Source organism: Mytilus trossulus, chromosome 7 (genome assembly GCF_036588685.1).
Source record: "Mytilus trossulus isolate FHL-02 chromosome 7, PNRI_Mtr1.1.1.hap1, whole genome shotgun sequence".
Lineage (NCBI taxonomy): Eukaryota > Metazoa > Mollusca > Bivalvia > Mytilida > Mytilidae > Mytilus > Mytilus trossulus.
Window position 1 is genome coordinate 45,076,123 of NC_086379.1, and position 144,179 is coordinate 45,220,301.

Below are 144,179 nucleotides of genomic sequence, written 5' to 3' on the forward strand. Positions count from 1 at the left end.
AAGAGGAAATCATGGATAATTAATGGTCTGTTCTAGGTTCCTTTAGAATTTTTAACAAAAATGAAGAACTGGATCTTCCATCACTGTATTGGATACCTTTACTACATAAGTGTCCTTACAAACAACGGTATATTGTTGGGTCTTCTAAGTGCTCCAGGAAACCTCTTTTTACATTATTATTAAACATCCATTTTATCAGCAATAAAAGACGGGCTTCAAACTGCCTATACTAGAGGTGGCGTGAATCCGATGTGGATACTTAAAAATTCGAAAGATCTTTTAGAGTTCATACAATCTAACTCTCTTTCATCTTGTAACAGTACTAAAACATTTGACTCTTCTACTCTTTACACAAGTACTCCACATTCCAAACTAAAAGACAAATTGAAAGAGTTGGTATTACTTTGCTTCTTAAAAAAGAATTGCCAACGTACATACAAGTATCTTGTTTTTGGAAGGGATAAATTCTACTTTGTAAAGGACCACTCTGCTTCAAACAAAAAATTATCAAGTTGCTTGATTTCTTGATTGACAAAGGGCACAGGGTAATGGTGAGAGCCCCCTGATCTCTCAATCTTTCTAATATTTGACAGACATTTAGTCAATAGGTAGATACAAACGTGACTAAAAGGACTTTAGGTACACTTCCGGTCTTCTATGTTTACGGAGCGCCCAAAGTGCCAGTTGGATATTCAAAATATATAGCGAAACCCTACCCGAGACCGCTAAAATGAGGTTGAGACCCCCCTGGTCTTTCAATTTCCATAAAACTCAACCAAATCATTGACCCTGTATATATAAAGATTGTATTAGATGGATCTTTCAGAAAAACGTCATCTTGAATATCTACGGAGGGCTAAGATTGTCACTTTTCAGTCAAAAAAGGTCAAAATTTTAGGACAAAGGGCTCAGGGTGATGGTGAGAGCCTACTTATCTCTCAATCTTTCTAATATTTAACAGACATTTAGTCAATAGGTAGATACAAACGTGACTAAAAGGACTTTAGGTACACTTCCGGTCTTCTATGTTTACGGAGCGCTCAAAGTGCCAGTTGGATATTCAAAATATATAACGAAAACCTATCCGAGACCGCTAAAATGAGGTTGAGACCCTCCTGGTCTTTCAATGTCCATAAAACTCAACCAAATCATTGACCCTGTCTGTATATATAAAGATTGTATTAGATGGATCTTTCAGAAAAACGTCATCTTGAATATCTACGGAGGGCTAAGATTATCACTTTTCAGTCAAAAAATGTCAAAATTTTAGGACAAAGGGCACAGGGTGATGGTGAGAGCCCCCTGATCTCTCAATCTTTCTAATATTTAACAGACATTTAGTCCATAGGTTGATACAAACGTGACTAAAAGGACTTTAGGTACACTTTCGGTCTTCTATGTTTACGGAGCGCCCAAAGTGCCAGTTGGATATTCAAAATATACAGTGAAAACCTACCTGAGACCGCTTAAATGAGTGTGAGACCCCCCTGGTCTTTCAATGTCCATAAAATTTAATTAAATCATAGACTCTGTATATCTGAAGGTTGTATTAGAAGGATTTTCCAGAATATTGTCATATTCGATATCTATGGAGGGCTTATATTGTCACTTTTCAGTTAAAAATTATCAAAATTTTAGGACAAAGGGCACAGGGCAATGGTGATAGTCCCCTGATCTTTCAATCTGTCTAATATTAAGCAGACATTTAGTCAATAGGTAGATACAAACGTGACTAAAAGGAATTTGGGTTCACTTCCTGTCTTTCATGTTTACGGAGCGCCCAAAGTGCCAGTTGGATATTCAAAATATACAGTGAAAACCTACCTGAGACCGCTTAAATGAGTGTGAGACCCCCCTGGTCTTTCAATGTCCATAAAATTTAATTAAATCATAGACTCTGTATATATAAAGGTTGTATTAGAAGGATTTCCCAGAATATTGTCACTTTTCAGTTAAAAATTATCAAAATTTTAGGACAAAGGGCACAGGGCTATGGCGATAGCCCCCTGATCTCCCAATCTGCCTAATATTCAGCAGACATTTAGTCAACAGGCAGATACAAACGTGACTAAAAGGAATTTGGGTACACTTCCTGTCTTTTATGTTTACGGAGCGCCCAAAGTGCTAGTTGGATATACAAAATATAGAGTGAAAACCTAACTGAGACCGCATATATGAGGGTGAGACTCCCCAAGTCTTTCAATGTCCATAAAAATGAATAAAATCATAGACTCTGTATATATAAAGGTTGTATTAGAAGGATTTTCCAGAATATTGTCATATTCGATATCTATTGAGGGCTTATGTTGTCACTTTTCAGCTAAAAATTCTCAAAATTTTAGAACAAAGGGCAAAGGGCTATGACGATAGCTGTAACACTAACACTAGATAATTTGACAAACTTTATTACATTATTTTACAATGTATGTGAGAGACACCGTGCGTATAGTGGCATCGAAGAAGTCGCTCCAAGTCGCCCTAAGTTCTCCATGGTTAGAAAACAACACAGTTTATATATCTAAACATTCGGCTGACATCAGCAGCATGTGTTGCGTTCTATTGTTTCATAACACAATGTATTGGTCATTTGTAAGATCACGAGGTAAGTAGATAAATCATTGTTCCATTGTTCGACTGACATATCCTCGATGTAAGTATAAGTCTATATAAATATATATTAATCACTGGACAGATTACGAATTTGCTACGAATATATTGATGATCCAAGTTACTTTGTTACATAGCCCCCTGATCTCTCAACCTGCCTAATATTAAGCAGACATATAGTTAATAGGTAGGCAAAAATTATTACCTTATGTTGGAAGGGGTAACTGTCCCCACTTGGGGTTATGAGAGATTAAACAAGCAGCTGACCACCGTCTTGGCAAAGAGAGAGACCAATTGAGCTCTGCAAATTGTGAGCTTTGGGATGAAAAAACCAGGCGCACCGAGTATGATTACCACGAATTTTATACCTTTTGAAACCCCATTGAATTGGGGATATTAGTAGTTGTTTTGGGTGACCTAAAATGATTTTATTTGGGATTGTTAGGATAAAGACATGGATCCAATAGCTTAAAATAGCTGGAATTAGTTGTTTAAAACGTTAATGCCCTGAGAGGTATTGCCAAAATGAACCACCTCCGATGGTACTCCCGGATGAGGAAGGATCAGTTGGTTCAGTTGATCGAAACGAAGATCAACATTATTTGAGCTTTGTCCCAACCCTATACGAGGAAGGATATTATCACCCAGGCCAAAAAGGATGAGTTGATAGGGGTTAGCAGGATGTCGAAAGATCAACTACTGGAGAAGTTACAGGAAAATTCAGAGAAGATAGGAAAGCCATTGGGGATAAATTGAGGTACATCCACTAAAGAAGGTATTAACTACTTGAAAAATGACCCCATTATTGACATGGATGTGAAGACCTACCTTGAGGTCTCTCGGATGGCAAGGGTGGAACTTATAGACGATTGTGCATTGAAAGGATAAAAAGGATCAAAAAGTCAATGTAATGCTGCAGAGTGAAAATTAACAAAACAGGTAAGATGGATGATGAGAACGAGGGATACTTTCACTCGGGAAACCAAATTTTCACCTTAACCACGGACTTGCTTGAAACCTAGGCCTTGAGGAGATGGATGAAAAGATCGGAGAAAAGATTGCACAGTGGACCTCTGAAAAAAGCACTGGACATCGAAGGCAATTATAAAACTTCAAGTCAATATTAACAAACACCGACCGGTGGGTGAGTCCTAGTACATTGATTAGCCGGTGTGGATCAAAGCCAAGAAGACTGTAATCAATGTGAAAAATAGGCAGAAAAAAAGGTAGACCCAAAACAAACGGACAAGGTTACACAGAGCTCAATCTTGTTAGCTTTAAGGATATTAATGAATTTGGCGGTACTGTATCTAGAATAGATGATAGTGAAGTATACCCGCTGCACATTTCAAACGTTGGTAAACAGCGGGAGAGAGAACTCAACTTATTGCTGATCGAAGGCTACAGGTGCTCGAAACACTTTTATAACAAGAAAGTCCTGGAGACCAACAAAGACTGTTGCGACAACCGTAAGGCAGTCAAGGTCGGGCTGCCTAAAAAGGGGAATACCAGCTAACCTTTGTCAACACCACCCATTCGATGAGAGTCTCTTTCGTGGTGTACGCGGACTTTGAGTGCTTTAATTTACCGATAAGGTTGAAACCAAAAACGATAAGGTAGCAATACACAGTTAGAAGTTTAGTACGCATTATGGACATGGTGATTTTTTTAAATTTGAAAGTTTTTGTACAATAAAATAGATTTTTAGATACTTGAAAAAAAATATAGCCTTCATAGTGGGGTTATATGAACATTTTGATTGTTTTTAGCATGTTCCATATGGCATTTACCTGTTTAACAGTCCGTTTTTTCTTATTCCTACCACCCATAGGTCCATAAATTATTGTAGTGTTTATCAACAAAGATTTATCGCTCGATCTTTTCAATTCAATTTTATGGAAAAACGAGCAGAAATGCATGTATTTTTTTCTTTTTTTTTACCTTTCAATAGATTTTTGCCTATGGTTTCAGGAAAGGTATCACTGTTCAAACCAACGCTTAGGGACGTTAAAACAAACGCTTAGAGGTGTTCAAACCATCGCCTGTAGGGGAGTTCACGTCAACGCTGTAAATAAATAACGTTTATAAAGATAACAGATCCGAAACAGTGTGAGGCGCTCGCCAGGGAGTTGCAAGAGATCAAGCGAAAGATTTAAGCCAGTAACATGCAGCATCGCCTCGAGAAGATTAAACTCAACCGGGACCTTTCCAAGGTGTTAAGCCTGTGGCTGAGGCTCTGCGAGAGGCAGCTTCGTCGATCACCAAAACGATCGTATACCTTCCTGAAGCAGTGACAGCCATCCCTCCTAAACCGCCCAAGTTTGACTACACACTACCCATAGCACCACCTACAGACACAATCCTCGGAACTCGAGCACAGCAGTGTTTGCAGATCAGTAACAATCCTTCCGCCGACCACACCTAAAACCGATGGTATCTTTATCGGAAGCTAACCAGCATGCAGTTACTTCTGACGGCGATGGTGTAAGGTACAAAGGAACCCTTGACCTCTAGGAACTCATGTTGAAAAAGAAACCAGAATCGTTCGAGCCCGAAGTTTTTAAGACCTTGTCGACTATGCAGAGATCCTGAACAGTTCCGGTGCCATGTATCAAGGCAGTTAAACCGCTCGAGAACCCAAAGGCAATAAAGAAGATTGTGTCGCACATCTAAAGCAAGATGAGCATTGTAGCGGACTTCAAACCTTATTTCTACCCTCCGACTTTGACCAGCTCCTCTATCGCTTGGATCTGTGCAACGCTGCCTACAGTGCTGGAAACAATGGTGTGCGCAACGCAATTGTAGCGATCATCGATGCCATTCAGAAAGGTGAACTTATCAGTATCAAGGAATATAAGCAACTCCATCGTAATATCATGAAGTAAGAAAGGTTTTGCTTGAAAGTATGCATACGGTGGTAGAAGTTTGCTTGACACTATCGGCGGTATCGATCGCTGGTCGCATGTTCACCTCCTTTGCTGCCAAGACCTTGGAAAGTAAGGCTATGAGCGTTGCCACCAATGCAGCAATGATATGAGTTAAAAAGGTGGAAGCCAAAGTCGTCGACCATGTCGTTGACAAAGTGACCCGCCCTCGAAAACCCAGTGTCCAACGCAGCAAACCCAATCAACAGCTAAGTGTTAAACGCAGTAATCTTCACAACCAAACCCAGTAAAGCAATCTCATCTCTGGTCGTGGCATCGCTACCATCCACAACTTCCTCCAACGCTATAAATAAATACATAATGTCTGACATCCTTACAATCACAGAAGGGTTGACCTTCGATGAAAGTCTTCAAAAATATAAATATCAAGTTCACGTATTCGAACCTTGAGTCGGCACACAACTTACCAACTCTGGAGCGGAGATCCGAATCAGCGTCGAAACGCAGGACCCGTTCCTCCACCAAACCGAGCGATATCTCTTGGTAGGAGGGCGATTTCAAAAGCACGACGGCACCCCATATGCAGACGTTGATTTCATTCACTATGGTATCATGTACCTCTTTAAAACTATCTGTTATCGACTGTCCGGCCAGCAAATTGAACACATTAACGACCCCGGCATCGCCACCACTATGCTGGGAATGTTAACCTACCCCGACGACTTCTCAAAAACTCAGGGTCCCATCTGTGGCAAAAGGATTCTTCCACGGATGCCGAGGCTGAGAACACTGGATTTGCAGCCCGCCATGGATTCATTATCACCAAGACCACCAATAAAGGATCATACTCGTTTGCCATCCCCCTGAAACATATTTTGGGATAACAACAAAATATTGTACAGGCACAAACTCCCATTCGTTCGCAATTCAGATGCAAATGTCATTCATAGGGCAGCCGCCGTCAATAACGTGGCAAAAATAATCCTGATTAAGATCTCTTGGTTCCTCCCTCACGTCACTCCTGCAGACGAAAACAAGATGCAACTGTACAAAACCATCCAGAATAAATCCAAGATCCACTGTGGATTTTGCATGAGACATTGCAATTTCATAGCCGTTCCCCAAGCCTCACAGTTTAAGTGCTGCCTAGCTGCCAATAGTGGTCGCGAAAAGCCTAGATATATCACCATTGCCTTCCAAACCGACAGAGATAATGACAAAATCCAAAATGCTTCCGTGTTCAATCACTGCTCAGTCGTCCACTTTAATGCCGGTTTCTCACAAAACAAGGTTGCCATAGTGTTCAAGAAGGCTGTAGACTTCAGAAAGAAATTCTACAACATTGACACCCTCCTCAGTAACGGTGGCTCAACTCCTCTGGTTTCATTAACTTATAGCCGCTGGACATCCAGATTCGAGCGGAATTCGAGCGTTATGTTCCCGCCAACACCGAAGAATTTGCACTTGCAATGTCAGTAGGAGTCCTTCAGTTCGAATCGAACGGTCAGAAGTTGAACGTCGTGTTTTAATAAATAAATGGACAACATACTGTTGCAACAAATCGTCAACAACACAGACCCAAAACAAGGGTTTTCCATTCTTGTCTCTGGAAACGATAGTCGCATTCTTACCTGGTTTGACCCCCTTACCTAACGACAATTTAAGGAATTGAACACCATATTGGGATTTAAGCGACAACTCTACCCATTTGATCGGGCAACAAACGGTTACAAAGAGGGTAAATATATTGTTAGCAGCAGAAGCATCAACAGCATCCTGGTGAACAGTAGCATCATAGCATATGGAAGCTACGTATACGTCACCCAACAGTCCACTATCTACAGCTTTTCCCCCGCAATTGATCCAGGAATAAAGATCATTCAAAAGCCAAAAAAACAAGGTGTACCTACCCGTGACCTTCAGAACAATCAATCGCATGCATACATACCTCACCGATCAAAACGGCGATCATATCAATCTTCGTAGTGAACATCTCACCATCCGCTTCCATTTTCGCGAGGTATGCATAAATAGTCTATCAAAATACGGTTTGAACTTGATAAAAGGTCTGAAAAGTGACAATCTTAGCCCTCCGTAGATATAGAAGATGATGTTATTCTGATAAATCCATCTAATATAACCTTTATATATACAGAGTCAATGATTTGGTTGAATTTTATGGACATTGAAAGACCAGGGGGTCTCACACTCATTTAAGTGGTCTCAGGTAGGTTTTCACTGTATATTTTGAATATCCAACTGGCACTTTGGGCGCTCCGTAAACAGGAAAGACAGGAAGTGTACCCAAATTCCTTTTAGTCACGTTTGTATCTACCTATTGACTAAATGTCTGCTTAATATTAGACAGATTAAAAGATCAGGGGGCTATCACCATTGCCCTGTGCCCTTTGTCCTAAAATTTTGATAATTTTTAACTGAAAAGTGACAATATAAGCCCTCCGTAGATATCGAATATGACAATATTCTGGGAAATCCTTCTAATACAACCTTTATATATACAGAGTCTATGATTTAATTAAATTTTATGGACATTGAAAGACCAGGGGGGTCTCACACTTATTTAAGCGGTCTCAGGTAGGTTTTCACTGTATATTTTGAATATCCAACTGGCACTTTGGGCGCTCCGTAAACATGAAAGACAGGAAGTGTACCCAAATTCCTTTTAGTCACGTTTGTATCTACCTATTGACTAAATGTCTGCTTAATATTAGACAGATTGAAAGATCAGGGGGCTATCACCATTGCCCTGTGCCCTTTGTCCTAAAATTTTGATAATTTCTAACTGAAAAGTGACAATATAAGCCCTCCATAGATATCGAATATGACAATATTTTGGGAAATCCTTCTAATACAACCTTTATATATATATACAGAGTCTATGATTTAATTAAATTTTATGGACATTGAAAGACCAGGGGGGTCTCACACTCATTTAAGCGGTCTCAGGTAGGTTTTCACTGTATATTTTGAATATCCAACTGGCACTTTGGGCGCTCCGTAAACATGAAAGACAGGAAGTGTACCCAAATTCCTTTTAGTCACGTTTGTATCTACCTTTTGACTAAATGTCTGCTTAATATTAGACAGATTGAAAGATCAGGGGGCTATCACCATTGCCCTGTGCCCTTTGTCCTAAAATTTTGATGATTTTTAACTGAAAAGTGACAATATAAGCCCTCCATAGATATCGAATATGACAATATTCTGGGAAATCCTTCTAATACAACCTTTATATATACAGAGTTTATGATTTAATTAAATTTTATGGACATTGAAAGACCAGGGGGGTCTCACACTCATTTAAGCGGTCTCAGGTAGGTTTTCACTGTATATTTTGAATATCCAACTGGCACTTTGGGCGCTCCGTAAACATGAAAGACAGGAAGTGTACCCAAATTCCTTTTAGTCACGTTTGTATCTACCTATTGACTAAATGTCTGCTTAATATTAGACAGATTGAAAGATCAGGGGACTATCACCATTGCCCTGTGCCCTTTGTCCTAAAATTTTGATAATTTTTAACTGAAAAGTGACAATATAAGCCCTCCATAGATATCGAATATGACAATATTCTGGGAAATCCTTCTAATACAACCTTTATATATACAGAGTCTATGATTTAATTAAATTTTATGGACATTGAAAGACCAGGGGGGTCTCACACTTATTTAAGCGGTCTCAGGTAGGTTTTCACTGTATATTTTGAATATCCAACTGGCACTTTGGGCGCTCCGTAAACATGAAAGATAGGAAGTGTACCCAAATTCCTTTTAGTCACGTTTGTATCTACTTATTGACTAAATGTCTGCTTAATATTAGACAGATTGAAAGATCAGGGGGCTATCACCATTGCCCTGTGCCCTTTGTCCTAAAATTTTGATAATTTTTAACTGAAAAGTGACAATATAAGCCCTCCATAGATATCGAATATGACAATATTCTGGGAAATCTTTCTAATACAACCTTTATATATACAGAGTCTATGATTTAATTAAATTTTATGGACATTGAAAGACCAGGGGGGTCTCACACTCATTTAAGCGGTCTCAGGTAGGTTTTCACTGTATATTTTGAATATCCAACTGGCACTTTGGGCGCTCCGTAAACATGAAAGACAGGAAGTGTACCCAAATTCCTTTTAGTCACGTTTGTATCTACCTTTTGACTAAATGTCTGCTTAATATTAGACAGATTGAAAGATCAGGGGGCTATCACCATTGCCCTGTGCCCTTTGTCCTAAAATTTTGATGATTTTTAACTGAAAAGTGACAATATAAGCCCTCCATAGATATCGAATATGACAATATTCTGGGAAATCCTTCTAATACAACCTTTATATATACAGAGTTTATGATTTAATTAAATTTTATGGACATTGAAAGACCAGGGGGGTCTCACACTCATTTAAGCGGTCTCAGGTAGGTTTTCACTGTATATTTTGAATATCCAACTGGCACTTTGGGCGCTCCGTAAACATGAAAGACAGGAAGTGTACCCAAATTCCTTTTAGTCACGTTTGTATCTACCTATTGACTAAATGTCTGCTTAATATTAGACAGATTGAAAGATCAGGGGACTATCACCATTGCCCTGTGCCCTTTGTCCTAAAATTTTGATAATTTTTAACTGAAAAGTGACAATATAAGCCCTCCATAGATATCGAATATGACAATATTCTGGGAAATCCTTCTAATACAACCTTTATATATACAGAGTCTATGATTTAATTAAATTTTATGGACATTGAAAGACCAGGGGGGTCTCACACTTATTTAAGCGGTCTCAGGTAGGTTTTCACTGTATATTTTGAATATCCAACTGGCACTTTGGGCGCTCCGTAAACATGAAAGATAGGAAGTGTACCCAAATTCCTTTTAGTCACGTTTGTATCTACTTATTGACTAAATGTCTGCTTAATATTAGACAGATTGAAAGATCAGGGGGCTATCACCATTGCCCTGTGCCCTTTGTCCTAAAATTTTGATAATTTTTAACTGAAAAGTGACAATATAAGCCCTCCATAGATATCGAATATGACAATATTCTGGGAAATCTTTCTAATACAACCTTTATATATACAGAGTCTATGATTTAATTAAATTTTATGGACATTGAAAGACCAGGGGGGTCTCACACTCATTTAAGCGGTCTCAGGTAGATTTTCACTATATATTTCTTTTTTGGGCATACCATAAATATTTCTATTTATATTTCATAATGTTTTCTAGAGTTTGTGGTTTTTCTTTTTGTTTAAAGAAATATCATGTATAAAAGTAAATCTTTGAAGTTGTTTTATTGACAACAATCTATATTATATGAAGACAAATATGCAACCTAGAAAAGGGTTTATATTCGAGGACAACGAGAACTAACAACAGCTTGAAGAGGTCATTTTACGATTTCTTACGTATCTTATCAGTCATCTTAACTATGAAAATCATGTTTTTAATGTTATCAAGTATTTCTTTCTTTTAAGATTTTAAACAAAATTTTGAATATCCAACCGACTGCTAGCAGCCGGTTGGATATTGAATATCGAATAACGAATAACGAACCGGCTGCTAACTTCACATACATCGTTTCTTTGCATTCTAATTCTATTCTTAAACTTTTTTCTGAAACATCAACACCCACCATTTTTGCCGAAGAAATTTTTGTTGACAAAACAGAATTATTATTGACACTGCTATTGAGAACTGATTGAAACGGCCTTTTTCTTGGAGATCGTCTGCTTGTCACTTCCTTGGTTTGGCTATACAAAGTTGAATCACTGGACATGTCATTTAACACCGTTGAATTTCTGACAGCATGCACATTTTTTGAAGCTTTACCTTCATGTTTTGGTAAATTTCTTGGAATTTCACAAATAGCTTCGGTATAAACCTGTTTCGTTTTTTTTCTTGTTGATCTTCTAACACTTTAAGTAGAACTTTCTTTGGTTGAGTCGAGAGTAGAGGTGATTGTTCCTTGATCTGACCCTGTAGTCTTGACCTCTGAACTTGATGATACATTATCATCTGAATCAATGTGTACTTTCTGTTTGGTTCTTGATCGTAGGGATGCATGTGTCAATATATCACTTCCTCTTGTCTGAGAATAGGGACTTAGGTCAGAGTTCAAATCACTTCCATTTTCACTACCTATAAATAGAAACAAATAATTATTATAATTTTTGTCATTAGTGTTCATTCATATCTTAAAACTTTATTATTTAAAATATTAGAAATTTGAGAACAAAATCAACTAACAAATAAAAAAAATAAAAATAAAAATATTTTTTGAAAGGGGGGGGGGGCATCAGATGTGAAGAGATACATGTAATAGATTTCCATATGATGAAGTAATTTGAGTACTAGTTTAAATCTTAAGACATAAAAGCTTCCGTTTGGAGGTTTAAGTTGCTGATGTTCTTATCTTTTAAACTGTTAAAATTGAAATACATGTACGTGGTACTTAACATGTCTGATTGTGCTATTTTGTGTTATGAATAAAGCTATGCTAAAAAAAAATATATTGTTCAGAAAACAACTTTTACTAACGGTGAAATTAACATAACAAGTTTCAAACAAGAAAAAGAAAAGGGTAGTAGCTCATGCTTGAAATGCGTCAATCAAAAAATCTTCAGAGATACAGTACAAATAAGGCATTAAAGGTGAATAAGTTAAAACAATTCTTGCTGTTGTTGAATACTTTTGTTCCATCTCTTATGTTATAAGTTACTAAGACAAAAGATTGCAATGTACTTTTGGAAATTTGGTTAAAACAATGATTATATTACATATTACAGCAACGTTAAATGTACAGAAAGTCTAGAGAGTGTCATTTCCCTAAAAATTTCAATATCTTACATCTAGCAAAAGAACACCAAGACCCTTTATTTTATTTTTTGCTTTTTTGCTCTTTTTTTATAATACACAATCAGTTTACATCATTAAAAAGCTTGTTAAAATTTGAAACAGGGTAGCAAACATCCTTAACAACTTAACATCATACCTTCTGGTGTGCCAAACATCCTTAACAACTTAACATCATACCTTCTGGTGTGCCAAACATCCTTAACAACTTAACATCATACCTTCTGGTGTGCCAAACATCCTTAACAACTTAACATCATACCTTCTGGTGTGCCAAACATCCTTAACAACTTAACATCATACCTTCTGGTGTGCCTGATGGTAGACTCACTCCTTCTAAGATGGCTGGTATGGAACTTTTTCTTTTAAGATTACTAAGTGATGCACTGCTCAATCTGGTTGATGCATTCGATCTAAGATTGTCTCTTCTTACATTGGTCTGAAAAAAGATACATAATTGAGTTTTCGTTTTTGTGTTTTGTATACTGTTTACTGTTGTTATACTTTTGGTCTTTTTCCATGGCTTTCCCAGTTTATTTTTCAACTTATATGAGTTCAGCTGATGTTCAGAAGTTGTCGTTTGTTGATGTGGTTCATAAGTGATTCTTGTTTCTTGTTTTTTATATAGTTTAAACGGTTAGTTTTTCCGTTCAGTAGTTTTACACTGGTCATTTTTGGGACCCTTTATAGCTGCTCGCTGTTTGGTGAGAGGACAAAGCTTTGTGTTGATGAATGTTCTTTGACCTATATCAAATGTTTTTTCTTTTAAAATTGTACCGGTAACTTGGATGGAGAGTTATCTCATTGGCACTCATACCACATCTTTATATATCTATTTAATGTCTTTTTGGAATCTTTCCGGTCTCTTTTAAAATTAAAGTAAATTAAGTTGAGAAATATGCTGTAAAAAGCATTTTTTTCATGAAAAGTCCAGAAAATTATGAAAGATAAACATGATACTTCATTGAAAGACATAAGCCAATAAGACAACTCTCCATCAGAGTAACAATTTGCAATAGTAAACAATCATAGGTCCAAATATGGCCTTCAGCACTAAGCCTTAGCTCACACTGAATAGCAAGCTTCGAAAGGTCCCACAATGAGTCTTAGTTAAGTGTTATCTTCAATAACTATCTGATGTATTACTTAATACCTAGGTTTTCATTAACATAATCAAGATTATTTAATTTTAATGCTCAAAAGGCCTGAAATATTTAACTTTCATTTGTCAGATGGTAACTTGGATTTCAAATACAATAATGAAACTGATATCTTTTGTAGACGAAACGCATCTGGTGTAAATATAAAATTTTAATCCTTGTATCTATCAATGGTAAGTTTATTTGATGTTAAAAAAATTAAATGAAATTTAAAAACAGGTTGCTACATGACAATATTCCTAGAAACAATCATATCTTGTAGATGTTGTAAAATGAATGATATTGAAGATGAATACAACTTTGTGTTAACTTGTCCTGCATATTGAATACTAAGATGTAAATAACCGTTGATCATGTCAAATACACAAAGGCTTAATTTTTTATTTATACGAGCTGCATCAATCAAGTGCTGGATAGTAACTGTGGAAGGATAGGAAGAGTAGTTTAAATAATTTTATATTAAGGTATGGTGGGGACAAAAGAACTTTAATAAAACAGTATTGCTGAAAAGTGTAGGCAGGTCTCTTGCAGGAATAAAAGTGCTTTTCCAGTATGAAGATAAAATGAGCTCAAATTAAATAATATGGGTCTCTTAATTTGCAGTTTATATCTTATCCAAACATTGTTGCCTGTTTTGAACATGTTTAAAAAATAAATAAAAAAAATGCAATCAAAATTTCCTCTAGTTATTAGATATCAAAGGTACCAGGATTATAATTTTGTGTGCCAGACACGCGTTTCGTCTACATAAGACTCATCAGTGACGCTCATCAAATATTTGTAAAACCAAACGAGTACAAATTTGAAGAGCATTGAGGATTCAAAATTCCAAAAAGTTGTGCCAAATACGGCTAAGGTAATTTAGCTAGCTATGCCTAGAATAAGGAACCCCTTAGTTTATCGAAAAATTCAAGGTTTTGTAAACAGGAAATTCCTTGTAAGACATAAGTTCTAGACCAACTTTTTTTTTTATTACAGATGATTATTGGAAATTAATCAAGTAAGATATAGGCCTAACTTGAAAACCTTTTATATATTCATATTTGTATTTATATTTCACTGTTTTAAAGATCGTGTTAATCCTTATTTAATCATTTATCTTTCAGTCATAATTTACAGAATCACTTTATGTAATGTAGATCAAAATAATAGAAAATTCTTAAGGGTTCCACGGAACCCAGTGTCTCGCCTACTTTGGCTGTTAATTGCCATGATTGCAGGCTGAACGAAAAAGAGGAAAAAAATCAATGAAAATATTCCTCTTGATACTATCTTTTGATTATAAGAAACTTCCATCCAAGTTTGGTAAAGTCCAGGATAGTTTATGAATCTAATAAATTTAAATGTTTTGAAAACTTTAACTGCAGATTGTATGTAATGTTAACTGGGAAAAACTAAGTCTATTTAAGTAAAATACAGATACACAGGTACAAAGTTTTAACAAAATTTCCTTCTAGGTACTAGCTTTTGATCATAAACAAGCTTCTGTCTAAGTCTGGTACAAATCCAAAAAAGAATAAGAAAGTTCATAATATTTTAAAAACTTTAACCACAGTGTGAATGTGTAGTTTCCTGTCAGAAAATCTAAGTCCATTTAAAAGTAAAATACAGAAAAAATGGATTTTTTTTTTTTCAAGATTTACTTCTGGATACTATCTTCTGATCATAAACAAGCTTCTGTCCAAGTTTGGTACAAACCCAGGATAGTTTAAGAAAGTTATTTAAAATTGAAAAACTTTAACCATAAAGTGAATGTAATCTTTCCCGGCAGAAAAACTAAGTCCATTTATAAGTAAAATATGGAAAAAATGGAATTTTATTTTTACAAAATTTAATTCTAGATACTATCTAATGATCATAAACAAGCTTCTGTCCAAGTTTGGTAGAAATCCAGTATAGTTTAAGAAAGTTATTTAAATTTGAAAAACTTTAACCCTAGAGTGAATGTATTTTTTTCCGGCCGAAAAACTAAGTCCATTTATAAGTAAAATATGGAAAAAATGGAATTTTATTTTTAAAAAATTTAATTCTAGATACTATCTAATGATCATAAACAAGCTTCTGTCCAAGTTTGGTAGAAATCCAGTATAGTAAGAAAGTTATTTAAATTTGAAAAACTTTAACCCTAGAGTGAATGTAATTTTTTCCGGCAGAAAAACTAAGTCCATTTATAAGTAAAATATGGAAAAAATGGAATTTTATTTTTACAAAATTTAATTCTAGATACTATCTAATGATCATAAACAAGCTTCTGTCCAAGTTTGTTAGAAATCCAGTATAGTTTGAGAAAGTTATTAAAATTTCAAAAACTTTAACCACAGAGTGAATATTTGTGGACGCCGCCGACAACGACGCAGACGCCGACGGAAAGTAGGATCGCTATGTCTCGCTTTTTCGACAAAAGTCGAAGGCTGGACAACAATAAATAAATCTATCATCCTTATATATCAGACATCTAATATATCTAATATATATACATTTGCTTATTCAATTATGAGGTCAAATATTTGTGTATTCAGATGTATATTGGGTTTGCATAATTATGTAACACTGAGGTTGATACGTAATGTGGTCAATTTGATTGACAGTTTAGGAGGTGGGGCATTGTAATTTAAGGTCCACGTTGTTCCTGATTGTTTGGTGATAATGACAGTTGTCAATCATACTACTATTGTATCAATACTCAATTACCTAATCAAAATGTTTTAAAAAAAGCCTGCACATCAACACACCTTAATTACATACATTCTTGAATGAACTGCTCCAAAAATATACCCATTTTTCACAGTTTATATGTGTATTATGTGCACATACATGAGAACTATAGGGAACTATATTTCATTGTGAATACATGCAGTAATAGTAGCTAACCTGTCGACTGTCGTGTTGTTAGGGAGGCCAGTGCCTAAGGAAAGATTTAGAACAAGTTCCAAACTTTCCAAAAACTTTACTCAGAAACTTTGTAATTATCTTAAGGCTGCATGGAAATAAAGATTGAAAATTATCAGTTTATCTGTTGTACACCTGTTATTTTATACGTTATCTCTGTAATATTTAATTTTCCTCTGTATTCTGTCAAAGTCATACCTTGTTGTTTTGCTATATCATTGTTCAATCCTTGTTGCTAATGCAATAAAAAGATTCATTTATTTATTTATATAACTTTATTGATATTGCAATTAAAACAATACATTTTTCTATTGTGGTGATATTTTGTTTCTCCCATTTTAAATTACATTCCTTTATACATGTTATAGACATAGGGGAAATCAAGTACCAGTATAGATTATAAATATAATTGTTTGAAATATCTATGAAGAATAGCACATTTTAAATCATTTATGGAAATGAAAATTACCGGTATACAATTTGTAAAAAAAAGTAAAATTTCCATAAATTAAGCAGTCTCCTTTATGTATCATCAAGAACATAATTCAAACTGAATTCCCTTAAGGTTCTATGCTAATGAATTTTCCTGTAGAACTTTATAACAAGATATTATGTAACAAAAATTGGAGTTTATTTCAGAAGTATTCAACAAGGCATAATAAAAAGCTTTTAAAATATATTCTTTTATCACAAAGCCTCTATCTCACAATGAAATATTTGGCAATCAAGTTAAATTCCATGAAACTCTTTACAAAATAAATCACTCATTTTCATTCTACATGTACCTGCCCAAGAGAAGAGGATTGTTTGAATTAAATTCATTTTTGCCATTCCAAAATTCAACATTTTTTGAAAATTACCAATGTCATAACATATTTAAGCCACTAAGTAAAACAAAATCAGTGACTGCCTAAGAGGGGCCCACTCTAGTCATGCCTCAGTGATTCCCTATATAATCATCCAAATTTTTCCTACAAATGAAAAGGGGGAGGCCCCTGCCTACCTCCTCCGTATCTGCCTGTAAGAAGTTAAACTAGAGGCTCTAAAGAGCCTGTGTCACTCACCTTGGTATATGTGAATAAAACAAAGGAAGCAGACAGTTCATGACAAAATTGTGTTTAGGTGATTGTGATGTGTTTGTACATCTTACTTTACTGAACATTCTTGCTGCTTACAATTATCTCTATCTATAATGAACTTGTCCGTGTAGTTTCAGTGGAAAATGTTAGTAAATATTTACAAATTTTATGAAAATTGTTAAAAATTGATTATAAAGGACAATAACTTAATTCTTAGGGGGTCAATTGACCATTTTGGTCATTTTGACTTATTTTTGAGTCTTAAATTGCATAACATTATTGCTGTTTACAGTTTATCTCTATCTATAATAATATTCACGATAATAACCCAAAACAGCAAAATTTCCTTAAAATTACCAATTTAGGGGCAGCAACCTAACAACGAGTTGTCCGATTCATCTAAAAATTTCAGGGCAGATAGATCTTGACCAGATGAACAATTTTACTTATGTCAGATTTGCTCTAAATGCTTTGGTTTTTGAGTTATAAGCCAAAAACTGCATTTTACCCCTATGTTCTATTTTTAGCCATGGCGGCCATCTTTGTTGATTGGCCGGGTAACAAAACACAAATTTTTAACTAGATACATCAATGATGATTGTGACCAAACTTGGTTTAATTTGGCCCAGTAGTTTCAGAGAAGAAGATTTTTGTAAAAGTTAACGACGGACGACGGACGCCAAGTGATGAGAAAAGCTCACTTGGCCCTTCGGGCCCGGTGAGCTAAAAATAATATTATTGTGAGACAAATTTCCAGCATTATTTAGCATTATTTAGTTGTGTCACTGAGCCATGAAATGAGGTTAAGGTCAAGTGAAAAACTGTCTGACAGGCATGAGGACCTTCCAAGGTGGCACATACCAAAAATAGCTATCACATTACTCATAATAAGAGAGAAATTAAAAATACTAAAAATCTTAACTTTTTTTTCAAGTAGTCACTGAACCATGAAAATGAGGTCAAGGAAAATGGACATATGACAGACAGAACTTCATAACAAAAGGTATTTATATACAAAGTATGACGGATCAAGGTTTCTAACTTCTAAAGTACATGTATAATGTTTTTTTAAGAAGTTTGTTAACGCCACTATTGCTGCTGCTGGATCAGATCACTAACCGAAGGTCAAGCTTTCTGCAATAGAAGTCCTAGCAAGACTTGACAAAAATTACATCCTACACATATATATAAACTTGTCTGATAAATAAATATATATATATATAGATTCTACCACTAGCATGACTAGTGCATCAAGTATGATGCAATATTTCGCCAATCAGACAGTTTCAAAAATGTGTGAGATAGATAGATAATAACAAAATAAAAAACTACACACAAATTCCTATAGTTGTTTACATACTTGTTCTTGTGGAAAGTTGTTCTCATTGGTAAACCTTCCACATGAACACCTCCTTATTTTGTTTTGTTTAAACCAGCATGCCCCAAGGCATTTTATGCACTTTAATTTGATATTACCTCAGAGACTGATTCTGAATCCCGTACAAATGTCCACTTTCTGACAGTAGTTTCTCGTTTCCTTAAAAATAAGTACATGAAGAATATAAATGTTGTAAAACAAGAGTGCAGCCTGAGATGTCTTACTTGATTAACTGATCATGATTGAATTCATGTTGAAAGCCTTAAAAACTAGATGTGTCAAAACGACAAGAATGGCCCCGGCCCGTCTCTAGTCTTAAAGTTGAAAAAACTGCAATTTCAACAACACAAATGGACACAATGAAAGATGATGGTTGTCTCACATATCAAAAAGCAACTCAAAATTTGAAGGTATGGAAAACTAGAGTCTCTAAAGAGCCTGTGTCGCTCACCTTGGTCTATGTAAATATTAAACAGAGGACACAGATAGATTCATGGCAAAATTGTGTTTTAGTGATGATGATGTGTTTGTACATCTTAATTTACTGAACATTCTAGCTGCTTACAATTATCTCTATCTATAATTAACTTGGCACAGTAGTTTCAAGAGGAGAAGATTTTTGTAAAAGATTCCTAAGATTTACGAAAAAATGGTTAAAACTTGACTATAAAGGGCAATAACTCCTAAAGGGGTCAACTGGCAATTTCAGTCATGTTGACCTATTTATAGATCTTACTTTGCCAACATTTATTGTATATTGAAGTTTATCTCTATCTATAATAATATTCAAGATAATAACCAAAAACAGAAAATTTTCTTAAAATCACCAGTTCAGGGGCAGCAACCCAACAACAGGTTGTCCGATTCATCTGAAAATTTCAGGGCAGATAGATTTTGACCTGATTAACAATTTTACTTCATGTCAGATTTGCTTTAAACGCTTTGGTTTTTGAGTTATAAGCCAAAAACTGAATTTTACCCCTATGTTCTATTTTTAGCCATGGCGGCCATCTTGGTTGGTTGGGCGGGTCACCGGACACATTTTTAAACTAGATACCCTAATAATGATTTTGGCAATGTTTGGTTAAATTTGGTCCAGCAGTTTCAGAGAAGAAGATTTTTGTTAAAGTTAACGACGCCAGATGATGGACGCCAAGTGATGAGAAAAGCTCACTTGGCCCGTCGGGCCAGGTGAGCTAAAAAGACAGTATAATTGTGATTTTCAACAATTTTCAAAGTCATAAACCCTCAATTTTGACTTAAATCAGCGATGCTGAACCTAACTTAAACTTGATCTATAACCTGAGCAAATCCAGACGCCGGACACCAAGTGCTGGGAAAAGCTCACTTGGCCCTTTGGGCCAGGTGAGATAAAAAATAATCCAGGAAATTTATCATCATGAATATAGCAAGAGAAGGATTTAAATTTTGTACTTTAACCAGTTTGGTATACTGACACAGGAATCTGCTTCACAAAAATGATAGATTCATCATGGCATAAAAGAGCATTTTAGAGCAGATAGATCTTGACCTGATAAACAATATCAACCCCTATCAGATTTGCTCTAAATGCTTTGGTTTTTGAGTTATAAGCCAAAAACTGCATATTACCCCTATGTTCTATTTTTAGCCATGGCGGCCATCTTGGTTGATTGGTCGGGTCACCGGACACAATTTTTAAACTAGATACCCCAATGATGATTGCGGCCAAGTTTCATTTTATTTGGCCCAGTAGTTTCAGAGAAGATTTTTGTAAAAGATTACATAGATTTACGAAAAATGGTTAAAAATTGACTATAAAGGGCAATAACACCTAAAGGGGTCAACTGACCATTTTGGTCCAGTTGACTTATTTATAAATCTGCTGAACATTTTTGCAGTTTACAGTTTATCTCTATCTATAATAATATTCAAGATTATAACCTAAAACAGCAAAATTTCCTTAAAATTAGCAATTCAGGGGCAGCAACGGCCCAACAACCAGTTGTCCAATTCATCAGAAAATTTCAGGGTAGGTTGATCTTGACCTGATAAACAATTTAATCCCGTGTCAGATTTGCTCTAAATGCTTTGGTTTTGGAGTTATAAGCTAAAACTGTATTTTACCCCTATGTTCTATTTTTAGCCATGGCGGCCATCTTGGTTGATTGGTCTGGTCACCGGACACAATTTTTAAACTTGATAACCCAATGATGATTGTGGCCAAGTTTGGTTAAATTTGGCACAGTAGTTTCAGAGGAGAAGATTTTTGTACAAGATTACATAGATTTACGAAAAATGGTTAATATTGACAATAAAGGGCAATAACTCCTAAAGGGGTCAACTAACCATTTTGGTCCTGTTGACTTATTTGTAAATCTTACTTTGCTGAACATTATTGCTGTTTACATTTTATTTCTATCTATAATAATATTCAAGATAATAACCAAAAACAGCAAAATTTCCTTTAAATTACCAATTCAGGGGCAGCAATCTAACAAAGGGTTGTCTGATTCATCTGAAAATTGTGAAGCAGATAGATCTTGACCTGATAAACAAATTTACCCCTTGTAAGATTTGCTCTTTATGGTTTGGTTTTTGAGTTATTAGCCAAAAACTGCATTTTACCTCTATATGTTCTTTATTTATCTGTGGCGGCCATCTTGGTTGGGGACCGGGTCACCGGACACATTTTTCAAACTACATACCCCAAAGATGATTGTGGCAAAGTTTGAATAAATTTAGCCCATTTGTTTCAGAGGAGAAGATTTTTGTAAAAGATTACTAAGATTTACAAAAAATGGTTAAAAAATCACTATAAAGATATAACTCCTTAAGGGGTCAACTGACCATTTTGGTCATGTTGACTTATTTGTAAATCTTACTTTGTTGAACATTATTGCTGTTTACATTTTATCTCTATCTATAATAATATTATATTCAAGATAATAACCAAAAACAGCAAAATTTCCTTAAAATTACCAAATCAGGGGCAGCAATCCAACAAAGGGTTGTCTGATTCATCTGAAAATTGTGAAGCAAATAGATCTTGACCTGATAAACAAATTTACCCCATGTCAGATTTGCTCTTTATGGTTTGGTTTTTGAGTTATTAGCCAAAAACTGCATTTTACCCCTATGTTCTTTATTTATCCCTGGCGGTCATCTTGGTTGGGGGCCACATTTTTCAAACTATATACCCCAAAGATGATTGTGGCCAAGTTTAAATTAATTTAGCCCAGTAGTTTCAGAGGAGAAGATTTTTGTAAAAGATTACAAAGATTTACGAAAAATGGTTAAAAAATGACTATTAAGGGCAATAACTCCTTAAGGGGTCAACTGAACATTTTGGTCATGTTGACTTATTTGTAAATCTTACTCTGTTGAACATTTTTGCTGTTTACATTTTATCTCTATCTATATCAATATTCAAGATAATAACCAAAAACAGCAAACTTTCCTTAAAATTACCAATTCAGGGGCAGCAATCCAACAACAGGTTGGCAGATTCATCTGAAAATTGTGAAGCAGATAGATCTTGACCTGTTAAACAAATTTACCCATGTCAGATTTGCTCTTTATGGTTTGGTTTTTGAGTTATTAGCCAAAAAATGCATTTTACCCCTATGTTCTTTATTTAGCCGTGGCGGCCATCTTAGTTGGGGGCCGGGTCACCAGACACATTTTTCAAACTACATACCCCAAAGATGATTGTGGCCAAGTTTAAATTAATTCAGCCCAGTAGTTTCAGAGGAGAAGATTTTTGTAAAAGATTACAAAGATTTACGAAAAATGGTTAAAAAATGACTATAAAGGGCAATAACTCCTTAAGGGGTCAACTGACCATTTTTGTCCTGTTGACTTATTTGTAAATCTTACTCTGTTACATTTTTGCTGTTTACATTTTATCTCTATCTATAATAATATTCAAGATAATAACCAAAAACAGCAAAATTTCCTTAAAATTACCAATTCAGGGGCAGCAATCCAACAACAGGTTGGCCGATTCATCTGAAAATTTCAGAGCAGATAGAACTTGACCTGATAAACAATTTTATCCCCATGTCAGATATGCTCTAAATGCTTTGGTTTTTGAGTTATAAACCAAAAACTGCATTTTACCCCTATGTTCTATTTTTAGCCATGGAGGCCATCTTGGTTGGTTGACTGGGTCACCGGACACATTTTTTTAACTACATGTAGATACCCCAATGATGATTGTGGCCAAGTTTGGATTAATTTGGCCCAGTAGTTTCAGAGGAGAAGATTTTTGTAAAAGTTAACGACGCTGGACGACGACAGACGCCAGATGACGGATGCCGGACGCAAAGTGATGGGAAAAACTCACTAGAAAGGTTTTATTTTTTTTTACAAAAAAGGGCAACACGCCAGATACCAGCTAGATTCAATAAATTAAGCTATCTGGAAAGATTGAAAAAACTTAAGTTACCAACATTATCATATAGAAGGGTCCGAGGGGACATGATTGAGACATACAAGATACTTAACGGTAAATACTATCCAGAAACAAGTTCATTTCTTAAATTAATTTCAAACACGGAAAATAGGCATAGCACAAGAGTAAATAGTGATAAAATCATTCACCAACAATTCAAAAGAAGACTGAATAAAAACAGCTTTTCAGTAAGATTGAGGAGAATTGTCAAATTATCATATGTATGGAACAAGTTACCGGATAAAGTAACAAAAGCGCCATCTATAAATGCATTTTAAAAATAGATTAGATTAATACTTGGAATACGAAGAAATCTATGGGTCCTACTAAAATGCGCCCAGGAGCGCCAGGGTGAAATAAAAAGTGCCCGGGGAAAAGAAAAAGCGCCCTGAGAAGAAAATATAGCGCCCGGGGAAATTATATAGATAATTTATTGGCATGAGACAACTTTGTTAAGTTATGAACATTGATTTTTTTTTAATTTTAGACAAGTAATTTGCAAATCCAGATAAGAGACATTTGTAATAAAGCACAAAAACAAGTATGAATATTTCAATTTTAACAATAATTTATGAATACTAATTCGAAAGACTAATAATAATGGATCACAGTTTATGTGGAAGATTTATAAAATGTAAGTCATCAAACATGTCAAAAGACATGTTTTTCAAAAACGATATCATAATGAAAAATGTATAAGACAACTCAAATTTCACAGATAAATATTAATTTAATCAAAATTAAAAGAGGTACACATAATAATCAGCAAAAAAATCAGTACTATACATGTACCGTAGTTAAAACAAGGGGGTAAAAGGCAGGTTTTTTGTTTAAATTTAAGTCTAAGCATTAAAACCCTGATAAGCATAGCAATTGAAACAGTTTTATTTTATAAAAAGATATAATAAATCTCTCAGCATCTGTATAAAAAAGCCTGTTCACATGCATGCAGTTGCGAAAATATTAGACCTCAGGCACCGATTATTTTTATTTTCTTCTCCTGGGCGCTCTTTCTTTTCCCTGGGCACTTTTTCTTTTCCCTGTTGCTACTGGGTGCTTTTTTAGTAGGACCAAAATCTATTATTCTGATTATCCTGCTGAAATAACCGGAAGCAGCAACAGAAATAATAGAGAAAAGAAAGAGCGCCCGTAGAAAGAAAATTAGCGCCAGCAGAAGAAAATAATAATATTTTATATTTTGCTATTTAAAAATAATCGGTGCCTGATGATGCTGCAACTCTACAAAGAGACCTCACTGCTCTGAAAGAGTGGGAACACAAGTGGCAGATGTGTTTCCATCCAGAAAAGTGCAGTCATGAGGATATCTAATAACCGCAACACCCTGCAAACAACATACACCTTGCACGGACACCAACTAGAAGTTGTTGATAGCGGAAAGTACTTTGGAGTTACCATTAATCAAGACCTACAGTAGAATAAGCACATTAATAACACCAAAGGAAAAGCAACCAGGACCCTCGGTTTTCTCCGCAGAAACCTGGGCCGATGCAAACCATCTGTAAAAAACACAGCCTTTTGTGCACTCATCAGACCATTGATTGAGTACGCAGCCACAGTGTGGGACCCCCCATCAAACCACCTTGATCAAAGACATTGAACGGGTACAGCGTAAAGAAGCACAATTTGTCTACAACCAGTACACAGACACTTCCCCAGGATGCCTCACTGCACTATTAGACCAACTCCAGTGGGATTCCCTACAGTATAGATGAATTAAACAGCAACTCGTACTATGCTACAAGATACAGAACCAAGTAGTGGAGATACAACCAGCTATCTACTACACATCTGGGGACAACAGAACAAGGGGTGGCCACAGACTTAGACAGATAAGAGCTACTAAGGAAGTATACAACAACTCCTTCTTCCCATGCTCTATAAGAGACTAGAACCTTCTGCCAGACACAGTAGCAGCTGCACCAACACTTGAGGAGTTCAGGGCCAGATTAGCCAGTGTGCCCTGGACCCAGATGCAGCCTAACTAGACATCAGCTTGCCAAATTGTACAGTGTATATAGTTTTAATTATTTTGTTAATATTCACTTTTAATCAATGGAGAAGCCTCCTGTTTTACCGAGCGGAGTTAGTTAATCACTCAAATATGAGGTCAACTCCTTAACAGAAGGAGAAGAAGAAAAAGATAACAATCAATCATATGAGAAGAGGAACCATGAGGATCCTGTACCGGAAAACATCATTCATGGATGGAAACAAGTGCCTGTGGTCCTGTTTCTTGTCATGGCAACTCCTCTGAAACCACACAACAGAATTTCATACTAACTTAATGATATGGGGACGAAGTCCCCAATTACGGGAGAAAAATCAATAAAAAAAAAAAAAAAAAAATCGGGAAAATTTCCCGAATTTTTCATTGTACTAATGAACTCAAAATCGTTAACTTTTTTTTTCAGATCTACTTCCTGTTCCGGTTTTCCCCGCATTTGCGCAGATAACTGTCTTGTTTGCATGAGACTTTGAAATTTTTTTTATTTATCAGTCTAGTAAAATGTCACCAAGGTTCGCTCCAGAGCAATGTTAGATAAGGGGGAGCTAACTCGTATGTGCTGGAACCAAGGGACAGGGGGTCAGTCTATTGCTAGACTTATGTTCTGATAGGCATAGCTAAAACACAAGGAAGGTTTTCATAATTTAATTACTGTAACAATTTAAACGAATGATGATAACAAATCAATTAGTAAACAATTCCAAATAATAATAATCTAATTAAAGTACAAAGTATCAAGTCCAAAGTAAAACTATTTCTCCTTAAAATGTAAAATATAAAATAAATGCCAAAACTACTAAATCATAAAATGTACTTAATCTCTAATTCAAAAGGTAAAAGTCTCAAAAATAAAACAATCTTTAAAAGTATTTCCAAAGTTAAATTATGAGTCAGAGATAAATTTTGTCTCACACTACACAGTCAACTGGTAGACTGGTAGACAGTCTTATAGGGCCAGTATAATGACATGAGTAGTGTGAGGTTACGCTTCCGAAACACTGACTGTTATCTTAAAAATTCTCAAAATTAAAGGTGAGTCAAAAAATACATTTTTGTCTAAACACTACAAAGTCAACTGGGAGACTGATCGACAGTCCTACAGACCCAGTATAAGAGACTTTAGCAGTGCAAGGTTAGGTTTCCGAAAGGTGACTGATTTTTCTAAATTTCACGACGCTATTTATACTAAAACATAAAATAGCTCAACATGACACGAAATGTTAATATTACTCTCAATAGTAAAAAGAGACTTTAATTAACAAAGCCTAATCCTAGTGACATGTATGCTAATTACAATTAATATTTCATAATAAAGTGCTTTGAGCAAACTGTGACATTTCGAGTACTAATGCCACAGCATAGGTAAAATTAATTAAACAGATTAATTAAAACAAAATACAAACATTAAATTTTCTTTCATAAAATAAAACATATTTTTATCCAAAATACCACTAACACAAATTTAAGCCAAATAACACACCATGACAAAAATATAACATTGGATCTCAATAAGATTCAATTTTAATAATTGTTTGATATGAAAAAAACGTTACCTGATGAAAGCGTCTCTTTTGTTTACATCGAATATGACGTCATAACTTAAAGAACGTCACAGCTAATTCCCTAACAACAGAACCAAAATCGGGAACGTTACGCACAGTATTTCGTTTTCTTTTATCAACATTTTGAATGAAAAAAATAATACATACAGACTTCGTCCCCATTCACAGGTTACGCCTGCCTCATATTACTATAGTATAAATGATGTTTTACAGAGGAGTTGCTGTGACAAGAAACAGGACCACACTACAGGCACTTGTTTCTATCCATTCATATGGATAGTCGACCTTCCGATGGACAGAAACAAATGTTTATATGGATAGTCGAAAATAGAATAGATAGGATAGAAACAAATGCCTGTGAACAGGACTGACAGACAGACAGACAGGTCAAAAACAAATCCAGGTCCGTTCGCGCCCATTCCCGTTCGCACCCACTCATGTTCGCCCCCTACTTGTTCGCACCCAAAATCGTGTTCGCACCCAATTTTAATTGGTTTTGTGTTTAATAACTTTGTAATCAAGTTTTTTCAATTATCTTTTGTGTTTTTCATTTAAAATCTTCAATGTTTTACTCATACCAAGCTATAAATACATTCAGTATTTACACCACAGCAATTTAAAACAACAATCATGATTTTCCAATTATTCAACTGGAATTTTAATTAAAATTGGGTGCGAACGTGTAGAATGCGAACGGACCTTGGGTGCGAAAGTGCGAGGTGCGAACGTGTAGGCACTAGGGTGCAATAGCGTATTCATGGTATTGGGCGCGAACGGACCTGATACCATCAAAAACATTATATCCTTTTGATACTTCGTTGCATGGGGAATATTCTTACGAAAAACGTTTCTCGAACGGCTGTAATTTATCTTTCGTAGGTCTGAACGTGAAAAGTGGATTTGACATGTTTTTATTTCACATTCCCCGCTTTTTGAACTGTTTTTTTTCCCTTCACTTGGCTCAGTTCGCAAATAAATTTGGAACCAGGGACCAGTCGCACGGTATTCAAGTCTTTAGATAAGAGAGCGCCATATTCTCGTGTAACTAATCACCACAAAATGTAAGGGAAAAAAATCAACAACCATCAAATCAAATTATATCAAAAGCTTTATTGTAAGTAGATGCATGGTGCATGGCTAGCATAATATAATTTAAAGTATTTATTGTTCATGTAAAAGCACAATAATATTGAAGATGTTATAAAGAATAGATACTCGTTCGCCCTGTTTTTTTTAATAATTGTTGACTAGTTGCATTAGGTTTGTTATTTGAACAGAAAATGTTAAAGTTAGTTGAAAAATTGACCAAATATTTGTGAACTATTTATCATTTCCCCCTTGATTTGGATCGTACAATGTTGTAGAATACTGGAATACAATGTATTAATCTTTATTGATAGTTTGTTAACAAAATTATAATTGTGATCAATTGTACTAATTCAGTCAAGGAGCCTCATGATAACTGTATAATAATAAATGAACATGTTAATCCTATTCTTGTTGATTTACAATTCGTACATAATACATTTTTTTTTTGGGAAGGTCTATTAACAGGACAGATAAAACCAGGACAGTTATTTTCGATACGTTTTTATCTGTAACTTTTGTTTTACTCAACATATTGTTGAAATTTAAATTGTATAATAAAGAACAGGGTATTTACCTACATTATTGGTAAAATATATAAAAATAAATAATAAGTAAATTAAAAAAAATCTGCCAGGACAGTTTAATTTTATGAAAAAAATGGCTGAAATTGCAGAGAAAAATTTACTTATAATTGAAATATTTTCTACAAACCAACTGTCTGGCAGAATATTTTTGTACGATTATAAAGTTTATATAACATTCATTCTAAAAATCTATAGTTTAGTATTTTTTCCCTCTTTTAAAGGTAAAACAATCTGCCAGGACAGTAGCCTTTCACGTTGGAAATTTTGTTGAAAGTATTTCAAAATCAAAATACAAAGTTAAATATCTCCTTCAAAATAAATGTCTGGTAAACAAATGTTAGTTCATTGGAAAGTTTAAAACATAAGCTTTATGAAAATATAAAATTATATGAACTTTTATGATATTAACACCAAAAAAGTCTGCCAGGACAGTAGCCTACTCCGTTAAATTTTAAGAATAAAATGGCTGAAATTGTCGAGAAAAGTTTACATATAATTGTTATATTTTCTTTAGAACAACTGTCTGGCATAATATTTATGTACGATTATACAGATTATGGAATAATCTTTCTAAATATCTACGATTTAATATTTTTTGCCACTTTTAAAGGTAAAAAAATCTGCCAGGACAGTAGCGTTTTACGTAAGAAATTTTGTTGAAATTAGTTCAAAATCAAAGTATACAGTTAAATATCCTCTTCAAAATAAAAGTCTGGTAAACAAATTTGAGTTCATTGAAAAGTTTGAGATATGAGCTTTATGAAAACATAAAAGGATATAGACATTTATTTCCTAAACGCCAAAAAAGTATGCCAGGACAGTAGCCTCCTCCGTTAAATTTCTGTATAAATTGCGGAAATTAACAACGCAATTTTTAAATGTAATATTGGAATAGTTTCTTTATTGTGATTGTCTGAATTACAATTTTGATACTACAATAAAATAAAAGCTAGACCAAATTATAAACTAAAAAAAATAACAAAAAAAAGTGAATAAAGAAATTGCCAGGACAGTAAATTATTCGCACAAATTTGTTTCAAATCAAAAATTGAAAGTTGAATAGATTATTATTTTGTGTTGTTGTTATAATCGTTGTAAAGTTAAATTTTGGGAAAAGATAAAAAAAAATGTGCATTTGATAATAGAAGAATTCCTTAAAAAGTGGCCCATGAGTCGACCTATTGCTAAATATTTAGTTGGCACGTGCTAAGCTTAACGATCTGTCATCGAAACTGTGTATTAGTATATTCTGTCATGTCAACCGTAAAGCGAGCGTGTGGTAAAGAAGATATTTAGCTTTAATTTTAGGAAAAACGAATAGATTTTATATTTTAAGATAAATTAAATGCAATAGATTGTGGGATGTTCGCAATCCAAATGCTGTTTGGAATGTACTGTGCATGGCAAATTTGATTCATTAGAAAACATGTAAGAGTGTAAATGGCAGAAAGGAGTTAAAAAATGCAATATTGGAAACTCTTTTATGTATTAAAGTGGATAAAAATAAGTGACACTTTCCTGTGCTCTAAATATATTACTTATTAGTGAATAAACACCTTTTGAGTATTTGACACCAATCAGTGACTTTGAAGTTTTTATTACTGTCAAAACATAATTCTGATATATGTCTTCTGCCTGTGATACAATGAATAGAGGTCGAATTAAATCAACAGATAATGTTTTTAATAACCACACCAATGTAATTATGTTTTCTAAAAATAATCACTTTAATGTTTGAAATTTCTATCACGGATTTTTAAACTGAAAACTTTGAATAAAATAGAAAAAAATCTTTGATAATTCTTCACTTGTTCCTATCAGAGACATATAAGTTCCTATCAAGGATTTGTATAGTAAGTCTTACTATACAAATCCATGTCCCTTTGTATTAGTAATTTCCTAGCAAATTTGTTTTTAATTTATAGGTTTTTTTTAATAGTTAAGTCCTAATTATCATTTCAAAAAAGAATGCCAGATATTGGCAGATAAGTTGATAAATATACAATTATTTTTTTTATGATTAAAAATAATGTTTATTTTTGCCATTTATAAAACATGTAGCATAGTAGGCTTAAGTCCAGCTTATGATTCAAACGGAGTGGGCTACTGTCCTGGCAGATTTTTTTGTCGTTGATGAAATAAATGTTCATACAATTTTATATTTTCTTAAAGCTTATGTTTTAAATTTTTAAATGAACTCAAATTTGTTTACCAGACATCTATTTTGAAGAAGATATTGAACTTTATATTTTGATTTTGAACTAATTTCAACAAAATTTCTAACGTAAAAGGCTACTGTCCTGGCAGATTTTTTACCTTTAAAAGAGGCAAAAAATATTAAATCGTAGATATTTAGAAAGATTATTTCATAATCTGTATAATCGTACACAAATATTATGCCAGACAGTTGTTCTGAAGAAAATATAACAATTATATGTAAACTTTTCTCGACAATTTCAGCCATTTTTTTCTTAAAATTTAACGGAGTAGGCTACTGTCCTGGCAGATTTTTTTGGTGTTAATGTCATAAAAGTTCATATAATTTTATATTTTCATAAAGCTTATATTCTAAACTTTGTAATGAACTAATATTTGTTTACCAGACATTTTTTTTGAAGAAGATATTCAACTTTGTATTTTGATTTTGATATAATTTCAACAAAATTTCCAACGTGAAAGGTTACTGTCCTGGCAGATTTTTTTACCTTTAAAAGAGGAAAAAAATACTAAATTATAGATTTTTAGAATGAATATTACATAAACTTTATAATCGTACAAATATTCTGCCAGACAGTTGTTTTGTAGAAAATATTTCAATTATAAGTAAACTTTTCTCTGCAATTTCAGCCTTTTTTTTCATAAAATTAAACTGTCCTGGCAGATTTTTTTTAATTTACTTATTATTTATTTTTATATATTTTACCAATAATGTAGGTAAATACCCTGTTCTTTATTATACAATTTAAATTTCAACAATATGTTGAGTAAAACAAAAGTTACAGATAAAAACGTATCGAAAATAACTGTTCTGGTTTTATCTGTCCTGTTAATAGACCTTCCCTTTTTTTTTTTTTATTAATTCCAAGCTGACTTCCATATAAAACTTTTTTTTTTTTTTTTATTTATGATTAATCCAACAAAAGACAAGTTTTACAACAATCAGTTAGAATTATGTCATTGAACATATTAATATATAATAATAATCTTTATTTGTCATATATATGTAACATTATACTTGTGACATACACAAAAGTAACAACAACAATAAAATAACTGAGTTGAACACACACATATCTATATATATACAAGTAAAACTAACTAAGAGTCCCCTGTCCTCAGCTCTAAAGACTGTTTTATAAAGGAACCTGTTTTTTTCACTTGGTTTATATAAGAAGGATTTAGTAGGATTACTAGTTTTTGTGTATCATATAGATTTGGAAACATAGGATTATCTATTGCCATGTCATTAAAAAGTTTTATACGTAAAACGTTATTAATTTGACAGTGGAGGAGAAAGTGATTTTCATCTTCTAAGGTTTTACAAGTTAGACATGTTCTATTGTCTCGAGGTATTTTTAGATATATGCCCTTCTCAATGAGCAAATTATGGTCACTAATTCTATTTTTTGTAAATAAACGTCTAGTTTCAAAATTTTGATATTTAAGATAAAATTCTTGGTCTTGTTTGACATATATATTTTTGTAAAGAAAAAGTTTGTTATTTTCGTTCAAACTATTTATTTTATTTTCCAGTAGTTCTGAATAAAATTTACTTTTAATATTCTTAATCCAAGTCTTTAATTTGTTAACTTGTTCCATGTTTTGACAGGACATTACTTTTTGTATATCAATATTCATTTCTTGTGTTGAATCTTTTATAAAAGTGGACCAAGTATAAACTCCTTGTGAATCAAGGTGTTTACTTAATGTATAACTTTCTTTTAATAACGTGTTTATGTTTTCAGTATTTAATCTAGCCCAATGAAGAATTGCTTGTGTTTTTATATATTTTTCTATTGGTTGTCTACCAAGTTCAGCTTTAACACCTAAATTAGCAGATGTTTTTTTAGTACCTAGAATATATTTACAGAAATTAACATGAACCTTTTCGAAGGGAGTCTTATCCAAATATTGGAAATTATCTATATCTTTGTTTTGAGATTTTAATCTGCCTTTTGCTCTATAATCAGATTAATATGTATCCATGTATGATATTTCAGCATTATATGTTGAAATTGGTTTTATAAGAGAATCAAAAAGATTACAGGATACATTAACAGGGAAATTTCCCCAAAAGGCTGCATGTGTTTTTAATGAAAACAGAGCTTTCCTAGCTTTTTTGGCTAAATCTGTTAAACTTGCATTTAAATTTCCATTATTTTTTATCAGAGTGCCCAGAAATTTATATTCAGTAACGTTATCCATTTTTTCATTATTGAACCTTACAATGTATGGTTCCAAATTTGTAGTTCTTTGTTCAATGACCATTGTTTTTGTTTGTTTAGTATTTAGACATAATTGCCATTTTTCACAGTAATTTGATAAGTTATTTAAGCTATTTTGAAGACCTTCTTTACTTTCCGATAAAATTATAAGGTCATCGGCAAACAAAAGACTTCCTATATCAGAATTTAATATTCTCAAGGGTGTTGAACCTTTATGGTCAAAATTCTCAACTATATCATTAATAAATAAATTGAAGAGTGTGGGACTAATACTGTCCCCTTGTTTTACTCCTCGGTCAATGGGAAAGAATCTAGAATGTTTATCATTATATTTTAAAGATGCTTTAGTATGAATAAACTGTTGTTTTATTATTTCAAACATATGTTTCCCTACACCCATTTTAGCTAATTTATAAAGCATTCCAATTCTCCAAAGGGAATCAAAAGCCTTTTTAAGATCTACAAAACAGACAAAAAGTTTCTTTTTATTTTTATGAATATATTTATTAATCAGAGTTTTAAGGATAAATACACTGTCTGCAGTTCTATGATTAACTCTAAATCCAAATTGGACATTAATTAAAAAAATTTCCATATTTTTAATCATTCTTTGATTTAAGATACTACTAAATAATTTGGATATACAGTTGATTAAAGAAATTCCTCTGTAGTTGCTTGGGTTACATTTGTCACCAGATTTATGTACTAAAGTTATGTATGCAGTATTCCATGAAGTTGGATAGTGTCCTGTTTTTAACATAAGATTAAATAATTTAGCATATGCTTTGGTAGTTACTGGACTACTTAATTTAATTACCTCGTTTAACACTCTATCTGGACCACTTGCTTTTCCATTTTTAAAGTTTTTTAAAATACAATTAATTTCAGAGCAAGTAATAGGCCTGTCTGTTTCAGGGTTATAAGAAATAGTATCTTCAATATTTTTCAGCTTTTGCTCAATTTTGGTTTGAAAATCATTATTTATTTTTGAAAACTTTCCCTGATTTTGGAAATGTTTAATTGTGCTTTCACTGTCCTTTAACATTTCTTTTAAATCATCATCTCCATCTAAATTTTTGTTTTCTAGTGATTTTAGTATTTTCCAGTATTCCTGAGGATTTTTATTCATCGAATCTGAAAGTTTATCAAAGATTTTCTTTTTATATTCTATTTTTTTTCTGTTTTATTAACTTTCTAAATGATTTGAGTAAACAAAAATATTTATGTTTCAGTGAACAGTTAAAGGGATTTTGTCTTAATTCTTTTCCGACTGCATTTATTGACTTTTTACATTCATATACTTCATTATCTGACCTTTTTTGTTTCTTTTTTTTTGTTTCTTTTATAGTTTGGTATACCTCTTAAATGTCTTAATGTACAAGATTTTTCTGTTAAGTTGCATAAAATTAAACCAAGCTCACTAGCTGCCAGATATATCCCATTTTGATTTTCACTATATTTCTTTGTTTCAAAGTTTATAATTTCATTTATAAAATTTTCAGAAGATATAGTTTGAATTAATATATTTTTGGAGTTATCGTTCCACTTATAAGATTTCATTGTTTTCCATTTGTCTTCTGGAAACAAATACTGTTTTTCACTTATATTACATTTAAGAAATATTTTAATTTTTGCATGATCTAAAAGGTAGTTGATTTCATTAGTTTTAAAGTATATTACTGAGTTCAGGAGACTCTTACTTACAATAGCATAATCTACTGTACTCAAGCCAAAATCTATGATAAGTTTATTTACAACCACTGGGTCAATGCCACTGCTGGTGGAACATTTCCATTCTCCGAGGGTATCACCAGTCCAATAGTCAGAACTTCTGTGTTGACACGAATAATCATTGATATGGTCATAATTATAAATTAACTGTATAAAAACAAAAATGTTTTTTTTTTATTTGATTAGTTACCTTAGCTATAACACCTCAAACGAATGGATAACAACTGTCATATTCCTGACTTGGTACAGGCATTTTTTTTATGTAGGAAATGGTTGATTAAGCTTAGTTTATAGCTTACATAACCCCTCGCTTGTATGACAGTCGCTCAAAATTTACAGTGTGGGAACAAAACAACCAGACATAATAGGTAAAAAATGCCAATAGATATGGGTACAGCAGTTAATATTGTGTTATAATTTTTAAATACAATAAAAACAAAAAATTACAAAAATGTAAAGTAGACAAAGCACATTAGAAAAACAACAACAACAATTTACCATATCCCATTCATCATCATCATCTTCCAATAATGGTCAGGCGTCGTAGACCACTGTATTATATTGACCAGTCTTACGTTTGAAGGAGCCACACAGGTTTAAATGTACAAATAAAAAGCTGGTATTTACAGTAAAAACTATCTACATCAAAAAGTCAGGTCATATGTAAAGTCAGCAATTGTAAATTCGGTATTTGCTGTCATCTTAACACTAACAAAAAGCAAATGAGAGCAATTGGACCTTTCTTTCTTTGAAACCGAGAAGTCAAAAAGTATAAACAGTAACACAATACTTAAATCTTTTTGTGTTTTCATTTTTATTGTACATGTACTAATTTCATATCATGGATGCAACATTGATACCCATATCCTTTGTTTATAAATTACTATTTATACAAAAGTGTAAACAATAAATTCAATTTTCTTATTTCAAAATAATCAGTAGAACTTTGAAATCATTTTGTCATTTAAATTCACTTGATTCTCCCTATACGTCTTCTACTTTATTATCTGCCCACTTTAATAATTGAATTAACAGCTCACATATAATACAAAAACTCAGGTCATCTAAATATCTTTCTTTGTTTGGAATAATCATTCATGTTTATATTCATAATTATTTTTTTTATGAAGGAAGTACATATACTTTAATGCCAATAGGGTATTGATTTATTCAATTTATACTTCACGTTGAGTCAGACTTTTCATCGTATACAATAAATACAGAACAAAACAAGACAACAGAAGCTCAACACCTTGACTAGAATTAAATTAGCTCCTTTGTTTTTTTTTTTGTTTTTTTTTTTTTATCAAATTTTGACAAAATATTTACTTTGACAATTTGTCTGAAAAACTATAAACACACACTTTTTAGGATAACAATTATTTGAGAAACCTAATTTTGATCACTGAGAAACTTATTATTCCCGTAACAATATAACGTTATTAAAACGTTCAAGTGGATAATAATGGAATCAATTCTCAATCAACTACAAATTATACTCATACTAAGGTCAAAAGCAAGTAACATATACACATTACAATTAGTAACAACATCATCATGACACTTACATAAAAATGAAATCAAAACAAATTGAGCACACAATACAACCCAAAAATATTAAAAAAAATATATATAAAAAATAAAATTGAGAATGGAAATGGAGAATGTGTCAAAGAGACAACAACCCTACCGAAGAGCAGACAAAAAAATTAACAACCGAAGGTCACCAATGACATCAAATCATGTACATTGTATTTATATTTTTTTTAAAGAAATTTAAATTTTGAATATTGTTGCAATTTGACATTCGTATTGATGATTCTAATTTATTTAGTTATCAATTAATAAAGAGGAGCGAAATATGTCATCGGAACATTCAAACTCATAGATCGACAATAAACTGAGAATGCCTTAACTAAAAAAGAAAAAGATAAACATAAAATTAATAGTACACAAGAAACAACACAGAGAACTGAAGACTAAGCTACACAAACCCGATCTGAGGTGCTCCGGAAGAGAAAGCAAATCTTTTCCCACATATGGCACCCTTCGTCAAGTTCGTGTTGCTCACTTAACGTTATTACAAACCCGGTAAATAGTCTAATTCGGTAGGTCACATGCGTGAAATGGGACCGGGATAGTTACGACATAAATTAAGGAATAAATTAAATTGGTGTAACTTTATAGTAAAGAAGGATACATATACAAATTAAAGGGCGTATTGCATTTGCGCCAATTTTTAAAAAATCAAATCTTTCATTTGCGCCACAAGGTTATACTTCATTTGCGCCATTTTACAGGTAATGCTCTGTCGCTAATAAGATTTGTTTCTTCAGTATTCCCCCTATATAATCGTAAGAGTTCATACTCATTTCAAAAACAAAATTAAGGGGCACTAAGGTAAGGAATTAATATATAGTTTGAGATGAAAAGATAGACATTGTCAAGACAGAGACAGATAAAGGAAATAAATCTGTAATTAAGGATGACCACACATATGGGTTATCATGTCTCCTGAAAAATTGAAATAAGTCGTTTAGGTGTACTAAAAAGTAAATTAGTTTTCTCATTCGAATTGTTTTACATTTGTCATTTCGGGGTCTTTCATATCTGTGATACAGCATGAACTTTGCTTATTATTGAAGGCCATACGATGACCTATAGTTGTTAAAGTATAAGTCATTTTGTCTCTTGTGGAGAGGTTGTTTCATTTTTGGCAATAATATCACATATCTTTTTTTATTGATTTCAATAGATTTAGTTGATTTTTTTGCTTACCTATAATTTCTTGTATTTACCTGTAAAATGGCGCAAATAAAATATGGTTTGTGGCGCAAAAGAAAGATTTTTTTGGCGCAAATGAAATGCCAATTGGCGCAAAAGCAAAGCACCGAAATTAAACACAGAATGGAAACTTTTGTCTGGACCATAAAACAACTTTGGTGAAAAAATTTCAAAATAGGTGCAATTGAGGTACCCTCACGTTAATCATGCTAATTACCTGGCCAGTATTTGAATAAGCAATTTACACAGAATCATTCATACAGAACATAACAGGGTAAAAGCTATTAAAAAAATTATTAGAAAACACGTCTGTTTTTCACCCCTTTTCTTAAAACAATAATAAGAATAAGTAATCTTTAATGGTGATATATCATGCAAGTATTTTAAAATGTACTATGCTTGAAAACAAAACTAATGTTTCTGTCTTCCTATTGAGAAACGTGGTAAAGTTAGAAGCAACATCCAAAGCATGCTTCATTCTCATCGTAACATTTGGCGTAGTATTGCCATCCGACTGCAACGGACTTTGGAACCTCAGTCAAAGGGTCTGTTCCAACAGACAGGAGTTCACATCTGTTAATATAATGGAAAAAAAATAGTTGTATTGATTCAATTATGCATAAAACATTCCTTTAAAGCTCTTTTCCTTGTTGTTTTAAAATGTTGATTTAATTTTTTTTATAAGCACATCATAGTTAAAATGTCCTAATTTATCTTAATTACATTAATAATGCTGTTTTTTTTGGTTAAATTTGGATGACATATCAACATAATCAACAGAATATAATAAGCCTTAACAATAAAATCAAAGCTCCATGATTTCAGGCATCCGATGCGCTTCTCCTGATTTACATGTTTCAGGAATGCTCAAAGCCGAAATTTTCAAAGCCAAAGATGTAAAAGAACTAAAACAATTAAATATTCATTTGTCTGCTTGACTTTATCATTTTTAGCCATGCCGTTGTCAGTTTATTTTCGATTTATGAGTTGTTCCTCTGTTTATCTTTCGCCCCTCTTATTTTGACAGCATTTTATCGTTTTCGCACTCTTACTTTAGTAAAAGTGAATAGAAATCTATGAAATTTTGACACAAGGTTTATGACCACAAAAGGAAGGTTGGGATTGATTTTGGGAGTTTTGGTTCTAACGGTTTAGGAATTAGGGGCCAAAAAAGGGCCCAATAAGCATTATTCTTGGTTTTTGCACAATAACTTTAGTTTAAGTAAATATTAATCTATGAAATTTAAACACAAGGTTTATGACCATAATAGGAAGGTTGGTATTGATTTGGGGAGTTGAGATCCCAACAGTTTAGAAACTTGGGGCCAAAAAGGGGTCCAAATAAGCATTTTTCTTGGTTTTCACATTATAACTTTAGTATAAGTGAATAGAAATCTATGAAATTTAAACACAAGGTTTATGACCATAAAAGGAAGGTTGGTATTGATTTTGGGAGTTTTGGTCTCAACAGTTTAGGATTTTGGGGCCCAAAGGGTCCAAAATTAAACTTTGTTTGATTTCATCAAAAATTGAATAATTGGGGTTCTTTGATATGCCGAATCTAACTGTGTATGTAGATTCTTAATTTTTGGTCCCGTTTTCAAATTGGTTTACATTAAGGTCCAAACGGTCCAAACTTAAACTTTGTTTGATTTTGACAAAAATTGAATCCTTGGGGTTCTTTGATATGCTGAATCTAAAAATGTACTTAGATTTTTAATTATTGGCCCAGTTTTCAAGTTGGTCAAAATCGGGGTCCAAAATTAAACTTTGTTTGATTTCATCAAAAATTGAATAAATGGGGTTCTTTGATATGCCAAATCTAACTGTGTATCTAGATTCTTAATTTTTGGTCCAGTTTTCAAATTGGTCTACATTAAGGTCCAAAGGGTCCAAAATTAAACTTTTTAACAAAAATTAAATTTTTGGGCTTCTTTGATATGCTTTATCTAAACTTGTATTTTGATTTTTGATTATGGGCCCAGTTTTCAAGTTGGTCCAAATCAGGATTCAAAATTATCATCTTCAGTATTGTGCAATAGCAAGAATTTTTCAATTGCACAGTATTGCACAATAGCAAGAAATATCTAATTGCACAATATTGTGCAATAGCAATTAATTTTCAATTGGAGTTATCTTTCTTTGTATAGAATAGTAGTTGAATCAACTTTAATCATTGTTTTATACAATATACAATGTATTTTCCTTTTTTACTACCAACTGATAAATTAAAAAAATCTTTAACATTCAGTGATAACAAGCACTTTTTATTACATTTTAATATTGTATGATGTATTTAAATGAACAGTTATTGTGGCAAACTTCATTAGAAATTTGAATTGAGATCAGTACATTATAACTTTAGTATAAGTGAATAGAAATTTATGAAATTTAAACACAAGGTTTATGACCATAAAAGGAAATTTGGTATTGATTTTGGGAGTTTTGGTCCCAACAGTTTAGGAATTTGGGGCCCAAAGGGTCCAAAATTAAACTTTCAATTGTTTGATTTCATAAAAAAATGAATAATTGGGGTTCTTTGATATGCCAAATCTAACTGTGTATGTATATTCTTAATTTTTGGTCCCGTTTTCAAATTGGTTTACATTAAGGTCCAAAGGGTCCAAACTTAAACTTTGTTTGATTTTGACAAAAATTGAATCCTTGGGGTTCTTTGATATGCTGAATCTGAAAATGTACTTAGATTTTTAATTATTGGCCCAGTTTTGTTCAAATCGGGGTCCAAAATTAAACTTTGTTTGATTTCATAAAAAATTTAATAAATGGGGTTCTTTGGTAAAATTAATTTTTAGAATTCTATAATATCCTGAATATAATCATGTATCTACATTTTGGATATTGAACCATAATAGTTTAATATCCAATTTAAAAATTTTAAATTCTAATTTTCATTCCTTAAACCAAATTCATAATGTGACATAAACCTATGTTGTGTCAACTATTTAATCACAATCCACATTTAAAGCTGTATCAAACTTAAAAGTTGTGTCCATACTTGTCCCATCTGTTCAGGGTTCTACATCTGCGGTCGTATAATGCTGTGCCCTGCGAAGCAACTGGTTTTTTTCGAGTGTCACTGATAAATTTTATGCAGAAGAAACGCAAGTACCAAATTGCAATTCTTCTATCTATGATGAGTTTATTTGCAATCAATGTGTCGATGCCACTTCTGGTGTTTGGGGGGGGGGGGGTATTTTCCCCGAGGGTACCACCATCCCAGTAGTCAGCACTTCTGTCTTGACATAAATAATCATTAATATGGTCATAATAGTAAATCAACTGTTTACAAAACTTTAAATTTATGATACACTATGGATTTTTTTACCTCCAGAATAGATTAACCTAGCGGTATTTGGCAAATTATTAAGGAATTTATGGTCCTCAATGCTCTTCAACTTCGTACTGTTTTAAATTTGTCCCTTTAAACGTTTTTTTTATTCGCGCGTCACTGATGAGTCTTTTGCTGACGAAACGCGAGTCTGTCGCAAATACCAAATGTTATGCTAGCTAGAAATATGTTATGATTCTCGTGAATTGGTTCAGATCTGACAAAGGAAATTTCACTGAAAATATGCATGGGACTCTGAGGTCAAACCGGAATTATCTACCTAATTTATAATCCCTTCATATCAAGTATAAACAATGTGTAAATGTTTTAAAATCCGTTCCTAAATTATCACAAATTTCATGCACCAGTTTGTATGGAGACCATGTGAAGATTAATAATCTTTGAAAGAATATACTTTAAAAGTCAGTATTTTACCTTTTATCTTGGTTCTGGTAATTGAAAACTGCACAACTGTTGATTTGTGAACACATCGTAGCACATTTCAGTACACTTGAAGAGACAACACCAAGACTAAGAAGTACAGCTCGTTTACCAGGTGCTTCACAACTGGTATAATATCCGGTGAAGTTGTCTTTGACTACAAAATGTTTAATCTATGAATTATAATTTAAGCTTAATTCTAAATTCTGATGAACATATAAAGTGAACAATCAGTATTTGATATAATTGGAGTTAAAAAGTCAAAAATGTTAAATTTTAATGAGTATCAGAATTAAAATTTATTGAAATCCTAGTGAGCAACTATTACTAAGACAGGTTCGCAACAAGAAAAATGCAATTGATGTGGTACTATATGTACCTACTTTTTTAATTCACAATATTGGAAAAAAGAAAGAAGATTTTCGATAGAACCTATATGTTTATAACTCATCACTGTCATTCTTATCACCAAATATAAAGTCATTTTGAATGCCTTTCATTTTTGAATAAATGTTTTGTTGGTGTCGATAAGAGTATTGTTTGTCATTTGCCATTAAAAAACTTATCAATTTAAAAATCACACATTCGATCAAGTATTAGGGTAAATAAAAACAACTGTTAGTATATCGCTGTTCGAAAGTCATGAATCGATTTAGAGAAAACCAATAAGGGTTACAAAGTAAAACAGAGGGAAACACATCAACTATCAAATGAAAACAATAGAAATACTAAAGTGCAACACAAAAACAAACGACAATGCAACACACAGAAACGAACTATAAGATAACAACTGCTATTTTCTTGACTTGGTAAAAGATATAAAAAGATAAAATAATGTGTTGGACCTATTTTTTTGGCTAGCTAAGCCTCGCGCTTTTATGTCAATGTAATATATATCAAAATAAGGACAACATTATAGACATGACTACAGTACAAATACATGTTAGGACATCAAGGACAGAGAACTACATAAACCATTGCGATATACAATACTAACTGTTCAGAGTCCAGTTACATTGAAAGGTTGAGCACAGATTTTTCTTGGTGAGATTTAACAGCACTTAAATGTATTTAACGTCTTTAAAAGACTGATTCAGTATTTGATAAACTTGGTGTATATAAAAGAAGATGTGGTATGATTGCCAAAGAGACAGCTATCCACAAAAGACCAAAACGACACAAACATTAACAACTATAGGCCACCGTAAGGCCTTCAACAATGAGCAAAACTCATACTGCATAGTCAGCTATAAAAGGCCCCGACAAGACAATGTAAAACCATTCAAACGAGAAAACTTACAGCCTAGTCTGAAATGGTTTCGACAAACGCTCGACCAATCTTAATCAGTCTCGACTCAGTGTAAACCAGTCTTGACCTTCAAATTTGATCTTGACTTGTCTGGATAAACCCATCTAACTTAACTACATATTGATTTTACAAAATTTAAGTTAAGTTGGATGTTTGGTTATTGTTGTGAAATTAAAGAATTTAATCAATATCTTAAAAAATTTGATTACAGTCAGATAGTCATCTTTATCTGTTTCTATAACTTTTTCGAATACACTTGGATTTTCAAAATTTCTATCTTAATTATCCTTTGATCTTACAGAATTCTATGTTGTTTGGCAGTTTGATTTATTGCTGTCAAATTTGAGGATTTAATTATAATAGGAAAAAGGCTAGCATTTTCAGTCGTACAGAATTGAGATTGTCAACTTTAAATTTGTTTATTACTTTTTCAAATTAATTTGGATTTCCAAAAAATTATACAGCTATCCAAGTTATATATTGACCTTATTGAATCCAAGGTCCCTACATGTATGTTATTCTTGTATAACATTTTCGAATCGACTTGGATTTCCATCAAGTTTAATAGCTATCTCAGTTAGATAGTGATCTTACCGAATCCAAGGTTGTTATGTACTGATAATTCAGTACTATTCGTTGGATACCAATATTCGTGGATTTCGTGGGTAAAGATGAACAACGAAACTAAATGTTCAACGGATAAAAAAAAAATTATAGGCTTGTATGCAGATTTTTGCAAAACCACGAAATTAAATATCCATGAACATGTTAAATTTCTGTAATGCGCGAAAATTGGTACCCACGAAAATAAATGAATCAACAGCAGTTTGGTGTATTGCTGTCAAATTTAAAGATTTGGTTAATCTAGGTAAAAAAAGGCAGAATTTGCAGTGCAGTTCGGACTAAATTCAGATAAAACACGTTTAATTTTCCTTTTTTTTTTTAAAACTGTTTCAAATCAACTTAATAGCTATCTTAGTTATATATGATCTTATTGAATTCCAGGTCGTCATGTAGTTTTAAGGAGTAAATAATTCTAGGCTAAACAAGCCAAAAATTGCAGTTCGGACTAAACTCAGATAGTACACTTTGATTTCTCGTATAACGTTTTCAAATCATCTTGGATTTTCATCTTGGAACTATACAGATATTTCAATTATATTTTGATTTCAAAAAATGTTAGGCTGTTTGTGCATTTGATGTCATGCTGTCAAATTTAGGGATTCCAATTTCAGGAAATTTAATAAGCTAGAATATTCAGTTCAATCTGAATTTAGATAGTCACCTTTGAAATTTGTATATTAATATTTTCAAATTAACTTGGATCTCAGTTGTATATTGATCACTCTGAATCCAAAGGTATTGTGTTGTTTGGTATATTGTTGTCAAATTTAAGGGTTCAGTAAATCAAGGTACAAAAAGTTAGAATTTTCAGTTTTCCCTTAATTCAGCTAGTCATCTTTTATTTTTTTTTAGAACTTTTTCAAAGCAATTTGGATTTTCATAAACAACTTGCAACTATCGCCATAACGTACTGTCAAAATCAATGATGTTTTCTATAGGTGAATGTCGTGTCAAAGTCATTGATGCTTTCTATCGGTGAATGTTGTCAGAGTGAATGATGTTTTCTATCGGTAAATGTCGTGTCAAAAAGTCAATGATTTTTTCTATCGGTGAATGTTGTCAAAGTCAATGATGTTTTTTATCGGTGAATGCCGTGTCAAAGTCAATGATGTTTTCTATCGGTGAATGTCGTGTTGAAGTCAATGATGTTTTCTATCGGTGAATGTCGTGGCAAGGTTAGTGATGTTTTCTATCGGTGAATGTCGTTTTCAAAGTCAATGATGTTTCCTATCGGTGAATGTCGTGGCAAGGTCAATGTTTTTTTTTATCGGTGAATGTTTTCAAAGTCAATGATGTTTTCTATCGGTGAATGTTGTCAAAGTCAATGATGTTTTCTATCGGTGAAATTTCGTTTTCAAAGTCAACGATGTTTTCTATTGGTGAAGGTCGTTTTCAAAGTCAATGATGTTTTCTATTTGTGAATGTTGTCAAAGTCAACGAAGTTTTCTTCGGTGAAGATTTTTATCGGTAAATATCGTGTCAAAGCTAATGATGTTTTCTACCGGTGAATGTTGTATCGAGGGCAATGAAGTTTTTTATCGGTGACTGTCGTTTTCAAAGTCAATGATGTTTTCTATCGGAAAATGTCGTTTTCAAAGTCAATGATGTTTTCTATCGGTGAATGTTGTCAAAGTCAATGAAGTTTTTTATCGGTGAATGGAGTGGCAAGGTCAATGATGTTTTCTATCGATGAATGTCGTGTGAAAGTCAATGATGTTTTCTATCGGTAGATGTGGTGTCAAAGTCAATGATGTTTTCTATCGGTTAATGTTGTCAAAGTCAATGAAGGTTTCCATCGGTGAATGTTGTCAAAGTCAAAGATGTTTTCTATCGGTGAATGTTGTCAAAGTCAATGATGTTCTCTATCGGTTATTGTCGTTTTCAAAGTCAATGATGTTTTCTATCGGTGAATGTCGTGTCAAAGTCAATGATGTTTTCTATCGGTGAATGTCGTGTCAGAGTCATTTAAGTTTTCTATCGGTGAATGTTGTCGTGTCAGAGTCATTTAAGTTTTCTATCGGTGAATGTTGTCAAAGTCAATGATTTTCAAAGTCAATGATGTTTTCTATCGGTAAATGTCGTGACAATTCAATGATGTTTTCTATCGGTGAATGTCGTGTCAAAGTTAATGATATTTTATATCGGTGAATGTTGTCAAAGTCAATGAAGTTTTCTATTGGTGAATGTCGTCAAAGTCAATGATTTTCAAAGTCAATGATGTTTTCTATCGGTGAATGTCGTGTGAAAGTCAGTGATGTTTTTTTATCAGAAAATGTCGTGTCAAAGTCAATGATTTTCAAAGCCAATGATGTTTTCTATCGGTGAATGGCGTGTAAAAGTCAATGATGTTTTCTATCGGTGAATGTCGAGTCAAAGTCAATGATGTTTTCTATCGGTGAATGTCGTGTAAAAGTCAATGATGTTTTCTATCGGTGAATGTCGAGTCAAAGTCAATGATGTTTTCTATCGATGAATGGCGTGTAAAAGTCAATGATGTTTTCTATCGGTGAATGTCGTGTGAAAGTCAGTGATGTTTTTTTATCAGAAAATGTCGTGTCAAAGTCAATGATTTTCAAAGCCAATGATGTTTTCTATCGGTGAATGTCGTGTAAAAGTCAATGATGTTTTCTATCGGTAAATGTCGTGACAATTCAATGATGTTTTCTATCGGTGAATGTCGTGTCAAAGTTAATGATATTTTATATCGGTGAATGTTGTCAAAGTCAATGAAGTTTTCTATTGGTGAATGTCGTCAAAGTCAATGATTTTCAAAGTCAATGATGTTTTCTATCGGTGAATGTCGTGTGAAAGTCAGTGATGTTTTTTTATCAGAAAATGTCGTGTCAAAGTCAATGATTTTCAAAGCCAATGATGTTTTCTATCGGTGAATGGCGTGTAAAAGTCAATGATGTTTTCTATCGGTGAATGTCGTGTAAAAGTCAATGATGTTTTCTATCGGTGAATGTCGTGTAAAAGTCAATGATGTTTTCTATCGGTGAATGTCGTGTAAAAGTCAATGATGTTTTCTATCGGTGAATGTCAAGTCAAAGTCAATGATGTTTTCTATCGGTGAATGGCGTGTAAAAGTCAATGATGTTTTCTATCGGTGAATGTCGAGTCAAAGTCAATGATGTTTTCTATCGGTGAATGGCGTGTAAAAGTCAATGATGTTTTCTATCGGTGAATGTCGTGTCAAAATCATTGATGCTTTCTATCGGTGAATGTCGTGGTAAAGTCAATGATGTTTTCTATCGGTGAATGGCGTGTAAAAGTCAATGATGTTTTCTATCGGTGAATGTCGAGTCAAAGTCAATGATGTTTTCTATCGGTGAATGGTGTGTAAAAGTCAATGATGTTTTCTATCGATGAATGTCGTGTCAAAATCATTGATGCTTTCTATCGGTGAATGTCGTGGTAAAGTCAATAATGTTTCTATCGGTGAATGTGGTGTCAAAGTCAATGATGTTTTCTATCGGCGAATGTCGTGATAAAGGCAATGATGTTTTCCATCGGTGAATGTCGTGTCAAAGTCAATGATGTTTTCTATCGGTGAATGTTGTCAAGGTCAATGATTTTCAAAGTCAATGATGTTCTCTATCGGTGAATGTCGTGTCAAAATCAATGATGTTTTCTATAGGTGAATGTTTTCAAAGTCAATGATGCTTTCTATCGGTGAATGTTGTCAAAGTCAATGATGTTTTCTATTGGTGAATGTCGTTTAAAAAGTCAATGATGTTTATTATCGGTGAATGTCGTGTCGAAGTCAATGATGTTTTCTATCGGTGAATATCGTTTTCAAAGTCAATGATGTTTTCTATCGGTGAATGTTGTCAAAGTCAATGATGTTTTCTATCGGTGAATGTTGTCCAAGTCAATGATGTGTTCTATCGGTGAATGTCGTCAAAGTCATTGATGATTTCTATCGGTGAATTTTGTCAAAGTCAATGATGTTTTCTACAGGTGAATGTCGTTTTGAAAGTCAATGATGTTTTCTATCGGTGAATGTCGTGGCAGGGTCAATGTTTACTATCGGTGAATGTTGTCAAAGTCAATAATGTTTCTATCGGTGAATGTTTTCAAAGTCAATGATGATTTCTATCGGTGAATGTCGTTTTCAAAGTCAATGATGTTTTCTATCGGTGAATGTCGTTTCCAAAGTCAATGATGTTTTCTATCTGTGAATGTTGCCAAAGGCAATGATGCTTTCTATCGGTGAATGTCGTGGTAAAGTCAATAATGTTTCTATCGGTGAATGTTGTGTCAAAGTCAATGATGTTTTCTATCGGCGAATGTCGTGATAAAGGCAATGATGTTTTCCATCGGTGAATGTCGTGTCAAAGTCAATGATGTTTTCTATCGGTGAATGTTGTCAAGGTCAATGATTTTCAAAGTCAATGATGTTCTCTATCGGTGAATGTCGTGTCAAAATCAATGATGTTTTCTATAGGTGAATGTCGTGTCAAAGTCATTGATGCTTTCTATCGGTGAATGTTGTCAGAGTGAAGGATGTTTTCTATCGGTGAATGTCGTGTCAAAAAGTCAATGATTTTTTTTATCGGTGAATGTTGTCAAAGTCAATGATGTTTTCTATCGGTGAATGCCGTGTCAAAGTCAATGATGTTTTCTATCGGTGAATGTCGTGTTGAAGTCAATGATGTTTTCTATCGGTGAATGTCGTGGCAAGATTAGTGATGTTTTCTATCGGTGAATGTCGTTTTCAAAGTCAATGATGTTTCCTATCGGTGAATGTCGTGGCAAGGTCAATGTTTTTTATCGGTGAATGCTGTCAAAGTCAATGATGTTTTCTATCGGTGAATGTTGTCAAAGTCAATGATGTTTTCTATCGGTGAAATTTCGTTTTCAAAGTCAACGATGTTTTCTATTGATGAAGGTCGTTTTCAAAGTCAATGATGTTTTCTATTTGTGAATGTTGTCAAAGACAATGATGTTTTCTATCGGTGAATGTTGTTTTCAAAGTCAATGATGTTTTCTATCGGTGAATGTCGTGTTAAAGTCAATGATGTTTTCCATCGGTGAATGTTGTCAAAGTCAATGATGTTTTTTATCGGTGAATGCCGTGTCAAAGTCAAAAATGTTTTCTATCGGTGAATGTCGTGTTGAAGTCAATGATGATTTCTATTGGTGAATGTCGTTTTTAAAGTCAATGATGTTTTCTATCGGTGAATGTCGTTTTCAAAGTCAATGATGTTTTCTATCGGTGAATGTTTTCAAAGTCAATGATGCTTTCTATCGGTGAATGTTGTCAAAGTCAATGATGTTTTCTATTGGTGAATGTCGTTTAAAAAGTCAATGATGTTTATTATCGGTGAATGTCGTGTCGAAGTCAATGATGTTTTCTATCGGTGAATATCGTTTTCAAAGTCAATGATGTTTTTCATCGGTGAATGCCGTGTCAAAGTCAATGATGTTTTCTATCGGTGAATGTCGTGTAAAAGTCAATGATGTTTTCTATCGGTGAATGTCAAGTCAAAGTCAATGATGTTTTCTATCGGTGAATGGCGTGTAAAAGTCAATGATGTTTTCTATCGGTGAATGTCGAGTCAAAGTCAATGATGTTTTCTATCGGTGAATGGCGTGTAAAAGTCAATGATGTTTTCTATCGGTGAATGTCGTGTCAAAATCATTGATGCTTTCTATCGGTGAATGTCGTGGTAAAGTCAATGATGTTTTCTATCGGTGAATGGCGTGTAAAAGTCAATGATGTTTTCTATCGGTGAATGTCGAGTCAAAGTCAATGATGTTTTCTATCGGTGAATGGCGTGTAAAAGTCAATGATGTTTTCTATCGATGAATGTCGTGTCAAAATCATTGATGCTTTCTATCGGTGAATGTCGTGGTAAAGTCAATAATGTTTCTATCGGTGAATGTGGTGTCAAAGTCAATGATGTTTTCTATCGGCGAATGTCGTGATAAAGGCAATGATGTTTTCCATCGGTGAATGTCGTGTCAAAGTCAATGATGTTTTCTATCGGTGAATGTTGTCAAGGTCAATGATTTTCAAAGTCAATGATGTTCTCTATCGGTGAATGTCGTGTCAAAATCAATGATGTTTTCTATAGGTGAATGTTTTCAAAGTCAATGATGCTTTCTATCGGTGAATGTTGTCAAAGTCAATGATGTTTTCTATTGGTGAATGTCGTTTAAAAAGTCAATGATGTTTATTATCGGTGAATGTCGTGTCGAAGTCAATGATGTTTTCTATCGGTGAATATCGTTTTCAAAGTCAATGATGTTTTCTATCGGTGAATGTTGTCAAAGTCAATGATGTTTTCTATCGGTGAATGTTGTCCAAGTCAATGATGTGTTCTATCGGTGAATGTCGTCAAAGTCATTGATGATTTCTATCGGTGAATTTTGTCAAAGTCAATGATGTTTTCTACAGGTGAATGTCGTTTTGAAAGTCAATGATGTTTTCTATCGGTGAATGTCGTGGCAGGGTCAATGTTTACTATCGGTGAATGTTGTCAAAGTCAATAATGTTTCTATCGGTGAATGTTTTCAAAGTCAATGATGATTTCTATCGGTGAATGTCGTTTTCAAAGTCAATGATGTTTTCTATCGGTGAATGTCGTTTCCAAAGTCAATGATGTTTTCTATCTGTGAATGTTGCCAAAGGCAATGATGCTTTCTATCGGTGAATGTCGTGGTAAAGTCAATAATGTTTCTATCGGTGAATGTTGTGTCAAAGTCAATGATGTTTTCTATCGGCGAATGTCGTGATAAAGGCAATGATGTTTTCCATCGGTGAATGTCGTGTCAAAGTCAATGATGTTTTCTATCGGTGAATGTTGTCAAGGTCAATGATTTTCAAAGTCAATGATGTTCTCTATCGGTGAATGTCGTGTCAAAATCAATGATGTTTTCTATAGGTGAATGTCGTGTCAAAGTCATTGATGCTTTCTATCGGTGAATGTTGTCAGAGTGAAGGATGTTTTCTATCGGTGAATGTCGTGTCAAAAAGTCAATGATTTTTTTTATCGGTGAATGTTGTCAAAGTCAATGATGTTTTCTATCGGTGAATGCCGTGTCAAAGTCAATGATGTTTTCTATCGGTGAATGTCGTGTTGAAGTCAATGATGTTTTCTATCGGTGAATGTCGTGGCAAGATTAGTGATGTTTTCTATCGGTGAATGTCGTTTTCAAAGTCAATGATGTTTCCTATCGGTGAATGTCGTGGCAAGGTCAATGTTTTTTATCGGTGAATGCTGTCAAAGTCAATGATGTTTTCTATCGGTGAATGTTGTCAAAGTCAATGATGTTTTCTATCGGTGAAATTTCGTTTTCAAAGTCAACGATGTTTTCTATTGATGAAGGTCGTTTTCAAAGTCAATGATGTTTTCTATTTGTGAATGTTGTCAAAGACAATGATGTTTTCTATCGGTGAATGTTGTTTTCAAAGTCAATGATGTTTTCTATCGGTGAATGTCGTGTTAAAGTCAATGATGTTTTCCATCGGTGAATGTTGTCAAAGTCAATGATGTTTTTTATCGGTGAATGCCGTGTCAAAGTCAAAAATGTTTTCTATCGGTGAATGTCGTGTTGAAGTCAATGATGATTTCTATTGGTGAATGTCGTTTTTAAAGTCAATGATGTTTTCTATCGGTGAATGTCGTTTTCAAAGTCAATGATGTTTTCTATCGGTGAATGTTTTCAAAGTCAATGATGCTTTCTATCGGTGAATGTTGTCAAAGTCAATGATGTTTTCTATTGGTGAATGTCGTTTAAAAAGTCAATGATGTTTATTATCGGTGAATGTCGTGTCGAAGTCAATGATGTTTTCTATCGGTGAATATCGTTTTCAAAGTCAATGATGTTTTCTATCGGTGAATGTTGTCAAAGTCAATGATGTTTTCTATCGGTGAATGTTGTCCAAGTCAATGATGTGTTCTATCGGTGAATGTCGTCAAAGTCATTGATGATTTCTATCGGTGAATTTTGTCAAAGTCAATGATGTTTTCTACAGGTGAATGTCGTTTTGAAAGTCAATGATGTTTTCTATCGGTGAATGTCGTGGCAGGGTCAATGTTTACTATCAGTGAATGTTGTCAAAGTCAATAATGTTTCTATCGGTGAATGTTTTCAAAGTCAATGATGATTTCTATCGGTGAATGTCGTTTTCAAAGTCAATGATGTTTTCTATCGGTGAATGTCGTTTCCAAAGTCAATGATGTTTTCTATCTGTGAATGTTGCCAAAGGCAATGATGTTTTCTATCGGTGAATATTGTTTTCAAAGTCAATGATGTTTTCTATCGGTGAATGTCGTGTCAAAGTCAATGATGTTTTCTACAGGTGAATGTCGTGTCAAAGTCATTGATGCTTTCTATCGGTGAATGTTGTCAAAGTCAATGATGTTTTCTATCGGTGAATGTCGTGTCAAAGTCAATGATTTTTTCTATCGGTGAATGTCGTGTCAAAGTCAATGATGTTTTTCATCGGTGAATGCCGTGTCAAAGTCAATGATGTTTTCTATCGGTGAATGTAGTGTTGAAGTCAATGATGTTTTCTATCGGTAAATGTCGTGGCAAGGTTAGTGATATTTTCAATCGGTGAATGTTGTCAAAGTCAATGATGTTTCCTATCGGTGAATGTCGTGGCAATGTCAATGTTTTCTATCGGTGAATGTTGTCAAAGTCAATGATGTTTTCTATCGGTGAATGGTGTCAAAGTAAATGATTTTCAAAGTCAATGATGTTCTCTATCGGTGAATGTCGTGACAAAGTCAATGATGTTTTCTATCGGTGAATGTCGTGTCAAAGTCAATGATGTTTTCTATCAGTGAATGTCGTGTCAAAGTCAATGATGTTTTCTATCGGGGATTGTTGTGTCAAAGTTAATGATGTTTTCTATCGGTGAATGTCGTGTCAAGGTCAATGATGTTTTCTATCGATGAATGTCATGTCAAGGTCAATGATGTCTTCTTTCGGTGAATGTTGTCAAAGTCAATGATTTTCAAAGTTAATGATGTTTTCTTTTGGTGAATGTCGTGTCAAAGTCAATGATGTTTTCTATCGGTGAATGTCGTGTCAAAGTTAATGATGTTTTCTATCTGTGAATCCGTTTCAAGGTCAATAATGTTTTTTATCGGTGAATGTCGTATCAAGGGCAATGCAGTTTTTTTCGTTGAATGTCTTGTCGAAGTCAATGATATGTTTTATTTGTGAATGTCGTATCAAAGGCAATTAAGTTTTTATATCGGTGACTGTCGTTTTCCAAGTCAATGATAATTTCTATCGGGGAATGTTGTCAAAGTCAATGATGTTTCCTATCGGTGAAATGTCGTTTTCAAAGTCAATGATGTTTTCTATCGGTGAATGTCGTTTTCAAAGTCAATGATGTTTTCTATCGGTGAATGTTGTTTTCAAAGTCAATGATGTTTTCTATCGGTGAATGTTGTCAAAGTCAATGATGTCTGCTATTGGTGAATGTCGATTTCAAAGTTAATGATGTTTTCTATCGATAAATGTCGTGTCAAAGTCAATGATGTTTTCTATCGGTGAATGTTGTTTTCAAAGTCAATTATGTTTTCTATCGGTGAATGTTGTCAAAGTCAATGATGTTTTCTATCGGTGAATGTTGTCAAAGTCATTGATGTTTTCTATCGGTGAATGTCGTTTTCAAAGTCAATGATGTTTTCTATCGGTGAATGTCGTTTTCAAAGTCAATGATGTTTTCTATCGGTGAATGTCGTGTCAAAGTCAATGATATTTTCTATCGGTGAAGGTCGTTTTCAAAGTCAATGATGTTTTCTATCGGTGAATGTCGTGTCAAAGTCAATGATGTTTTCTATCGGTGAATGTCGTGGTAAAGTCAATAATGTTTCTATCGGTGAATGTTGTGTCAAAGTCAATGATGTTTTCTATTCGTGAATGTCGTTTTCAAAGTCAATGGTGATTTCTAGCGGCGAATGTCGTGTCAAAGTTAATGATGTTATCTTTCGGTGAATGTTGTCAAAGTCAAGGTAAATGTCGTATCAAGGGCAATGAAGTTTTCTATCGATGAATGTCGTGTCAAAGTTTATAATATTTTCTATTGGTGAATGTCGTGTCAAAGTTAGTGATTTCTTGTATCGGTGTTTCTGTTCGGTTTTCTCCGCAAATTAATACTGACAGCCACGATAAAGTCAATAGTTCTTAAAGTGACGTTAAACACGAACAAGCAGTCAATCAATTCAAGTTCCAACACAAGTCATCTTTATTTGTATATTTGCACATCAGTCATTTCTATGACAGAGTTGTATAATGTCATTTAGAGCGTCTTTATCGCTTTGATTAACCAAAATCCTTTCTGAACGTGTGTTAAAAATAAACATAAGAACAGTATGCTGAATGCTAGAGTTCAGTTAGATATTTAGATCTGAATTCGAATACATTTTTGATGAAATAACTGATGAATACGTTAGCGTTTAATACACGATATGCATTGTGCATGTGGTTGTAAATAAACTCATCATAGATATAAGGATTAAATTTTTTATTTACGCCAGACGCGCGTGTCGTCTACAAAAGACCCACCAGTGACGCTCGAATAAAAAAAAAAAAAAAGGTCAAATGAAGTACTTTGTCGAAGAGCATTCAGGACCAAAATTCCTAAAAGTTTTGCCAAATGCAGCTAAGGTAATCTTCTCATGAGGTATAAAATCCTTAGTATTTCAAAATTTTAAAACCTATGTAAACAGTTAATTTATAAATATGACCATACCAATGATAATTCATGTCAGCACAGAAGTACTGACTACTGGGCTGGTGATACCTTCGGGGAATTTAAAACACCACCAGCAGTGGTATATATCCAGGGGTTGTAAATAAACTCACCAAAGATACCAGAATTAATTTTTGTGTTTACGTCAGACGCGTCTTTAGTCTAAAAAAAGACCCACCAGTGACGCTCGAATCCAAAAAAGGTCAAAAAGTCCAAATAAAGTACGAAGTTGAAGAGCATTCAGGACAAAAATTCCTAAACGTCTTGCCAAAAAAAGCTAAGGTTATCTATTCCTCAGGTAGAAAAGCTATAGATTTCAAGAATTCAAAAGTTTTGTAAACAGTTAATTTATAAATATGAATATATCAATGATAATTCATGTCAGCACAGACGTGCTGACTACTGGGCTGGTGATACCTTCGGAGAATTAAAACTCTACCAGCAGTGGCGTAGACCCAGTGGACTACTTTTTATCAGAAAAAGAGCATTGTTCAATACTTCAGAGAGCTATATATAAAACAAACATTGTATAAAACCAAAATGACAATTACAAACCGGGCAAAATCGTTTTTAGGAAGTTTTATGTATCAGAGTTTATACTTTTCTGAGAGAAAGTTTTATTTTGCCGGATTTGGCAAATATTCAAAAGTTTATGCTAAATTCACATTCATGTATCCGACAACAGTTTTTTTTTAAATTACTCACCGCAATCTTTTGTTAGGGTATCTCTTCCAAACTGACTACAATCTTCACCACCATTGCATGGTGTGGGGTTATGACATGTTCTGCGTCTATTTGTTCTTTGGTTACATTTATGTGAGCAATCATCCCATTCACTCCATGTTGTGTAACCGCCATCAATTTTATCTAATTCGGAAATAATAATTATTTGTAGAGAGCATTTCCCCATATCCTCTTTCATGTAAGATAACAATATATCTATAATATCTATATATAATTGATATACTTATCCTTATTCATGTAAGATAACAATATGTCTATAATAGCTATATATAAATGATATACTTAATAATATCCTCTTTCATGTAAGATAACAATATGTCTATAATATCTATATATAACTGATATACTTCTAGTTGTATTATAAACACGTTAGAATATACAAATAGGAAGATATGGTATGATTGCCAAAGAGACAACTTTCCGCAAGAGATAAAATTACACAGAAATTAACAACTATAGGTCACCGTACGTCCTTCAACATTGAGGAAAAAACCCATACCACATAGAAATCTTTCACACAAATGTTTATTTCCATACGTATATTTCATCCTTCTATAATACTAAAAACTCTAATGTTGTGTGGTTTGTGTTTCGTTCCCTATTAGAAAAGTGAAAAAAATATAATTATTTAATTTGAATAAGAATTAGTAATTAAGGGGGCTCCTGGGTATAAATGATTTTTTTTTCTAATATAGGATTTCGCTATATTTTTTCATAAATGAACTTTATCATATACTTAAAAGAAAAATGAAATAAAAAAATGGGGTCACCGTTCATTTAAGCTAAAATCTGCCTCTGGAAAAAGTATACATTTTTGTGAATGTCCTTTTTTTCTGTTGAACTACTAGGAGAAAAAAATCAAATATCGAAATAAAAAAATAACCTAATATAAGAAATTGCTTAAATTTTACAATAATTTAGTTTATGTACAGCTTATTTGAAAACAATAATAAAAAATATAGGTCACCGATGAGTTAAAAAAGATATTTCAAATTTAAGGCCAAAAAATGGCATTTTCGCACCAAAGGGAGATAATTTGGAGCTTTTTCAAGTTTTAAAGTCATCTGGGGTCAAACCAAATCATTTTTGTGGGTTGTTTTTTGTACCATATCATAAAGTAACAACTAATTGTTTAATAAATAAAATTTGTAATGAAAAAGTAAAGGTTTAATTTTTTGCTAAAATTTTTGTACCCAGGAGCCTCCTTAAGCTAAAAAATTATAAAAAAAAACCTTTGATATCTCATCCCTTTTTTATACCGTTCTAAAAATAATGTTTTCTAGATTATTCGTTTATCAAGAAAAGACTCAGAAGGGCATAAAAACAAAGATAAACACAGACACCACATATTTTGTAAATATTCTATATCCAAACAGTCTTTGTCCTGCAATCATTCTCTGCAGTGTACCAAGCTATTTGTGCTGTTTCTATCTAATATGTTGAATATCTTCTGTTTATATTATAATTATTGTGCATAAAGTGTGTATAACTTATTATTATGTTCATGTGCAAATAAAAGAAATTCATTATAAAAAAGAGAAAGAAAAGAGAAAGGTGTCTGTGACCTGATATTTTTGTTTACAATTGATGCATGAAACAATGAAACCTTTTTTTAGACTAACTAACTAATCGGAAAAACTTCAAAATGTTTCAATATTAATTGATTTGTAGATGATGTCTTGTAGATATAGACAGTTTCTTTCTATGTATCATACTTTTTAATATTGTAACACTGCCTCTCGGGTGCTAGAGTCGGACACCAGAGAACACAATGAACATAAAGTAAAGGGATCTTTTTATTGTGTGTATGTATATTAGGATAAAATATTAGGGTCGACGTCTAGTTGGTTTACCGTCGACCAAAACACTCTACCGATATTGATTTTATATTTGTTTTGTTATTACTGTATATTTACTAAATATTCGTGAAATAAAATACATGAAATAGAACAGTTTAGATGCTTTATTATTATTTATAAAAATGCTGGACTGGTAGTGGTACAGCTCTGTTCCTGGCCTAGTCCGGTTCCTAGTATGGTTGGTCTTATCTATAACTAACCTAAACAGAGACTTTACTCTGTCACTATCTAAATATTATTAAACTACCAATGTGTAGCGCTAAACTCGATCACATTAAAGTAAATCAACCAGATTCACTATCCCACAGTTTATAATAAGTCTCATTTCCTTAAGACATAATAAATACAATCAACAATCAACAATTCTTTATAGGTAATCACAAAATCGTTCCTACCATAAAGCTTCCGTAATAAATATTAAATACTTGACTTTCTTAAAGTTTGTCACCTAGGAATTTCACCTAACAAAACAAGTTGCACAAAACTATATATTTATTTGCACCAAGCAATATTTACACCAAGGATTTTCACCTAAAACATTATTTGCTCCAAGCAATATATTTACACCCAGGAATTACACCTAAAACATCAATTGCACCAATAAATATTTGCACCAAGGATTTGCTCCCATTTGGCACCTAAAGTTTGCACCAATAAATATTTGCACCAAGGATTTGCTCCCGATTTGGCACCTAAAGTTTGCACCAGCACCGACAACCTTAAATTAAACAAAGGTAACGTTCAATAAGCTACATATTCCAGCATTTATTAAAGTTTGTCACTACCCATTCTTGTCAACCACACACTCCGTATTTTCTGTTGTTGTTTTGGTATTTATACTTTCGACTGACCAATGACAGAGCTTGTTACATATTGTTTACCAATCGGCAACCATGGATCATATTAGGGAAACTCCCGTAATGTTGATACTGTTTGTAAACAACGATTGATCTTCATCAATAAAGATGGGTTTCGACTTTAAATTTATTAGTAGATCATTAGAACAGTTTTATTTGAGTTTATTGTATAATAAGGTAACTACCGCGAAAATACGGAATCAGTACGTGAACTAAAACTTCTTAACAAACTAACATACACAAATCTGTCGTATCATGAAAACAACAGCCAAAATAACAATGACAAGTTTTACACTACTTGTAACATTAGACATCTCACTAACATCTATCGTTTTATCCTCAATAATTTCGAGAAACTATACAGACATAGGTTTACTATAAAAAAGGGGGGAATGTCGGCATTACATTGCCTCCACCTTTAAGGATTTGGTCCCCAAATACATTCGTTTGTAAGATTTAATTAAAGTACAACCAATTCATTATTATTATTTTTCTTAAGCTGACGAAAATACAAAAAGAATTACACGAATAAACTCATCCGTGTTAACAACCTACACTTAAAGAACTTTTGTACTTTGATTTTTTTCCACTCTGGTTTCAGGTTTTTCCTTTACTTCTGATACTAAGGCTTGCAAACATTGTAAAATGTTCCACCAGCAAAACCATTTGATCATTCATTGCTCCATAAACACTGACCAGAAGTTAGGTCACTCATGTGTCCATCTCTATTGAACAAATCTTTCGTTTCTATCTATCCCTGAATAATTATTACTTTCTTTTTCTCTTAGTTTCCCATACAGCCCTATTTTGTATTACATATACCTATTTCACTTTAAATTATACATTCTGGCTTGCAAATATTGTAAAGATATTTAAGCAAACCCGCTTTTACTAAACTTTACTCCATAAACATCGACCAATAATCTGGTCACTTGTGTTTATCTCTATTGAGCAAATTTCTCTTTCTATCAATTTATTATTCTTTACTATTTATTTTTCCAGTTTTTGACAACATTATTTTACATTGCCTATACTATTTCTCTCTTTTATACATGTACTAATATTCGGGCTTGCAAACATTGTAAAGATATTTAAGCAAACCCGCTTTTGTCAAGCTTTGCTCCATAGACACTGACCAGAAATTAGGTCAAACCTGTGTCTATCTCTTTTGAGCAATTAATTACAACTTTACTATCTGATCTGGAAAATATGACATGTACACGCAGCCTTTCTTTCGGAAGGTGCCTCGTTGTGTACGGCTCTCGTTATCTTCAGATCAAATGTCTACTAAATTCTTATTGCTCAATTCTCAAGAATCATACATTCAAGGTATACATTTGACTGGCCAAGCCAAAATATCTACATATCAGTATTTAACTGAGACATTCTTGTCATGCATTGAGCTTTTATCATCTAGCTCAACTCTACATACTCTTACACTATTATTATTTTTCACATTTTACTCATAATACGAGTTTTGAGAACATTCTGTTGATAGGGCTACCGACTAAGATCGTAATAATATTTTGCATCATGCTAGTGTGCTCAACAATTGTATAAACCAGAGTTTCTAACCAAATTATCAGTTGACCTTCTAATTTGTTTTAATTTCTGCATCAGAAATGACCAGTACAGATCAGTATATTCACTTAACGTGTTCATAAGTTCTAAACAAATTATAAAAATATAGTGTTTAGCGCCACTGCAGTTTTTGCCTTTATTAATCATTTATATCTAGAGCGGAACTTCTACAATCTCTGCTACGGATATTCTACAACAAGAGGCATTACCTCTGATTTTGAGACAAAGAACAACATCATCTTTAATTATTAAACAATCCTTAGTGAAAGGAAATCAACATCACATCTATACATAAAACATCTGTTTCGGTATAATAATTGTCCAAAACAAATCGGTCTTCACAATAAAAATTTAAATAAACTAGCTCCAACTAAAACGAGCGTGCGAACTTTTAATGCATATATACATGTACATCTATATAGTAGCCAAAACAAAACAACTGTTTTGATGGCACAACACAATATTAAAATAATAGTATTCACAGTGTCGAGAAATCATTCTCGCTCCTGACTGGACATTTGTCCGTTTTCCTAACGACGAAATGCTCCTCTATTGTTAAAATTTCTATTGAAATTATTTTTATTTCCTCTATAATTATTATCTCCTCGGAATTGCTGATCATTTTGATTTTTGATAATAAGTACTTCATTCGTCAAAGATTCAATACTTTGTTTGATTTTATTTATTTCCCGTTTCAGATCAGGCTCTTGAACCGTTTCAATATCGACAATGCGAACATTTCGGCCTTTCCGTATATCAGCAACTCGTAATGCTTCGAGTCTGACAGCAATATGTTCTGCCTCATTTATTGATTTGGGTCCAACCTCCCTTAATCTGAGACGTACTTCTGTCTCAGGTATTGCATCAATAAAAGAATCTAAAGCTAATGTGTCCCTAACCAATGGAGAGGTACCAGGATAAGCCCTACGTGTCAGTTTCTTAATAGACTGAGCTAATTCAGGCAGACTTTCATTTTTAAATCGTACTCGTGTTTGCAACTCTGCTCTAAACACTTCAGCTCTATTGACTGAACCAAACCTATTCTTAAGAGAGGTGACCAAACTGTCAAAATTGTGTAGTTCTCCATTTGTAATTTCATTAAGTATTGCCCTGGCGTTCCCTTACAAACTGCTTGCCAAAAGCAGTGCTTTTGTTTTTGAGTCCCAAACATTAAGTTCGGCCAACAAATCAAATTGAGTCAAATACTCTTCCAAATCATCAGAGCCGTCATAGATTTGTGGCTTAATCTTACAAGAAATTTCAGATTTTGACCGTCGGACCTCAGAAAAATGACTATTATTCTGATCATCCTTATCATGTCTAACATCGGGTCCCATATTATTATCTATGGAACTTTCATTGCCCCGTCCTAAAATTGGGGTAGACCTAGTGTCAACAGTGTGCTTTTCAAACTTTTCAAACATCTTACTCATATCACTTGAAAAGTCGGAAAAACATCTGTCCATCCGAAGCCTAATTTCTGCCCTAGCTTCGGCCATCATTCTCTCTGTCCTTCTAAAAATTTCAGTACCTTGAGCGTCTATTTCATTTTCATGAATAGTTGCTTCAGCATCACCATGTGTCTCATTCAAGTGTGGGCCAAACGTAACTACGTTTGAATCGTCCATTATTTTCTATCTATGATCTTATATATTCAACTTAATCTGACTCTATAAATTTATCCCACCGCTGCCACCAATTGTAACACTGCCTCTCGGGTGCTAGAGTCGGACACCAGAGAACACAATGAACATAAAGTAAAGGGATCTTTTTATTGTGTGTATGTATATTAGGATAAAATATTAGGGTCGACGTCTAGTTGGTTTACCGTCGACCAAAACACTCTACCGATATTGATTTTATATTTGTTTTGTTATTACTGTATATTTACTAAATATTCGTGAAATAAAATACATGAAATAGAACAGTTTAGATGCTTTATTATTATTTATAAAAATGCTGGACTGGTAGTGGTACAGCTCTGTTCCTGTCCTAGTCCGGTTCCTAGTATGGTTGGTCTTATCTATAACTAACCTAAACAGAGACTTTACTCTGTCACTATCTAAATATTATTAAACTACCAATGTGTAGCGCTAAACTCGATCACATTAAAGTAAATCAACCAGATTCACTATCCCACAGTTTATAATAAGTCTCATTTCCTTAAGACATAATAAATACAATCAACAATCAACAATTCTTTATAGGTAATCACAAAATCGTTCCTACCATAAAGCTTCCGTAATAAATATTAAATACTTGACTTTCTTAAAGTTTGTCACCTAGGAATTTCACCTAACAAAACAAGTTGCACAAAACTATATATTTATTTGCACCAAGCAATATTTACACCAAGGATTTTCACCTAAAACATTATTTGCTCCAAGCAATATATTTACACCCAGGAATTACACCTAAAACATCAATTGCACCAATAAATATTTGCACCAAGGATTTGCTCCCATTTGGCACCTAAAGTTTGCACCAATAAATATTTGCACCAAGGATTTGCTCCCGATTTGGCACCTAAAGTTTGCACCAGCACCGACAACCTTAAATTAAAACATAGGTAACGTTCAATAAGCTACATATTCCAGCATTTATTAAAGTTTGTCACTACCCATTCTTGTCAACCACACACTCCGTCGTTTCTGTTGTTGTTTTGGTATTTATACTTTCGACTGACCAATGACAGAGCTTGTTACATATTGTTTACCAATCGGCAACCATGGATCATATTAGGGAAACTCCCGTAATGTTGATACTGTTTGTAAACAACGATTGATCTTCATCAATAAAGATGGGTTTCGACTTTAAATTTATTAGTAGATCATTAGAACAGTTTTATTTGAGTTTATTGTATAATAAGGTAACTACCGCGAAAATACGGAATCAGTACGTGAACTAAAACTTCTTAACAAACTAACATACACAAATCTGTCGTATCATGAAAACAACAGCCAAAATAACAATGACAAGTTTTACACTACTTGTAACATTAGACATCTCACTAACATCTATCGTTTTATCCTCAATAATTTCGAGAAACTATACAGACATAGGTTTACTATAAAAAAGGGGGGAATGTCGGCATTACAATATATCAGCCTTAATCAGCAGAAATTGGTGGAAATCGTCAAAAAAGGACAATAACTATATAAATTCGTCTGATGATTTCTGCCATGTTTGACTTATTTGGTTATTTTGTTGAACTGACCAGTTTTGTATATTTAAGTTTCTAAATATCTGTAATTGTTTTCAAATTGATATGCAAAAATTAAAAAAATAATAATAAAATTTGTCATTTAAGGGCTCTGACTCCTATAAAAAGTCATATGACTGTTTTGATATAGTTATCAAAGGTACCAGGATAATAATTTAATACGCCAGACGCGCGTTTCGTCTACATCAGTGACGCTCAGATCAGTTAAAAAGCCGAATAAATACAAAGTTAAAGAGCACTTAAATAGACAGAAGGTAGATCTCAACATTCTGTACATTTTTTACTCTGTTAGATTTTCTCTACTCATAGCAGTTTTCAAGATAATAGACACAACTTTCATTTTACCCCTATGTTTTATTTTTAGCTATGGCGGCTATGTTGGTTGGCAGGCAGGGTCATCGGATATTTTTTTTAACAAGATACCTAAATTATGATTGTGGCCAGGTTTAGTTGAATTTGTCTATATTGTTTCAGAGGAAAAGATGTTTGTAAAATATTACAAAAAAATACGATTTTTTTTTAAATTGACTATCAATGACAATTACTCTTTAAGGGTTCAATTGACAATTTTGATCATTAGACTTATTTGTAGATCTTACTTTTCCAAAAATTATTGCTGCTTACAGTTTATTTCTATGTATAATAATATTCAAGATAATAACCAAAAACTGCAAAATGTCCTTACAATTACTAATTCAGGGACAGAAGACCAACTGTCTGATTCATCTGAAAATTTCAGGGCAGATAGATTTAAACTTGATGAAGATTTGTATTTCAGGTCAGATTCACTCTGAATAAATTAGTTATATTAGATATAAGCCAAAAAATGCTTTTTACCCCTATGTTCTAATTTTAGCCATGGCAGCCATGTTGGTTGGCAGGCCGGGAACGTCGGAAACATTTGTAAACTAGATACTCCAATTATGATTGTTGACAGGTTTGGTTAAATTTGGCCCAGTTGTTTCAGAGGAGAACATTTTTGTAAAAGTTAATAGACGACGACGGACGACGATAAACGATGGACGCCAAGTAATGAGAAAAGCTCACTTGTCCTTTCAGGCCAGGTGAGCTAAAAATATATTTTATATACTTGTCTTGACCGTTCATATGTGAATGATGGCTTATCTACCTAATGAATGATATTAATAAATGATCTTGCTATTACCTTTATTACGAAACAGAATTAGAAAAATCAAAATATGTCTGTAATTATATTTTGTTATTACTGTAAATACTTGATCAAAAGATATGAGAAACGTTAAAAAAAATAGTTTTATATGCGATGTTTTCTAGACTTTTTCTTTCGAATATTTTTTTTCATGGGTTTATTTGTTATTCGCTCTCCATCTTATGATTTTTTATTGTTTCTTCGGTATCCTTTGTATATATTTGTAACGACTCACCATATGTAAGATAACAGCCTTGTGACTGTGAAATGTGTGTATAAGTATCAGCTTCACTGTCCTCTTTTATTCCTGTTCTTGTCTGTGTACCTCTGCAGTTTTGATCTAAACTTCCATAAATTTGTATGCATGCTCCCCAATCATACCATGTTGTCGTTATTGTAGCTTCAGAGAAAGCTATTTGATCTATAAATAAAAGATCAACTGTATTAGCTGTTATGTGGGGATTATTGATCTGAAGTCTAAGTCCGTTTTTTCTAACACAATTTTACCCATTTTATTAGTTTTGCCTTATTTATCTTGACATAATAACTTATATTTAATGTAGTGTAGTTATCAAAGTGTCGACAATCATCATTGCATTGTTAAGAGTAGCTTTTACGAAGACTACAATATAGACGATCGCAGTTGAGAAGTTTAAAAACAACATACGACTTACTTTTATTTAAAGTTTACAAAACATCATGAGACGACCACTCGTTGGAAGTTTACAAAGCAACATAAGGCAAACGATCACAAGAATTTTACAAAATATAATGGACAAACGCTCACTACAAAATTACAAAACATCAACAGGCGAACGCACATCAGAATGTTACAAAATAACAGGAGGCAAACCCTCGTGATAATTTTATAAAATAACAGGAGACAAACGCTCATAGATGTTTAAATTAAATACCAGGCGAACTATCATTAGAAGTTTAATTAAGTATTTGAGAAGTGCGACTAAAACGTTTACAAAAGACATAAGGCCAACACCCAATAGAAAGTTGTGAAGCGATATGAAGAACATTAGTTAGAATTTTACGAAACAACATCAGTGGAACGCTTATTTGATGATCATAACAAAACAACATGAGGCGAACGTTAAATTAGAATTACAAAACAGGATGAGACATACGCATGTGAGCGGTTAACAAAGCGACATGAGGCACACACATATGAGATGTTAACAAAGCAATATATGGCGAGCGATCATTGAAGGTTTACAAAACAACATGGGGCCAACGCAAGTCAGACGTTTAAAGAACAACATGAGGGAAACTCCCATTGCAAGTTTACAAAATACCTTTAGTACAACACTCGAAAGTGGTTAACAGACACCGTGAAACCAAAGTTAATTGGAGTTAACAAAATAATATTAGTTCAACACACGTAAAACGTTAAAGGCATACAAAAACATTGAAAACATTTACATATTCAGGTTCTCAAATATGGAACAGTTTAATCAAAATAAGTAATACACTTGTATCTTTTAAAACAAAATGTTACAAATTTTTCATCAATTGTGCAAATTAATATGCCTTTTCATTATCATTTCAATACAATTGTATATTGTGTATAATATAACTTTATAATACTCTGTGTACTTATAACTTTGTTATTATTATTTTGAGGACTCTCAGAAAAATAGTTTTAACTAATAGGACCATCCTCTTAAAATAAAGATTATTTATTTATACGATACAGTTACAGGGGAAGTAATGACGTTGCTTACGTAAAATGATATTTTCGCGACGTCGAATTGTGACATATCGGGAAGAGATGCATTTTTCGACTGATTTTTATCATTCAAACTGATTTAATTTGAAAACGAGTTCATGGACCCCCATTTTTGAAACCAACATTTTGTTTCATTTTGCAGGGAGATTATGTGGACCAAATTTTATAAAACTGTAAATAGTGCAAATTTTTTTTAATTTGGATAAATATACAGCAAAAAAATACATCGTTTTTTTCTCAATTCATGACCATTTGATAATTTTGAGCAAATATACAAAATTTTGACCTCATTTAACACAAAAAGTAGCACATGAATGTATATATGTTATTACATATTTGATTTAATCAGGCAAAATATAGCGTATAAGCAAATTTTCATCAACTTGTAAATACGGAATCAAAACTGTATCGTAGGCCCTAAACAAAACAACACGAGGCGAATGATCATTGGAAGTTTACAAAATGTTTCATTATGTTTTTAAAGTGTTGTTAGTCTTTTGGCGTTTTTTTTTTTTTTTTTTTTTTATATATACCCATACATTGTCAGTTTGTTTCTGACTTGCAAGTTCAAAAATTCCTTTGGTATTTTTAAACTTCAAACAGTTGGATTTATGTGATCGTTATATTCATGATAATGGACATTATATTGTTTAAGAAATTTTGTTTATCGAACCTTGAAATTGAAATTTGAAGTAATTTGCATCGTTCTAGTACATTTATCAGGGAAATATTCGTTTGATCAGATTAAAAGTGAGTGAAATTCGAAGATTTACAAATAAAAGACAAGGGTTAATAATTGAACGTTTTCATTGCATTTCATATATATACATTTAATCAAAAACAAGCTTCAAATAAAACAATAATACAATGTCTGCATGTGTAATTAAAAGTTAATATTGTCTGTAACTAAAGGTTAACATTGTATGTAACTAAAAGTTAACATTGTCTGTAACTAAAAGTTAACATTGTATGTAACTAAAGGTTGACATGGTCTGTAATTAAAAGTTAACATTGTCTGTAACTAAAAGTTAACATTGTCTGTAACTAAAAGTTGACATGGTCTGTAATTAAAAGTTAACACTGTCTGTCACTAACAGTTAACATGGTCTGTAATTAAAAGTTAACATTGTCTGTAATTAAAAGTTAACATTGTCTGTAACTAAAAGTTGACATGGTCTGTAATTAAAAGTTAACACTGTCTGTCACTAACAGTTAACATTGTCTGTAATTAAAAGTTAATATTGTCTGTAAATAAAAGTTAATATTGTCTGTAACTTACTTAAAGTTAACATTGTCTGTAACTAAAAGTTAACATTGTCTGTAACTAAAAGTTCTTTCACTAAACAATTCAAAATTTGGTGACTATGTGGATCGCATCTATCCCATCGAATTGGAGATAGAGGATACTACAGATACAGTTAAGTCGGCTTCATATCTTGACTTACATCTAGAAATTGACAATGAGGGTCGGTTGAAGACAAAACTTTACGACAAAAGAGATGATTTCAGCTTTCCAATTGTGAACTTTCCATTTCTAAGTAGCAACATTCCAGCAGCACCTGCATACGGGGTATATATCTCCCAATTGATACGATATTCCCGTGCTTGCATTTCCTATCATGATTTTTTTGATAGAGGGTTACTGCTCACAAGGAAGCTATTAAACCAAGAGTTCCAAATGGTGAAGTTGAAATCATCCCTTCGTAAATTTTACGGACGGCATCACGAGTTGGTTGACCGTTATGGAATAACCGTTTCAAAAATGATATCGGATATGTTCCTTACGTCGTAACTACAATCCCCTTCCCTTTCATGAATTTGACCTACCGAATTAGACTATTTACCGGATATGTAATCACATAAGCAACACGACGGGTGCCGCATGTGGAGCAGGATCTACTTACCCTTCCGGAGCACCTGAGATCACCCCTAGTTTTTGGTGGGGTTCGTGTTGTTTCTTCTTTAGTTTTCTATGTTGTGTCATGTGTACTATTGTTTTTCTGTTTGTCTTTTTCATTTTTAGCCATGGCGTTGTCAGTTTGTTTTAGATTTACGAGTTTGACTGTCCCTTTGGTGTCTTTTGTCCCTCTTTTAACATTATTTGAACTAAAAGTTGACATGGTCCGTAATTAAAAGTTGACATGGTCTGTAACTAAAAGTTAACATTGTCTGTAACTAAAAGTCAACATTGTCTGTAACTAAAAGTTGACATGGTCTGTAATTAAAAGTTAACACTGTCTGTCACTAAAAGTTGACATGGTCTGTAATTAAAAGTTAACATTGTCTGTAATTAAAAGTTAACATTGTCTGTCACTAACAGTTAACATGGTCTGTAATTAAAAGTTTTTTTTCTGTCACTAACAGTTAACATGGTCTGTAATTAAAAGTTAACATTGTCTGTAATAAAAATTTAACATTGAATGTAACTAAAAGTTAACATTGTCTGTCACTAACAGTTAACATGGTCTGTAATTAAAAGTTAACATTGTCTATAATTAAAAGTTGACATGGTCTGTAACTAAAAGTTAACAACTTTATCACAGTGTGTAATTGACGTTTCGCTGTTTGTTTTAAACTAAGGAAAACATTTAATTCGTCTAACATTTGTAGTTATAACAAACTGCCAAGACCAAATGGTTTATTCAAAGTTTTTACTATATTTACTTTTAACTAACGAACTATCAAACGGTTATTGATTTCCAATAAAAGTGAAACAAGAAAAGAAGCCCGGATATCGTTTCAACTAATTACAAGGGCGAAGACAATACTTGTCAACTTGTCGTCGTTTTGTCTGAACAAACCAAACAATATTGCGATTCATTTTATTACTTATTTAAATTTAAATATTGTTAGAGATACACTTTTTTATGCACTACAGAATTCAATATTCTAAAACGTTTTGTTCAACTTAAAGATAACAAAAAACCATCAAGTTCTATTCATATTCTATTATAAAAGCCTGCGTAGATATATATAAATATTTTATTATATAAAACTATCCATTCCCTTGTGATCGTATTGCAATTTGAGTTAACAATATTGCAAAGTAGAATAAAAGCTAAAACATCAGACTAGCAATTAATTAAAACCAAATACTGTATCAGTAATTTTCAGGATAGGAATCTTTTTACAAGGTTATCGTGTAATGCATACGTCACAAATGCTTGCTTTTAATTTTCCAACCGTTAAAAACCCACAGAAAAACAAAGACAACAAAAAAACAAATTATAAGCATGTCAATAGCCAAATCGATAGGTTGTTTAATACAACCGAGATGATATGAACAAGTTTTAAGTTAATATCTTGTACGATTTGTCTTCGCAAAGGTTGAAATATTTTAACATTATGAGCAACAACAGCATTAAATGTCTATTGTAGCCCCTTTTTATCACTTATGAACTATTGATGCATATTGTATTTTTCCATAAAAAATCTATCTTTATTGGTTGAATTGCAGAAAATAAAAACCGTAGGTAGTAATAGTTGATATTGGTGTCATTCCTAGCCGAAATGTTAATTAAAAAAAACCAGACTGTTTTGAGTTACCTGTTTTGAACGACAGCTCAAATTATTCATGTAAATGTAAGTACAGACATTGTTCTTAATCATGTCTTGGAAAAAAAGACTTGCCCTCAATTGTTTTGGGATCTTACTTTACTCGGGGTTTTGACTTTTTGAGCGCCGCTATTAATTTTTGGTTTAGAAACGGGCTTCTGACATATTAAAATTATAAGTCTGGTATCTTTAAAGAGTTTTGCATTTATGAGTTATGTACTGATGTGTTTTGATTTTAGAATGTGATTACACGTTGCATCTGTTATCAGATCTGTTTTCTTAAGATTACTTGTATGTCTTTTGTTGGAATAGTTTAATAGTTATATAATTTTCTTCATGTTAATTTTCTGACGTTGGAAAAAAAAGAGGGACGAAAGATACCAAAGGGACAGTCAAACTCGTAAATCTAAAACAAACTGACAACGCCATGGCTAAAAATTAAAAAAGACAAACAGAAAAACAATAGTACACATGACACAACATAGAAAACTAAAGAATAAACAACACGAACCCCACCAAAAACTAGTCAGGTGCTCCGGAAGGGTAAGCAGATCCTGCTCCACATGCGGCACCCGTCGTGTTGCTTATGTGGTTACAAATCCGGTAAATAGTCTAATTCGGTAGGTCAAATTCATGAAAGGGAAGGGGATTGTAGTTACGACGTAAGGAACATACCGTATAGCGGGTTATTTTCGCGGGTGTAAAATTTCGCGATTTTCATTGAATAAGGTATTCGAAAAATTTTGGCGGTTATTATTTTGGCGGATTCAACATTTTTAACATTACCTTAGCATGTACACTTTTAAATTGGCGGAATTTATTTTGGCGATTTTGTTCTATCCGCGAAAATAAGCGAAAATTTACACCCCGCGAAAATAACCCGCTATACGGTATCCGATATCATTTCGTGATGGCGTCCGTAAAATTTACGAAGGGATGATTTCAACTTCACCATTTGGAACTCTTGGTTTAATAGCTTCCTTGTGAGCAGTAACCCTCTATCAAGAAAATCATCAAGAAAATCATGGAATTTAGACAGTTGTTTACTGATGTTCATATTTTGTAAATCGATTAATACAAAAAAAAACCAATGAAATCTCCAACATAAACTGAGTGAATTACATGAACTTTAAAAGAGAGACCAGTTGGGTCAAAATGGTACTCATCTTATTATGTGCATGCATCAACCGCAACGTAAATTCAACCTCAGTAAAAAAAAATCTGCACTTCGGTATAGAACACAATCGGTAAAATTAAAATTAAATTATTATTAATGTATCTAAAGATCTAAGACTATGAGTGCACGCCTTCAGTCAACAAGTGGCTTATAACATCTGTACATAATATTCTCAAAATGAAAACAACATGTTATAAGTTTCGTGCGTCCGAAGCGCTTTTTCTGGATTTATTTTTATCAAGAACGTTCAAAAGTAAAATCACAAAAATACCAAGCTCCGAGGAAAATTCAAATTGGAAAGTCCCTAATCGAATGGCAAAATCAAAAGCTCAAACACATCACACGAATGGATAACAACTGTCATATTCCTGACTTGGTATAGCTTTTTTCTTATGTAGAAAATGGCGAATTAAACCTGTTTGTACAGCTAGCCAAACCTCTCACTTGTATAACAGTCGCATACAATTCTATTATATTGATAACGATGTGTGAACAAAACAAACAGACATAAAAGGTAAAGATGTCAAAATAGGGGTATAAAATTCAAAACATTGTGTTAAAGTCCTAATAACTTAAAAAAACCAAAGAAATATGTACAAAGAAACACAAAATGGCATATAGTCAAAGCCCATAAGCAAAACTGAAAGACAAGAACGCAAACATCCACTATAACACAACACAATGACGGGATGTATAAGTACCGAGCCATGTCAAATGGATATCACTCAAATAGACCAAACAGTAAAAGCAGAATACCTCAATGCCAAGGACGGATAAGAACCGAATCAGCTTTATGACGGCTTCATCGTATTCATCTTATATTAGAAAAAATATAGCAGTTATATTAGAAAGTATCGCATTTATTAATTTTTGATATTAAAAAATCATCGCTATGATATAAGACAATCATCGCATTGATATTATAAAATATAGCAATATCTTTGACTTAGGGTGTAACACCACTAATTCGGGGCCAGAAAGCACATACCAGAAAGTAGTACATATTTAACACAAAATAGTTCCTACGCATGGACATAATTTAGAATATTTTATTAATTTTGGTATCAAATGAAAGCTGCATGACTGGTGATCATTGTAGAACAATTTTTGACTGATAAATTTGAATAATAAAAAAAATGGCATGAAATTTAAAAAGGAGGGTACATTTTGCCTTTTTGTCAGATCGGAAGTACCTGTTTTGGTACATCCGAAGTTCCGGGAACCAGTTCTTTCTTATATGCCATGTAAGGTATGTTGATTTTTTCAGTACAGAACACCAGAAAGTGTTGCTTTGACATGCAATGATTGTCACTTTATTTGAACTTAAGATAAAAGAGCTGTGACCACTCGATATTGAGGAATTTAACATAGAAAGCTATGGGGCCATTAATTAGTGGTGTACTTCCTTATAGGTGATTTTGGCTTAGCAAACAATTGAATTCATCTCAATTGCATTCCATTGAATTTGCTAATATTAACAGAATGTGTACATCTGCAAATGATAAATCGTGCATTTATGTTTCATTTATTCAACAATCAATTTTTCGTTTAAATACACCTTGCTTGTTATTACATAAAATAATTCATGGAAATTATACACCAGACGTATGTAGTGTTAAATTTCACCCTGTTTTAAGAAAAGAGTCAGTACTTTATGCCGAGAAATCTGCTTTTTTTCGTACAAATGCTAACGTTCGTCTGAAAGTTCACACAATGCAACTCGTTAATATAAGACAATATCGCTTGCTGATATAAGAAAAGTTTTCATCGAATCGCTTCTTCCATAGAATGGTTCCACAATAGAATTTCTTCGGTACAATTTTAATATATATCGAAATAATTTAATTTTCAGTGGACTAATGTATCAACCAGACGAGGATACAAAAATAAGAATACGAAATTTCATCAACAAAGAGCTTGGCATATACAACGCTTTATCCTTTGGAAATGTCCATAGATTCGGGGAAAAGGATCAAAACGGTATAAGACCTATAGTAGCTCGCTTCACATCCAGACGAGATCTTGAGTATGTCTTGAAATACTCATCGGTACACGCTTTTACTGAAATTGAAAACGAATTTCTTTATTTGTCTGAACCTATTCTAAAAAACGTCTTAATAGGGGATTTAACGCCAAGACATCTACATTACCGGATTACGTTATACCAGATCAACATTTACTTGAAATTCTAAATACTGATGATACACACATGATGCATTACTTTCCCGATTACAATGGGCTCTTAACAAACAATATTTCGTTGCAAAGATATAGCAAATGTGCATGTCGACCAAATACTTATGGTCACCGACTGCTAGAATTGTGTAAAAAAATGAATTTATATATTGCAAATTCATTAATAGGTAATGACAAAACATTAGGAAAAATTACTTGCAATGACGTTAGTATCGTTGATTATCTAATACTTAGTTCTGATCTTTTTCAAATGACAAAGAATTTCGAAGTAAAAGAATGTAATCCCATCCTATCAGATGTCCACTGTGGCCTTACGTTTACTCTGGAATCACAACCATATACTAATATCAACAATGTGAAAACCGTCGAGTAGCAAGTTATAAAACGGAATAATAATAAACAAGATAAATTTGTCAAATTTGTTAAAGAAAAAAAGTCTGAAGGAATACGGGATATAGAAACTATACTTGATAAATTAATTGATCGAAATGATACTGTACAACAAACCGATATTGATATTGCAATGATTAAAATTTGTGAAATATTTAAGAGCTCTTCCATTTCAGTGTTTGGAACAAAATGTAAAAACCAGAAATATGCAAAGCACAATGAAAGACCATGGTATAAAATAGGATGCAAGAGCAAAAGAAATTGATTTCATCAGGCTAGACAAAGATACGGGAACTTAAAGAGTAAAGAAAATAAAAAGCTTTTAAAGAAGCAAGTTAATCTTATAAAAAAAGAACTAAATCGGAGTTATAATGATATCCAAATGAATACCGCAAAAGATCTTAGAAAACTGGCTAAATCTGACCTAAAACGGCTATGGCAAAAATTAAATAGTATAAATACCAACAAATCAAAAAAAGCTGATGCTGTTAAAATTAAAGACTTATATTTACATTCTAATCGTCTTAATCAAGATGAAGTCATCGAAGACAACTCAAACATAGATTTAACAGAGGAACCACCAGAGAACATTAACAGAATTCTAAATTTTCCAATCACAGAAGAAGAAATTTTGAATGTCGTCAAAAAACTTAAAAACAATAATGCTTCCGGATATGAAGATATTGTGAATGAAGATATTAAACATTGCGGTTAATGAAATTTTGACCATCTATCACAAGTTATTCCACATTATTTAAATAATAGGAAGGTACAAGATTCATGGACAATGGGAATTATTCAACCTTTCTTCAGGAACAAAGGCAATATATATGATCCTAGTTCATACAGACCAATGACACCAGTGTCATGTCTTGGAACAACTTTCACATCTATCTTAAATGATTTACTTGGGGAACTGTCAACTGAGGTCAATCTGATTTCCGAGGCCCAAACAGGTTTAAGGAAAGGTTATAGTACGTTGGATAACATATTTGTATTACATTCATCAATATCAACTTATCAAGCACTTGGAAAACAACTTTATTGCACTTTAATTGATTTTTCGACAGCCTTTGAAACACTCTCATACATTATTATGGATAAAATTATAAAAGGCGAATATTTCTTGGATTTTTTTTAAGGTAATATATAGTAAGTATAGCGATGTTAAATCTTGCGTAAGGAATGGGAACAAAGTGTCAGCCATTTTTAACTGTAAAATTGGAGTGAGACAGGGAGAAAATTTATCCCCCATTTTATTTGCCGTTTATCTAAACGATCTGGAGTCTTTCTTTGCTGAGAATGATTTTCAGAACTTGCAAGTTATCGAAAATATTTGCCACAATCATTTACATATATATATTAAACTTTTCGTTCTTTTGTACGCCGACGACACTATAATTATACCTGAAACGGCCGAATCAATGCAGCACGCCTTAAATGTTTTTGAAAGATACTTTGTCCGAAGGAAGTTAATGTTAATTTATCGAAGACAAAGTTTGTTGTGTTCTGCAAATGGAAATCAAGAACATTAGCAAAGTTTAAAATATTTAACCAGTCTTTTGAAATTAAAGATTCTTATCCATATCTAGGACTAACCTTTATTACAATAGTTCATTTGCAACAGCGAAGGAACGTCTTAGCGAACAAGCACAGAAAGCTCTTTTTAGTCTCTATACACAGATACATAACCTCTTGATACCTGTCGACTTACAATTACAAATGTTTGATGCACTTGTACTTCCAAGTCTGACATATGGATATGAAATATGGGGATTCGGAAACAATCACATGTTGGAAAAATCCATCTAGAGTTGCCGGAATGTGTTGAAAATTATTTCGTCGACACCAAATGTTATGACATATGGAGAACTTGGTCGTACACCAATAGATACCGTAATAAAATGTAGAATGGTGTGTTTTTGAATCAAACTTCTCACCAATGAAAATAAACTGAGCAGTATACTTTATCAAATTATCTTCAACTTAAAAGATGATCACACTTTCAAATGGAAGGATTATATTAAATCGATCCTAGACAATGCCGAACTAAGCTATGTTTGGACTCAGAAACTACCATTAGATATAAATCAACTCAAAATCGTACTGACAGAAAAACTAAAGGATTCATTCATTCAACAATGGTATAATCAAATTGACAACTCATCTAGAGGAGAATTTTATGGACTTTTTAAAACAATCTTTGGCTTAGAAAACTATCTTTTAAAATCAACACTATTCGAACGTAAATATATTTCAAATTTAAGATGCTGCAATGTAAAAATTCCAGTAGAGCTGGAAAGATGATATAACATTCCAAAAGAAGAGATGACATGCAATCGGTGTTTAACTGCAATTGGTGATAAATACCATTATTAATTTGAATGCAATTCTTTATTAGTAAAAAAATTCAGAAATCCGCATATTCCAGAGTACTATGTGAAATATCCGAGTGAAGCAAAAATGAAAGGACTACTGTCATTGACAAATATTAACGTACTTAAACATGTGTCTTTATTCATTTCGAAGTTAACTAAAATATTTTAATATTAAAATATTATAATATAAAGTAAAGTAATTTTCTATATATTTCATTTCTAAGTTGTTTTATTTATTTCTTTAATTGTATGTATTTGTATTTTGTAATTTACCCCTTTTTTCACATGTCAATGATACGGAGTGTTTTTGAAATAAAGCATATTGTATTGATACAGTTTTGCCTTACTGAAACAATCTATCAATTTATGCATTTTATTGACAATATTTGTCAAAAGATATAGATATTTCTAATTAAATTAAAGTCTTGATACAAAGCAAGCAACAAATAAACAAATGATAATAATGAAGAATAATTTATCTTGATGTTTCTGTCTATAAGACTGTATTTTGTAAATGGTTTTTTTTCATAAGTCCGGCCGTTGGTATTCACGTTTTAATTGTTTGGCAGGTTTTAAATCGGAAACTTTAATACTTTATTTCTTTTTTTTAATGCTGTACACTATGATAAAACGCTAACATTTATTATGTAGAAGTTATCCTGTATAAACGCCTGTGACAGTTGAGATGCTTTAAAAATCATACCTCTTTCTTTGGGTGTCACAGTTAGATACATACTCTCAATTGTCCTCAATGCTCTTCAACTTCGTACTTTGTGTGACCTTTTTAACATTTCTGTTTTGAGCGTCATAAATGAAACGCACATGTGGCAAACATAATTTTAGTCCATGTACTTTATTACAATTAGAACGGCCTTTTTTAAAAGCAATCTGACAGTCTTTCTTTGATGTTACAATTATTTCGAAGTTGAGACATCTACAATCTCATCTATTTCAGGGAACTGCAGTTGGAATCCATAACATGAATCAACACAGAGAAAAGTGTTTACTATACACAGCTACTTTTGCATAGGTACTATTTCTGTACTAAAAATTTGTAGTACTGAAAATCTACTTTTAAAATTCAGTACTCTTTTGTAACTCTAAAATTATTGTAATACTGAGGTACCTGTATTTTAAAGTACTTTATTTGTACTTGAAATTTAGGAACTACAGATTTTTGGTTACTATCGTTACATTTTCAGCATTTAGAAAGTTTTTCTATATCAAATCTCATTAAGTTATGATTTTCAAACATGGAATATTGTATTATTTCTGTACCAAAATATTTAGTACAAATCAAGTTACTGTAAATTACAAGTACCTAAATATTACAATAGTTTTAAAGTAAAGAAAAAGTACTAAATATTAAAAGTAAATTTCCAGTACTGCATATTTTTAAGTACAGAAATAGTACATATGCAAATTTAGCTGTGTATTCAGTCATTAGTAATGGAATGATTTTTTTCAGGCGTTGTTACAGTTGATTAAGATTTGCCGTATAAAACTTTTGCCGTATAAAAATTAATCATCCATTTAAATCATTTGTTTAGTTTAGTGAATATTCAAGTTTATTCCATATTTGTATTTATTCCATATTTGTATTTTTTTACTATTTTACTCTTCATGAATTTGATTTTGAATTAAAAAAAAAAGGCAAAAATCACTTTTTGTATATAAAACGTTACGGTTTTGGTAAATATTTGACATCATATACATTGTTTCTCTCGGAAAATTAAATAAACAAACAAAAACTGTCTTTTGTTTCAGTTGATATGTGGTTTGATTAATTTTTGAAAAACTAATATTTACTTTGGCCGTTGGCCTCAGTAAATATCATCTTTTTAAAAGTTAATTAAACCGAATATTTACCTCATCAAAAGACAGTAATTGTATTATATTAAGTCGTCAATTTCATCCCCGTAATTAATGTCCAAGTTATTACATGTATGTTACAAACTCACCTGTTAGAAGATACAGTAATAAAATGATTTCCCTCATTTTAAATCTTCAATTAAATTCCATGTGTTACCTTTATCGAAACTCACATATTTCTGCTCTAACTCGACGTATCAGGGATAGTTATTCGTATGCAGTGAATATAAAAGTACACCTCCCATTTAATTTCATTAATGAATATTAAATTTTTAGGCGATGCAATACCTTTCTCGTGTAATTGGTCATTAAGCTATTAAGGTATTGAACGAAAAATTACAAATAAGTGAATCATAATGATTTAAATATAATTCAAATTTTCTTTCTATCAAACGTTTCGTAATAAAAAAAAAATGATATTGGTTAGTGAGCTTAATATCATATTTGCACACTTTAACATTTGCACAATTAAAATTTCCTTACATCAAATAAAATTGAGAATAGAAAAAGTCAGTATATCAAAAAACATTGATAAACGGACTTTCCGTGGCTGGATTTTTTCATGACATTAAACAGTAAATCAGAACTTTTGAGTTTGTATACTCTAGGACAAAGATTGACTTTAGTTTATTTTGATATAACTTTAACTTTTTAATGGTTACAACTTTTCAATTTATTAGACTCAAAGCTAATTTGTGTCACTGGTGGGGTTTGTTTAGACCAATTTAATACATTTTTATTATTTTGTGAATTGTAAAACGTGTATTGTTGATGCCTAGTTCCAATTAATTTGTCGTGACCCCTTCTGGTATCTGAAGTTATTATCAGCTCATTAGTAATCACATGTGGTGACATACTAGACGAACAGTTGTGGTTTACCAAACTTTGGAATGACAATTCGAATGTGAATGGAAACAAATTGAGGCTATATAGACGTTATAAGAAGGACCTTCAAACTGAACACTATGTTACTAACGCAATGCCACGCAACTTACGAAGTAATTTATGTAAACTTAGATGTGGAACTTTACCTCTGTCTGTCGAGACGGGTCGTTATACGAAACCACCAATACCGTTAGAAGAAAGAATTTGTCCATTTTGCAATAATGCTGTAGAAGATGAAATACACTTTTTGATTAATTGTGACATTTACAGTTACTTAAGGTTTAATTTGTTTCACAGAGCTATGGTCATGGATAATTCTTTTTGTACACAGTCAGATTTTAATCAATTTGTATTTTTAATTCAAAATGCTGAATAACAATACTATTTATCTATACACCTGGAAAAAAGTATTGCAACACCAAATTCAAATTCAAATTAAAAAAACACTTTTTATTTGTTTGTGATATAATTTGGTAAAATATAATAAGTTAAACATTAGTTAAGTATCACCTGAGTTTAATAAAAAAAATATCGACTCGATAAGTTTTTATCTGCACATGCAGCTACTGTGCCCGTTAACAGCAAAACAGGTGTTTTAATCCTCATTGTTTTCAACACTTTAAATAAGCAAGTTTTTAAAATTATGTTATTGACACCTTGTAATGGGTCCTCGACAACTCTTAACTGCAGCAAGATGGCATATTATCAGTATGAGCGAAGCAGGAATGTCGCTGAAACAACTGCATGTATTGTTGGTCATCACCATTCCACTATAAGTCGTTTTGAGAATAAAAATCAGGCAATAAACGTTGTTAAAGACCTTCCGAGATAAAGAAGACCCCCTATACCATTTGCTAGGGAAAATTAGGCATAATGAAGGTTGGTCAGAAAGAAACCCATTGCATACAATACAATCCGAAAAAGAGAGTGGTGTGTATACAGGAGCCTTTTAACAAGAACTGTTCGAGATCGACTCATCGCTACTGGTTATCGTGCGATAAGACCATTTCGGATACCTTTGCTTACGAGCAGACACACAGTTTTCCGTATCCAATGTAGTGCAGAGCTCGCCAAAGTTGAAAATTAGCATCGTGGAGGGAGATTCATTGTTCCTATAGAATTCGGTTCATCTTCCTTGGTCCGATCGTAGCCCGGATTTGAACCATATCGAGCATATATGGGACACTATTGGGCGTAAAGTGCGCGAAAGGACACCACAGTTCAAACACATCATGAATTAAACAATCCCTTTCATCAAAATGGTTGCTGCTACCTTAGAAACAAATTAGTCGATTTATGGCACGAATCAGAAGACGTTTTGATCGGTTATCTGTTTGAATGGAGGCTGCGCACAAAGTACTAATTCTTTGGCGTATAACGATCACTTATGATGTGAACAGTCATCGGAAGATTAATTTTAAAATGTCTGACCTTGTAATGTACGACTACAGTAATAGTTGTAAAATGCATTTTTTTTTACGAAAAACACTTCATTTTGTTATCAAAATTGTGGTTATTTAAATTTTTTTTTTTAAACATATTTTGTTCGTTTGAATGCCAATGATATCATAAACTATGTTTCAATAATATTATACAAATATTTTACTATATTTACTCGAGTTTTAAAAAATCAAGGTGCTGCCATACTTTTTTCCATGTGTATATCTTGGTGCATAATATGATAAGAAGACGTCGCGCTCTGAAAAGTAATCTACAGTCTTAATTGTATATTTTCGTAAAAGTCAAAGTTATATTTAATTTATTTATTTTTTAATTCATGATTGTATATTTCTGCAAAAGTCAAAGTTACAGTTATTTTTTAAATTTTTTAATTTTTTTTTTTAATTTTTTTTAATTCATTTCAATCATATTCTTTGTATTGACTATTTTACTGAGAGGGTTTTAATAAAACAAGATTACTTCGTTTTATTCTTCGCAATCTGTTTGTATAACCTCTTTAAAATATATTCTTTTATCACATATCATTTTTTTTTACGTCATACTTAATTTTGTCATATCTATTTTTAAAAGATATGTTTTTTGGTTGGTGTTTTTTTTAACTACTTATGGTAATATTTTTTTTATGATGTGTAATATCCGGATAATTTAAAACATTTTTAACATTTTATTATGTTTTTATTTTTTATTTGTTAAATAGATATATATTTGTATACATAGTGTCTCATAAGCCTTTCTAGGCTGGGTATTTGTCTTATTTTATCATTGTGCAATGTATATTATATAAACTGTATAAACAATCTGTAGACAAGCATGTGACACTTTAATAAAATAAATTATTATCATAAAATATCGCTGATGTGATCATATTGTGTAACTTTATTGTTGATTTTGCTACGTAAATGAAATAGCAATCCAATTACACATCACACTAATCAACGGCCGACACTCGGCTAACCGAGAGATAGGTCGGTTAATCTATATTGAGTATGCGGCTATATCGGCGTTGGGTCTGTTAATCGGATCGGCTAAAGTCTGTTAATCAGGTGTTATCGTGAAATTCAGTGCAAGGTCAGCATGTTTCTAATCATTGTATAACTTTTAAATTATATTTATATCATAAAAACTATTCATGTCTGACCAAATGATTTGGAGTACTGAATCCAGTGGTGTAATTATTTTTTTTCTACCTTCAATAAACGATCTATAAAATGAAAAAGCGAGTTACTCATTAGTTAATTTATACACATTTTACACACACAAAATGTACACAAAAATGACAAGTTGGTTGAGTTTACTTTCATGCAATCTTTTGAACATCGAAAAAAAAAAGACTGGCATTATGTTTGTTTACCATATCAACATCAATATGTGAAAAATCTACACGAAAAACTGTATGTTGGTGACATAAATAAATTTTTGATAAACATATGGTCTGTTAATGGGTCGGATGTATAAAACTCGGTCTGTTAATTGGTCTGTTAAGAGTTATGAATGACATTACAAGTATAATTTAATTGCTATATGGGGTGTTATCTGAATAAAGATATAGGCCCAAGATTAGTGGCTAGAATAAATGGAAACAACACATGAACAATGAAACATAAGTTTAGACAATGGAATCTGAAAATTGATAGAAATGATTTTAAAAAGTGTAAAATCAAAGTAATATTAATTTCATCAAAGAATGGTCGCATATATATCATGTGGATTCTGTTTCATTGATATGAATTGCACCAATTTGTCATTTACATAGTTAACAAGTACATAAATCAGAGATAAAGTTCCTAATGTATGATTTTTTTTATCAAATGAACTGAAATATGTTTATAATGCAAACAAATATAGACAAACCTTTCAACATCAACCTTTCTCCACACCACCTTGAAGGTCACTCAATAGAATTACAAGCACGTATGCGGACTGCGAGTCGGCTAAATGACTTACGATATCATAGGAATACATCATTACTCGAAAAATAAAATTAATATTATGCATTTATTGTGATTTACAGGAATATAAAATTCTCTTGTTGTTACACATTAAATCAGCACCCAACACTTATATATAAAAAAATTACTAATGTCTATTTCTTTTTTAGAACCACGGTTTAGAACTTAGGCGGCAGAAAATGAGAATGATGACTCGGTACAAATGAAAATACATACCGGAAATAAACTCCTCATAGATACCAGGATTGAAATTTGATATTTGCGCCTTATATTTACGCCAGACACGCGTTTCGTCTACGAAAAACTCATCAGTGACGCTTGAAAAAAATGTTTAAAAGGCCAAAAACAAAGTTTAAAAGCATTGAGGAAATACAACTAATACCGGCGTCACACATCAGCGTATAGCTCCGGCGTGTTAAAAATTATTTACGCTGCCAATATGCTTTAAGCGTGTATGGGGCGTACTAGAAGCGTACCTAAGTCTAAGCGTTTATCCGGCGTTTAAGAAACGTATGTTGGCGTATGTTGTATGTTTTTTATGCTGCATAAAAATTTCCCCGGGTTGTAGCGTTCATGAAGCGTATTTACTTTCCTTCAGTGGCTATAGAGGTATAGGGGAGGGTTGATATCTCATAAACATGTTTATCCCCTCCGCAATTTTGCGCCTGTCCCAAGTCAGGAGCCTCTGGCCTTTGTCAGTCTTATATGATTTTTATTTTAGGTTCTTGTGTATAATTCGGAGTTTATTATGACGTCCATTATCACTGTACTAGTATGCATATTTTTTAAGGGGCCAGCTGAAGGACGCCTACGGTTGTGGGAGTTTCTCTCTACATTAAAGACCCATTGGTGGCCTTTTCGTTGCCTGCATGTTCTATGATCGAGTTGTTGTCGCTTTGACACATTCCCCATTTCCTTTCTCAATTTTACCTTTGTATTTCGACGTACTTCAAACGTATGCAACGCGCTCCTATGGCGTGCAACTAACGTGTACCGACTTTGTCAGTTTTCTCTGTACGTTTGGTGCACGCTGGTCTATCCGCCAATGTGTGACGCCTGCATAAGGTAATATATTCCTGAGGTAGAAAAGCCTTAGTATTCCAAAGAAAACACATGGAATTTAACCAGCTGAATCGCAACACATGACAGATTCATAGATATTACAGACTTTGAACAGACAAAATATAAGGCTGATTGATAACTTGGCGTAAATAATTAAGTCATGCGAATTCGAGCTGCCAATCAGTCCATATCACGCTAATTTGAAGTGACACACCCTTTTAATGAAATGCAGAGAAAAAAAATAAACTAAAAGTGCTCTTTCTATAAGGATACTGTTGCACCGTATTGTATTTTTTTCGTCATTAGTACAGTCATTGGACAAAAGTGAGTTCCCAGTCAAAAAAAGTCCTATCATTTCAACTTAAATTGATATTTTTCAAAAAATTATAAAGGAGTAACTGTATGAGCAATTTTCATAATATAGATACTAAAAGATGAAGAAATGTCTGAAGTTTTATTGTTTATTTGGTTATAATATTATTCATGCTCATTTAAATTTTCTGACGAGATGAACACAAAGATAAATATTTCTTGAAAAGTTTGCTATTATTCTAACCAAATTTAAATCGTAAAAATTTGCATTTGTGTTTAATTTATTAGATGATGAAAACAAAACTCAAGAAAATTATGACTAGATAAACAATAAAACGTCAGACATTTTTACATCTTTTGGTATCTATTTTATATAAATCGCTCATACAGTTACTTGGTATTAATTTTTTTGAAAATATCGATTTTAGTTGAAATGATAGGACATTTTTTGAGTGAGAACTCACTTTTGTCCCATGACTATACATCTAATTTTTTTCAATGTGAAAATATAAACTCAAGGTAGTAAGACTATTGTCGTGGCTAAATAACTCTTAACTGACACGATTTAAATTGTCCAACACATTAACAGACTATATTCCCCTAATATTCATTAAAATGTGGTATAACTCAACTTTTATAACAATTATGAAATATTCATCAATGACAATTGATTTTTTAGAACCAAAGTACTACTTTGTGTCCTTAAAATCATATCTAAAAAAATGATTTTTGGCCTTTTATCTAAAATATTGATATGCGTACAAGCATAAAAACCACATACTTGCGCGACGCCTTTTCGTTTTACTTGAAATTGCGCAGGCTATGCATTTTTTTAAAGGTGGAAAATGTTCTATGATAGATATCATTTTGTCAGACACTTTTCTTTTTTTTTATGTGATTCTCATAATGTGCCAAAAAATCTGTATATTTAACAAAGTTTAACATTAAATTGTGAGGTTTACTCTGAACAGACGTATAACCAATCCGATTAACAGACCCACCCCCGATATAGCCGCATACTCAATATAGATTAACCGACCTATCTCTCGGTTAGCCGAGTGTCGGCCGTGTAATCGACAAAGAGAGGTCAGCATTCTGACTTCCTGTTTACAAAACTTAAATTTTTTATTTTGATATGAGCGTCACTGATGAGTCTTGTGCAGACGAAACGCGCGTCTGGCGTATTAAATTATAATCCTGGTACCTTTGATAACTATTAACATCACTGGGTCGATACCACTGCTGGTGAACGTTTCGTCCCCGAGGGTATCACCAGCCCAGTAGTCCACATTTCGGTGTTGACATGAATACGCATTATGTGATCATTTTTATAATTCGGTAGGTCCAGCATGAATGGGAAGGGGATTGTAGTTACGACGAAAGGAACATATCCGATATCATTTTTGAAACGGTTATTCCATAACGGTGGACCAACTCGTGATGGCGTCCGTAAAATTTACGAAGGGATGATTTTAACTTCACCATTTGGAACTCTTGGTTTAATAGCTTCCTTGTGAGCAGCAACCCTCTATCAAGAAAATCATGATAGGAAATGTAAGCAAGGGAATATCGTATCAATTGGGAGATATATACCCCGTATGCAAGTGCTGCTGAAATGTTGCTACTTAGAAATGGAAAGTTCACAATTGGAAATCATCTCTTTTGTCGTGAAGTTTTGTTTTCAACCGACCCTCATTGTCAATTTTTAGATGTAAGTCAAGATATGAAGCCGACTTAACTGTATCTGTATTATCCTTTATCTCTAGTACAATGGGATAGATGCGTTCAACATAGTCACTAAATTTTAAATTGTTTAGTGAACGAACATCATCTATATAGCGGAGAGTAGAGTTAAAGGACATTGCTAACTTCTTATCTTTCTTCCTATGAAGTTCCTGCATGAAGTCAGCCTCATTATGATAAAGAAACAAGTCAGCAAGTAGAGGAGGGGCACAGTTTATTCCCATTGGAATGCCAACAGTCTGTTGAAAAACATGTCATCCGAACGTAACACATGTGTTGTTAATCAAGAAATCAAGCATCTTGATAATATCATTTTTCAGAGAATTTTTTGTTTGAATCAGAGTGATTCTTTACAAAGTAGGATTTATCCCTCCCTAAGACAAGATACTTGTATCTACGTTGGCCATTCTTTTTTTATGAAGCAAAGTAATACCAACTCTTTTAATTTGTCTTTTAGTTTGGAATGTGGAATACTTGTGTAAAGAGTAGAAAAGTCAAATGTTTTAATACTGTTATAAGATGAAAGAGAGTAAGATTGTATGTACTCTAAAAGATCTTTGGAATTTTTAAGTATCCACATCTGATTCACGCCACCTCTAGAATAGGCAGTTTCACAATAACTTTGAAGCCCGTCTTTAATTGCTGATAAAATAGATGTTAACAATTTAGAAAGAGGTTTCGTGGAGCACTTTGCAGACCCAGCAATATACCGTTGTTTGTAAGGACACTTATGTAGTTTAGGTATCCAATACAGTGATGGAAGATCCAGTTCTTCATCTTTGGTTGATTTACCAAAAAGAACAAAGAACAGACCTATGATTATCCAGGATTTCCTCTTTAGTAAGTGTCGTGAGGGTATATATTGAGTTTCCAAATGAATTGTCAATACCTAATTCGTTTATCAAGCAGTTAATGTAATGACTTTTCCACACAAAAACGATGTTATTTGGGGCTTTATCTGCGGGGACAACAACATATTTGTCATGAAGGTCGGATAGGTCTTTTGCAACATTTGATCTTTAAAGATTGACGTAGCTTGGCATTGATGGACCCATTCAGTTTCTTAATTCTGATTTGTATCAACAACCACACTGCCTTAATCCATTCGGAAAGAGTGTCTACGTCTTCCTTCTCGCGCTTAGCCCATTGCCTGGCATAATCCTCGACTGAATCCATCAAAATTTTAAAGTTGTATTCCCAATATACATTCTTACGGATATTGTTATATTGGAATTAATTGTAACAATTTTTTTTTTATGAATTATTAATTTAAATAAGGACTTTTATCCCTCATTCAAAGTAATGATTTCTTCTCAGGCTATTTCTACATTCTTTGTCCTTTTTTTTTGTTTTTAAATATTTTGAACATGATCATCATTGACGAGATATTGATCAAAACTATCGAAATGCGCATCAGTTATATTACAGTTGGTACAGACAATCAAAATATTATAAACACATAATTATAGTATTATATCATTGAATCCTTTAATACAAATAAAAAATTGAATAGAGCAGATATTGTTGTATCATGATGCATTATTTAAAATATTGGGGTGTAACGTTTATATAACGAAAACATGTTTATTTAATAGTTTCCATTATTATTCGTGATCATTATCTGTACTGTTGGACAATATAGACAATCAATATGGTTCCGCATGATACATCTTCCTGAGAAAAAAGACATTTTGCAAACAAAAACATTTGAGTTATTGTTTAATGGTCTATTTTTATATTATCAATAATTTATGCTTTTTTTTCTTCAAATTACTACCAAATCTATTCATACGTTTTGAAAGTAATTCTTGCAAATAGAATTATTCCTTTCAAATCATCCATTAATTGTGTAACGAGTTAGACAAAAATTTAAATTATGTTTTTGTTAAACTGTCTGCACACATTTATAAAAGCGGAATAATGAAATAATATTTTGGTAATAACAGACAGTTTGTTTCAACTTCATCAAAATAAGCTAAGAAAAACATATCAATAATGTATTATAGGCTTTCAAGTCAATAATTCAACTCATTCGAATCCGTAGTTAGACAACCTTTAACTTCACCGTAAGTGGAGAAGGTTGCGCATGCGTGCAGCATTTAGTTCAATCATAAAAATGATAAGAATGTCAATATTGAAAAGTAAAACAAAGGAAACATTAATTCGAATAATTCAAGCCCTTTCCGTGTCCGATTTTCTCCCACACGAGGGCTTAAACTCCTTATGATCATTGGTCGCGTCGCCTGCTCTCTGCGAGAGAGAGCCGATCGGCGGTGTTCAGGATAATGAGTCTGTGCAACTTTCTTGTAATATTGTCTTACCAAACACGTGGGTTCAATGAACACAAATCCGATAATAATTAATTAACATCAATTAACATCAGTTTACATCATTTAACATCAAATAACATCCGGAACTCCTCTTTCTTTAGCTGCCAATAGGCTATTGACCAATTCCCGTTATTGACCCTGTGATTGGAGATCCCTTCTTTTAATTGTATTCCTAATGAGGGACATACATTTTTATTTACAATGGAGAGCTACATTAGTGCGTAATGTGAGTAATCTTTAAGATGTTCAAATGTTTTGATTACATTTATTTGTTTTTTTTCAGCTAATTACTTTTGACATCAGAAATCATTGTTTATGAAAAATTAGTTAAACCGCCGATTCATCACTTTCAATTCATCATGTTTGCAATGGCAAAAGGATTTTTGTCCGGTATGGAACCAGTCTACGATTGACAAAGGGCCCAAGACCACAATTAATGACCCCGCTTTACGAATATAGTTCCTTTAAATTAGAGTGTATTTTTCCTTAATTTTTTTTCTTTCCTTTCCTCACTCATTTCTTAAAATTTTTTGGGTGGAAATGAAAGAAGAGAGGTCAAATAAATTTTTGGATGTTGAATTTTAACTGATTTTGATATGGAATGAGTGATAAGGTCAAGTGCAAAAAGGTGATGTATGTATGTTCTGTATCTTCCTCCTTTAGTAGGAGCACCACCATGGGTTATGGTGTAAAAAGGAAGACATTTAACACACTGTATCGGTACAGATTTAATGTGAGCATTTGATATTTACAGTTTTCGGAACATCTCTTGACTTGTCAATAGGGGTATGGATGTGTATTGGCTAAATTTGTAAAAGTGATTGCTTCAATCTTTCTGAATTTGAGATATATATTTGGACTAGGACAATACATTACACACACAAAAAATTTGACAAAAGTGCATGGTGCAATGTTTTCAATGTTGCAAAAGGTTATAAAGAACTGATAGAGGAATTAATTGTGGTCTGTGGCCAAAGGGAAGTTATTTGTTTTAAAAGTGTGTAATAACAGAATCAAATCGGTAATTGGTAAATGGACTATTTTTAAATCAAAATTTTCGCATATGGCATAGCGGTGTGAATTTTCCGGTAGACGGTCTTCATCGAGGAAGACGTTCAGGCGTTAATGTAGCCTTGAAGATCGTAGATCAGCGGAATATAACGACTGAATAATTCGGGTTAACGAAACATTAGGAATACCATTTCGTTAAATAATATAACCAACAAAACATCATTTTTATAAAGGTAAAACAATAATATACGCATATTTTTAATCTATAACGAGAAATCAAACAGACACATGCAAAAATCGTCATTATACAAAAGCACGTGCTTGTTTGTTTATTTATGTTATTATATTTATATCGGGTCATATGACCATCGATAGTCTTTTGGTGTCATCTCGATGGATAATTAAATTATCTCTTTAATACCAGTGTAAATGGTGTTCAGTCTAAAAATTAGCACACGAAATGTTGATATATCCATGCATTGTTAATCTTTTCTTTTGGACTTTTCAAAATTAGAATATATGTTTTAGTATGTTGTAAATCAAATATATTACTTGGATCAACTCGGTGAACATGAATTTGACACCTAATGCACCTTTAAACGCATGAAGAAAAAAATTTCACGTAGGTTTTTCTTTATTAGGTTAAAGAAAGAGAACATATGTCTAAAGAATGTAAAACGGGTATTCAATAAATGTTATGCTGAAGTCATCACGGGTAGTAACATCGTCATATCGAGGAGCGTTTTGTACAGCGATGTTGTTATGGTCTTTTTCAGTTGGATATGGTTTAGTGTTTTTGATTGACAAACAATGACAAAATGTAAACACTGAATGTTGTCCTAAATGAAGTCACGAAGATACGTTTCGCCCGGTAAGTGGCTTTTTTTTACAGCTGTTATGTTTGTAGATGTAAATTTTGTATTCTACATTCAATAATATGAAATATCTACTCTTGTATGCGACATTTTTTTCTCCTTAAAAGACAAAAGCTACCACCCCAGCATTTAAGAGAAAACGGAGGGACAAAAGAAAGCAGAATTAGATCTATGAGGTCGAAAGAAATCAGAGAAGGCCTTTTTGTTGACCTGTTGTAGGATTAGAACATAGTAGATAATTTATGAATCCGAGTTCAGTGATTCAATACTTTTTGAAGATTATCCAATTTGTAAACATTTTCACTGTATTTCGAAAAAAAAACCAGTTTGAATATCTCGTTGCAATTCTACTCCTTCTAAGTCCTTGCCATACGGTAAAGTTTTATGTCTGTATCCGATCGGGTATTTGATGTAACCTCACCAACTGGTACACAGACTGTGATCTCCGAATGCGTGTGGTACAATTGCATCAATGGTAGATTTTAAATTTTCAACATCTTATTTATTTTGTTTAATTGCGTACAGCATGTCCTTTACATAATAATCTATTACAGTTGTAGATATACTTTTTTGTGTTTTTGGTGCAATTGTAGTAGATTTCCTGTAAAGTTTGTACGGACATGGTTGGAATCACTGCGTGATTGACACACAATGACATCATGGTCGACTTCCTGGCGCAGCCTAGTCTCGATCATCCAGCCGCTTTATTTTTCAAAGTAGAGCGTCTGGATGACAAGTGATATAAAAATGGTAATTTATGACATTCGGAATAGTATCGGATTTTTTAGCTCGTATTTAAAGATAATGTCCAAGACGAATAACCAAGAAGTTGGTTATTGACTTCGGAAGAAATTATATTACGATAATACTTTTGAAAAGCCCGATTGTACCGATTGTTGGTTAAAGCTATTCATATTTTTTTGTGACGACATACAAGTCGTGGAAAACACCAGACAGCATGGCTTCCATCACCGCGAAGGAAAATAACAGCACATCAAACTTTGGTAAGATAATTAAACAACACAAACTGTTACATATATTTCAATACAACCTGAAACATCGAGAAGCAAGTTAATAATTAGATACAATAAAAGGCATTTTTTGCATTGACTGGGACCACTCGAACAGTCGTGTGTACGCTATAAATACATTTTGTGGTTGATTTGTAGTATCTTTAACTTTATAAATACTTTATTGAAAAGTTATTGACTGGGACCACTCGAACAGTCGTGTGTACGCTATAAATACATTTTGTGGTTGATTTGTAGTATCTTAACTTTATAAATACTTTATTGAAAAGTTATCTTTAACTTTATAAATACTTTATTGAAAAGTGCTATGAAATATGAACTTCATCCAGGATAAGTTTGTTGTATCTGTCTGCAGTGTATAATGGGGTTCGCATCTTGATATGTGTAAAAAAAAAAGGGGGGGGAGGATGCGCAATGTTGTACTCAATTATAGGAGGGAACACAATCCAAAACCATAAGCAGAAGAAAACAAAACTAAGTATATCTAGAAGATGCCAATTTGAACATACACCAAACGGTCAAAATTATTTATGCTCGATTTAAAAAAAACATAACAAATGCATATAGCTTATACAAACATATAAGAAGTGGGACACGTTGTTGTAATTAGTAATTAAAATATACTGTTAGTAAAGAAAGTCTGGACTGGTCAACTGGACAATACTTTTTTTGCACTCTTTCAGGATCTTTAAGGGCATTTTTTCAAACTCAAAACAATTTCATAAAAGAATACATGCAATGTTGTCGGTAAATATATACCAATTGGCTTTCTAAACCTTGAAATAAAACCATGGCATGAGAAAAACACTGAAAATTCGATTTTATGCAAAACAATAGATCCAGCATCAATGTAAGGAGGTGTTGTCAATGAGGCAACAACCGGTGATCCCAGTGATATACATTACCAAAAGTAGACAATAAAATGATTAAGAGGTCACACTGTAGACCAAAACAAAAATTGAGAATAAAAGTACCAAAAGGTCAACATTATACAAATAAGAAGATGCGGTATGAATACCAATGAGACAGTTATCCACCCCAAGTTCAAAGGAGTTGGATGTGAGCAATTATAGGCAACTGTATGGCCTTCAATAATGATAAAAATTCATGCATGATTTTGAGAGAGAATACAAACAGGGAATGTGTCAAAGAGACACCAACCCGACAAAAGAACAGGAAACAACCCAATGCCACCAATGGGTTGTGTCATCAACACAGCGAGATAATCTCGCATGCTGTAGCGGGATTCAGCTTGCACCAAGACATTTTAAAATGTATATTTATATATGATGTTTTTTCCAAACATTTAGCTTTTCATATATGTTATGCTGGTGACAAAAAATTGATATGATTTTAACATTTACTTTCTTTTGCAGACAAACCAATGAAGATTTCTGGACACAGATATTATGTGTAAATGTGAAGAATTAAAAAAAATCTATTATACTTGAATTTATAAGAAAAAAAGATTCAAAGATTTGTTTTTAATTACTGAAGCTGCCAGCAATCATTATATCACAGTATAAACATTATTCTGACAGCAACCATAAAGCGAAAAAAGGTACACAGACATTCATTAAGTAAATAAAACAAAAATCAAGAATCACATTGTTGTCAGATATGTCAGAGAATTAAACAAATTAAAAATCGTATAAGAAATTTAACAGTTTTCACGTTTGAATTGTATCTCATTTACATGTCTGGCCCTTCTTAGTTATTTATATAGTATGGAGTTTTCTTAATATTGAAGGCTGAGCAGTGATTATATTTGCGAACATCCATGTCATTTGAACTCTGCTAGGTTGTTGCCTCATCAGCAATCATACCAATCTCCTTATTTTATATAAAAGTTCATATGTACAGGATAATTTTTGTGAAGCTGCCTTTTAATACATGATAGTCATTGGATATTGGAATCGAATTCGTATTACGTGTGAACTCAGCATAATAGTTTGTAGTAGGAGAATAGACTTTTCAGTTGTTTTTTTTATCGTGCAGTATGGGATTAGTCCCATTCCATCTTTTCCATGTGATTGATTCAAACATGTATTCAAAGAGTATTAAATTGGGTTTCATGAATGACTGGTTAACTTATGTTTTTCTTCATGGACACGGACACTGGTAAAGTGGTATTGTGTGAAGATTGGTCCCTAAATGTTTTCTTCTCAAAAGGATTAGGCGATCTAGATTATTGTGAACATTCAGACTATTCTGTCGTTTGCAATTTTAAGATCAGTTAATTTTGTAAATAAAAATTGAGTTGGCTCATTGCATGATCTCACTGATCTGCCAGTAATAAGTTGTTATGGAGGTTTTTCTACATTGAAGAAATCTTAGTATTTGTATGAGTTGTTTTTTCTTTCCATAAACGTAACTTGATGTGTCACGGCTTTTCGAGTAAGGTAAGTGCGTCAGATATCTAAAAGATTATATAAAAAGGAAAGCATAAATTATAATTTAAATTATAAGGATTTACAGAAATAAGAATAACGAGACAAAACTAAGAAAAAAGGGAAAAAATAAAGAATACAGACTAAATTAATGTGGATACAATATAGATCAATATACCGACTGTTGGTTGCTTAACGTCAAGTGGCAAATATTTCATAAAATAGAGTGTATGCAATAATACAAAAATATAGAAAAATGGCATTTTATAGTATGAAGATAAGAGAATATTAAACGTGGTGTGTTATAATATACAAATAGATTGATTTTGGGTTGCTTGGTTATTGCAGAGACATATAATATCTCTGGTTATTGTCTTGTGGTAAATAATGGTAATGTTCAGTACGGAAAAAATTACAACAAATATAAAGATGAGGTCCTAGATTATAGGCCGTTCGGGATACATGTCGGAGAAACTATAACTCACCAGAAAATTAGGGAACATTGTATGGCTTTATGTACAACGGTCCACCTATACGGATCACTGGGCTCTGTGTTCTGACTCCAAATCCGGAATTGTGGTAACCATTTTTGACTCTAATTTTTGAATCATCACTTCATTTCCTGCTTGTTTTGAAAACAACTTGAGATACACTTTACATGTTATTTCTTTACTGTCTCGTAACGTGGTAAGCTTTTTATATCTATAATATTGTCATATATATTTTATTCTACCCCCGTAAACGTTTTTTTATTAGAAATCCCTATCGTAAAGTTAAATTTTTTGATATGACATGTGTATAATTTTTCACGCCAAATTTTAAATCTATGGAACGCCATTCAGGACATTTATGTATAGGTATACATGTATGGCACGCAATTTGGGATAAAATTTGTAAATGTGTTATATGTTTTTGGGGTTATTTTCATTGTATTTTTGAGCTGATAAATATGTTGTTTATGCTTTATTGATGTTTTGATCATATTGTAATGTTGTTTATTTTGTTTCTTTCAGTTTTTACCATACTTCTTATTGGAATGATGTACTACGCACCTATTGGATGTCATTTTCGGTGCTTTATGTGAATAAAGTATTAACATTCTATAATTTGTTGGTTATCTGGTTGTTTACCCTAGAAACAGCACAGTAAAAACACGAGATAATGGATTTACAACATGGACATGGTTATAACCCAGATTCAAGAACACGTGTTCTTACAGATAGTGGACTGGAGCTTTATAATGCTAACATTAGAACTCACTTAAAGAAGATAGAACTTGTTCAAACAGAAGAAGGACTTTGCCTTGAAAGATTTTCGACAACAAATTCAGAAGACTATGAGACAGTGTTAGAAATTCAAAAAACTTTAAATTTATGTCATTGCAAGTATAGTCTCTATTCAGAGGAGTACTTGAAATATTTAAGGAATACACGTACAGAGGACAGTCTGAGGATAGCTGAAAAACACAAAAAAGAAGATTTAAAGTACAAAGACATTATTGAACGTGCACTTCAGCAAACGAAGGTTTCAGACAGACACGAAACTTCTTCTCAGTTCACGCATAGATCTGGAGCACATTCCAGAGCTTCTTCCAACTCCAGCTCTGTTGCCCTTAGAAAACGTGCAAAAGCAGAAGCAGCTCAAGTCAAATTGGAATTTGCCTTGAAAGAAGCTGAAATGCAAAAACAGAAGGCATATATAGAAGAACAAGAAAAAATATTGAAGGCTAAATCAATAACAAAAAAGGCAGAATTAGCAGCTGAAATAGAACTGCTAAACTATAAGAAGGAAGCCGCCGCCGCTGTCGCCGAGGCAGAGGCTTTGCAACATGAGCAAAGTGCTTTTGACAGTAAAAAGTCTGACGTTATTCTAGCCAAAACAGCCTTTGATCGCACTAGACAATATGTTGAACAACAGGGTGATCAAGTATTAGCTGCTGATCACAACGTTAACACATTACATAATCCGTTTGTAAATCTCGTAGTAGGTGATGCGTGCGACGAATCCCATAATTGGCCAACATTCAAACAAACACCAAAGCCATCACATCCTAAATACGGAGTGCCAAGTGTTAGTATAGTACACAATGACAATGATAATAACACAAAAACTTTAAATCCGGAAGCACTGACCTTTCAACCTGAAACGGCTGCTATTAATCAAAATGTTGCAACCGATATAACTAGATTTCTTATGAAAAAAGATTTGTTGTTATCGAGACTTACACCGTACAATGATAAAGCAGAGATGTACGCAGTATGGAAAGCAAGTTTTAAGAATATAATTGGTGAATTATCAGTCTCAGCTTTGGAAGAGTTGGAGCTTATGGGCAAATGGTTAGGGCCAGAATCCACGAAACATGCAAATAGCATTCGTTCAGCGCACATTAATAATCCGGCGAAAGGACTACAGCGCTTATGGGATAGATTAGATGAACGTTACGGTTCTCCAGAGGCGGTCGAAGCCTCATTAATGGCCAAGTTAAATAGTTTCCCAAAACTGACACAAAAAGATAATAAAAGACTTTATGAGTTGTCAGATATACTATGTGAGATTGAATCAGTCAAGGAAGATTCAAGGTACCAAGCATTATTAGCCTATTTTGACTCGTCATCGGGCGTACTTCCGATTTTGAATAAACTACCGTATAACATTCAGGAGAAATGGACGACACGAGCCTCTCACTATAAAAGAGAAAAACAAGTAACATTTCCACCGTTCACGTTCTTCGTTAAGTTTATCCGAGAACTGAGTCAGATTAAAAATGACCCGAGCTTTGCTTATGATCAGACAATACAAACTAAAAAGGTATTCAACAATGACAAACCGGCATTCAGGACCGCGATTTCAGTCAGGAAAACAGAGATCTCTAGTGACCTTGATTTACAAAAACAGTGTTTAATACATAAAACTGGACACTCACTTCATCAGTGTAGAGCTTTTAAATCAAAACCGTTGCAAGTACGCAAGAAATTCATCAATGACAATAAGATTTGTTATGGTTGCTGTGAGTCCACTAAACATGTTAAGCGAACATGTACAAACAAAATCAAATGTAGTGAGTGTGGCAGTGATCGTCATCCTGCAGCACTACATTTGAATAGAGAGTTTACTGCAGATCAGAACAATAATGAGTCGAAGCAGTCCGTCCACGGCGGGGAGGAACAATCGGTTAATCAAGAGACCGTTGTTGAAGCTAAATGCACTGAAATTTGCGGAAAATATTTTGATGGAAAGTCCTGTGCAAAAATCTTACCAGTCACTGTTTTTCAACGTGATCAATATGACAATAACAAGAAAGTTTATATTATATTAGACGATCAGAGTAATCGCTCATTAGCGTCACCGTTATTTTTCGATACCTTTGGAGTACATGGTACAGCAGAAGAATATACATTGTCTTCTTGTTCAGGTCGAGTAAAAATGTCAGGGCGCAGAACAACTGGATTCGTTGTTGAGTCGTTGGACAGAAAAGTGCAGTTGGACTTACCGATGCTAATAGAATGTAGTGATCTTCCACACAACAGAGAAGAAATTCCTACGCCTGATATTGCTATCAGACATTCTCACTTGAAAGAAATGGCTCATTATCTATCTCCTCTTGATCCAGACTGTGAAATTATGTTGCTCATAGGTAGAGACATGACAGAAGCGCATCATGTTGTCGATCAAATAATTGGATCTCAAAGTGCTCCGTTTGCGCAAAAGATGCCTCTTGGCTGGGTAGTGATAGGTAACATGTGCTTAGATGGAATACATGCTCCAAATGACGTCAATGCCTACTTGACTCACATTGCACCAGATGGTCGTGCTTCGATTCTTCAACCTTGCCCTTACAATTATGATGTAAATGAGTGTTTTTCTTGCGGTAGTATTAACCTTGGAGTTCATCACAAGAAAAATGGCAATATCACAAGTGCAATATTCGAACGCACTACACAAGATGACAAACCTGGATTATCTATAGAAGATAGACAATTTCTAGAAATAATGCAAGCTAATCTCCAGAAGGACAGTAATGGTAATTGGTGTTCACCTTTGCCTTTTCGCACTCCGAGACGACGTCTTCCGAATAACAGAGCAATGGTTTTGCATCGTGCTAAGTCACTGGAGAAAAGTTTTGATCGTGATCCAGTAAAACAAGAACACATATTTGCATTCATGCAGAAACTTTTTGAGTGTAAACATGCTGAGTTGGCTCCTCCTCTGAAAAGTAATGAAGAGTGCTGGTACTTACCTGTTTTTGGCATCTACCACCCAAAGAAACCGGATAAAGTAAGATGTGTATTCGACTCATCGGCAAGTTATGATAACGTTTCTTTAAATAGTGTAATGCTCCGTGGACCTGATATGACTAACAACTTAGTTGGTGTTCTTATGCGCTTTAGAAAGGAACTGATTGGTATAATGGCGGACATTCAACAAATGTTCTACTCATTCACTGTAAACGAGGAACACAGAAACTTCTTGCGATTCCTGTGGTATCGAGATAACGATTTGGATAATGAACTTACTGACTATCGTATGAGAGTGCATGCATTCGGGAACAGTCCCTCTCCGGCAATTGCGACGTTTGCACTTCAGAAAACTGCTGAGATTGCAGAGCAAACCTTTGGAAAGGATGTTAAGGATTTAGTATGTAGAAATTTCTATGTAGATGACGCGCTCACGCCTGTCGGCAGTAACAGTGAAGCAATTGATCTGTTGAATAGAACTAAAGAAGCTCTTAAGACTTTTGGAAACTTGCGTTTGCACAAATTCTCTTCAAACAGCAAAGAAGTGAGGACGAAACTAGATCCTGATGATCTAGCCGAAAACTTAGAGAATTTGAATTTTGAAACTGACAATTTACCGTTACAAAGAAGTATCGGACTATACTGGAACTTAGAATCCGACACATTTACGTTCAAGGTTTCGAACGATGAAAAGGCATTTACTAGAAGAGGCGTCCTCTCAACAATCAATAGTATTTTTGACCCGCTAGGATTTGTTTCACCAGTGACAATACAAGGTAAAATCATACTCCGTAAACTCATGATTGAGTCAGTAAACTGGGATGAGCCGTTAACTGAAGATTTCAGACAAGAATGGGAACAATGGCGAACTTCTTTGACAAACCTTGAAAATGTAATGATCCGTAGAATGTATACGCCAATATCTGTTCGAGATGCTACAAAGATCGAACTTCACACCTTTTGTGATGCCTCTGAGAAGGCAATTGCGGCAGTGTCCTACTTGAAAGTATTTCATCATGATGGCTCTTCTCATCTGGGCTTTGTGTTATGCAAAACGAAGTTGGCACCGATAAGCGGTAATACTATACCAAGACTGGAGTTATGCGCTGCTGTTTTGGCTATTGAAATATCTGATTTCATTATTGACAATTTGGACCGGAAGATTGACACAATCCAGTTCTACAGCGACAGTAGAATCATTCTAGGGTATGTCACCAATCAAACTAGACGATTCTATACGTACGTAGCTAATCGAGTACATCGTATACGGAAAAGCTCTTCTCCAGAACAGTGGAACTTTGTTTCAACACAAGTTAATCCTGCCGATCAAGCTACCAGAGGTATTTCGTCACACGAAGTCAACAGTAGTATGTGGATTCTGGGTCCACATGAATTCATCTCTAAATGTGAACAGCGAACAGCAAGTTCCGAAACTTCATATCCGTTAGTTCAGCCTAGTGATGACAAAGAGTTACGCCCAATTTTAAATGTTCATGTCTCAAAAACATCTGTCAACCTACAATCAGCGCTAGGATCTCACCACTTTGAAAGATTTTCGGAATGGAGCAGATTAGTTCAGTCTATCGCATTCTTACATCGATATGTCCGAAATCGTAAAAGGATAAGTACTGAAGAAAAGAAACCGAATTCTGTTGAGCTGTATCAAGAAGCTGAGTTGTTCGTAATAAGATTAGTGCAAAACGAAGTGTACGAAACGGAGATCAGTAATATGGAGCAAAATTTGTGTCTATCTAAGAATAGTAATGTTATAGCTTTGAATCCATATCTAGATTCACGTGGAGTTCTGTGCGTTGGTGGAAGATTGAACAAGTCGAATCTTGAAATACATGAGAAAAATCCAACCATTATACCAGGTAAACATTATATAGCCAAGTTACTTATACGCCATTATCATGAAACTGTTTGCCACCAAGGACGCCATTTTACCGAAGGGGCGCTCAGAAAGGCAGGTTTCTGGATAACGGGAGCAAAACGCTTGATACAGTCGTTCATACATCGTTGTGTCACTTGTAGAAAATTGAGGGGTACTTTGGAAATTCAGAAGATGGCGGATCTCCCGTCCGATCGGCTTGAACCTGGGCCACCATTTTGTAATGGCATCGATGCTTTTGGTCCATGGCATGTAGTTACCAGGAAAACCCGTGGTGGTAGCGCACAATCAAAGCGGTGGGCGATATTATTTTCGTGTCTCACAACTCGAGCAGTGCACATTGAAGTTGTGGAAGAAATGTCTTCTTCTGCATTTATTAACGCTCTAAGAAGATTTGTGGCAATTCGTGGAAAAGTAAAGATATTTAGGTCTGACCGAGGGACAAATTTTGTTGGCTCAACCGATCATTTGAAGATTGATACAGTGAACGTGGAGAATGGACCTCTAAGAGACTTTTATACAAATCTGGAACAGTTTGGATATTCAACCCTCCTCACTCCTCACACATGGGGGGAGTGTGGGTGAGGATTATTGGAATTTCTCGGCGTATATTAGACTCTATGCTTTCAACAGTAGATGGGAAAAATCTAACTCACGACGTTCTTGTGACATTCATGGCAGAGGTTTCTGCAATTATAAACAATAGACCGCTTGTTCCGATAACCGCAGACCCTGAATCACCAATGATTTTATCTCCATCGATGCTTTTGACACAGAAGACAAGTGATATTGACACAGTTTGTACATTAAATGATTTCAGTGTAAAAGATCTTTATAAAGCTGAATGGAGACGGGTTCAAACATTAGCCAACATATTTTGGACGAGATGGCGTGAAGAATATATTCAGACTCTTCAGGTCAGACGCAAATGGCATCACAAGAAACCGAATCTTCGAAAGGGTGATGTTGTTCTTTTGAGAGACAAAAATGTTTGTAGGAATGAATGGCCAAATGGCGTAGTGGAAGAAGCATTCAGCAGTTCTGACGACATAGTCCGTAAAGTCCGTGTGCGTGTTATCCGGGAAGGAAAACCAGTTGTTTATACACGTCCAGTTACAGAACTTGTACTTTTATTCTCAGAATAGTGATATTATTCTGAACATTAAATATGATTGATATTTGTGACATTAGTAAATAGTTTGACACCTTTTTGTCAATAAAGTTTAGTATTGATATTTGGTACTTGAAGTCAGAGACACTAGGTACATTTTCATATTGTCTGATAATGTAAGATTGATATTTTGTTTTTTTTCAATTTTTATGAGTAAGTGATATTGTAATATATCAGACGGGGAGTGTTCTGACTCCAAATCCGGAATTGTGGTAACCATTTTTGACTCTAATTTTTGAATCATCACTTCACTTCCTGCTTGTTTTGAAAACAACTTGAGATACACTTTACATGTTATTTCCTTACTGTCTCGTAACGTGGTAAGCTTTTTATATCTATAATATTGTCATATATATTTTATTCTACCCCCGTAAACGTTTTTTATTAGAAATCCCTATCGTAAAGTTAAATTTTTTGATATGACATGTGTATAATTTTCCACGCCAAATTTTAAATCTATGGAACGCCATTCAGGACATTTATGTATAGGTATACATGTATGGCACGCAATTTGGGATAAAATTTGTAAATGTGTTATATGTTTTTGGGGTTATTTTCATTGTATTTTTGAGCTGATAAACATGTTGTTTATGCTTTATTGATGTTTTGATCATATTGTAAAGTTGTTTATTTTGTTTCTTTCAGTTTTTACCATACTTCTTATTGGAATGATGTACTACGCACCTATTGGATGTCATTTTCGGTGCTTTATGTGAATAAAGTATTAACATTCTATAATGTGTTGGTTATCTGGTTGTTTACCCTAGAAACAGCACACTCTGTTAGCACGTGGTATCCCCTATACACAAACAGTTGCTGCTCCAGACCTTGTTATAAGGAGGGCACGCTACAGTCATGCTACATTGTTTCCCTATATAATCCACCAATTTTTTCCCACGAAAAAACAATCCTGTCTTAATTCTTTAATTTTTTTTACATGTGTCACAAATTTCAGGAATAAAGACCACCGCTAATTACAGTTTTTGATCGTTCTTTTAAAATTGCCCATCTGCAAGTTGGGCAAAATAGGATCAACTACAAAATGTCAGTTTTAATAATCTCATAATTTTTATACATGTAACGTTACACTGTTTACTGTTAGTATTAATTGTTTTTAAATATAATGGGGATAACGGAAGTTCTATTTATAGACATGTTCTATATTTAATTATTTGTTACGCCCCCTATAAATATCTGACCAGTCCGGTTAATCACCCCAGACGCTATATTTAAATATGCGTCTGGGTTATCGAGACTAGGCGCAGCCTTGCCATTGTAGTGGTGTCATCGTCCATAGTCAAAGCATTGACCATATATCCCATTTCTTTTTTGTCCTTAACCTGTAAAAGTAAAATTTGAATAAAAAAAAGAACAAAAAAAACAGAACATCAGTTCCTAGGATTATCTTAAAATTATTTTTTTGTGTGTCTATCTGTTATTGTTTCACCTTGAGCATATGAGAACAACATATACTTTCTTCATGATTACAAAACGTGCCAAAACAAATTAATGTGTGAGCTGTTTTTCATTGCCTGTTTTTTTTTAATTATTATTTCGGCTTGAGTGATAATAACGCGAATAAATCAGGATTAAAACCTTCCGATAAAGTAGACACCTTGACATTGAGATCGTGGTTTTAAAGTTTATTTCAAAGTTATATGTAACCCACTATTCCCTGCGACGAAGACGATGATATCGATATCGACGATGTTACGATAGATATAAACAGTTCCTACCATTTCAATAGCTAATGTTGGTTCCATTGCCTTCGAGAAAAAAAAAATAAAAATAAAAAGGTTAGACTGTGTCCTTTGTTTGATAGACCGAGGTGAGCGACAACGTCTCTGTAGAACCTCTAGTGATAGTTTTGATAGAAAGTAGAACACATTCGTCGAGCTCACTATGCCAACGTGAGCTGAATTTCCTCAATCCTACCTGGTTGACTGTATAAACAGTCAGCTTATTCCTAACTAACAAAGTATTGATAATAAGAGCTGGACAAAATAATGGGTATTTTTTTTAAATCAAAATTAGAAATTCTACAAACACTAACCAAAACAAACGGTAAAGCTACAGCGTATGTATGTGAAAATTATACTTGTTCTCTACCAGTGACATCAACAGAGCAATTGTTAAAACTAATCAGCAAATTAAGATTAAATACATGTATAATATTAACCATATTGATTTGATACTGTATCCCTGGCCTTAAAAGGTTAAACAGATGAGTCGTACTTTCGTATAATCTTGTAGTTTGCTATCATAAGTTTTATTTATTACTGATCAAAGACATCCACACCATATTTGCATATGAAGTTGTTTTAAGATGATGTCACAACATTGACTGCTGTACTCCTATATTTGACATGTTTACCTATTATGTCTGTGTTTGTTTTGTTCACAGATAATTGTCAATATAATGGATTGTTTTGTGAGAGTCTGATCTAGCTTTATAACAAGCAGATTTAATCCACCATTTTCTACATAAGGAAATGCCTTAATAAGCGAGGAATATTACGGTTGTTGTTCATTTGTTTGATGTGTTGCCAATTGATTAGGAACTTTCAATTTTGAATTTTCCTCTGAGCTCAGTATTTTTTGTGATTTGATTTTTTCTTGATTGATCACAATTGTGACTGATTGTTAGACAACTAATGCTGCAAAACAACCTCTAGCATATTAAAAGTTGGAACATTTTAATATTAAAGACAGGAGACAAGAACAACCAAAGAATTACATATGCAACATATCAGAGCTTGTTTTCCAGAAAGCATACTAATTAATTCAGTATGATTTACCTGAAAACCATTAAACTTAGATATTTTTTTTACTATGATTTATGTTTTACAGGATGAGTGTTGAACATTCATAATATAAAGTATTTATAAATTATATGAATTTTTTTATATAAACAAATTTCTCTATTTGTTACTTTGGTCATTGAATAAAATTTTATCTGAAAACAATTGTCTTGAAAATGTCTTCCTGCAGGGATGATTTATACATTTTGTTATATATTGGTGTATAGCAAACACAAAATATCTAAGACGTTAACTGCCTACTCACTGTTATAAATTCACTCTTACATAGTTAATGAATATTTGCTTACATAGCCAGTAGTTGTGTAATAGGCATACTGACACAGAATTAGCAATATGAGCAATAAAATGTGAGGACTGTGGTCACAAGAAATGTGGCAATACATTGTAAAGAATGTTTATGAATGTTTGAGGAATGTAACAATAGTGTGGGCGGAATGTCGCAATATTGGGGGAGGCATGTTCAACTTCATGAGAATGTGGTTGTTAGGTGTACAATAATAGTAGAACGTAGCTATACAGAAGAAAAGAAAAAAGTTTTCCACTTATTATATTTGCAAATTATGACAGCATTTTACAAGTTTGAATGCAAAATATATGGACATGATTCCAAGAATAGACTCTGGGAAGATATTGATTCCATAAAAGGCCATTACATAAGGTCTTGTTTGAGTTCTCAATATGCGGATTATGACTTATACTAAGAAAGATGAAAGTGAAATGTTTTATCGTCCTCCTTTCAGTGACATGTTAGAACTAGCCCTTGCTAACAATCTTCATGTTTGTGTATTAAAAAAGAAACGAAGTGCTTAGGTTCGTATTAGATTGCCCAACCAACCAGTAGATATTACAATACAATATAATTTATCCATATGCAGCTATATTCAACAATTTGAACTTCCACACGATTATAAGGCGACTGTGTGTCTGTATCAGAGAAAAGTACGGGTTGATTTAAGAACATTTATTAGTAGACAACCCTTAATCAAATGACTTAATTTCAATACAAGACAATGCCAATACCTTAATAGACTAATATCACACTTTGATAGTTCCATCTCGAAAGCCCTTATTTGGAGCAATCCATCAAATTTGGGATGTCTTTCATCAATAAAACTATGTTGTATTATCATTGTAATCAAGTTGTCCATTTACACAAATGGATTGCTTGTGATTTTATCAGTTAAGTGAATAATCACTGGGTTTTAAATGGTCAGTCTAGAAAAAACTTAACTTGGTTTTATATAGCTAGTTAAAGGTCACAAGGTTGACCATTCAATATGATAAAATTGAGGTGTAGAAGATTTTCACATGATCTTGTTAAACAGAAACAAATTGTTTTTGGATTTTTTAAGTTACTAAAAAACACTTTTAAGAAAACAATTTTAATATAATCTCAAATCAGCTAACTGCTGTATATATATACAAACAAACACATTTTTCAATATTATCAGTAGACCATATTCATTTAAAAAATTAAAGTATTTAAAAGTGTTGAGATGAAATCAAATTCAAAAATAATATTTAAATAAACATTTCAAAATAACTAGGGTTTTATAAACGTTGTGTTTACCATATATTAAATATGGAGCAAACACATTTTTTTGGTAAAAATTAATAATATTGCATTCAATTCTAAAAAAAAATATGGAAAAACATGTGTATATCAATCAAGAAAAATTGACATTTTATTTCTCATAAAAATATAAAACAACAATAACATCAATCAAACAACAATTAAGTAACAAATCAGCGTATTGTTGAATATGTATATATCACCAACACAACCATTAGAAAATAGTTATTGTTAAAAAATATAAAACGCATCTTGAAGCAATACAGATTTTAGTAAGAACATTATATTACAACCAAGATTGGAATGTTGATTTTAGTCAAACTTTAAGGCGGTACGCAACACTTTTCCTAAAATTAATTTGGCTAGTTTAATTTTCATAAAATTTTGACAAAGTATTTACTTTGACCCTTTACACTGGTTATATAGCAGTTTGACAAACACTAATGTTGATCATTGAGAAGCTTTACATTGCCTTCACAATGTAACGTAATTAAAACCTTTAGCTGATCTTACAGAGTTATCTCCCTGTAGTGTTAGGTACCACCTTAAATGAAGTATAGCATATAAGGCCGTACTTTAACCTATAATGGTTTACTTTTAAAATTGTTATTTGGATGGAGAGTTGTCTCATTGACACTCACACCACATCTTCCTATATCTATTATCTGAACACCAATTTAAATCATATATCTACCAAGATTAAAATGATGATTTAAGGGGGGGAAATATTAAAAAGACGAAGAAAAAATCAAACAAACTGGTGCAGCTTTTATCGAATAAATAGTTATATACAAACTTATAAAAAGTCAACATTAGATTTAAAAATGTCAAGTTCAACATTCAAATATGAGTATGATCGATTGATTATGCTATAGATGCAAATTTGACTTGACTTTACAAATCACAATGCAGAAAAATGTTTGCCTGAGAGATTTGTGAATATCAACATTTGATAATGAAAAGCATCATGATGGTTGTAAATTTAATAGAAGTCGGAATGAAAAGCATCATAATGTTTGTAAATTTAATAAAAATAGGAATGAAAAGTTTCATTATTCTTGTTAATAAAGTAGAAAAACTATTGTTTACTTGCTATATTCAAAAAGACACATTATTTGACAATGAAAAGTCTGTCATTTAAACATCACAAATATCAACATAATATGTCCCCGAAATAGTTTGTAAATGTGTTCTATTTTTATTAAAGCAATCAAGATTAGTTTTATGTTTAAAACAAAATGTACAGTAGTTGTCGTTTGTTTATGTAATATATACGTGTTTCTCGTTTCTCGTTTTGTTAATATAGATTAGACCGTTGGCTTTCCCGTTTGAATGGTTTTACACTAGTAATTTTGGGGCCCTTTATAGCTTGTTGTTCGGTGTGAGCCAAGGCTCCGTGTTGAAGGCCGCACTTTGACCTATAATGGTTTAATTTTTAAATTGTTATTTGGATGGAGAGTTGTCTCATTGGCACTCACACCACATCTTCCTATATCTAATAACCCATGTATCATAATCAAACATACTAGAACACACCCGTGATATCGCGGGTCTGTGACTGAATTAAAGAATATAACAATGCGATAGCCTTATTTTAGTATTGGTTTTGTCACGTGTATATAGCAAAATCCTAAATACACCGTTTGGTGGTGTGCCTGTCAGATGCGGAACGTACAGATAAGGTAATAGGTAATAGGTGAATATACTATTGGTATCGGTATCGGATTCGACCCGGAACTTCTTAATTATTGGCAATATTAATTATGTGGAAAACAAAAGGGTCTTGAGTGGTGTAATTTTTAATCAACATCATTGTACTATATAAGTTATATATAAAGTTGAATTCTTTAATTCATCGTTTTTACGTGATGACGGCTGACAAATTGGTCCTCGTAATTTTAGTATTATAGATATGCTATTTTTTTTTAAATTTCCATAGTGAATTTAACAACACAGTTTATAACATTTTCAAAAAAAAAGATCTAAGGTAATCAATTTTAACTTTCTAATTTCTACATGCCATTTAAATCATTCAGTGAATATTCACTGAGTTTGATTTTAGTATAAATACCCTACCCCTCCCTTTTACAGATCACATTCTTGTTGCGATAAAAGGATAGCTTTACTTCAAATGAAAATGGATCTTGCTTTGGAAGTCGCTAAGGAATTGGAAAAGATGCAAAATATGAAATGGGTGGATTGCAGACAAATGCCGTGCCTAGTCTGCACAGTAGATTCAGTGTGTGGACAGAAAATTATTTCAAGAACTACAAATAACTCTTACTTAAGCAAACTTTTTTTTGGAACCTTCGATGACATTTTGCATGGAGAGTCATCGTTGAACTATGGTGATCATTTTATATTACTTGGGCTTAAAGTGCTAGCTGATAAAGTTGCAAATGTCAGCATTTTGCAAATGTGTCGCAAGAAACTACAGAAAAGGTGAGCAATGTTTTAATTACAGGTGGGAGTGGTATTGGTGTCAGGTTCGATTGGTACCGGAAGTCCAACAATAACAGGGATGGGGTTTTGCATTTCGGCATACATAATCTTATTATCAGTACAAATATTGTCTACATTCAATCTACAATGATTTATTTACTTATTTTATAGAGACATACATAAAATATTTCTACTTGATATTTCTTTTTAGCTCTTTTATAAAGTTATACAAGATCCTCAAAACATATTTTTTGTCATGAAGTCTATTCTCGTCTACAATGTTGGTCAGTGTCCTTTGTTTGATATACACATAGACATAGGTGAGCGACACCTGCTCTTAAGAGCCACACATTTATGATAAAAAAACACACTTAATGAGCTCATTATGCCGAAAAAAACAAAATTCCCTCAATCCCCCTTCTTTTCCTCAAGCTCTCAACACCTGAAAAGTCAAAAAAAGTAGAAAGTTGAGGTGCCTTGTGATCCAAAACTTCCAAATAGTAACGTCAAATACAGCAAACATAATTTGTGTCTGGAGTTGAGAGTCCTTTGTGCTTTAAATAATTGATAGTTTTGTAATATAAGAAACAACGACAAATCTTCCACTTACTTATGCATGCAATCACGAGTCTAACCACCCATTCAAGTGGGCCCTGTTCTGTTTCTTAGAATAAAAAGTAAAATATTAAAATTCTTGTTCTTCCAGAGATGATCTGGCCTCGTCCATTCTGAACCAATCACATGACAACAGAATGAAAAAATCAGCGAGGAGGAGGCAGAGGAGGAGATGTAAAAGAAGAAAATATCTGAAGAGACACAATCGCATTTGCCTCAATTAAGGATGAACAATTTTAGTTTTATACATTGTACATATTAAACACATGTTTAATATTATTTTGATTTTAGTGTCACTGATGAGTCTTTTATACTTTAATACTATAAAAAAAAAGAAGATGATGAATGTAAATGAGACAATTCTCCACAAGAGACCAAATGACACAGCAATTTACAACTATAGGCCTTCAACAATGAGCAAAACCCATACTGTAAAATCAGCTTTAAAAGACCCCGAAATGTCAATGTAAAACAATTCAAACGAGAAAAGTAATGGCCTGATTTATGTACAAAAAATAATCGAAAATCAAATATGTAACAAACAAACAAACGACAACCATTGAATTGCAGGCTCCTGGCTTAGTACAGGCACATACATACAGAATATGGAGGGGTTAAACATGTTATTGGGATCCCAACCCTACCCTAACCTGTCACACTGTATACACGTATGTTGAACTCATCTATACACTCTAACTGAAGGAAACACCAGATAGGGTCTGCCTCATATCTTGACTTACATCTAGAAAATGACAATAAGGGTTGGTCGAAAACAAAGTTTTACGGCGAAAGAGATAATTTCAGGTTCCCAATTTTGAACTTTCCATTTCTGTCAAGCAACTTCAAGCAGCGTCTGCATACAGAGTATATATATCCAAATTGATACGATAATCCCGGGCTTGTATTTTCTTTCACAATAGAGGATTGCTGCTCACAAGGAAGCTTTAAAACAAAGATATCCACTTGATGAAGGTGAAATCATGATTAGGGTTTGATTTTGGACTTTCCTTTTTGAATTTTCCTCGGAGTTCAGTATTTTTGTGTTTTTACTTTTTAAAACGTTCAAACCCGCTGCATTATAGATTAAGACTTTCTACCAGATTTGTAAGAAAATAAGCAACACGACGGGTACCACACGTGGAGGAGCATCTGCTTTCCCTTCTGGAGCACATGATACCACTCCTAGTTTTAGGTGGAGTCCGTGTTACTTAGTCTTAAGTGTTCTATTTTGTGTCTTGTGTACTATTATTTGCTTTTTAAATTTTTATACGCCCGTCTTTTAGACGGGACGTATTATGGTATACCGTTGTCCGTCCGTCCGTCCGTCCGTCTGTCCGTTCGTTCGTTCGTCCGTTCGTTCGTCCGTCTGTCCCGCTTCAGGTTAAAGTTTTTGGTCAAGGTAGTTTTTGATGAAGTTGAAGTCCAATCGACTTCAAACTTGGTACACATGTTCCCTATGATATGATCTTCCTAATTTTAATGCCAAATTAGACATTTAACCCCAATTTCACGGTCCACTGAACATAGAAAATGATAGTGCGAGTAGGGCATTCGTGTACTGAGGACACATTCTTGTTCAACTTCTGTTTTTGTCGGAGGCTTCGGCCTTAGAAAGCGAGTTGAATTTGTAGAGGCAGGAATTAGTTGAACATTCTTTTTATGAACAGATTAAGTCACTAAGTCATACAAGTCTTTTGGTAGTCTCACAAATTTGCAGCAGGTAAAGTCTTACTTACTTCTGTACTCCCCCTTATTATATCGCTTCTTTCCTTACTGAAATGTGTATTTCCTTAGACGCCATGGGATTAGACCCATTGTTATTGTTAGAAGTGTTTGAAACGCACTTTATTCCAGTTTTTTAATATTTAAACATCAAATATAGGACCTTACAACTAAACAATCATGAATGACTAAGTTTTTTGTTTATATCTGATGGTAGTGAAGGTGACCCCAGATGTAAGATTTTTTATATCAATCATATAAAAATCATCACATGATGGCTTATGACATAATTTTGTTATCTGACAAGTTCATATAATTTAACCTCTCTTCATTTATCTTTTTTATCAGTGCTGAAAGGCTTCTGTGCTATAACATAAACAGAAAGGAAAGATAAGGTGTATGTTTTTATTATAGGGATAGTTTTTTGAAGCTTGTATGAAAACTTTTTATGCATTTAATAGTATAGTACATAAAGAAGACAAACAATCTATAAAATAAACAGACTGTAGTACAACTAACCAGGATTCAAATAGCTATAACACCAAAGTACGAGAAAAACACAAATATATAATGAGTTTATAAAGTAGACAAACAAAAAGTGAAAAGAAAAACAAACACATCTTGCCGCAAACAGGTTATAGTTACTAGAAGAACTACAAAAACAAAATAAAGAATCAACTATTATTGTAACTTATTATTTTCTAATACTAACATAAATAACAACAAGAATATAAGAATATTTTGATACTAAAAGGGGTATGAAAGTACAGTATAGGTTGCACTTTGTAAATCACGTGTGATTTGAAAGTCACGCCTCTTTTGGGGAGAAATTGAATTTGTATTAAATACTGCTACTGTTTACATAGTTGTTGCTATGGATGCAAAGTATTTTTTTCAAATTAGACTTGATTGGATAATTAAATGGGTATAAATAAAAATGTATATCTATTAAACTTATTTTTCAGGAGGACTGGAAGACATTTGGGTGTTAAGTCAAATTTAATATAAAAATTCAGTGTGAACCTGCAATGTTTATAAATGGAGGGCAGTAAAACTTGAAAAAATGCCACACAGCTATATGTTTTTATTAGTGCAAAAAAGAAGTGCATGTCTCCTTTCCAGGGAAATATAACAATCTCCTAAAAACTACCTGAATGAAGATTGACTGCATATGCAATTTAGGCAGTTCCTATGGAATATTGCATTGCTGGTTTTACACAAGTGCAACCTATAAAAGACAACTGCATCTACTAGCTAATGATCATCTTTTAAAATACTTAATTATCTGCATTTGGTAACCTTTATGACTACTGTTTAGTCTTTTGTTAGGAGGGATTAACGAAATGTCAAAACATTTCAGTTCTCATTAAGTATTTTGTGAAAGGTCACACTAAAATGTTTAGAGGTTGAAGACTAACAACAATCGTCAACACACGAACACAAAATTTAAAATTAGTTTTATTTTCAAGTAACGTATTTTTTTGTATCCACTTGTAAATTCTGTCTTCTAGGACTTTAAGTAAATATTTGGTTATTCTAACAAACATATTCTGTGTATGACTCTTTTAAAAGGTATTTCACTTGGTCCATATACATGTACGGTGAAAGTACTTTTATTCGTTGCTACCAATTTTGCGGTTTGGACAAATGCTGTATGTTCGTGGGTTCTTAAATTTGTGGAATTTAGTTATTTAAAGAAATAAAAATCAAAAAGAAAATTTTAAACCCTCAGATACGATATTCTTAGAAATAATTTCCTGTTGTTTTTATATTGAATTATTTAACATTCCAAAATCATCTTTTATTTAAGACTTTTAATGTTTAATACAATAATTGCTTTCGGATATGCGCTGCTCACAAATTGTCTCGATTACCTTAGTTAGCTGTATTTGGCAAAACGTTTAGGATCTTTGGCCCTTAATGCTCTTCAACTTCGTATTTTATTTGGCTTCTTGAACTTTTTTGGATTCGAGCGTCACTGATGAGTCTTTTGTAGACGAAACGCGCGTCTGGCGTATATACAACATTTGGTCCTGGTATCTATTATGAGTTTATTTGAATGATATTGCAAAGTCCACATTTAAATGTTGCATACGTAAAAAAAGAAGATGACACTAATTAACGTGGGAGCACCAACTTGACGATCATCAAAGGTATTAATTTGGAATTAAACATGAAAAACGTGTTCTTGAAAATAATTAACTGTCGTTTAGTATTGATGTGTGAGACATAACAGTAACAGCTGTTTTTCACATGTTGCATTCATTTGATAAGATTTTATTTCATGAAAGATCTGTTATATACAAAGTGCACTAATTTGAAGAAGCTGTCTAGCTGTTTATGTAGTTATTCCTCCTTTCCTGATTTCTCTCTTGCAAGATGTTTGGTAATGGCGGTAATTAGTCCAATATTTAGTGTTTTTGGATTGGTTGTACAGGTTTTGTTTTTTCTTCAGCATTTTCTTGATCTTGTGGGTTGTCCATGGTAGTCTGTTGTTTGACTTGACTATATAAGATGGAATACTTTTGTCTAGGCTTGCGAATAGGTGATTTTTGAATTTCGTTGACATTTTGATTGTTTTGGATATTATTCCGTATTTGAACTGTCAGTGAGTCGATATCTTTATTCACTTCATCCATGTTGGTTCTTGCCCAAGTGTATACCTTGTGAGGGTTGGATTAAAAGTAGAACGGTTTGATGTCGGTGTCGGTTATGAAGATGGCGTGATCAGATATACTTGGTATGTTCGTTGATGTTTTCATTAGCGAAGTATTTGTTGTAAATACAAGGTTCAGTATATTGTTTTCCATTGTTGGTTCCTCGCGGAATGGAGTAAGACCGAATTGAGTTGTTTTGTTTATGAGTTGATATTGAACTTATGAAACTTGCGCATCTTTCTATTTTGTTTTAAGATTTTGTGCGTGTGTATTTTTCTTCTTTAAATTTTTGTTGGGGAGGTGTACATCGATAAGACACCAACAAAACGATATAAAAACCAGCATACATCTACAGGGGTGCATATTCTATATGTGAAGTCCTCGTCCCGAGCTTTTTCGCAAGAATATATTTCTATAGCTGAAACAATGACAAAAATAATGCAAACAACTGGTATGATTTTTTTTTATGTACTAAAAATAAAAATTATGAAAATTTATAAATGCCAAACAAGTTTATGGAGAAACAAACTCATAGATAGGATTTGCTTAATGTTTTGTTGTACTGTTGTTGGTCTTTCCGTTGTTTTCGGTTATTGCCATGGCAATGTCAGTTTGTTTTCGACTTGTGAGATTAAATGTACCCCTTTGGTATCTTTCACATTTCTTTTAAATTGAGAACCAAATAATGGAAGGTGCAAATCGTATGCTGAATGTTGCCTATTCATCGTTTTTAGTTTGCCATGACATTAAAAGTTTGTTTTGTTTTTGACATTGAGCTTGGATATACCCATTAAGTATTTTTCGTCCTCCGTAAATGCTGAAAACTGCACGAATGTTGAATATTGAAAAGGTTGATATTATAAATCAAATTTTGAAAACCAATAGTTGACAACTGAATGCTGGATCAGCAAACTTTGTCATGATGATTCTAGATTGTGTAGTTATCAATTAAGAACTCATTTCATGTTATGAAATAATATTGACAGTAAGGAATTTAATTTCTTGGATAATAAATGTTATAAGTAAATGATGCAAAAGAGTTAATTGCCTGGTCTTTTACACATTTAGTACACTTGTGTAATATAACTTTTAAAGTATTATACAATGAATTTCATAGTTTGCTATGCTTGAAAATAACATTTTTTTGTCTTTTTAGTGAGAGAAATGGTAAAATCAGAAGTAACACCCAAAACATGCTTTATTTTCATCGTAGCATTTGGCGTAGTACTGCCATCCGACTGCAAGGGACTTCAGAACATCAGTCAAAGGGTCCTTCCCAAAAGACAGGAGTTCACATCTGTTAATATGATTAACATTGCTTATACATCATGTGTTCCTCTTACAGTGTTTCCTTTTTTTCAATGATTCTTTTCCTTTTTATTTGCTTCGAATTAATATTTCGTAGTAGTTGAAATTATAAATTTATTTGTAACACATTTATAACTGTTTTGTTTTTTATTGAATATTTAAAAAAAAAAAAAAATCACATATCAACGGAATATGATGAATATGCAAAACGCGTTTAGAAAACAAAACAAACATTTTTTTTTAATTCGTTCAAAGGTCTTTTTTCTGTATTTACCTGCACAAGGAACTCTCAAAGTAGAAAACAATTAAAACCAAATATGCATGAGAACCGAAACATTTAAAATTTTATTCTTGTATCTGTATAATAGTTCTGAATGCTTTATCTGTGTTGCAACATCAAAACCGTTGTCAACTACGATGGGAGTGGTAAGGGTTCTGTCTGCAAATTGTGCTGATATAACGCATACTAATATTCTCGTGTATTGTTTCAAATCGGTTGAAGAAAACTCTAACGAAAATATGCATGAGATACTCAGATCAACTATTGATTATCTTTTAATTCCACTAATGTTACTGTTAATATATACATGTCCATTTGTAATAAAATCGTAAAAAAAACCCCTCACTGCTCACAAGTTTAATGCACAGTTTGAATATTGTGACCATGTGAAGACGAGCATCACTGAAGAGACATGTAATGTCGAAATGCGCATCTAGTGCAAGAAAATTGGTACCGTTAATTTTATTTTCTTATTATCTTTGAAAGAAATATACTTTGAAAGTTTTTTTACCTTTTATCGTTGTTCATGTAATTAAAAACTACACAACTGTTGAGTTGTGAGCACATCGTAGAACATTCCAATAAACTCGAGGTAAAAACACCAAGACTATGAAGTACAGCTCTTTTACCAGGTGATTCACAATACAAGTGGTATACTATCCAGTGAAGTTGTCTTTGACTACAAAATGTTTAACCAATGAATTATAATTTTAGCTACCGTTAAAATTTTAATGTAGCTATTCAAAGCAATTTTTTAATGTGTAATGCTGTAAGTTGAAATTTAATTAAATAATAGAATAACCTGAAAGAATGTTGAAATCTTAGTGATCAAATACTACTAAGACATGATCAACATAATACATGCGCTTTCGTACTGAGAATACCGCCATTCGTATATCAAAATAAGAAGTCGTTTTCCGACAGATTCAATATATGTTTACAACTGATCATTATAAATCTGATGACCGAAGAAATGAGGGTTAACATTTTAAGTTTATTGAACATATATTTAAACATTGAAAGTATTGATAAACATGACAGTAGGTATTGGACAGATCCAAAAAATGCGCACGCGTTATATTTCATTCATACCACGCTGCTGATCAAATAAAATCAATTAAAAGACAGTTGTTTGGTCGGAGGTTCAGTAGAAAAGTTTTAAGTGAACTAATATACGAACGAACGGATATTGTGAGTACCTTACAGCCGCCATTTGTATTGGTTATTAAACGGGATACGAATATGACACTGCTATTGTACTGGACCTTAACACTAAGTCAGACTTTTAAAATGTTAGCTTTAGAACAGTATTTTATAATATTTTTGACGGCGAGGATCTTGTTCTGCTTCTTATAACTCTTATTCATTTGTGATTGATTCCTTTACCTATATATATATATATATATACTTTAAATATACTTTTTCACGCTTTTGGTCTTTTGGAAAATGTTGTTTGTGCTGTTTTTAGACCCTTCTACAACGAAATTTGTTTGACATGCACACGTATAAAAATTGCGGTTTTTATCCAACGCAGTCATAGGTTTGAACGTAGTTTCAATTTAGACTCGTTTATATTTTTTGTTTGGGCATGTATCATATTTTCCCTCCGGTTTATATGATCCGTTCATCCTATATATTGACTCTTAAAATTCAAGAGTTAATCTAAAAATGAGGGTACTTTCTCTAAAAATGAGGGTGCTTTTTATATGGCCTTCCAAATACCGTTTCGATCCCTAACATCACTGAAGAGACATTTATTGTCGAAATCCGGATATGGTGTACTAAAGAAATATTGACACCGAATGTTTGTGGCACAACATCCTGTCCACAAGTTAACAAATTTTTTTTTCTGTGACGTATTAAATTTATAATAAGATCCATTTTGTTACAACCTGTGATCAATTTTATTTGGCAATCGCCAATGGCAGTCAGCAGGGTTAAAGAACATCAGTTGTTCGACCTGTTAGTCAAATGCGTTTTGTTTAAATATACTTTTCACTCTTTTGGTCTTTTGGAAAATGTTGTTTGTGCTGTTTTTAGACCCTTCTACAACGAAATTTGTTTGACATGCACACGTATAAAAATTGCGGTTTTTATCCAACGCAGTCATAGGTTTGAACGTAGTTTCAATTTAGACTCGTTTATATTTTTTGTTTGGGCATGTATCATATTTTCCCTCCGGTTTATATGATCCGTTCATCCTATATATTGACTCTTAAAATTCAAGAGTTAATCTAAAAATGAGGGTACTTTCTCTAAAAATGAGGGTGCTTTTTATATGGCCTTCCAAATACCGTTTCGATCCCTAACATCACTGAAGAGACATTTATTGTCGAAATCCGGATATGGTGTACTAAAGAAATATTGACACCGAATGTTTGTGGCACAACATCCTGTCCACAAGTTAACAAATTTTTTTTTCTGTGACGTATTAAATTTATAATAAGATCCATTTTGTTACAACCTGTGATCAATTTTATTTGGCAATCGCCAATGGCAGTCAGCAGGGTTAAAGAACATCAGTTGTTCGACCTGTTAGTCAAATGCGTTTTGTTTAAATATACTTTTCACTCTTTTGGTCTTTTGGAAAATGTTGTTTGTGCTGTTTTTAGACCCTTCTACAACTAAATTTGTTTGACATGCACACGTATAAAAATTGCGGTTTTTATCCAACGCAGTCATAGGTTTGAACGTAGTTTCAATTTAGACTCGTTTATATATATATATATATATATAAGAAGATGTGGTATGATTGCCAATGAGACAACTATCCACAAAAGACCAAAATGACACAGACATTAACAACTATTGTTCACCGTACGAATGAGCAAAGCCCATACCGCCTAGTCAGCTATACAAGAAATGACAATGTAAAACAATCCAAATCGAGAAATCTAACGGACTTATTTATTTAAAAAAAACCCGAACGAAAAACAAATATGTAACACATAAACAAACAACAACCACATAATTATATGTATGTAAAGCCCCAGTCCCACTAGACCACGATCGTACAACGCTTACCGCGATCTAAAAAAAATTCAGATCGTTGTTAGGTCGCGGTATGAGCGACATGAAAATGTAAATTTTCGTTGCTTTCACGATGCTAGTACGTCCTCATTACGCATATACAACGATTTTGTTAATTTCTGTGTCATTTTGGTCTCTGTGGAGAGTTGTCTCATTGGCAATCAAACCACATCTTCTTTTTATATATACTTGAATAAAGTGTATTTGCTATTTATTATCAATTCGAAGTTTACTATCAACGGCGGTCATAAATTAGTAATAAGAGTAATATTATCGATAAAAAGCAATTTTCGGGTCGAACTCGATGCCCACACTAATAGTATAATGTCACATGTTACCTGTTACCTAATATGAAAGTTCTGTCCCAACAAGTCGCACCAACAAACGGTGTACTTGGGATTTGCTATTTACACTGGTAATAGTATAGTGCGGATTTCAAAAGTGGAGGTCTTGTGGTAAGAACCCCTTTTTGCGACGATCAAATCTTTTTGATGAGGATATACGTTATCTGGGGTTGGAACCTCTCTTTTAAAAATGGTTGAGAGCCGCCCCTATCATCAAACCCGAACTTTATCACTTTATATGGATTGTCACAATTGAATTTAATTGTTGACCTACATGATGCATCTACAATTAGTTTCCGGTTATTGTAAAATAAAACCCAGGACGGTTCGAACTATAAGGGTTTGCATTCAGAGATAATTGTCAACCTTATATTCAGCTTAACTTTATTATACAATACGAACACTAATAAAAGATTCTGAAATAAGGTGCAAGTTCTTTTATTCATTCACAGACTCGCGATATCGCTGTTATGTTCTAGTTTGAATCATCTGTCCATGTTTAAACGATATTTGAAAGCTTGCATTACAGCTACGATGAGTCTATTTCCTTACACAGTTTTCGTAACAATAGGTATCAAGTGGTCAAGTTGAAGGCACCGCTTCGACCATTTTATGGTCGCAACGAAGAGCTGGATGACTGCATGAAATATCTGTCGCACATTCATAATATTGTTAGTAGTTCAAACACTCGACTCTCTATTCGAGTTGATGTATACCTCGCCAAGCAGTCATTTGGGTTTATTTTAAATACATATATAAATAGCAATGCACGTGGTTGTTAAATTTAATATTTCCTTATTTGTGCTTTTTGTTATATATTTATTTGTTGTTGTTCTGATTGAAATTGTGACACGATGATGATGGCTGTATCCTTAATTTGACAATTTTACCTATTATGTATATTTTGTTATAAATGTAATGGAATGTGATGCGACTGTTATACAAGTGAGAGGTTTAGCGCTATAATACAAAGTTCGATTCACCATTTTCTACAATTGAGAATGCCTGTGCCAAGTTAGGAATATGACAGTTTTTGTCCATGCGTTTGATGTGTTTTGTAGTTTGATTTTGCCATTTGCTTAAAGACTTTCCATTTTGAATTTTCCTCGGAGTTCAGTATTTTTGATATTTTACTTTTGACGGCAAATACAGCAATAATCACAGCACTCCCCCAAAAAGTATTGTGCTGAATAAATTTCATTAAAAAGAATCCTTTGTTTGTAATTGCCTGTTACAAATGTGTTAAGCAACAGTTATCAAACTAACCTATATTTTGTTTTGGAGTAACCTTGATTTGTATTTTGATTTGAACATTATGTAAACCAGTGATTCATAGTTTATTTAAAAAAGAAGATGTGGTATGATTGTCAATGAGACAACTGGATGTTGATATGTCTATTTATCACTACGTTATCCGAAATATGAATGCTTAATTTTAACCCGCCTGCGCACAAATCTGATTCACGTTTTATGTAGAAACACAAATTGTTCCAATGAAAATTAAATCTTGTCATACTGTCTTATATAGCTTTCATACCTGGAATAAAAACTTTCCACTCTCCGTATTCATTATCTAAAGTAACGATTCCCAAACTTTTAACACTGAAAGGAGCTGGATCACTCCAGCTTACTTTAACATTTTCACCGACTACATTTCCAGAACCAACCATTATACTTCCTGCTTCCCAACTAATCCAGAATGGCCTGTATTCATTACAGTTCAAAATGTTCTGTGTATAGCTCTCTTAAGTAATATGAGAGCTCGCTTGTAATGATGCATCATTCCTGCGTCTGATCTTTGTTCTTTTATTTACATTTGAACCTATTGCTATTTCATAGAGAGGTTTTGTTGAGTCCATGTTATTAGAACTCGATGCGTACAATGCCACATTCTTGCATGCTTTAACTTCAAAGGTTAAAAATCTTGCTGCAAAGACGTCCATTCAATAGGAAGAAAGGTCAACAATGTAATCTAGTATGTTGGCTTCATAGTATGAGCTAATGATATCTATTTCATCTGTCATATTAATGTCAAAATTTACAGATAATGCTGAAAATAGAATTTAATAGTAACTAAAATGCATTATTTGCCTTTAAGAAAGAGCAATTCAAAATATTGTACGCCTCTTCGGTACTGAGACAATTTATAACACATATACTTATTCAAAAGTCTCCTTTCAAATTTTTTTAAACATTACAAAAATTAAGTTTGAACTAAGCTTATATTAACTGAAGACTAAATTTTAGGTATTTTTTTTATCACATAGATTATAATTCTGCAATGTTATCAATATAGACAGCCAACTTCAGACTTACAATTACATTGGTTTATCCCCCTGCTATTGGCGTTTTTCTCCTCGAGGGTTTCACCAGCAAAGTAATCATCATTTCCTGTGTAATTTTCTGAATGAATATGAGAAACAAAAATGTGATATAATTGCCAATGAGACAACTCTCAAATTAGACCGAACAGCCAGTTATAAGTCGAACAATAAATACAGCTGTTTCTCAAACAACGCCTCTTTTGGATATATATAATATTCATAGAAAATTAATTATGTTTACGTACTGGTTCACACATATGACCTCTAAGTTTAAACAAGTAGAAACATTACCTAGGAATGTTACCATTAAATATACATATACATTTTGGCCAAATTGTAATCTGTGGGAACCCTTATGTCCAGGTAGGGATAGGTCTTAATTTTAGTTTAAATTCCTAGAAATTCGCGGCATATATACGTTGAAAAATCTGCCGCACAGCCCTATATTTTGACCTAGGAAAAAAGAAAATGATTATGAAATTGCCATTCTATGATATATATTTTTTTTTAAATTCATAGTAAAAGCGGTACAGTTTAGCCGTACAAAACGTTCCTATGGGAAATTGCATTGTTATGTTAACAAAATTGCAGCCTTTATTTTGTGCTAAAAGAGAACAAACAGAATTTCGCGAATCTCAGAGAGTTTAATAAAATTAACTCAAATATGAAGTTTAATTAATATTTCATGAAGATTTAGAAAATCCTGGGCATGAATTATGACGAATCAGCACAAATTCAAAGAGCTAGAGCTTTAGAGAGAGACACTTTAGTTTATAAATAATAATTGATAATCTATAAAAGGACAATTAAAAACAAAGTATGTTATATACATGTAACATTTCAGTACCAAAGCACGATATAATATAATAATGTTATAACATATAATACGTTGTTCGGTTGTGTATTTTTATGTGCTACTTTAGGTTGTTTTACCTAATCTATAGTCAGACACCACTTCGGAATAGACATGTATCTCTAGAATAAAGTCACATTAGCCGTTTTTGCAAAACTTTTGGTCTTAAATACTCTTTAACTTTGTACTTGTTTTGGCTTTCGAACTTTTTTATCTGAGCGTTATTGATTAGTCTTGTGTAGACGAAACGCGCGTATGGCGTATTAAATTATAAGCCTGGTACCTTTTGATAGCTATTCTTTGTGTGTTTTTCTGAACTATATGTTCTCCCGTTTATTTGTATTGTAGTCCTGTCGTATAATGTTGTTATTTTAATGTTATACTAGAACACACCCGTGATATTGCGGGTCCGTGACTGAATCAAAGTATATAACTATGCGTATGCCTTATTTTAGTATTGGTATTGTCATCTGATCAAGTCATGCCGATTATAAGATGCACAGTTTTCTCTGTTTTCAAAATCTTTCTGTTTGAACATGTTGAACCCGTCGACCTGGAACCTATCAATTATTGGTAATATTATTAATTTGCAAAACAAAAGGGCCGTGGAGTACTTTTTAACAGTATACAGCAAAATTCTAAATACACCGTTTGGTGGTGCGCCTGTCAAATGCGGAACATACAGATCATGTAGGAATAGGTAACAGTTGAATATACTATTGGTATCGGTGTCGGACTTAACTCGGAACTTCTTATTTATTGGCAGTATTAATTACGTGGAAAACAAATGGGCCTGGAGTGGTGTAATTTTTAATCAACACTATTGTACTATATTAGTTATATATAAGGTTGAATTCTTTGATTCATCGTTTTTACGTGATGACGGCTGACAAATTGGACCTCGTAATTTTAGTATTATAGATTTGTCATTGTCATAAAAGCGAGAGGTTTCGCTAGCCATAAAATCATGTGTCAACCACCATTCTTTTTAAATGTCCTGTACCAAGTCAAGAAAAAGACAATTGTTATATTAGGCCACACCAATTCTATTCCTTGTTCAACGGACCGCCCGCACCTATCGTGTATCGTGTAATCGTGTGTATTCAACGGACCGCCCGCGCCTATCGTGTATCGTGTAATCGTGTGTATTCCCTCACTGTTTTTTGGAAATATTATAAGAACATATTAACATTGTTTCTTTCCCCCAAACGTACATTCCCATCATAATCATGCTGATTTTCGTTGTTTGAATAAGGTACACACAACTGCTGAAGGAGAATAGAAGAGTTGCCTTCAACTTCAAATATATTGTATGCCGAACAAAACTATCCATACCAGCGGGGGCATGTTTATTCACCTTTCCTGATTCAGAAGCATATTGGTCAGTAGATGTCATTTGTTGGTGTGGTTTATAGGTATTTCTCTGGTTGTATATATAGATTATATTTGGGGCTTTCCTGTTTGAATTATTTAAACAAGTAAGTTCTGGATCCCTTATAGCTTGCGGTTTGGTCTGGGTCTAATACCTGTATTGAAGGAAGTACAATGTATATGACCTGTATTTGTTATTTTCAGGTTGGGTACAACCCTCCAAATGAATTATCTCCTAATGAGGGACTGCCCCGCAGACAAGGGGTAATGACTCTGTTATAGAAAAGAAAATAGAAAGACCCAGACAACCAACATAAATAAACATAAATATCTAAAATGCACACATCAAACAACAGCTCGACCCCCCCCCAAAAAAAACAACAACAAAAAAACCCAAACAAACTGGAGGTGAACACAGGTAATTTGGAAAGATGATTATAAGCAGTACAGGTTTTTGCAATAAAGCTGCATGTTGCTTGTTATAAGTCATACCCGGTGAAGGAGGAAAGACATATTTGACAATTTAATGGAGACCATTCAATAATTTCTTGGTAAACAGGGAAAAAATGCTTCATAAATTGTAAACAAAAATGTCAAAGTACAAGTGATAAATCAAGATTTATGCCATCTTGTTTTCATCAATATTTTTAAAACCTATTATTTTATGTTAACTAAAACATTTTTAATATCGCCTTTACTTTAAAGCTTCGCCTAAAAAAAATGCAAATTAAATATTGTTTTATTCAATTTTTCAAAGCGCTAGCTCGCACCAATTGTAATGATCGCATTTCATTATATTCATAACGATAAAATTGAGAATGGAAATGGGGAATGTGTCAAACAGAAAACACACCCGACCAAATAAAAAAACAACAGATGAAGGTCACCAACAAGTCTTCAATGTAGCGAGAAATTCCCGCACCCGGAGGCGTCCTTCAGCTGGCCCCTAAACAAATATATACTAGTACTAGTTCAGTGATAATGAACGCCATACTTATTTCCAAATTGTACACAAGAAACTAAAATTAAAATAATACAAAGGCCAGAGGCTCCTGACTTGGGACAGGCGCAAAAATGCGGCGGGGTTAAATATGTTTGTGAGATCACAACCCTGCCCCTTTACCTCTAACCAATGTAGAAAAGTAAACGCATAACAATACGCACATTAAAATTTAGTTCAAGAGAAGTCCGAGTCTGATGTCAGAAGATGTAACCAAAGAAAATAAACAAAATGACAATAATACATAAATAACAACAGACTACTAGCAGTTAAATGACATGCCAGCTCCAGACTTCAATTAAACTGACTGAAAGATTATGATTTCATCATATGAACATTAGGCACAATCCTTCCCGTTAGGGGTTTAGTATCATACCATCATAACATATATGAGAAGAACATAACCCGTGTCATGCCAACAACTGTTTTAGAATAAATGTGTTTAGTTCCGACGCAAAGACCTTATCAGTGACTCAATATTAACGCCAAAATATGCAATCTTTAATGACTTGACAACAGTATCGTAATTATATCCCTTCTTAATAAGTCTATTTAAAGGTTTTTGTAAGTTTCTGAGGTGAATACTGACACCTTTGTGCTTTATAAAGAATATTTCCATAAAAAATTGGATGTGAAATACCTGAACGTATAAGAAGTCTGCATGTTGAGCTATATTTACGAATGATGTCTTTATACCGATGATAAAAATTAGTAAATGTTTTGACTAGTTTGTGATATCGAAAACCCTGGTGTTATAATTTTTCAGTAATACATAAATTTCTCTCGTTAAAATCTAAAACATTGTTACATACACGAGCGAATCGTACAAGTTGAGATATATAAACACCGTAAGATGGTGACAAAGGAACGTCCCCATCTAAAAACGGATAATTAACGATGCGTGAACAAACATAATATGTTGAATTGTCAAATGAGGGATACAGCCATCATTACTGTGTCATAATCTCAATTACAACAAAAACAAACAAATATATATAAAATTTAACAACCACACGCATTGCTATTTATATATGTATTTAAAATCATCCCAAACGTCTTCATGACAGGGTTCACACCAACATGAGTAGAGAGTCGCGTGTTTGATGTTAATGAATGTTACGTCACACAAGAAGATATATAAAATAATTTTGTCGTTCAAAGTATTTTCAGTTTTATAATAGAACAAGAACTTAAAGACATTATACTAGATCAATAACATATTAGGTTGGATGTTAAAAGTAAAAAATATGCATTATCTTCGTTTGCTACAACCAAAACACAAGTTGTTAAAATAATCATGTTCATTTATTTGGAAAAGCATTGATACTTGCTTATGTAATGCCTTTTTTTTTTTTTTTTTTTTTTTTTTAAAGTAAACTGACCAATTTTAATTCATATTAAATATTTCCGCACTCATCCCTTGACTTTTATAAAATAGGGTACTATTGAAAAAAAGTGTTCCAACTTATTAGGTATTCATACAAATATTTTCTTAGTTTAAAGATAATAGCTTATTGAACTAAAACGAATTTTCAAATACAAAAATAATTTTGGAAATATATATTTTGTATGTTAATTGTGTAAATCTATAGCTATTTCTCGAAATTTTAAAGGCTGATAATGGAAATAAAAAAAAAAAAAAAGATGTATTAAACCAATCACATTTTCATTATCCTTATTAATCGCAAAACCTCGTACGTAGTTGTCGTTTATTATATTTGATTTTCATGTATTATGGTATTTGGATATACAGTTACTTGAGTATAGGGACTATAATGCTGTTAAACGAACCCAGCTTCATGAAATAAAATTAAGACACTTCACCATGAAATTTTAGAAAGAGTTAATTAGTTAAATCTTTTTTTAGTCACAATTAATGTTTAATGACGTCACAATGGTGAGTGTTATTGACGTCACAATGGTGAGTGTTATTGACGTCACAATGGTGAGTGTTATTGACGTCATAATCTGAAATATTGAGCAAAATTAATAATATTTTTGCGTTTTTTCTTTTTTTTACCACCGCACCATGCATGCACCTGTTAAAAATCTGTTTCATTTGTAAAGCGAGAGGACAATACAAAAATTTACTTGTAAAGGGATCGATTCTTCTGACAAGATTAATTTATTCATTTGTATACTAAGACGCAATGTCCTTTCACGTACGAATCAGTAATTGGTTATTCTATTATTAGTTTTGTAAGTTTATATATATTTGCTTAAAAACAACTATGTTTTTGGTAAATAAGAAATTGTCTTTTTTTTTAGATAGACATACAGTTAAAATATTATCTGATTATTTCTCTTGTTTCTGCTAATCTTAATTCGATATCAGCTTTCCAAAAACGGGATATCTTGTCTTGTATTAATGTTGTATCTAAGAATTTTTTAGGGGGTATGCATTAAAAACCCAGAACCCACTGAATAAAGACTTGGTAAACAAGAGATTTTATAATAGTATATTTGGCCGAGTTCACACCGAACGCCGTGTAGAGAAACATGTTTACAATTAGTTTAGTGTAGTGTACACTGGTTTCACATTACATTTGTTCACATCTATACACCTTGTTTAGCTACCTGTACATAAGATTTGTTCCCATTTGTAAACTATATGTCATTCAAATGTTCATTACGTAGAACTGAATTCAAAATTGTTAGACAATTTTTCTAGCGGTAAGGGAACAACCATTTGACTTCAAAAGGGGGGGGGGAGGAATGGAAATATTCCGATATCCAATTTGATAATAAAAAAAATGGTCATACAGATGATAAAAAAAAATATTCTGAATTAAGAGTTTCCCAATACATTTGTACATTATAGTGTAAAATATTGAAAAAAGTAGTTGATTACTAGCCTCGAAAAGAAAGGAATAAAAACGTACGCGCGAAAAAAAATCTGACTCAGATAAAAAAATAACCCTCCCCCTTTTTGTTTAAAAGTTAAATGGTTGCTACTTTATGAAAGCCATTTTTATAATTTTCAGTAGTTTGAATATACTAGAGATGTCTCGATTACGCATTAGAAAACGTTAGCTGCAGCAACGTGCTTACAGCCGAAAAAAAAGGATTGAGATATTAGGGATCACTACATTTTTTATCTTTTCTGTTTGTTTCAAATGGTATTTCTTCTCCAAGGAGTATTTGGTAAAAGAATAGGGTAACTTTTTTTTATCTATTTTAAGTGTTATATAACGGATCTGAGATACTAGACAAACGTATCATTTACCTCACACTTTTTTTAGTCATGCATTTATGCGTGAATCGTTGTTTGTGTAAAGACCAGTGGCGAATATTTCTGTGTACGTCAAGTCGATTCGGGCAGACCTTTTCAAATGAATTAGGCAGCAACTATTTACTTCATTTTTTGGGGCGTGGACTATTGATTTTTTTTCAGGACAAATTTTGTGACAAGTCGAAATCAATTTTAGCATATATATAGTAGCAGCTGAGGGTGAAACAAACACATTTTTTTTCAGGGCCACAACTGGAAACATTTTTTGTTTCCAAAACAAAATCATTAGCTCACCAACCTCACCCCCTTGCCTTTATGTTTTATACTCAACTATAATAGCCCCCCCCCCCCCAATCAATTGGTTGCTGCCTTATGGTTCGGCAATGATGCTGTTTTGAGTCTTCATCAGGGGTGAATAAATTAAAAAAAATCTGTAAAATTTAGACAACAATTTCTGTAAAGAACTATACTAATAATTATCAAAAATATCAATTTTACTCAAAAATAGTTTCCTCCTTCAAAATATACACGGTGAAACTAATGTCCTAAATGCTTAGTTTTATGTACACTTAACCTACACAAGGCCTACATTGACTATCGACTGTGTGTAGATAAAACATGATTTAAACTACATGTAAACATTGAGTTTTATCAATGGGAACGCAATTGTGTTTAGTTTACGTGTGAGTTACACTAACACAACACCGAATTTAGGTCAATGTGAACACGGCCTTAGCTTAGTGCATGTTAAACAAAATAGCTGTGTATGCATTGCGGTTTACATTTTTCGCTCCCATTACAATGGTTGCGAGGGAACATAGTATTATACGAAAGAGAACTAAAATGTCACCAGTTTCTGTAGTTACATGTATGTGGTAACGAGTTACAGGTTGCACTTTGCAAATACAGCTGTTTCTCAAACCACGCCTCTTTTGGGAAGATTTAGAATATTGTTGGAAAATTAATTTTGTCTACATAATGGTTCCTAATTCTAATCTGTAGGTTGCATCTTATGGAGACATACTTGAAAAGGTTACCAGAAAATTGTGAATATTGTTTATATTGAAATCTATGGCAACCCTACAGTCGAGGTAGGGATAGTTCAGTTTAGTGTTAGTTTAACTCTCTCAGAAGTTCGGGGATATACACGTTGAAAATATGCCGCACAGCCCTATGTTTTGTTTTTTGAAAAACATAGTAGTGTATATGAACTTTCCATTCTAGAATATGATATTTTTTCAAAACTTCATAGTAAAAGGGGTACAGTTTTAGCCATAAAGGGAGTTTCTATTGGAAAATGCATTGTCAATATACTTAGTATATATTTACAGAAATAAAACCTACAATTTGACAAATTAAGTGAAATTTTGGAGGGACCATAAACGGCCCATAATTATCACCTCTTGTTTTTTTTTGTTACTATTTAATGTATTCTCATTTTGTATGGGTACATCAAAGTAAAAAGGGGGAAAATAAAAAGCAAGAAACAGTTAAAAACACATCAGTCAAAGAAAACAGAAAAAAGGAAGCAAACCAATAATACATTTTATCGTTATCTGATTTCCCATGGATATTTGTGATCTCAAAAACATCAATATTTCTTGGTATCAAAAAGTGAAATTTAAAAAAAATACTGAAACATAGGAAAATCTAATCTGAAAGTCCATAATCACATGACAAAATCAAATGATAACACACATCAAAAACGAATGGACAAGAACTGTCATATTCCTGACTTAGTACATTCATTTTCAAATGTTAAAATAGTGGATAAAACCTGATTTTATACCGCTACACCTTTCACTATGATGACAGTCTCATCAAATTCCGTTATATTGACAACGATGCGTGAACTGAACAGACGTATTATTCCAGGTCAGGAGCCTCTAGCATTTGTTAGTCTTGTATTATTTTTACTTTTAGTTTTTTGTGTACAATTTGGAGTTAAGTATTGCGTTCATTATCACTGAACTAGTATATATTTGTTTAGGGGCCAGCTGATGGACGCCTCCGGGTGCTGGAATTTCTCGCTTCATTGAAGACATGTTGATGACCTTTTGCTGTTGTCTTCTCTATGGTCAGGTTGTTGTCTCTTTGACATATTTCCCATTTCCAAATAAATAAATAAAATAGTCAAAATATGGGTATAGCAGTCTTAATAGTGTAACAATTTTAAAAGAAACAATTTAACAGAACTCCAAAACAATCTATCTACAAACACCTTCAACATTAACCGCAATCTGCCATTCGAGCAAATAAGTTCTGGGCTTTATTTTATGCATCGAATTCATGATGGTAGTATTAATATTACTAACATTACGTTCTATTTTTCATATTTTTTCTTACCTTTTGTGAAGATGAAGAATATATTTAAACGAAGAATTGTCAAATACATGATTGTACACTAAATAAAACCCCTTCACTGATATTTTTAAGCAGTTTAAGCAGAATTATTAAGTTTAAAACCAATTGACAAACAATCAATGCATTACAATTAGTCATGCGCGTTGCTGGTATTTGTTGATATATAATAAAAATTATTTACGATCTTGCAGTCTATTAATTGAGTTCAGTAGTAAAACAATCAGATATGTATAATTAGTGATTAAGACGGCAGGTTAACGATTCTGTCTGTCTGTTTTTTTTTCTGTTTTAGTCATGGCGTTGTCAGTTTGTTTTCGATTTATGAGTTTGACTGTCCCTCTGGTATCTTCCGTCCCTCTTTTAATGTGTTCTGTGTTCTGTATGAGTTTTGTTTGTTATAATGTGTTAAACAATTTAAGCGTCTATCGTCTACTTATTTTCAAATGTCGTTAATCGACAAAGAAGAGACGTTGTTCTTTAGTTCATGTATTTTTCATTTAATTGGTGTACATATACACTGTCAGAAATGCACCAGAAACATTTGCATAGCCCCAAACAGGAGCGACACGGTCGCGTGTTTCTGCTGAGTATGTTTAAACGGATATTTTATTTCATTAAACTAGACCATTATCTTTTGGAATGTTTTTAATCACACTTTTTAATTGTAATATCAAGCTCAAACTTTTCCATGTAAGTATCCTTTGGTTTTACTGGAGAATTTTGCTATCTTATATTGATTTTGATATCTTTATGCCACAAACGGTATCAACAGGTTTATTTAAACAGTTGACATATTTATTTCTAGTTACATTTATGCCTTTTACTATTATGATCTACCATACTTTATTAAATCATGTATTACCAGTTTCAACAATAGCATGGATAATCAAATGAAAAATATATGAAATAAAGAACAATGAATCCGACATTTATATTAAAACAAATAATAGTAAGGATTTTTGTCGCTAATTTTTTTGATATAATTGTTTATTTTTTCATAATCAAAACTGTAAAACCAATTGCCAAAATACCTCATATAATCTTTTGTTTCAAAAAGCATGATTTCGGTCATAAATATCAAATGTACTAGGTTTATACATTTGCTGTTATGCATACATAAAAATATACTTCCATTTCACCATTGTTTGTTGCATTTTTGGTATGTTAATGTAAATCATCTATAAAAAGGATTAAAATTATAACATGTAGGGATTCGTAAACACAATTATTTTCAAGAATTCATTTAATAATTAATGTCTTGTAGTTACGAAATGAGAAAAACTAATATAATGAAAAATAATAGAAATCATTTATCATCAGTAAGATTACTTTTAAGAAGGTCATGAAAGATACCAAAGAGACAGTCTAACTCATTAATTGAAAATAAACTGACAACGTCATGACTAAAAACAAAAAGACAAAATGACAAATAAAAGTACAGAAGACAAACATAGAAAACTAATGACTAAGCAACACCAACCCCACCAACAACTGGGGATAATTTTAGATGCTCCGGAAGGGTAAGTAGATCCTGCTCCACATGCGACACTCGTCGTGTTGCCTATGTTATTAAAAATCCGGTAAAAAGTCTAATTCGGTAGGTCACGATCGTGAAAAGGGAAGGGTATTGCAGTTACGACATAATAAACATATCCGATATCATCTGTGAAACAGTTATTCCATAACGGTCAATCAAATCGTGATGGCGTCAATTTTCAATGGAAGAACTGAATGATATAAATAAAACAATAAAAAAACAAAACCTTTTGTGCTTAAGATGAACTTTCGTGAGGCTTTGGAATTTTTGTCATATGTTCAGTCTCCTTGTTCTTTCTTACACTATAGAGTAAGCTGTTGTTACCCATAACACCAATTTTTTTCTTTTCATATAAGACTTGAATAATTCATTTGCAAGAATCTAAACAGATTCTTCTAAATTTCTTTTATTTCGACTGAGAGTTTTTTCCGCTACTTTCTTTAAAATCAAACTCCAAGACCTATCAATGACTTTCAGCTTATTTTCTTCTTTAACTTTCAGGCTCATGGTACCAGATTACAATTTTACATTCTAAAACACGCGTCTTGTAATTGTACGAAATAATTCATTGCATTGAAAATGATTCATTTGCCAGTCCAACATTGTCTATCTTGGAATGAACTTATTCTATAACATATACTAAAATGATTTAGAAAACAAACATGAAATTTATCATAGCAGACAAAGAATATACATTTTGTTTCTTCAACCAGTGATGTTTCTTGATGCAAGAATTTATGTCGCAAAAATGAAAGATTGACCATAGAATAAATTCAATTGCTTTAAAGATAAATGATTAGTGATTGATGTATTTTTCAGAGGAACATGTACACAAACATCTGTAGAGCACTTTCTTCTAGTCGATATTCTACAAACCTCAACATCATGAACATTGTACAATAAACCTTAAAGACAGGTTAAGGTAAGTTGAAACTTGCCAGACAAATATGAACACTATTCACTCCTACCATACACTTGATACAGCTTATATATATATTAATTAATGAAAGTTAATAGATACTAGGAACACAATGTGTATATATATATATCAACAGACAGGAGTTTACATCTGTTAATATGATACACATGACTTATATTTATAATATTATACGTAAACAAAAACAGGAATTTTCAGAGCAGAAATTCTTAAAGCCAGAGATGTAAAAAAACTGAAACAATTGAACAGTCATTTGACAACATTTTATCCTTATACCAGTTAAGAATGCACTTTGCATTGCAACACAAAAATCAACGCGAACGTCGATGCTGTTTGTTAAGCTTATGTCTGCGCACCATGTATATATCATGTTACTATTCAGCCCGTGATTTGTTTCTGTCCACTGAAAATGGGCATGTTACTCTCAGATCATCAGGAATTATTTACCTATATATTCCTTTCATGTTACCTTTACCTTTAATATAAATTTATAAACCGCCATTCGTAATTGTAGGGATCGCAAAAATTGAACAAAGATGCATCGTTAACATTAATAAATACTGTCGTATATTTTTTTTGTCCAATGAAAATAAGCATGGTAATCTCAGATCAATCAGGTATTATATACTTATATATTCCTTTCATGTTACCTTTACCTTTATTATAATCATATATACCGCCATTCGTAATTGTAGGTATCGAAAAAATAGAACAAAGATACATCGTATATATTAAGGTCAAGGAACAGTAAATGGGCTATGTCGCAGATTTTGCTAAAAATTTGCATACAACCTTGGCTCGTTGAACTACAATTGAAAATCGAAAACATAATACATTTATCTCTTTTATTATCTGAAAAATTGCAGATTGATTTCTTTTAATATGGATTATGTGTATAGAAAGCACATAAAATCGGCGAAAAACCTTCTAAAATTTGTCTTAAAATCGCCAAATCTCTAATTTTACTCCATAGATTTTTCTTAAAAAACTATATTTTGTTGACACATAAATTTTTGTTTTAATGATATAAAATAATCATAGGGTCACCGACTTCGTTTTTTTGTCTAATAATCAATTTGTTACCTTGTTGGTAGTGAAAAACGTCAAAAATAAACGTTCTCTTTAGAATTTAACCTGGAGGAACTTGAGCATCCAATGCTACCAATGGTGCACAGATTTGTCAGTTAAAACTAGCATGTCGGCATTATGTAATCATGTCAGACCTCGTCATTCTAAGTTAACTGTGGCCGTTATTTTCACAATAGTTATTTGTTTGTTATGTTTTTGCCTGAAAATGGATTCTTTGATTAATTTGCTCAACGTCTGGCAATCGTCGTGTTATTACAAACTTGGTAAATAGTCTAATTCGGAAGGTCACATTCGTGAAAAGGGAAGGGGGTTGTACATACGACATATGGAACTAATCCGATATCATATGTGAACATATCCGATATCATACTATTCAAGTATACATAACATGTTATTGCGTACCACACAATCCATTATCCCTCATACGAATAACTGAGTTAATTAAAGTGATTTACGTTATGTATTCCACAATATGAAATTCACGCTAATTCTTTTAAATATAAGATGAAATAATATACAAAACGTTCTAACTTTATGGCATCAATTAAGACAATTATGTATATGCCATACTAACCTTTGGACTCAAGTAGAATCCAAAAATGTACTTTGATTAAAGGCTAGCAATACCAGATATTTACCAAATGAAAGAAGAATTTTACAACATGAATCATTCAAGACGTGGTGATTGCGTTATATTCAATATCAAACATGTTAGGACTGAAGAGGTTAGAGCTGGCAGCGAACAAGATGCCCAAAGATTGAACGAAAGCTTTTCTTTCCTCGGTTTTGAAGTTATCGAGAAGGTAGATTTAACCAAGGAGGAAATTATAAGAGAAATACATACAAGTACGTTGATTGTTTTATAAGAGAGTTTAGAATACACTATATACTTTTAAAAAATGAAAGCAGAATGCATTTTTTTAACCTTGACAGTTAAAAATGTTATGTACTACAGTAAACTGAAGAGTTTTTTTACACAGTTACTTGACTGTTAGTGTTGTTATCTACCTATTGCAACTCATTCAAATTTCTGACCAAATTGCAATTCGTTTTAGAAAACAAAACTGTTCAACTGATCAGAATTTCGAACAAACCGTTGAGTCAAAATGTAAAAGTGCAAGGTGATAAAATAAAACATACTTATAATCATATATGATTTTAGTCTACTTTTAAATTAATGGTTTTGAGACAAAATAAGTCTAACAGTTTGGATAGATATATTATAGTACCATGCTAATATCAAAGTTGAATTCTTTGATGATCGTTTTTCCGTGATTACGGCTGACAAATTGGACTTCGTTATTTTAGTACTATAGATTTTTTGACCAGCTTAACAGTTTAGTTTGATAAAACAAATTGTAATTTGGTCAGAATTTTACATAAACAGCAAAAGGTGGATAGCAACTCTTATAGACAGGTCACAGTAATGATAGAGAGAATATCCTCCTTATGCTATTTTAAGATACTGGAACTCACCCGTGATATCGCGGGACCGTGACTGAATTAAAGTATATAGATATGCGCAAGCCTTATTTTAGTATTATTTTTTATCTAATAAAGTCATGCCGATTATAAGATACACAGTTTTCTCTGCTTTCAACTTTTGCTGTTTGAACTCGTCGAAATGGAACTTATCAATTATTGGTAATAATAATTATTTGGAAAACAAAAGGTCCTGGAATGGAGTATTTTTTTATCAACAGCATTGTCCTATGTTAGTTATAAATAAAGTTGAATTCTTTAATTCACTGTGTTATGTCATGCCCGCTAACAAATTGAAAACTGTTCGTATACGCCATATTTTTAGTCCAGATTTTAAGTATTCGTATTGTTTTCTTGGAAAGTCTTATGGATAAAATACTACAATAGGTAACAATTCGACATTATTGAATTTAGTAGTGTCAACCCTATGATTATGATCCGTGTATATAGTTATAGTATATAGCATAAACCTACATACACCGTTTGGTGGTGCGCCTGTTAGATGCGGAACGTACAGATAAGGTAATAGGTAACAGGTGAATATACTATCGGTATCGGTATCGGACTTGACCCGGAACTTCTTAATTATTGGCAAAATTAATTACGTGGAAAACAAAAGGGCCTGGAGTTATGTGATTTTTAATCTACACCTTTGTACTATATTAGTTATATATAAAGTTGAATTCTTCGATTCGTCGTTTTATGTGATGACGGCTGACAAATTGGAACTCGTTATTTTAGTATTATAGATATCTAACTGTTTTTGTTCGTGCATAAATATACACCTCGCCAAAAGTTAAGCAACACCTAAATGTTTGTTCTTCTTTTTTGTTTTACAATTAAATTTGATACTGCTTTGTTTCCATATGTTTTGTTAATCTATTGTTAACCGACTGGTAAAAATTCAAGTCTGAATTTTATTCCTATGTACATTAAAAAACGGGGGTTCGAAAGCTACATACTCGTTTTATCCTTCCAAGTTTAGTGCAATGAAATGTAACTGTTAAACGCAGACTAAATTGTGCAAATTTACGTGCCTGTAGACCAGTCAAAAGACCATTGCTGACTGTTAGGCGTCGTCAGGCTCGACATCAGTAGTCACGTGATCACCGCAATGGGACTTTAAGACAATGGCGTCGAGTCCATTGGTCTGACGAGTGCAAATTCCTCCTATGTCATATTGATTGGAACATGCGCGTATGGCATCCTCGGGATACAGCATACAAGAAACATAACATCCTAATAACTACAGCGTTTGGTTGTGGGGGTTGGACAGATTCGGGATACTTTGTATTCGACTGAAAAATTGACCTTTATGGTCTAGATGCCGGGGACTAAACGGGTTAAAAATATCGTTATAAAATTAACCGAGATATCGTTGTGCCACATTTTGACAATAACAATCTTGCAACTAGACCGATTCACATGGACGATAATGCTAGACCACACAGAGCACGAATTGTATCCGATAATTTACGTCAGGAGGTAATTGGCACTATTATTTGGCCACCCATACTACTGGATATAGTTTCCATTTAGCATGTTTGAGATGATATTGCTCGAAAAGTCAACAACAGGGTTCCAGCTAGTAAGAATTTACAGGAATACGAGCAGCTTTGATTGATGAATGGCAAAGAATTTCTGTTAGAATATTACGACACTGAGTCCAAGCACGAGACGACGTGTGGCTGTATTTTTCAGGAAGCGTGGGGATACAATCGCTACTGACCTAAATTGCATTAATAAATTCACAAATTGTCACTCTTGAGTTTTGAAAAGAATAGTGGGTATAGTGCAGAGCAAACTTTATAAAAACTTCAGTTAAAGTTGAAACTTTATCTTGTATTTTATTTTGCCATTTTACAACCATTTGCTCAAAATGAAACAGACAAAAATTCAGTTCATTGTATGAATAACTCGATTAGTTATGAATTCAGTAAAAACGATTCCCTTTTAGCTCACCTGGCTCAAAGGGCACAGTGAGCTTTTCTTATTACTTTCCGTCCGGCGTCTGTCGTCGTCGCCGTCGTCTTTAAATTTTACAAAAATCTTCTCCTCTGAAACTACTGGGCCAAATTTACCAAACTTGGCCACAATCATCATTTGGGTATCTAGTTGAACATATGTGTGGCTTGACCCGGCCAACCAACCAAGATTGCCGCCATGGCTAAAAATAGAACATATGGGTAAATTGCAGATTTCGGCTTATAATTCTGAAACCAAAGCATTTAGAGCAAATCTGACAGGATAACATTGTTTATTAGGTTAAAATCAGACAATCCCTTGTTGGGTTGCTGCCCCAAATTAGTAATTTTAAATAATTTTTTGCAGTTTTTGGTTATTATCTTGAATATTATTATAGATAGAGACAAACTGTAAGCAGCAATAATGTTCAGCACAATAAGATCTACAAGTAAGTTACATGACCAAACTTGTCAATTGACCCCTGAAGGAGTTATTGTCCTTTATAATCAATTTTTAACAATTGTCATAATTTTTGGTAAATTTTTGGAAAATATTGTCCACTGTAATTACTGGGCAAAGTTCTTTATAGATAGAGATAATAGTAGCAACACGAATGTTCAGTAAAGAAAGATCTACAAACACATCACCATCTCCAAAACTCAAGTTTGTCATGAATTTATTGATCAAGGTGAGCGGCACAGGCTCTTGAGAGTCTCTAGTTTATCCATGTAACAGGCATTTTCTAAATTTAGGCATTTGTAGAATGACTGAATTTTCTAGCAATTTATAAAATGCCTAACCTTGACAGGCATTATATAAAATGACTAAAAATACCTAGTCAATTTGTAAAAGGACTCAAATTTTGAAACAAAATTCCATAAAATTTCCTATTCAGTTTCAGGCAATTTGTAGAAGAATAATATCCTTGAGATGTATATGACAAAAGTGGAAAAACACAATAGCTTGCAAATACAATAACTAATGGTTCGGTAGAATTAATTTATGCTCCAAAAACCAGCTGGGAAGGTTTGTTTGTCATATGATGTGTTCTTTTTAGTGAAACTACGTTAAGTATGTACTCACTCACTATTTCAGATAGTAAATATATGATTTTTTTGTCAAAATGACAGGAGGACAAACTGCTCTTTCAATAGAACAAACTTTCTAAACTATTTTTTTTTCGAAAGTTCAGATTCAAAACAGTGAAATGAAACATATGAAACAGAGAAAAAGAGGTTTGTTAATAATTGACTGATTGTTTGCCTTCAGTAGCAAATATTTTATGCATTTTGAAGATGAGGATGATTTGGTTATAATTCATATGGGTATTTTCTGAAGTGAATTATTCAGAATAAAGGACAGGAATTACGACTGCCAATTGCCCATCTAAAGCATGGGTTTCGCGATACAAAGCGGTTTATGGTTGTGATGTCAATATATGAGTATCTTCATATTCACTTCATCAAGTAAATTCCAGTTATAGATGCATCAACCGTTATGGGCAGATTTGTTCAGTCTGTTAAAAGCTATTAGCCAAAAGATACAAGTCAAACTAGTCATGATGATGTACTTTGAATCTTCTAAGAACATATGAAAAAGAAGATATGCATGTGTGAGATGTGTGCTTATTGCGAAACCCAATGATGTTGAATGTAAAGTGTTTTATCAGAAGTGGTAATGGAAGTGCTTAATTAGTGATGATCCAGGTTTCTCCAAATGTGGTCGAAGTGCTACATTTGTAAAACCAGATTTTAGCGTCAATCAATGTATTTGCAGAAAATCAGGACAAATATTGTGATCAGTTCTGTCATCCAAACATTTTGAGAAATTATAGATAATTTTCAATTTCTGTGCTAATTTGGAATATTTCAGTAAAATTTATTCTTGATTATTTAACTCTTCTTTTTTTAATTCAGTAATTATCATAAATAAAACTGCTCCAATGACCAATTGTTTACATATCATTCTTTAAATTAAACAAAATTTTACAAAATGCCTAAATTTAGAAAATGCCTGAAACATCCATACTATTTTTTTCATCATTTCAGTTCTATATAACTATATATTGATGCAGTAATGACAATTCTTTGTTCACAATTCCAACATGTAAGGCTTTAACATTAGAAAAACAGGATTTGAATAGCGAATTTATAACAGCCTTGATAAGTTTTAGAAGGGATTATTGGTTCAATGTATTGTTTGGAAAGGTTTATAATTTTCCTTTTATTACAATCATGGAGGTATTGGAGGAATTTCAGCAAACCGACTACAAATGTCGACTACAAATGTTTATAGTGCGATGCCGCAAAATCGTTAGGTATCTGTTAATTAACTCGACATGTCATACGGCGTTTTGCATTTGCGCCGATCTGCACTACATTTGCGCCATGTCATATGGATGCATAGGTTCAATCAAATGTTTGAACCTCGTAATTGATCATAGTTACGGAACTTACCGTAATAACCGGATGAGTGCTTAACTGTCAAAGAAATGACATTTAACGACCATGTCACTTAATGATAAATATGTAAGTTTTGACGAGTTTTGCTGCGTTAAAACACATAAAAAGAAAGAAACAAAAACCCTACGACTGTTTTTACAACACCAAACAATGGAGAGTAAAAATACTTGCAAGCCATGAACATTTCAGTTTTAGTTACAGTAAGATATTTATTCATGAGAAGGCCGTTGGCTAAACATGCCGTGCGGTGATCTTTAGTTGTTAATTTCTGTGTCATTTGGTCTCTTGTGGAGAGTTGTCTCATTGGCAATCATACCACATCTTCTTTTTTTTTTTTTTATAATAACCGTTACAAACATGCTAGGCTTCAAAATCATAAAAAATGGACTTTGATCGGAAAACAATATCATATTTTGGCATTATGAAATAGCGCGGGCAAACATATCATATCTCCTTATTTTCATATAAGCTGAAGAAGAACAAATTCCTTGCATGTGTAAAGAAATAAACGGTTGTTATCTGCATCTGTAATTGAGGTTTATGTGTAGATGTATGAGATATACACGGTTTCTACGTCTTCAATTCTAAGCAATGATACATTAATAGAAATCTATGGGAGGTAAGATAAACTGTCATACATCTAGAAACCACACGATTATAGAAAAAAAACACAAAATCTTAAACATGTGATTAATAAAATTGAGAATAGAAAAGAGAAATGTGTCAAAGTGACAACAATCTGACCAAAGAACAGAAAACATCCCAATATCACCAATGGGTCTTCATAACTGCGCGAAAATCTCGCATCGGGAGGCGGGCTTCAGCTGGCCCCTTATAAATAGTGTATATTAGTTCAGCGAAAAGACTAAAATCACCTTGAAAATAACAATCATACTACGCCAATAACCTTCGTATTCAGCTTTCACATCAAACACCTTTCCTTAGAATCATATTATCAAAAAATAATTTCGTACTTTGATTTTTGACGGAAACTTCCGTAATAATTTGTCGTTCTTTAAAACTTCCTGTTTAAAACTTTTTTAAATCTAAAGATTCAATATACATATGAAAGATTATTTTGACTCTTTCACGAATTTTTTCGTCACCCAGTAACCTGCAATCTTTATGTATTATTTTAACGTATTTCAACATTTTTGTATCAAAACATCTGACTATCTCCTTAAAAAAAGAAATCAATAAATTATTTGTGTAATATAAAATTTTACCTCATATTATTGAACTTTAAAATAAAGAGTAAAATGCGATTTTTCATTACACATGGCGAGTGCGATTGCATCATTGTGTAAACTTTCATCTTATAAATGATATATGACATGCGAATGTTCGTCACTTGGTTTGAAAACAAATTCCGTCAGTTTGACCGTCAAATACATCATAACTCAAATTGTCTGACAATAAGTTGACAGAATTAAAACGCTGTTCCGTCAAATCTTAAAGAACTGAATTTCGACGATTGTCCAATATATCGTATAACCAAAGCATCTTTCCCTCATCTGAATAGTTTGAGGGTTCTGTTCACATCGAATGTTATAGAACATCTCTCAATCCATCCAGTTTTAATAAATTAATAAATCATGCTATTTTATCATCTTACTTAGAAGAATCCTGATGTGTCTCATATTTAATATATGATGACCTAAGGCGAGAACGATTTGGAAAATTCTTATCCACAATCAAAAGTCTAAAATATTATAACCATGTAGTAGAATGGTTTTAAAAGCAAAGATTGAATAATAATCCTTTTGAAACTTTAGAAATATATCTTTGAAATCACTTGGGTCTGAAAAAAAAAAGATATATAATATATCTCAGTTTGGCAAATCAGATGTACATGAAGATGACCAAAGTTTTTCCCATAACTTCATATATTTAAAATAAAAAGTATGCATAAAGCTGATATTTCTGATACATTTAGGTATTACATCCTTATTGCCAATACATTATCGTCCAATATATTCGAAATGACCGAGTAAACTTTTCATGTTTGCAAAGGTATGGGTAATCATAATTATCTAGAGACCGGAACCTCAAAGATATACATGTATAAAGATTGAAAATCATTCAAAATTAACGCCAATATAACATGCAATTCCAAAAACTAATATACTGCATTACCTGTTCCGGATACAAGGAAAACTATATAGGACAAACGGGAAATAGCCTTTGTGAAAGGCCAGTGTTCCTAGACAATAAATACGAGAACCAAGAAATCAGAATCACCCGAACAATAAGATGGATAATACAGTGTAACATTAAGACGATGTTACGTCACAGAAACACTTAAAGTACAATGATGTAACGTCAAAAATAAACTTTACAAGTGAGAGGTTTAGCTAGCTATAAAACTTGGTTTCATCCAACATTTTCTACTTAAGTAAATGACTGTACCAAGTCAGGAATATGAAAGCTATTTTCCATTCGTTTGATGTGTTTGAGCTTTTGATTTTGCAATTTGATAATGGACTTTCCGTTTTGAATTTTCCTTGGAGTTCGGTGTTTTTGTTTTTTTACTTTTAACAACGTCTTGAAAAGTCATGTTATGGATGAAAGCGCTAGAATTTTAACAGTTGTGTTTATTTATTTTTTTTTTTGCTGTTTAATTTCAAAAATATATTTAGTTGCATTTATGAAGACAAACTTTTTATTTATATATATAGATATATCCGACTTTATAAAATATAGTGACGTAAACATGAAGACATTATTGATAAGGAATATGGGAAGTATTGTTTTGAGGAATTACATGATAGCATTTGTGGAGCAGGATGAGTGAATATTCAAGGTTTTGTGTGACCTTTCCTATATATGAAACAATCATTAATTGGGTTTAGGCTTTGTTCTGCTAATGAAATGTGTAAACCGCAGCTGAAGACACGTTTGTATGTTCTATCCGTCAAGAAGTATGCCAATAAAAAAAAGTTGCGGTATATAGCGTTATCTATGCTATTGTTAAAAATTTTGATTCATTTAACTGTTTCACGATCACTTCCCCACTAAGAGGGGAATATTAATGTCCATATAGTCAAGTCATGAACTTATCCAGATTAAAGATAAAGCGAAGGAAGAATTATCGTTCGATTTTTGGTATATGGTTCGAAGATCACGGTCACTGTTAGAAACATATATTTATTGAAAGTTGGTTTTTGGATGGTAACCAAGCATCCTTTTTTTATATCTCTAAATTACCATCGACGTATATACAGATCACGATGAAAGCATTGATTTTCCCATAGAATATTCTAGACGGACTCAATTACGTTGCAACTTAATTTCAATTGACACAACGGAAACGGAATGAGATAAACATTCAAAGCCGAATTTTTTTTTTACTCGTGATCACTATGCGGAAGAAAATTGATGTTCTCCTAATATCATCAAATTTATCAAATTTATATTTGAATTTGAGTGTCGTGTTAATATGAAAAAAGTCCTTGACCACAAAAAATTGCCATAAATTCATTTTGAAATTGTTCAAAAGATAAATTAAGTAAATAAGATTTGTGTTGATAACGACAATACGGAAGAAATTATATGTATTCCAAATGATTACACTTTTTATAGAATTTTATTGAAATTCGATTACTTTGTAAATATAATAAAACAGGTTTTTACCAAAATAATTGATAAAAGTCCGAAAACTTCTATTATTTTATGCACTATGTCTTCCTCAACAACCGTTAAACAGACATTAAACAAAATATGTCTTGCAATGCAGGTATGTTATTTGATTATTTTTTAAAACGATTAAAATAATTTTAACAATATAGATTGCCAAGATATACAATGACAAAAGACTTGCTCCTCTGACAGATCAGCAGACATGTTATATGCTATCTGTTTTTTTATATAAGGGATTTGATATTAATGCACAACTTGCAGGGTCTCAGTTAAATGTTATCACTAGTGCTAGATTCGATAGAGCCCCAATGATTATTTACAATGTAGCTGAGTTATTAAAAATTCTTCAAAATGTTTTTAGAAAAATCTTCTATTCTGTTGAAAAACGTTTGACTTTGACAGTTGGATTGATTGATTATTGATAACTCATTGTCAATTAACAGACTACATGTATTTAAAATAATTAGAGTTTTATCATTTTGTGTAAAACGGGTAATGGTATAAATGCATTTGTTGATTACTTAGATAAAAGCGATTCCTCAACGATAAGGATAATGTTTTCTATTGTGGACTTTATATTATTGCCGTTTATCCACAATTTGAGTGAAAATAACTTCATTTCAATTATTTGTGTTAAGCTATTATATAATATTTGTTAAGAACTGTAAAGTTTTGCTGGTAGCAGTTCGATTTTGAGATTCAAGTTTAAAGTGCTTACAAACTATACATTAATTGCATACAGGATAAAAATTATGGACTTAAAAAAACCCAAAACATTTAGTTAAAGTTGTTATTCTCAATGTGTATGCGCTGTATAATTAAACAAACACACGTTTCCAATACATAAGTTTAATATTTATGTATAATTTATAAAAGATTTCTATTGATCAAGTGACTACTTTTCATAATAAAATTATTGAACTTTGATTCCGAGTACATCATTTTACTATAGTTCTGTTTTTTTAACGTGATTTTGCGTGGTGGTTTGCCTATTTTAAAATTACTTTCTCTTTACAGTAGTTATTGATTTCATCATGGAATATGCAATAGTCTTCATTATATTAATATCTACATTGAATAACTGTCAGTCAAGGCTTCATAACGGTACCAAATGTGACTTCAACAGTCAGTGCATTTGTGCGTTGGAACAGTTTTTGTTTTATGTGGATTGTACAAATGGAAACATTACAAATACATCAATTTTCCCATCGAATACAAACGTTCTGATTTTACAATCAAACAATATCAGGCATTTGATAGACAGATCGTTCGAGAATTTATCTAATCTTTTAGAGTTAGATTTGTCGAATAATAAACTATTGAAAATAGACTCAGAAGCATTTATCGGACTTTCTAGCTTAAAGGAACTGTCACTAGGGGGAAATGAACTAAATTTTACCCACAATTTATTTCATACAAATGCTTTAGATCCACTGAAATCATTGACAATCTTGAATATTACGTATCAAACCATATCGGACATGCTTCCTGACAAAATGATTTTGAAACTGCATGTTTTACAGAATTTGAAAACAGATATCATATCTAACATAGATGCATACAAGCATTTGGACAAGGATATTCGTCCTTAAAACAACTAAGACAATTAAAGGCGGGAAAATGTCAAATGGAATTAGTCAACAATAAAACCTTTTCCAATTTGCCTTATTTAGAATTTGTTGATTTAACTCATTGCGATATTGTTCAATTCACAAATGGATGTATTTTTTGTCATTTAAAGAATTTTAGATATCTTGACTTATCCGGAACAGTGTGTGAGAACAATAATTTCAGATCTTTAGCTCTTGACTTCGAGAGAACAAAAATACGAAAAATAAAAATGACAAGAACGTTTTTTACGTCAGCATTTCCTCCGTTTCGTTATTTTGGTGCTTTAGCAAATAGCGGGATAACAGAACTGTATTTGAATAAAAATAGCTTTGTTATGGCAACCGAAACTATAACTGATACGATTCCGCATACTCTTCAAGTTTTAGATTTATCCGATAATATGTTAGTTCAGGTTGCTTACAGTATGCTTACTTTACGTTCACTGAATTTAAGAAACAACGATCTTGGGAAGTTTCTAGCAAAGGCAGGTTACAAAAATTACGGTACAATAAAATTGCAAAACGTGGATCTGTCAAAAAACGGCATCCATTCATTATTGTTTATAGTGTTTGAAGGTCATTCCTACCTAGAAACACTAAACCTAAGTGATAATGCATTATCTGATTTCTCTCCAGATGTTTCATTCATGGTTCGATTAAAAGTTCTGGATCTTTCAAAAAATAAAATAAAATATTTTTCACAACTCAGTACCATGCAAAATATTTCAAGAATTGCTAAGCAAACAAATTTGAAAATAGATTTATCACATAATATTTTAGAGTGTAGCTGCCCGTCATTGGTATTTCTTAGATGGATGTTTGAAAATCAGGAACTCTTTTATAATAAAGATTTATATAAATGCAAATCAGATAACGGAACCATTATTGTACTGAGTAGGTTGCAAAATACTGTATCTGTTCTGCAAAAGTCATGTGCATCTTACGCTGTTCTGACAATTGGCATTTCCGTAGTAGTAGTCGCTGTAATTCTAATTTTAGTAGGAGGGCTATTATATCGCTATCGTTGGAGATTGCGATACGCTTATTATATGACAAGAAGCAAATATAAAAGTGACAAACTGGTTAATACTGAAATGACTTATGCATATAATGCTTTCATTTCATATTCCGAAGAGGAGAAAGATTTTGTCATAAATGAGTGTATTCCAAACTTAGAAGAACACGAACATTTACGACTTTGCATACATCAGCGAGATTTTATTCCTGGAGAAGAGATAACTCAAAATATAACTAACGGAATACACAACAGTAATAAAACCATTTGCATAATCACTCGAGCATTTCTAGATTCCTATTACTGCATGTTTGAATTCAATATGGCAAGAATGGAGAGTATTTATTCACGAGAAGGGCATAACATTCTTTTCCTTGTGTTTTATGAGCAGATTCTTCCGCGAGAACTTCCGTTGATTATGCTAGAGCTAGTGCAACACCAGTCATACATTGAGTACCCTGATGATCTTCAAGGAAATGTTGTGTTTTGGAATAAAATAAAAGAAGCAATTGAATAACTAATAAAACGCTTGACATGCACGTTATTAACAAAAAGCTTGTTTTGTCAGGTATTCAGAATCCGTTTGTTTCATAGAGCCGAGGAAGGTTTTGCTCGCCAACCTCCCTTTTTAAATAATTTTATGACGAATTGCTTTTAAAATTCATTTTGAAGAATGTTTTAAAGTATTTTTTTCCCCACTTAAAAAAAAATGATGTGCCCATTGTTATATGTTTGAATAAAAATCGAGATTTACAGACCTTCTTTTTCCTCTTTAACGGTCAATTATCTATATATTACAGATGGGTGCGGTCCTAACCTTGACAAAAGTTAACTTAGAGTTAACTTGTTGACTGCTTTCTAAGTTAACTTGAGAATTTTTAAGCAGTCAAGCAAGTTAACTTCGTCCTTGGTGGACCAGACCTACGGTCTGCTTTTTTAGGACTGCTGCAGACCTATCGACAAGTCTGCTCCAGACCAGACCTGTGGACAAGTCTGTTTTGACCAGTCCTGAGGACAGGTCTGCCCCAGAGCAGAACTGTGGACAAGTCTGCTTTTGACCAGTCCTGAGGACAGGTCTGCCTCAGACCAGACCGGTGGACAGGTCTGCTCCTGGCCAGACCTGAGGACAGGTCTGCTTTTGACCAGACCTGTGGACAAGTCTGCTATTGACCAGACCTGAGGACAGGTCTGCTTATGACAGATTATCGTTATAAGAGTTTTCATATCAGCCTTGAGCTTTCATTAAAATATGTAAACAACATACGCATTGTTTTTCCATAGATATCATTTATTATTTACTAGCTAGACTCTACTAAATATTATACAAATGCTCTCTTTTATTTGATATACATATATTCTTATATAAATAAAAAATGGCTATACGATCACAAAGAGGTTTTTTTTATTAGAAGGCGGATAGAAAGGTTATCCAACGCATCGGAACAATATT

The 144,179-nt window shown here is 32.9% G+C and overlaps 3 protein-coding genes across 3 annotated transcripts; 1 reads left to right on the top strand and 2 right to left on the bottom strand.

Moving 5' to 3' along the window:
- Nucleotides 1-11,096: 11,096 nt before the first annotated feature.
- On the bottom strand, nt 11,097-27,926 carry LOC134727064 (uncharacterized). Its single transcript, XM_063591450.1, has 4 exons — nt 27,736-27,926; nt 18,972-19,032; nt 12,671-12,806; nt 11,097-11,653 (listed from the first exon to the last, which is right to left on the bottom strand). Exons 1-4 carry the CDS (start codon nt 27,801-27,803, stop codon nt 11,433-11,435), a joined length of 486 nt encoding a protein of 161 aa, XP_063447520.1. The 5' UTR covers nt 27,804-27,926; the 3' UTR covers nt 11,097-11,432.
- Nucleotides 27,927-37,825: 9,899 nt separating this feature from the next.
- Nucleotides 37,826-76,911, bottom strand: LOC134727065 (thrombospondin-1-like). Its single transcript, XM_063591451.1, has 5 exons — nt 76,800-76,911; nt 63,640-63,825; nt 54,678-54,839; nt 41,314-41,476; nt 37,826-38,102 (listed from the first exon to the last, which is right to left on the bottom strand). Exons 1-5 carry the CDS (start codon nt 76,834-76,836, stop codon nt 37,979-37,981), a joined length of 672 nt encoding a protein of 223 aa, XP_063447521.1. The 5' UTR covers nt 76,837-76,911; the 3' UTR covers nt 37,826-37,978.
- Nucleotides 76,912-92,920: 16,009 nt separating this feature from the next.
- On the top strand, nt 92,921-98,470 carry LOC134726433 (uncharacterized). Its single transcript, XM_063590836.1, has one exon. It carries the CDS (start codon nt 92,921-92,923, stop codon nt 98,468-98,470), a length of 5,550 nt encoding a protein of 1,849 aa, XP_063446906.1.
- The last annotated feature ends 45,709 nt before the right edge of the window (nt 98,471-144,179 follow it).

Bases quoted from the DNA above. Each gene is read 5' to 3' on its own strand.
- LOC134726433 (XM_063590836.1), top strand. From the start codon at position 92,921: ATGGATTTACAACATGGACATGGTTATAACCCAGATTCAAGAACACGT.
- LOC134727064 (XM_063591450.1), bottom strand. From the start codon at position 27,803: ATGTCAAATCCACTTTTCACGTTCAGACCTACGAAAGATAAATTACAG. The intron at 12,807-18,971 runs GTAATATCAAAT...ATCTTTTTTCAG, and splicing joins ATTCAGAATCAGTCTCTGAG to ACCAATGTAAGAAGAGACAA. The intron at 11,654-12,670 runs GTATGATGTTAA...TTCTATTTATAG, and splicing joins ACCATCAGGCACACCAGAAG to GTAGTGAAAATGGAAGTGAT.
- LOC134727065 (XM_063591451.1), bottom strand. From the start codon at position 76,836: ATGAGGGAAATCATTTTATTACTGTATCTTCTAACAG. The intron at 54,840-63,639 runs GTGAGTCGTTAC...TTTCCGAATTAG, and splicing joins AGGCTGTTATCTTACATATG to ATAAAATTGATGGCGGTTAC. The intron at 41,477-54,677 runs GTGAGTAATTTA...AACATTTTGTAG, and splicing joins TACCCTAACAAAAGATTGCG to TCAAAGACAACTTCACCGGA.